Source organism: Pagrus major, chromosome 8 (genome assembly GCF_040436345.1).
Source record: "Pagrus major chromosome 8, Pma_NU_1.0".
NCBI classification, from domain to species: domain Eukaryota; kingdom Metazoa; phylum Chordata; class Actinopteri; order Spariformes; family Sparidae; genus Pagrus; species Pagrus major.
In genome coordinates, this window is record NC_133222.1 from 7,665,517 (window position 1) to 7,787,412 (window position 121,896).

At 41.3% G+C, this 121,896-nt stretch overlaps 11 protein-coding genes across 12 annotated transcripts; 4 read left to right on the plus strand and 7 right to left on the minus strand.

Moving 5' to 3' along the window:
- Nucleotides 1–17,242: 17,242 nt before the first annotated feature.
- On the minus strand, nt 17,243–27,020 carry LOC141000546 (uncharacterized). The gene is made up of 5 exons (XM_073471273.1): nt 26,265–27,020; nt 22,851–23,027; nt 21,129–21,338; nt 18,749–18,962; nt 17,243–18,377 (listed from the first exon to the last, which is right to left on the minus strand). The coding sequence occupies exons 1-5, from the start codon at nt 26,748–26,750 to the stop codon at nt 18,199–18,201; spliced, it is 1,266 nt and encodes a 421-aa protein (XP_073327374.1). The 5' UTR covers nt 26,751–27,020; the 3' UTR covers nt 17,243–18,198.
- A 5,856-nt stretch (nt 27,021–32,876) lies between these two features.
- prpf18 (PRP18 pre-mRNA processing factor 18 homolog (yeast)) lies at nt 32,877–41,461 on the minus strand. The gene is made up of 10 exons (XM_073472352.1): nt 41,316–41,461; nt 39,427–39,504; nt 37,771–37,872; nt 37,562–37,675; nt 36,743–36,889; nt 36,509–36,577; nt 36,059–36,199; nt 35,872–35,943; nt 34,838–34,993; nt 32,877–33,429 (listed from the first exon to the last, which is right to left on the minus strand). Exons 1-10 carry the CDS (start codon nt 41,379–41,381, stop codon nt 33,349–33,351), a joined length of 1,026 nt encoding a protein of 341 aa, XP_073328453.1. The 5' UTR covers nt 41,382–41,461; the 3' UTR covers nt 32,877–33,348.
- A 1,359-nt stretch (nt 41,462–42,820) lies between these two features.
- bend7 (BEN domain containing 7) lies at nt 42,821–47,113 on the plus strand. Its single transcript, XM_073471755.1, has 11 exons — nt 42,821–42,895; nt 43,092–43,176; nt 43,755–43,832; nt 43,916–44,263; nt 44,395–44,518; nt 44,618–44,957; nt 45,831–45,938; nt 46,052–46,169; nt 46,273–46,386; nt 46,565–46,711; nt 47,055–47,113. The coding sequence occupies exons 1-11, from the start codon at nt 42,887–42,889 to the stop codon at nt 47,111–47,113; spliced, it is 1,530 nt and encodes a 509-aa protein (XP_073327856.1). The 5' UTR covers nt 42,821–42,886.
- A 1,320-nt stretch (nt 47,114–48,433) lies between these two features.
- Nucleotides 48,434–55,656, plus strand: sephs1 (selenophosphate synthetase 1). 2 transcript variants are annotated; one of them, XM_073471955.1, is made up of 10 exons: nt 48,434–48,506; nt 50,009–50,131; nt 50,256–50,352; nt 50,740–50,843; nt 51,001–51,108; nt 51,271–51,425; nt 51,546–51,636; nt 51,746–51,845; nt 52,482–52,694; nt 54,268–55,656. In XM_073471955.1, exons 2-10 carry the CDS (start codon nt 50,036–50,038, stop codon nt 54,480–54,482), a joined length of 1,179 nt encoding a protein of 392 aa, XP_073328056.1. In that variant the 5' UTR covers nt 48,434–48,506; nt 50,009–50,035; the 3' UTR covers nt 54,483–55,656. The 2 variants fall into 2 exon arrangements, with proteins under 2 accessions (XP_073328056.1, XP_073328057.1); XM_073471956.1 differs by lacking the exon at nt 48,434–48,506 and adding an exon at nt 48,804–48,819.
- A 704-nt stretch (nt 55,657–56,360) lies between these two features.
- cpt1b (carnitine palmitoyltransferase 1B (muscle)) lies at nt 56,361–63,965 on the minus strand. Its single transcript, XM_073471658.1, has 19 exons — nt 63,815–63,965; nt 62,665–62,817; nt 62,318–62,457; nt 61,948–62,119; nt 61,623–61,724; nt 60,713–60,850; nt 60,557–60,634; nt 60,223–60,330; nt 59,959–60,043; nt 59,375–59,570; nt 59,104–59,289; nt 58,907–59,012; nt 58,709–58,825; nt 58,463–58,627; nt 58,226–58,360; nt 57,404–57,556; nt 57,158–57,271; nt 56,948–57,040; nt 56,361–56,817 (listed from the first exon to the last, which is right to left on the minus strand). Exons 2-19 carry the CDS (start codon nt 62,803–62,805, stop codon nt 56,683–56,685), a joined length of 2,364 nt encoding a protein of 787 aa, XP_073327759.1. The 5' UTR covers nt 62,806–62,817; nt 63,815–63,965; the 3' UTR covers nt 56,361–56,682.
- Nucleotides 63,966–64,470: 505 nt separating this feature from the next.
- Nucleotides 64,471–67,757, minus strand: LOC141000875 (kelch repeat and BTB domain-containing protein 13). The gene is made up of 8 exons (XM_073471756.1): nt 67,530–67,757; nt 67,254–67,442; nt 66,955–67,139; nt 66,500–66,851; nt 65,808–65,953; nt 65,498–65,652; nt 65,240–65,397; nt 64,471–65,082 (listed from the first exon to the last, which is right to left on the minus strand). Exons 1-8 carry the CDS (start codon nt 67,755–67,757, stop codon nt 64,900–64,902), a joined length of 1,596 nt encoding a protein of 531 aa, XP_073327857.1. The 3' UTR covers nt 64,471–64,899.
- A 709-nt stretch (nt 67,758–68,466) lies between these two features.
- chkb (choline kinase beta) lies at nt 68,467–77,755 on the minus strand. Its single transcript, XM_073471703.1, has 11 exons — nt 77,191–77,755; nt 76,313–76,421; nt 76,005–76,118; nt 75,605–75,738; nt 75,405–75,509; nt 73,484–73,542; nt 72,290–72,377; nt 72,004–72,112; nt 71,293–71,393; nt 71,088–71,169; nt 68,467–70,383 (listed from the first exon to the last, which is right to left on the minus strand). The coding sequence occupies exons 1-11, from the start codon at nt 77,694–77,696 to the stop codon at nt 70,327–70,329; spliced, it is 1,464 nt and encodes a 487-aa protein (XP_073327804.1). The 5' UTR covers nt 77,697–77,755; the 3' UTR covers nt 68,467–70,326.
- Nucleotides 77,756–78,874: 1,119 nt separating this feature from the next.
- LOC141001027 (zona pellucida sperm-binding protein 4-like) lies at nt 78,875–81,692 on the minus strand. Its single transcript, XM_073471952.1, has 8 exons — nt 81,248–81,692; nt 80,951–81,135; nt 80,760–80,857; nt 80,492–80,649; nt 80,218–80,410; nt 79,922–80,117; nt 79,342–79,417; nt 78,875–79,076 (listed from the first exon to the last, which is right to left on the minus strand). The coding sequence occupies exons 1-8, from the start codon at nt 81,690–81,692 to the stop codon at nt 78,988–78,990; spliced, it is 1,440 nt and encodes a 479-aa protein (XP_073328053.1). The 3' UTR covers nt 78,875–78,987.
- Nucleotides 81,693–86,487: 4,795 nt separating this feature from the next.
- On the plus strand, nt 86,488–89,739 carry LOC141001104 (zona pellucida sperm-binding protein 3-like). The gene is made up of 8 exons (XM_073472071.1): nt 86,488–86,956; nt 87,059–87,177; nt 87,379–87,482; nt 88,541–88,718; nt 88,816–88,933; nt 89,023–89,105; nt 89,185–89,342; nt 89,505–89,739. The coding sequence occupies exons 1-8, from the start codon at nt 86,507–86,509 to the stop codon at nt 89,567–89,569; spliced, it is 1,275 nt and encodes a 424-aa protein (XP_073328172.1). The 5' UTR covers nt 86,488–86,506; the 3' UTR covers nt 89,570–89,739.
- Nucleotides 89,740–92,916: 3,177 nt separating this feature from the next.
- mapk8ip2 (mitogen-activated protein kinase 8 interacting protein 2) lies at nt 92,917–120,982 on the plus strand. The gene is made up of 14 exons (XM_073471313.1): nt 92,917–92,981; nt 106,004–106,109; nt 112,066–112,305; nt 112,428–112,506; nt 113,169–113,372; nt 113,827–116,038; nt 116,215–116,423; nt 117,669–117,744; nt 118,417–118,589; nt 118,684–118,793; nt 118,914–119,036; nt 119,155–119,225; nt 119,318–119,416; nt 120,910–120,982. The coding sequence occupies exons 1-14, from the start codon at nt 92,917–92,919 to the stop codon at nt 120,980–120,982; spliced, it is 3,840 nt and encodes a 1,279-aa protein (XP_073327414.1).
- On the minus strand, nt 100,420–103,658 carry LOC141001300 (gastricsin-like). The gene is made up of 9 exons (XM_073472329.1): nt 103,574–103,658; nt 103,341–103,479; nt 103,124–103,241; nt 102,627–102,745; nt 102,146–102,345; nt 101,544–101,660; nt 101,264–101,411; nt 100,949–101,047; nt 100,420–100,829 (listed from the first exon to the last, which is right to left on the minus strand). Exons 1-9 carry the CDS (start codon nt 103,627–103,629, stop codon nt 100,665–100,667), a joined length of 1,161 nt encoding a protein of 386 aa, XP_073328430.1. The 5' UTR covers nt 103,630–103,658; the 3' UTR covers nt 100,420–100,664.
- Nucleotides 120,983–121,896: the final 914 nt, after the last annotated feature.

Here is a 121,896-nt window from a genome sequence, read left to right on the forward strand (position 1 = left end):
AAAGTAATACTAAACAACTCAAATGAACACATGCCACACACTGACACACACACACACACACACACACACTGACACACACAACCTGACCATCGCCAGGGTTAAGCTCCCTGTAGCACTCAAGAGTTTGAAAACAATGATAACCTCAACTCAGAGCCATTATGACACTATTTACTTGAGCAGTTACACACACACACGCACACACACACACACACACGCACACACACTTGACCCTCAGTGAGTGGAACACCAGAGATGTTTACAGCTAACAATGTGGGAAGCCTCATTGGACACTTGGTGATTAAATGAGCAGGTCAGGGCAGCAGCTCATTCCCCTGTCACTCAACTGAAGGCAGATTAGTCGTCTGAGTGGCAGCCATCAACTGCCATTTCTGCAGGTGTGTGCACGTCCACGCGCACGCGCACACACACACGCTCGCTGGTGTCAGCAGGACGATCTCTTTTGACAGGTCTGGCCACAGGTCTGGCTGCTCCAGTCCTGTCTCTCCATCCATCTGTCCTCAGGTCCTATATCAACCACGCCACACACCAAATCCTGAATTCTGGTTTTCCTGCGTCGCTGTTGGATCCATGTACACACACCGTTTCTGCTCTTGCCTCAGACAGACACACAGACGGACTGACTGAATGACATCTGGACAGATCCGAGTCCCCAAAGGGCAACTGCAGTCTGTCTGATTAGGCACACTGATAGCCCCATGCAGCAACTTACACACACACACACACATTTTCACCTGCCACACACACACACCTGACAATATGTAGTTTATTCATTGAAGTTATGGATATAATTATACTGAGTTGAGTATTAAAGCCAATGTGACTGTGGAACCCCTTTTTTTTCATCTATTTTATCTAGATGTTTTATATATTGTACAGACAGTTACCCTACATTGAAGTAGCATAATTTTATCCATGCAGTGTCTGTGTCACTAATAATGGGAAAGCTAGAAGATCCACACCTCAGACATGCAGTGACCTCACACACAGACAGTCTCCATTTCGTTAAACCAGACTTCACCATCATTAGAACATTTCCAGAAAAGGACAATTACAACCAAAATGGCCTCAGCTTGGAATAGCCTGGTGCCGGCCGTCACGTTATCTGTGTCAAATCACCAGATATGAGTTCAATGGGAGCCGTTACAGCCATCAAACTGTGCTTTTTTGTCCTTAAATGTTCCAGTGTGCAGTTGATCTATGGTGAATGATATGAAGTTATATGAGGTAGCGGGATGGAGCAGTCTTCATGCCTGGGGATGGTCTGGTGAATGTTTATTGATTGACAGTTAACCCAGGTTAAGGTTACTTCCTGCTCAAATAATTCATCTGATTGGCTTAAAGACGAGACTACAAGACGTGTCAGCGAGTTCAAAGGTCAGTCAGACACAAGGCAGGATTATTCCACTTTATTTTTCCTCAACAGTTAATTGAGAAATATTAATTGTCTTGTTAGGAACTCATATTTTTTGTGATTTGGTAAATGCTTGATAAAACGTTGCATTCTGGCATTGAGATTAGCAGATAGCGACTGATTGTGATATGTATAATCACGTTGGAGTCGATGGTAATGTGCACAGAAAAGCTGTATACAAAAGATGCAAAAGTGAGCCTGAAAAATTTAAGTCAAATGTGTCGGATCAACACCAACAACATGCCAGAAACAGATTCATTAATTAAGCAGACTTAAAATTAATAAGATTAGAGATGAGTTCAGTTTCCAGAGGCCCTGAGATCCCTGCAGTGAAGATTTTGGCTTAAAAAAGGGCGTAACTAACATATTTATATTCATATAATATATTATCAGTTTGGGATCTCTGGACTTCTGGAGTCTTGAATTACACCAGGCAAGCCACATGGAGCCGTTTTATGTTTTGTTTTGTTTTGTTTTGTTTTGTTTTTTGTTTTTTTTTCTGTTTTATTACATTGTAAAACAAGTCCCAACCTCTTCAGTTGTTTTTGGAGAATGCTGCAACCCTGTTTTGCTGTGAAGCTCCAGAAATGGTTCGTGGACTGCGAAACTTCACCAGACTTGCCATCAGTATTGGGGGGTGAGTAGATAATGACTGAACTTTCATTTTTGTGTGAACTTATCCTTTAACATCAATGCAACAAGTGTCAGTAATGCCACCGATGAGCAGCAAAATCATGATGTTGACTTTTTTGACATTTGTACATTTTCACTCATTCTGTAAAATTACAACTCGATTTTGAAACTTTTTTAATAACAGCAGATACCTATTGTCATACTTTTCTTTAGACATATTTATCCCCCACGGGTGGAGCATGTGAGTCGGTCGTCAGGTAGTCTGGGTCAAATGTCAAGGCCTCTGGGCTGCTCGTTCATCTTTACAGACGTCTATGTGTGTGTTAGAGCTGTGCAATAATATTGTTCTCATAATATAGCTAAAAAAAAAAATCCCCCCGGCTTTTGCTCTAAGGAATAAAAGCAAAACACACACATTTCAAAAGTTCCCCTCTCTCTGTGGTTGCATTCCCATGGTAGTTTGCACAAACCCTCCAGGCAAAGCCTTATCCCCGAGCTAACATGCTGGAAAGCCTCTGAGTACCCCAATGATCAAAGTCGCCCATTTGTTTGAACACACTGAGACAGAGTCATTAGAAATGCATATTACACGACAGCTATTGCATATTAACACAGTCGGGCAGCCAATTAATCATTAGCTCATCAATATCTCATTTGCATGAAATTATTCTCTTTTAAGAGCCTGTGTCTGAGGTGACGGGGTGAGCTCATCGATAATGCTAATGTCCCTGTGGGCCTGGGAGAGGAAGGGGAAGGCGGGAGAGACGGGGGAGAAATGGAGAGGGGGAGACCTTGTTCAAGTGTTCAACTCCCACTTTAAACACCATATGGAGAGAATTAGCATGTACATCGGCTAGAAGAGTTTTATATCAATGAGTGGAGGAGAGTTTCTGCAAATATGTGCGGGCGAAATGAATGTATGAGGCAAGACATGTTTGACACACACACACACACACACATTTACATACATGCACTCATGCTTATGCTATTGGCAAGGCCAGAGTGAGTGGAGTGTCTCAAGGTCGCCTAAGGCTCAGGGCTCTTATAGATTGCAGCTACGGTGTGTATGTGCCCTGGCCACACCTCAGTGTGTGTCAGCGTGCGTGTTGCGGGCCCGGTAGATGGAAATGGCAGCACCGGGAGTGATTCTGTCACCCTTCCCTAAAGAGGAAGGTGAGATGTGCCATGCTTGTTATCCATCAAGACATCGATTCCTCTGATGGAATATAGGAAAAGAGAGAGGTGGAAATGCAACAAGAAAAGACATCAGAACGACTCGTTAGCCAATTTGTATAATGATGAAGCACACAGTAATTCAAAGGAGCCTCTTTATCATAAAGTCGATCATTAAGCATGTAATTCAGAATACTTATTTGTCCATGTTTACCAAGTATTGAAGTCATCTTAAAATTAAGCATAAAAGTTCATTCTAGCGGTTTGAGAAACAAAACCAAAATCAAGGTCTGATATTGATGAATGCCGTGTGATACAAAAAACACCTGGTAAGTGGACCAATTCTGAGGTCAAAAATAAACTTTCATGCTTAACTTTTAAGATAACGTGAATGTAATGTGCCGTGGATTAAATCATAACGGCTGCTGAACTCCTCATGACAACTCCATCCTCTGATGAGAACCATGTGAGGGTTACTTTTAAAATGTCGTCCGGTACAGTTAGCTATTAATTACCTGTTAAAAATGTAGTCACTACCGTTATCCAAGTGTCACCACATTTTAATATAACTTGATTACTTTCTGTTACTCTTGGAGAACCTCAATACCAAAGACAAAATAAAATGATAAAATATATTGTAGAGTGGTGTTGTCATGTGTGCCTTTTGCAAACTCTAGAAAAAGCTAGAGAGCAAATTCCAAAAAACCTGTATTTTGTCCTCCTAGACTTGGAAATTTGAGACGTGCTGCCCCTTCAAGTTTTTTGGGATTTGCTCACTGTTTTGTTTTGAGTCCAGCACTCCACTAAGAGTCTCATTGTTGAAGCACAACCTCCTTTTTCCACTCTAGAAAAAGCTTTAAAAAGTGTTACGAAATCCAATTTTTAAAAAGAAACTTTGGTTGGTTCCAGTTAGAGGTACTAGTAAACTAACCTGAACAAAAGTGGTGATTGAAAGTTCACTTCACATTTTTCTTTCTGACAGCTATGATTCTTAGTTAAGTGGTTATTCATGTGATTCTCACCTCTTGTCCTCTTTCAACCAGCTCCACTTTCCTTTCCGTCCTCATCTCCTCTCCAGCTTGGGAGGTAATACGGGTACTCTCTGCTGATTACCAAACATGAGAAGGTTTTCCTAAGTTCAAGACTTCTCATTGATTACCGACCCCCTCCTCCTTCTGCTCACTCTCTGCCTCTTCTCCCCCTCTCATTGTCAATCCTCACGCCTCTCCCCACCCTTACCTCTGTCTCTTACCCCTTCCCCTCTTTACTGGCACCAGAACCCACCCATGACACTCATGTTAAGTGCGGTCAACACAACACAACACAACACTGCCAATTGCTATTATTGTGCATGTGCTTGCATCTGCGTGTGAACACGTCTCTGTGTCTGTCTGTTCAAGTGTTTGTGTTTGAGGATACACTCGAGGCCTAATTAGACCCGTTATAGCTGCAAAGGGAGTGGTATAATGGCACATAATGAAAAATGACAAATTTCCTCTCCAATAAAAGCGAAATTGATTAATGAAAAGCACTTTGAGATAGAAGAGGTAAAGCGTTGTTGGATATAAAAGATGATGTATTAATCCTCCGCCGTTACAGATGGTTCAACCCTCCTGACAACTGCTATTCTGTCGAGACACTGTTAGCATGCATAATTATGCTAATTAAGACCTAATTAAGTGCTAATTCTTTAGAGAGTCTCTTTCTTTGGTTGTAATTTAACACGACTCAGCATTTAACACTTCTTAAAGAATTTCACACCCCCTGTGATTCATTTGTAGTCCTCGTTGCGTTTGTTATAGACACATGTAGGCCTCCGCACTGGTCAAACAATGATGTAAAAAAAGGCCGCGGTTGAGAGAGAAATGGGGCCCGGAGCAACAGAGGAAAAGAGAGAGAATTCAGTGCACGGGCGCGGACACACAGATAATGGAAAGTAAATTATGATAGGTTGTGTAGAAAATTAGACGTGGTAAAAAAAGGTTGCAGAATTTTGTCTCCATCTTTTCATGCGAGTTAGTTCTCCAGCAGGCCGGCAGACAGGACATTGTTATGTTGAGTGACAGACAGATCAGAAGCTGTTACAGTATATTGCGTCAGAGAAGGAGGAAGATTGTGTGACAGTGATCCAGTATGTGTTCAACAGTGACCCTGCGTATACACGAGCGGTGACTCACTCCGTCATTAAAACAAAGCCATTACAAAGTTGACATGACATCTGTCACCCCAGCCATCATCACAGGTCAGGACTCTTGACCTCTCCCTGTCACGGTGCATGTAGCGATCAGACGTTACGCAGCTCGCTGATTGGCTGTGGAGCCCAGGAGCAAAGGCTGTTTCATAATGCTGTCTGTCGTATCAGACAGTAGGGGCTGTGCCGGTTGCTGCAAATTGCCTGGTGTGTTTTTCTTCAAGAGGAAAGCGAAAGTCTGACAGTCATGTTTTTAGAGGCCCGGTCTGCAATTTCAGCATGCCTGCTCTTGTTGAAAGTCACAAAAAAATGTCCAAACTACTTTGTTTCTTCAGTATGGTTTTTGTTAACATATGAGACAATATCCACAAGTTTAGATGGTCGAATAAATCCCAGATTGAATCTCCAAATTTAAACTCACCGAGACCAAACGTTACATAAACCACCGACAGAAAAATGTTTCAAGAGAAGAAACAGATGCAATGTAGTGTGGAGATTTTCTACGTTACCTTAAATCAACGACGGGCCCGTAGCATTGGAGCGGGAGTGTGTGCAGATAATGAAGTGTGGCACTAAGTAACTGTGGAGTCCCTGCCAAAGCTTAATTAGAGATTCATCCACTGGTATATATCACTGTTAGTGTGTGTCAACAGGGTGCCGTGCATCAGCCACTGGCAGAAAAGGGTTTATAGCTCAAACTGCGTGTGTGTGTTAGTGTGTGTGTGTAACAGCCACATCTAGGCCTGTGAAATTAAAGACCAGTAATTAATGGAAGGTGGGAAGTTTAGCACCTGTTTCAGTCTATTGTTAATGGAGATCTCGCCGGAAATTCACTGTGTAGGGCTAGTGGGTGACTTTAAGATAAACAAGGGGTCTGAATGTTAACCTCTGTTTTTTTTGTTTTTTTTAGCCATATAGTGTGGTCCTGCATTGTCTGATGGTTTGGCTTAAAATGTACTAGATTATCTACAAGAATTAATTGTGGCAGGTTCAAACAAAAAAATCACTTAAAGAAACATTATGTAGAAATGGGCATTCTGTGCAACTTGGCGCCCCCCACTGTCGTAAATACAAATCCCACGTCTGGAACAATCTGTCAGAGGTGATGCAGGTGCAGTGGCGGCTGGTGAAATTTTTTTGGGGGGGGTTCTCTGTTGTTTATCACGGCCTTGGGGTGGTGAAAGTCAGCGCCCAGCAAGCTCCTATCTCTTGTATTACAAACTCTGTCTACTTATTTAACCTTAAAGATACAGTTTGTAACTATGATAACCCAAATGATGGCGCTCTTAAATATATGATTTAATTCTATATGCAAAGTTCTATTATGTGGTAAGTTGAAATAACGGTCATACACACAGAAAAACTGACTGTTTTCTTTAAGAATAAAAAGGCTTGTACACACATACACAGGTAGGAAGTAGATGTTACATGGCACATCTTATAGCATGTTTTGTCTGTGAGTGTGTGTGTGTGTGTGTGTGTGTGTGTGTGTGTGTGTGTACTGGACATGAGGAGAGGGCCCCTGAGGTTTGATTATGAGCCGGTGACCACAGTACCCAGAATATTTGGTGAAGGAGGAAGCACAGAGGCGCCGGTCCAGTGACACAGTAACACAGCCCCTGGGACTCGAGCTTATACAGGCTCTGTGATGTTGCTGGCTGAGGCTGGAGCGACACACACACACACACACACACACACACACACACTGGATAATGGTCCCACTGCAGACAGCACACTACTCAGACAACAGTGAGGACTGACAACTGAGGGCTTCACCACTGCAGGGGCTGTGAACTTTTATTTCAACTGTGACCAAAGAAAATATTTAGATTTGAGTGTCTGTGTTTGTGTGTGTCTCGCTGTAGAGAGTCTGTGAGATGATTTGCCACTGCCGCGCTCTTCCATTCTGTAATATCCTGTTTTCAGAGGCACTCTACTGTCTACTCTCTTGAGCCTAACAACACAAAAGTGGTCAGACACACACACAAATAAGCAGAAAAGCTTCTAGACAGTTTACAAAACAGGGGTGGGAGGTGAGCAGCACGCCAGAGAGAGTCCGGGAGAAGATGAAGGGGAAATGTAGAGAAACAGAAAGCAGTCCAGTGGCAGTGATACGGAGGCAGCAGCCGGTGCAGCTTCACCTCTCTTTATTAGCAACATGTTTCTTGGCTGTGTCGTTTAATCTGGCTAATTGAATGCTCCAATAATTCTAAAGAGATTATAGTCCGACGAGGCGTCACACCGGGGTCGGAGGTAAAGCAGGCCAATGATCTATTTGTCAAATACATCAAGCTCTACTCTAATTTCTTTTGATTGAAATTGATCATTTTGTAAATGCACGGTCCAGATGGCTGATGAGATTTATTCCCTTTGTGTTGGGGGAGGTTGAGCTAATATTATGGAAAGGAAGTGCGGATAACTCTGGATTAACTAAAGATCCTTGCGAGGAAAGCTGGTTTTACAGCTCTATCTGCCACAAGCTGGTGATGCCACGTAAAGCTATCATGGTTTTATTTAAGCCTGTTCTTTACTTATGAATTACTCGCAGGGTGTAACCTCTTTCTTTAACTTTGCATTACTGTATTATTAATCAGGGATCTTTGTTTATTCCTAACAGAGGCTGTTTGTCAGAATGTCAGCAGTGATTTGAGAAATAGATTACATGTTTTTCAAATGCCTGACAAAGTTACTGTAAGGACACTCCTCAAGGCACGTTATCGCCGGCATTTAAAACTGCATAATCTTGTCGTGACATCAGTTTCTTCCATCAGTAGATTTGCCTACAAGTGGGATGTAATTCTGCTAAATGTACATTCTTGGTGTCACCCACACTTGTACTGTGGACCAACTGCAAGCCGTCTTCACAGTGCTGAGCTTTGGGGGAAGGAGAGCCGAAGATTTCAAAATGGACGGAGCTAATGTAGCTTGTTAGCTTTGTGGCACCATGTACTTTTAGTCAACTCTCTTCTTTTGTACAACAAAAGAGCAGTGATTTGCTGACTGGTATGAGACAGGAGTGAGTTGTACACACATTTTCCAACCCTCCCAATTTTCCTGGGAGGCTACGGTTTTTTCCTCGCCTTCTCTGGGTTTCCTCCAGGTAACAATTCTGCCACATTATTCCCGATTTATGACACAAGTTTTCTAACTTTTTCCCGTGTTGGTCATCACAGCCTGTTTCTGGCACTGTACAGCATGAAGTCTGCTGTACTGTTGTGCCTCATCCACCTCAGTCAGTGAGAGCCGGACAGACAAATGGAGAGACGATACCCCCGTTGAGAAGCTGACAAGCATAGCAAACATAGAGCAGTGGTGTGCGTAGAGTCTATAAGGGGCAGGGGCAAAAAAATGAAGGAATGAATGAAAAGAGATAAATATTACTTACCACAGATTTATTAAAATTATTTGGCGTAAAAAATGCTGTTATATTTACACTAATTATTTGTTATTCTCATCCACCAGAATGCAGAAAACACAGTCCTTGAATCTCAAATTATCTCAGGTGTATGACCGCCAGAACCCCTATTTTTGCCATCTCAAGTTTGGTGGTATACTTTTGAATAAACTGTATGAACGTATCATCTCATTAGCTTGGAGAGCTTTCTTTCACTCTTCAGTAACATTTCATTGATTGGGTTGATGTATAATCCTGAGAACAAAATGCCAGAGGTGAGCAGGCAGAGAAAACAGAAAGAAGCTTGCAGAGCGATTGACCGGCGCCAGAGCTTTTCCAGCTGGATAAAGTGTTAGCGGTTAACTGCTTCAAGTACGTCATCGAACTTCTAGAAAGCATGCAAATACATTTCTAAATTTAGCTGTGCTGCTGGCTGATGTGAGCTGAGACCAGGGAGAAATATATATGTAAATCAATTTTTCAGTCAGGTATATTACTAATCAAAGTAAACATTCTCTCATGTGTTTCTGTTTTCATTATATCCACCACGACCAAGTGGAGTTTATTCAAACCATTGATGCCAAAGTAAAACAAAGACTAGATTTCCTTCTTGTTCTGCCTAAGAGCGCCCCAGGAATCTGTTTTATTGATGACCAGGTTTTTCATCTTCCAGAGCACCTCACAGTGAGGTTCCCCTAGATTTACTGCATATGAAATTGAGCACTTGGCCTCTGCATTTCTTCAAGTGCTCGACGATTTGTCTTTGATAAACCATCTGATATCGCAGAGCGGCCTCTGTGTTGCATTGAGAATGCACACACACACACACACAGGAAATACTGTGTCGCAGAGCCCTGATCCAGTGAGACAGAGAAGAACCGAAAGAGGGAAAGAGATGACATTTTGAGCCATAGACATTCTGTGATTGACCTGTCATTTCAGACGGTTTGTGTACGTCTCTATAGTGCAGCTATGAACTGCTGAAGTGCATTTCTCTTCTGACATTCCACAATACGAGGAGGACGAGGGTCCAGATTATTCCAAAGTCATTCCAAGTTTACCAAAGCAGGTTGTTTCTCCCCTAAAAAGTCACAGTCTATGTTACTCAACGCGATCCCAACTCAGCATTTTGGAGAGTTTTCTGTCAGCCTTGCAAAACAAACAGCTCTCTCTAATGCCCCTTTCTTTCGCCCCCTCCCCTCTTCCCTTTCTGTCTCCCTCTGTCTCTCTCTTCCCCCTGTCACAGTCGCTCATTCGCAGGTTGATGGGAGGCATCAGAAGGGATGAGTAGGAGGCATTTGAGACAAGTGTGTGAGAGACACGGCGTGATATCGGTGCAGAGGGACGTCTCTCTCAGAGCCTGTCTCCAGTCATATCCACAACTGGGAGACAACAGATGATGCAGAAGAAAGCGTAACCCGGGCAATCACCCAGGGGGCAGGATGGCGATGTGGAGAGGTTACCGTATAGAATGAGGGTACGCAGGGGCGGAGGGGTCACCAGGCCGAGTGTGAGCTGGCTCTCCCGCTCATGTCCCATCGTTTAAACTGTGTTTTTGTCTGCCTGATGCTCCCCCTCCCCTCCCCTCCCTCCACTTGCCATTGTCTTCCTTTCCCAATCATCCTCTACATGTGGAGCCTCGTCACACCAGATCCGTGCTGACAGGCCGTAGCTGCATGCGTGCACTCTGACCGACTGCTCTTTTTGACTTTGTGTTTGTGTTTGTGTGTGTGCGTATTCGTGTGTGTGTGTGTGTGTGGGGGGGGGGGGAGTAAGTCTCTTTTCCTGGCGTCTGAAGGCTCTGATTTTTGTGGCAGGGCTGTCAGATCTCCGTTCCCTCCACGCCAGATCAATGCCAGCACCAGGCAAGTGGCAGCGCCTGATGAGAGCCACCCGCCCCTCTGACGGGTGCCCGCCACGACAGGGAATATGTTCTTCCAAATAGCAAGCTGGTAGCAACTGAGTGACGCACACACAGAGTGGCACTACAGAGGGGAACTGGTTCCTGCACTGCACAGGAGCGCTTTTTATTGTTGAAATGGCAAACGAAGGTGCAGAGGCCTTGAGGTCTGTATGTTGCCATGTCAACGCAAATATCTGGTACACTTGTGGATTATTTATCTTAATTACTAAAAGGATTATTGATTACCTTCTTAAATCTGTATTCAGTAAACACAATATTCATCTTTTTTATCCTTTCTGTATCTTTGGCAGCTGATTCCTTCAACAGAATATAAAGTGAGTTGTTGCACACCGTTGGGAGGGCTGCTTTAAAAATGTATTCTGATGCAGTTACTAATTACCTGTTAAACAAAAATAGGAGTCACTAACGTAATCCAAGTATAACAAAATTAAAGTAATGTAAGTTGATTACTTAACCTCAATACCAAACATACACTAATAAATAAATATCATTCTTTATTTTAAAATTGTAATCCTGTTAGCAATTCCATTTTTTTAATGAATGTATCTGTAATCACATCTTTTTTTCCTGTAACTTTACTGGAATACAGTTACGTAATCCCTTTACATGTATTGTATTTTTCCTTCTTATATATTTTTATAATAATTTTAGCATAAACAAAAAACTAATCACTTAACTGAGAATCAGCTAATTTGTGTTTTTGACCAGTCACATTCATGGCTGTGCGTCAGTTTCAGTTGATATGTTGCCTCCAAATATGCTAGTGGTGTTTGAATTATACAGCGTATTATTTCAAAATGATTTAGAAAATGCTGCTCTGATTCATATTCGGTAATAAAACACTTTTTACATGTGACGCACTGTGATGACGAGGTGTAAACTCAAGGCCCCAAAAGTCAGAATGATGAATTTGACTAATGCATGGCACGCTGCTGTTGCAAAAGGTGGCATAAAGAGATTTAAAAACTCTCTCAGCAAACAGCACGTCAACCGAATTCAGTTCTTGGTTCTTCATGCGAGAAAAATGCTCACACAGAAGAGTAAAAAGTAGTCCGGTCGCACTCACATAAATTTCTCCGAACACATTCTTCACCAAAAGCAGATGCAGGAGACAGGGTGAAGGGACGGCAACAGAGCGAGGCGTTTAATGCACGGCACCGACGCCATAACACTAAGTAGATGCTGCCCACTTAAATCTTTACATTCTTCATTCACTTTAGCTCACCAAACACGACAGTCCCCATAGGCGAGTAATGAATAATCATTAGCAAAAGGTCCACAAATTATTGATGTAAAATAAGCAATGATTCTTTTTTTTGTTTCGCAATTTATTGCCATTAACAAGTAACTTGCAATCCAATAAATGTCAGCATGGCTTTCAGTTAATTAAAGGCAAAGATATTATACAGTAATGCAGGGTGGCGTTTATATCTCGATTTCCACAGACTGCAATTTACTACTGAGCCTTTATTTGAAGGGACCCACAAATAATGGCTATTAAGCCGTCAGGGGATGGACAGGGGATCACATTAATGAAATTAGATAAGGTGGAATGGTGATCTACACAGCCTGGAGTCTGGAGACACACGCAGACACACAAACCCACACAGACACATATGCATGCTGCACACAAGCACGACACATTAGGACTGGGTGCTGTTTAGCTTCCTCTTTCCACCCGTTTTTTACTTTCCTGACCTGCCTGGCTTCTGTTTTCATTTCTTCTTTCCTGCCGTCACCTCTTCTGCACTTTGTCCGAGCACCTACCGCAGCCATGTTAGGTGTTCAACGTGAGGGCCTGTCAGCTCATCAGGGAAAGTTTCCCTGTTTGTCCTGAGCACTGTAGGCAGCCAGTCAGTCCATCAACACTGCCAACACACACACACGCACACACACTGACACACGTGTCCACATCTCCCCCACTAACAGGGAGGTGTCACTCGAGGAGGCAGCTGCAGTCGCTGGTGTGACTGCTCTCCTCAAATCAGAGACCCTCGTCCCTGTCAACGGCAACCTGGCCCTGAGGCTACCACTGTCACACAGTGTACACCCCCCCACCCGAACACACACACACATACACATGCACCGACTCGGGGGAGGAAGAGGAGGAGATGAGGAGGAGGAGGAGAAGGTGGCTGTGTTCTATCTGGAGAGTTGATTTCCACTGGATTAGGGGAGCAGGGGGATGGAGACGGGAAGAAGAGAGGCAGAGGGGTAAGGGGGAGAAGGAAGGATAAAGGGAGGGGTGAGGGATGTGTGTTTTAGTTAGAACAGCGGGCCTGATTTCCTTCCTGACAGAGAGGGCCAATTATTAGCTGTGACAGTTTAGGGAAATTGGGCGTGAGTATGATGGGACAGATAGGAACTGAACAGATAGGGGAACTGATAATTGTTCGACAAAGTCAGGTAGAAATCCAGGAGGAGGATTCACCTCGCTCTGTTTCATGTGTACAAACACAAAGAGCATTTCACGATTCACCACTAAGACATTAAGTCGCTGCAACTCTCCACAAAAAAGTCTCAACATTTTCCTTTTTTTCTGGCTTTGTTCTCATCCTCTCATCCTCCTTCTCTTTCTCTGTGTGTGTATATGAATGACTGGGCCTGTATTTGTGCTGGCAGCATACATAAGAGGCCCTCTGTGCAATCGGACAAGGTGCCGATATCTCAGTCATGTGACAGTGACTTCCTGTCTGTATGTCAGACAGCAACTGAAGGCTTGTCAATACGGGCTCGTGCTCACATCCTTTCCCATCTCCTCAAACACAAACTCACACGGCCAGAAGAGAGGCGTGAAAACCACTTTCTTCTTTTTTTTGCTGCTCTGTATGTCACAGCGGGGAAGATAGGAAAACTCTGACGACAGTTTTTTTTACACACAAAAAGTATACTGTTCAGTTGATTTTATATGAAAATTTGAGGAGCAGAGGTCAGAGGGTGAATTGATTTTCTGCATCAAGCTAGCTGCAATCAGTGTGTCAGATTATCCCAGAGCAAAATTCTGTCATATATCTGCTTTTATCAAAATAAATGCATTTATTGTACTGTTGTTTAAAAGAACACAGCAGCCTGACATCCATCCCATCTACACTCCTTCCTGTTCCTCTTCTAGTTTGGCCTTTTTGCTCCGCAGAACTCAAAGAGACCTGAGAGGCTATTTCATAGGACAACACTGCCCTCGTATGGCTGGATGATGCTATTGAAATAAGACCATGAGACAATCCACGCTGGCATTACTCTTAAATTGCATGTGTGGCAATTTGGAAGAATTTAACTCATCTCAAAAAGTCGTAAAATGCACCTCATGATCAGTGGCTTACATGTAAATATTCTTTGCAGATGGATTTTAATAAACAGAGAAAGGAAAGTGAGAGTTTACAGTTACACACACTCACACAGAGGTTGAAGAGCAATCCATCTGAATCCCAGTTTATGCCCACAGCATCAAATATTCCCGGTTGGACTGACACATGCCCGTTGCTGTGACCACAACCCATCCACTCTCTGCTTAACATTTGTCATTGATCGCAGCCAAGCCCCCATTGGCAGCTCTAATTCATTTACGAACTTGTCATTCCACATTATTGATTGAGTTGTCCTTCATCCCAGCTTTAATTATATGCAAAGATAAAAGATTTTCTCATTATTGTGTTTAATCTAATGAAAGGCCTTGTGTTACAGCAGGGGCCAGTTCAGAGGTCCAGACTATTGACCTTGGAGGGCACAGCTCGAGGATGAATGTTTTTAATTAGACAGAGCAAACGGCTTGTGGAGGCAGAGCCTCAGGTTGTCTGTGAGGCTAGAGGGTGGGACAGGTTGGCACAGAGCAGTTTAATAGATCTCAGCAGGTCACTGTCTCTCACCTTTATTGTCTGCAGCTCAAGACTAAGCACTGTGTTTATCACACAGCGAAAATATTGTTTAATTTAGCATTCAGAATTTTTTTATCTTGAGACTCTCAGTCTATCTCAGGATCTTCTAGGAAATTCTGTCGGAAATAAAAATGGTATCATGAAGCAGTAGAATTATTTCATTTCTTTAGGATGAAAAAAAAACTCTGATTTAACATGAGACTAAGTATCTTGTTAAGGTGAGTTTTTAATTGAGGAATTGTATTTCTGTGCTGGTTTTGAGCTTAAAACTCATTTGGAAGTTAATTGTGATTCAGTCACTGGCCTGAGATGACACCTTGTGAATGAAGGCACTTGTCCTGTAGATTACAGCAGTGTGTGGGTGTTTGTATGTTGCACAGTAATAGAAAGACTATAGTAAAGGAAGCAGACATACAGTTCACTGTAGGACTGTATAAAAACAAATGTAGAAAATGTTATGTTTGTAGGCAGTGCTAAAAAAAATTTAATTGAATTGAATTTTGAGCTGGTTTTCATTTGTAGATTTATTAATGATAACTACTGTGTGATGAGAAACAAAATGTTGTTGATGATGAGAAAGACAATATTTGATGCATTAATGAGGGATTTAGCCAATTTTAAACCTGGGCCCTATATTTATATACCAAATGTTGTGACTGCTTCACATGCCCACATTATGCGCGACAATCAGTGGTATCGCTCAGCCTGGGATATTGTTTGAAAATGGATGTTTGATAGGTGAACACTATTCCAATTTTTCCTGAAAAAAATATTTTCTTTCCTGCAAATTTTTTTTTTCCTGCAAAAATCTTTTTTTTCCCTGAAAAAATCTTCAAAAGATTTGTTTCGGGAAAAAAAAAGATTTGTTTCGGGAAAAAAAAAGATTTGTTTCGGGAAAAAAAAAGATTTGTTTCGGGAAAAAAAAAGATTTTTTTCGGGAAAAAAAAAGATTTTTTCCGGGAAAAAAAAAGATTTTTTCCGGGAAAAAAAAAGATTTTTTCCGGGAAAAAAAAAGATTTTTTTCGGGAAAAAAAAAGATTTTTTCCGGGAAAAAAAAAGATTTTTTTCCCTGAAAAAAAGCCATATTTTTCCCTGAAAAAAAGCCATATTTTTCCCCTGAGAATTTTTTTTTTCCCCGAAAAAATTTTTTCCCTAGGAAAATTTTTTTTTTCCCCCCTGAGAAAATTTTTTTTTTCTTCCCCGAAAAAAATCTTTTTTTTCCCGGAAAAAAACCTTTTTTTTCCCCGAAAAAAATCTTTTTTTTCCCCGAAAAAAATCTTTTTCTTGAAAAAAATCTTTTTCCCGAAAAAAATCTTTTTCCCGAAAAAAATCTTTTTCCCGAAAAAAATCTTTTTTCCTGAAAAAAAAAGATTTTTTTGCAAAAAAATTTCGTTTCATTTTTTGGCGAGGAATATGTCAAACATGGCGCTAAGCTGCCCTTGGTGTCACGGGTGGAATTCTGGGTATTTTTAGCTCTTCTCATCAATGGGTGCCTACAGTGAATAGTGAATCACGGCCACAGCCGAGAGGAAGACGAAGAAAGTGCATATTTCCAGCAAGAAATGACAGAAAATGAGTTGTATGTGTCTGAGATGGAGGTTGGAAAACATTCTTTATTAAGTCTGCAAATCTGCACGTTTTCCTTTAGCAACGAGAGGACAGTGAATATTCATGCATCCATCAGCATTTCGCACGAGTGTCAGTGTCAGTGCGCAGTATTTATTTGTTTACAGCGATCAGACTGACTGCTTCATGTGCCCAAATTATGCGCAACAATCAGTGGTATCCCTCAGCCTGGGATATCGTTTGAAAATGGACGTTTGATTTTCCTGAAAAAAATGTATGAATGTAATTGTCATGCCATTGTTTAGAAAAGGCTGCCTGATGTGCATGTTATATGTCATTTACACACCAAACATGTAAATATATCACCCATGTTTAAAAATACCATAATGTCCCTTTAGATTGTTTTCACTGCAAACCCCTGAAAATGAAAGTTGTTTTTATGGAGGTTTGTGTTTGAGACAAGAAAAGTGAATGTAAGGCTTTAAAAGTCTTCATGCCAAACTCTGTTGACTTTATAAACTGACCAAAAATAAATAAATAAATTTTCAGAATTGTTTTTCTGCATGTCATTACACTGTGTGAGAACGTTGCTCAGTTTAAAGGTTCAAGTTTAAGACTTAGTAGATGCAACAGACAGGCTGCACCACTGGAGGGCAGTACTGCCTCATTTCAGCCATCGTGGAAACTGCACAGAGGACAGCTCTCAGATAAATGGTTTGCACAGCAGCTTGTAAAATTGTAGCAAGATCTGAATAAAGATCGAGAGCAATTAGAAACTGATGGAACAGATCAGTCTTCTTTTTAAGGATGTCATTATATTATCTTAAACTACACTTAAAATGTAATAAATTAATACATTTTCCTCAATCATATTTTTTTTTAGTAAGCACTGATGCATACATTACAAAAGTTAATTCAATAATATAAATACATTTCTCCTTTCTTGTACTAGCCCTGACTAGCATCTACATTTAGGTTGCTTTTGTTCTTTATTGAATTGCATTGAATTTCTAATTAAACAAATGAAAAGGTTTCATGTAAAGACCATCCACATCACTGACAAATCACCTTCTTTATTGGCACTTTGACAGAAGCAGGACATTATCAGTGTATCCAACCCTTCGTCTGAAATAATAAACTTTTAGACACGATACTTGAGTCCTCTCGGATAAAAAAAAAATGTGACACCAGCGAGCTGAACTTTTAATGCGACACTTGGCCCAATAATCCAGTTGCAGTGCCCTACATTTCTTGAAATATGCCAAAAAACATCTTTGATTTACAAGGCAGCACACAAAATAGGCCAATCTAGCAACTACTTCAGAACGTCATCAGCGCAATTATCACCACATTGTGAAACAAACACAAAGACAAAAAGGCTTGATAATAACACTTTGGAGCAGCTGCCTCCTCACTTCATCCTCTGTTAGATCATTGACAATAACAGTTTTATACATTTCTCTGTACTAGCGGACGATGCTACGGCACAGTCTCGTTTCCTCCGGCACCACTGATGTGACGTCCAGAGAGCACAATCGACTAGATTTCTGAAATCAAGTCGATTCTTTCCCAGATGACAGGAGAAGACGACAGTGATGAAAATGTTAAAGGTCACAGAGCTTTCACTTAATCCAACTATTCCTGCTACATTCTCACACTGCTCAGAGGAATCTAAATCCAAAGTGCAGTGCATTAGCAGTCACTGTATTTTGTTTCATTGCAGCTGTAAGAGATTATATATCTCTTTCTGCAACAGCTAGCTCCTGCAAACCTGCAAACCTGAACATCTTCAAATGCAATGTACTAAATGTGTAGTACATCCAGTCCCTGTGTGTCACAAAGCTTTATGGTCACATGTTTACATCCATTATCCATCTGCTCACAGCTCATACTCAATTCATGACCATCAGGGGTCCGTTCCAGCATCACATTCATGATTCATTGTAAACATTCGCTGTAAACACAAATAATCCACTAGGTGGCATTATGCATTCACAAGGTCTTCCTTCTGTTTCATTCATACATTGATTCAGCCAGGCCTGTCTGCTTGAAGGTCTCAGCCACCTGTCTGGAGTGCTGCATCTTAGCTGACAGCGCCTCTAGAATATCATTCTGGTCCACTGCGGTGGCTGTCCGGTAAATGAACGTCCCCATTGACTCCAGACCACGCATACCTAGATTCACCCCACAACCTGGAGAGGACAGGGAAAAACATAAATTACAGACATCTTATGTGCATCAAATAATTACAGTAATGTACAAAACATATTAGACTCGCCTTGAAGTCATGAGAAAGAGCATGAGGCACAAAAACAGAGACAAAAACCAGAGGAGCGTCACATGAAAGTCCATTGGGTGCAGTACTGAGTCACACACCCATCAACACACACATAAAAAATAATTTATCCTCTCCTCATCTTCTCTCTCCTTTTTCTGCTAATAGGGCTCTGATGTTATGTCTCACCTTCAGCGACACTTTGAGGACAGAAAAGATGGCACATCAAATATCTCCTCCTACCCTCAGCGTAAAAAGCAATAACTGGTGTTTTATAGACATGTGTACCTGTGTCAAAGTTGAGGACGCGTGCTGCCTCCCCCTCCACAGTGACCGCCACGTTGTCCCCCTCTATGTAGGCGGCGCTGATGCGTCTGTGGGACAGCTGAACCTCGAAGAGGCGGCGGCTGCACTGCATGTGGTGGAGCGTCGGGTCGCTGAGACGAGGCTCTATGTCCGTCTTATAGGCGTTAAAGGACTGGTGGAAGATGTTCTTCATGATCTGGGCAGAAAAACAGAGACAGATATGAGATATTTCTCATCATTTGTAGCATCATTAAAGGACAAGTTCACCTATTTTTAACCTCATCTTGTTGTAAATCGACTTGCTAATGAACACAGTTACATTTAAAACATGTAAGAAAGCTCTGCTCACCACTCTACAGTTTTATTGCTTTTGATCAGGTGCCACAATTGAACTGTAGCTAGATGCAACACAGTTTTGGGTCTTCGGTGGTGAAGTCTCCCATGAAATACAGAGAATACTAACACCTGCAATAATTTAAAGGGCCTCTGTGGAACAGTTTGTAGCAAATTACATGTATTAATCACTTTTTTATTGGCCATATGTGAGCAGATTGTAACGTGATGTGAAAAATGAGACCTTCCCTCTCTCTCTCTCTCGGTTGCCTATACAAGCCTGAGGACGATTTGTTTAAGTTGTTTAATGCTGCTGGGCCGTGCATTTCTTTGTGAAAGGCTTTGTGAAGATTTTCCACGACAGTCCAAAGGATGTGACTCTAAGCATGTTCTTGAGTGCTTCATCTCTTTTTATGCCCCTTTAATGGTGCATGAGAGTTAATGTACATCTCCTTTTTTAAAATTATGTATGAAACTTTTTGAAGATGAATATATATATATTTTTTTGCAGGATCGTTTGATCAAGTGTTTGTTTTCGTAATACTCATTTTGGCCACAGGGGATGGAGGACGAGGATGAAGCTCACCTCCAGCAAATGTTCCACATTGGACTAAAAGCACGTTTTCTTCCATGTAGTCTAAACCAAAGACATGACAGTAATGGTGCACACTGTAGCTTTCTATCACACAATATACCGTCTGTACCTTGTGTTTAAAACTTTTAAAGATTAGAAAGAAGAAAAACTTATCTTACTTAGTTTTGATACTGAAGTACATTTAATATCAGACACTTTCAGACTTTTACTCATGTACTATTAGTATGTGTGACTTTCACTTTTACTCAAGTAATATTTTTCCACAATATTTTTTACTTTGGATGCTTTTTAACAACACTGTTCATTTGATCCATTCATTCATAGACAGAAAATTAATCGGCAACTATTTTGTAAATCAAATTAGTTATTTCTGCCTTTTTACAAGCAACAGATTCTCTGGTTGCAGCTTCCCAAATGTTCAATGTTCTGCTTTTCTTTGTCATATGTAAAATTAAATTGCACTTTGAACTGTTAGTTGGACAAAAGATTTCATTTTTTGCTCTTAGAAACTGTGATGGTTATTTAATTTGACTATTTTTTGTATTTCAAAGGCAAAAAACAATTGACTATCTGTGCTCAAACAACTGCACCTTTTTCCATCTGGAGTGACTCATAAAAGAGCATCATCATTTTATGTTGATGCAGAGCAGAAGAAAAAATTGTGCTGCTGTGTGCCTCCTCATCGATCCTACAGTAATTGTAGGTATTGAGTGACAAGTCTCACTCTCTCTCTGTCCCTGCCACTCTCGCTCATTCTCTCTGCTTCACCCTGCTCTTCTTCGACCCATACTTGCACAGTCATCTGTTACCAAGTAACAGTGCATCTGAATGGCCACCCACATAGCAACAAGCACTCCAAGGATGGTCTTGCTGCTACATACCTGTGTGTACCACACTACATGCTATGGCTACAGGCTCTGCATGACCAGGGCGGTGCTTGACATGAAAACCTGGAGTGTAAATAAAACAGCGGTTGCACTGTGGCTGCACCCACAGCCTGCTGTCGAGCACAGGAAGGAAAAAAATCCTGCCCTCCATTTATTCACTGATGTGTAACAGCAGGGTACAGATGGCCTCTACACACACACACACACACACACACACACACACACACACACACACACACACTGGTGAGGTCTACTCTCTCCTCCTCCTCTTTCCCATTTCTTCATGCTCTCTTTGGCTCAGACACATACATACTTAAGTTTTAAACACACACATGCACTAAAGCAAACAAACACTATACACTCACAAACGGACACTAATGGACTCCCACAATGGTGCACTTTAAGGACATTTGTTGAATGAAAGGAGATGAATATGTTGTTAGGCAAGGCGACATCGTTATTATCTGTCCTTCCCTTGTTTTAACATGAAAACACAGCTGCGAGCACAATACAAAGCCGTGAAAAGGTTTTATCAGAAGGGGCTTACAGACGAGTTGGCCGTGTGCCTGAGGAAGCGGACCATCTTGGTGTCAGAGGCGGGGCAGGCGAGGGCCATGTAGCGGTTCCTGAAGGTGCCGTAGATTTTCAGGTGGAAGCCGGGTTTGGTCGTGTGGTTTCGGTGCTCTCGGAGGGCCTCCACTCCGTAAGCGGACAGGTCGAAGTAGAGGCTGTGGGCACGGATCTCAGGGGTGGGTACCTGAAGAAAAAGAAGAGATGCTGGATCAAATAATTTCAGATGTAATAATATAACGCAAAGACCAGCAACAAGGCTAGTGTCACATCTGACATCGTTATAGTGAGTCTAAATCTTTAAATACATGATGGGTATGTGGTGAAAAGACACAGAACATGGCCGATACGCCATCTCTGCCTGTGTGGCTGTCGTCACTTGAGTGGCGATTGAGAACAGCTTGATTTTTATTCAGTGGTTCAATCTGGCACTGACTACTCCGCATTTTCCCCTCTAGCCAGGATTGATCAATTTTCTTTTCAATGACATAAACCAGCCGAGGGGAGTCAGACAGCAGTTACTGCAGCCAAGGGAGATAGCGCGGGAACAGAGCGCCGGCGACTGGGTGGGGATGGAAGGTGGCGGTAGGGCTGAGCGGGTCATATCCTGGGAGGTAAATTCAATCACTACAGGAAACAGCCAGGGAGAAAAGAGGCCAATAAAAGGCAGCCACACGGCCACTGGAGAGAACGTGATATGAATGGTAATGGTGGCATAAAATAGCCAGAGAGACTGTGTGTGTATTAGATCATAATAGCCTGGAAGCTTTTCACCTCGACCTGTTTATTTGTTTCTCCAAATCAATCCACTCTTTTGAGCCGATTGTCACCGTAGATCATCAAAAAGGCAACCTCTCATCTCCACAAATCAGTTTGTATAAACAAAATAATTATCAATAGTTAGTCATTGTCAAGGCTAATGTCTGGTGATCTGCAGGATAAGGAGCAGACTACAGCTGTAAATGTCATTTGTCTACATTTTAAATGTCCCCAGTGGACCAGCAAGGATGTGATGTTTGTTTGTCTCAACAATACTCAATTGTCTGTACTGCACCATATTCCAAACATTACATTTCTTATTTTCAGTCTTCTTCATGTGCAAAATCAATAATTGTGGGCACATTTTTAGAAGTGATTACTGTCTTTTTCAGTCTTTTGTGGGCCTCAGTGGAAACACCACTGAGTCATCACTGAAGCAACCATCTGCTTATATAATGCCAAGTGACCTTTGGTGTATAATGTGAGGAACATGCAGCTGATGTTTTGATATCTTAAATCATATTCACCTGGCAGGGGGACTGTCTGGCCATGGGGGCACGATGAATCACAAGCGTTATCATCACCATCACCTGCCTGCATCCGAACAACAGCTGCTCTTATCAAATTCGATAAGTAAATCAAAATAAGGCCGAGATCCAACAGTCTGCTGACAACTGGCTGTTTATATGAGAGTCAGATATTGTGTTCAGCTGCTATTGGCGGGTGCACATCACTGTTTGCTCAAATCAGCTTTATATGGCCAAATAAAGTCGCCTTCACTGTAATATCCTGCAATATCCTGTTTCTACTGCCGTCAGTCTTTAAACAAACACCAACCTGCCGGTTATTGCCTCAGTGAGTGCACTTGAGTGAACGCATCCATTAGTGCATGTACATGTATGCATATACAGCTTGTATGTATGTGTGTGTGTGTCCTGACCTGTCTCTGGTCTAGTCTCTCTATAGTTGCGTTAGCTCCATAGGCATGGCAGGACTCCACAGTGTAGTCAGAGCTGATGCCCAGCACCGAGCAGGAGTCGCCACATGACCCATCAGCCACCACGATCACACGTGGCCAGTTATTTTGTGGGATCCGCCGCAGGTATTCCTCTGTAAACTGAAACGACAAGAGATAAAACAAAAATCAAGAAAAAAAATGTGTGATTTAGTGTTTATATATAGGCTTCTTCAGTTCTAACTAACTGCAGCTCCCCTCCAGTTAGTCAGAACTGAAGGAGCCTCTTGGATGAGAGGTGAAACGTCTTCAAGAAACTGAAACACGTCCAGTTGCCTACGATACAGCACCTAGAAAGTAAACTTTGTATTAGTGCCGTCCTGTCCCACCAGGCTACAGAGCAGCTTCTTCCCTCAGGCTGTGACGCCACTCAATTCATCCTCAGCGCTCCGTCATAAAAAATAGATGCAATTTTATGACTTCTCCGACCCGGTGACAAGCACTAAGAAAAACTATAATAATTATATAGACATGACCCCTTTTTGCTGATGGTCTTGTTTGCTTATGCAGATCATATAGCGCCATCATTATCAAACTGGGACTGTCTCATCTGTTCAAGTCATTAAAAGTTCCTTGTAATACATTTAAGTACTTTCTAAAATAAAGCTCTCATAAATCTCCCTGCCAGCCTGGACCCTCACCAGTATGCATTCAGAACCAACAGAACCACAGAGGATGCCATATCCACTGCCCTCTACTCAGTCCTCACACACCTTGAAAATAAGAACAGCTACATCAAAATGCTGTTTGTTGACTTCAGCGCAGCATTCGATACAATCTCACCCATGAAGTTGATTTGGACAACTTAACACTCTGGGCTTGCGTACCATATTCTGCGATTAGATATTGGACTTCCGCACAAGCAGAGCCCAGATGGCACAGATGAAATTGTTTGTTTTTGTTTGTTTCTTTTTCTGTGATGTAGCTAAAAAGGACTTAAACTAAATTTGGTTTTAATGCTAACATATGGAGGCTAGTTAGACTGCAGGCAACTTTGAAAGTCCTTTTACGGGATGCAACTAATGATTATTTTCTTCATTTATTAATCTGCTCTTTATTTTCTAATCTTATAATCGTTTGGTCTGTAATATGTGAATTCCTGTGTCAGAGTGGTGTCTTTAAACAGCTTTTTTTGCCTGAGTAATAGTCCAAAGCCCCAAGATATTCAGTTTTCTAACATGTAAGACAAAGAAAAATTGGAAATCATCACAAGCAGGTAATGTTTGGCTTTTTTGCTAGAAAAAAAAAACAATTTAAAGGATCAATCAGTTCTCAAGGCAATTATCAATTAAGTTATTGTCAATCAAGTAATTCATTATTTCAGCTCTACACGTTACTGCAGCCATATTTACAGATGCTGAAAACAATAACTATTCCTCATCTTTATTTGACTCTATGTACATTTTTCTGCAAATACTTCTAGAGTTGCTCAGGATTGGATTTATCCTTCTATCACTGCCTATTAATCTAAGACACAGGTGGGTTGTATTGTAATAAACCCACACACGGCATTAAAAAGGGCTCCAGAGGTTGAGCTTTTCTTGGCAACAGTGGGTCTCTCACAGAGATTTATTATTATGCCTGTGTGTGCATCACTGCCTCTCTGTGAAACACCAGATACTTGCCTTTGCATATGAGGAGACAGAGCAGGACAAAGACTGACAGGCTGAAAGGGGGAATAAAAGGGCCTTACAGGAGCTATAATGGCTCAGCACCTATGAGATCTATGTTTAATCCATTTAGACTACAGAGAACAGGTAATGTATTAGACTATTTTGCATTCTCAGACCTTTGAAGCACCGACGGGCAAGGAGAGTAAAAAAAAAAAAATACATCAAACACAATGTCCTATCTAATCAAGAGGAAATGGCAGAGTTGGCAGTGACTCTTAACGAAACTGAAGTTTGTTGTGATCGAAGACATTCTTGACCTTGTCTTCTGTCTCACAAAGGTTGGTGAGTCACTGGATAGCAGCGAGGACGGCAGCAGCTAACAGGAACGACACTGGAGCTGAGGAGGAAAGAAGCTGCTGGCCACAGCAACACACACAAATGAGAGAGCTGAGATATCTTTGTTTCCTCCTGATGATGAGCACCAAGGACAGAAACATCACAGTGTAATAAAAGCAAAGTCACAACATCCACACAGTGAGGATGTAGCTCAACCTCAGCAGAGCAGCAGTAAAGTCTTGTCCCTGGCTCGCAGCCATGACACAAATATTCACTGAACATTTAATCATGGTTTGCCCACGTTGAGCACTTCTCTCTGAGAAACTCCTCCGAGGTTTTCATGTTAGTGGGTTATGTCTTTGTCCCTAAGTTGAGGTCAGATTGGGGGTGTTCTCTCATGTTATTGCCCTCATGAAGCCAACAGTGAAGGCCTGTACAAATAAACACAACTTTTTAATAAAACAGGGATCACGTGTTTGTGTTTATCCTGATGCATCGATCACAGATTGTGTTTTCGATGTTGTGTTATGAAATCGGGCGCCAGATCACACAGGAACATTTAATTTAATAGGCATCTGACTTCACAAAATCCCCAGTCGAAATCTGTAATTGAACCATTTGGAATTAAATAGGATTACATTTTAAAATCCATTTTATTACGGAAGGCGTAATATGATGGATTGGGTTTTGTTTACTATAATTCCGTCTTTTACTTTCCACTGGCCTAAAAACTGCAGCGAGGATTCTCCTCAGGGTTTGAGGTCAGCTTACATAACAGGTTATTTCAACTGATGAGCCCGCTTTCAGCCTGACATTATACAATGTTGTGTGAGGAGAAGCTTAGGGAGAGTGTTTGTGCAGTATGTGTGGCGTAAATGAGCAAAACCATGCACAGAAAGTCAGTTTGGTGAGAAAAAAACATGTTCTGTGTGTCTCAGGGAGGGTAAACTGTCTCATGTTGAGATCAGCAAAAAGCCTCTTTAAATGTCAGAAAAGGATAAAGTGAGCTACAGTGTGAGACAGCTCGGGTTCACTTGAGAGCCTGAGGAGACTGAGGGCTCTTGATTTAGGAACAGACATCTCTGTCACCATCGCTGCTGATAGCTATCAGACCCCTGCTGAAGTGGAGGCACACACCAGCCTCTTCTCTTTGACCGCTGCCACTTAGGGGGGATCAGGTTTTGACAGACTATGAAGGCACAGTCATTACAAGATGAGGCAGTGTGAGAGTCTCCCTCTCTCTCCTCTCTACAAAGTCTCACATTATTTCCAGATCAGTGCTGTCTATGTATTATTGATACATTCTGAAGTTGTGTAACAGGATTTACAGCCAAGTTGTGACACATTACACACAGACCATAAGATGACTGAATCAGTGAGGAGGCTCTACCTTGGTCCCCAGCTGCACCTTGACATCCACCTTCTGTTTCTTCTGCTCCAGGATGCTCAGCAGGTACTCCTGAAACACCCCTATCCTGGTGAAGAAATGCTCGTTGTGCCAGCAGCCCTCCATGTTATCAAAGTCCACCCCGAGTCCCAGCAGAAACTTCACGCTGCGGGGATCCAGTGCGATCTGCTGGGGCCGGCAGAGCAGGGCGGTCCGGTACCTCTCATCCAGCACGGTCAGTTTCAGCACCTTACCGGAGCGGACAGCGACCAGCGCGGCCGTCAGCCCCACGGGTCCCGAACCCACGATGAGCACCGAGATCCTGGCCCGCCACTGTCTGATGCCGTCCAGGCTCACCTTCACCGCCACGTACACGACCACCGCCACCAGGGTGCTCAGAGCGGTGTCATAGGCGAGAGCGCGGTACCTCTCCTCCGCGTTCTGCCCGATGTCGCCAACTCCAGCGTTTTCCGCCTGCAGCCCGTCCATACCGCGAGCAGAGTGACACTGTGATGTGTGCCAGCAGCTCGATCCTTCCTCGTTAATTATCCCGGCGTCCACTCATCATCTGTGCATCCGCTGAGAGAGAGAGGCAGGCTGCTTTACGTCCATGCACACCAGCCAAACCAGCTGCGACGTGCCACATGCGTCCTCTCCTCTCCTCTCCGCTCCGCTCCGTCAGCTGCAAGTGGAGTTGTTGCAGCACGCTGGATTCTCTCTCTCTCTCTCTCTCTCTCTCTCTCTCTCTCTCTCTCTCTCTCTCTCACACTGTGTGTGTGTGTGTCTCTCTCTCTCTCTCTACCCTGAAGTGGAGGTGTGTGTCTGAAGAGCGTCGGCACAAAAAGAGCAGTTTAATGTATCAGCAGTTCGCGCGTAAAGGTTTAAATGTGTCATAGTGTCATATTTCCCAAAGTGCCAGGACTTCATCGAGTCAATAGAAACCACACCGTAGGCATGCGATTCACCCCCACCCCTTCCTAAAATCCAATAGATGCGTAACAGCAAACTGCAGGGCCTGGACAATGTGCTTTGGTTTTACTCTGAGAAACTATTGATTTACTGTTGCTAAAACAAGAGAGGTCGATTCCATCTCTCCCTCTCTCTCTCTCTACAAGGACAGCAGCACAGCAAGCCTGCTATATAATCCCAAAGGACTGATTACAAACTGTGAAGACATCTACTGTTATTTTTCCGACAATAACGTCCCCCTGGGAATAAGAAGACCCCTGCTGTGCAAAGCAGAAGCTGACCAATCTGATCTGACGTCGAGGGTTAACAGTGTGAAGCTGCCAGTGAAAGAAGAAATGTTCCTGCTTCACATCCTCTCTAATCTCTCTGGTACCCCTGTGAGCCACGTATTTGCCATTTTACTTGACTAAAACTGACAAGGCCAAGGTTGATCTGACTTTTGTTTCCTTTTCCTTTCAATTCAATTCACTGAGCTTTACTGGCATTACATTTTGCACAACTCCAATTATAATAAAACAAGGAATTAACAACAGAAAAAGGTGTAAGGGTGTAACTCCACCAGTTTTACACATTAAAGTGTTTTTTACAGGTCTTGGGGAGTACTGCTGCCTACAGGGAAAAAAGTAGTATGAAGCGTTTTTGTGGCTCCAGAGGAAGCTGCATGAAGTCTCAGTGGCTATGTTGCATTGTGGGTAATGTAGGCAACATGTTTTGGAAAGGAAGAAGAATGTGTGGATTTAAACAGGTGATATCTCTGGTTCCGCTTTATCTATTTTTATCTATCTATCAGTGTTGTAGGAGAGCAATGCTAGACCACTGGACTGCATTTTTTTTAAAAAACAGGGGACTACATTACCCATAATGTAACTTGACATCACCAGAGGCAATTTATTAGATTGCATGCAGCTTCCTCTGGAGCCACAAAGGATTTAAACTTGATTGAGTAGGGTGGAGTTACCCTTTAATAGAATAAAATAGATCATTAAAGAGATAAATGAAACAAAATAACACACATACAAATATATACAGTATATATGTATATATTAGACATACATCACATATACTGTATATCCTATTTCATTATGTATTTATCCTTATACAGTATACATACACAGTTTATGTATTTGTTAATGTTTTTTCCCTTTTATTGTGAAAGGGTGTCACATAAAGCAGCCAGAAAGTTGGGCCTTTTTTACATTTTGGGAAGAATTGTGAGTCATGTTGACGTGTGTGTTGTGTTAAGAAGTCCACCTGTCCTCTCTCAGCTGAAAGGAGCAGTGGCGATGAACACACTTCACCATGGTGATGGCTCCTCAGAGGTCCAGGTCCAATTTATATGAAAAGCTGCATTCATGTGGTGCTGCTGCTGCTGCTGCAAATGGATTGTAATGGAGCATTGAAAGCAGTACAGCAGAGATGATGAGGCAGTGACGCCACACTTCATTTTTATTCAACTTATTTCTGCACTGTGATGTACAAGTGGTTTATACAGACCTCTCCCTCCGCCCGTATTTTGTAATGTCTATTCTTAATGAATTTTTTTGTAATGAACCGAGGCACATGTTTATGCATTTTCACTAAATTTTGTCTTTTTTATTTATTGTATCTGTTCTTATTTTGTATGAAGCATAGCACTGAAGGGACATGATATGATTCCCTGGAGAGAGTGACAATAAATTCTACCTCTCTAACAAATATCAAATAAAGAAGCAGCATAAACGAGCGCATATTGTGTTACATACGAACAGCATTCTGTCACCTCCCTTCATTTTCCTCCTCTCTGCTCTGCTGTCACCTTTGAATGACCCCAATGCATCACATTCATCAGAAGGTTTAGCATTTTAACTAATGCCCTGACCTTTAAGCCCCATTCGAGCCCTGCTAATAAAATGAGCACTTTAAAGGTGGTGATGACATCGATTTACTTAAGTGGCTCCTGATATAAGCCAAAGCCTTCACAGGAGACTGACAGAGAGGTTCATATGGAAAATTTTGCCTCAGCATCTCTGACTATGACAGACAGGTGTGCAAATCCACAAATCCACTTAAATTGCCAGGGATCTAGAGAGAAGGTGAGGGGAGGAAGGCAAACACATACACATTCAAAGAGAAGGAGACATATTGGTGTGAAACACCATGCCTCCACCGGTAATTGGTTTCCACCTCTGCAGGTGCCTGGCAACGATCATACTGTCCAGCCAGTCAGATAAAAAGAGAAATGAAGCTCTAATTACAGTTAAGACCTGCAAGCTGCCACGCAACCGCAGACGAGGCATTTCCATGGAAATGAATGGAGAGTTGTCTCCGGGAAACAAAATGATGAGCTGAAATATTCCACAATGATGCACTGATGATCATTTTATCAAACTAAAGTGTTGTCTTTATCTTAGTACAGATTTCATGCAAAGGACAGCTCAGCAAAGACAAATTGAAAGCACAACTGACTGAATGCATGAACCTGACGATGTACTTCTACATGTTTGTTTACTCCAGTCGAGGCTCGTTGGATAGTATCTCACCTCCCCCTAGTTCCTCCTCACATAATGTTCCATGAAAGAATACACTAGAAAACAATTAAGTGACGCCTTTGCTTTGATTTCCACATTGCCATGCTAATATATGCAACTACACAGGGGCGATGGAGATAATCCTTCCACGCAGCCTGGGGATTTGAATGTGTTAATGGCACTGAGTGGATCCCTCACACATCCTCCTCCGACTCAATCCTACAGCCGAATAAAAGGAGCACAGAGAGCACGTTTTTTTTTTATCAGTTTGCCAACATCTTATGGACAGTAATGGGGCTAGGCATAGATTTGAGGTCATTAGAGAAAAAAACAAAAAAAACAAATTAGGCCCACGCATAATGAAGACAAACCCTCATTGTTGTCAGGGAGTTCAGGCGGTATTAAATCAGCATATCCACATACTGCCGGAAGAAAGGGATGAGGCCACCAATTAGTTTGCAGTCTTTAAAAAAAAAGCTTTGAATAGTTTGGACAAGTTGAAGTTAAATGAAGAGGACAATCGAGGGGAGAGAGAGACAGTGACTACGCATGAATGAGGACATCATGGTTTGTGATTTAAATCGTGCACAGATAAATACACAGAAGCGCATCAGCTGCTCTAAAGCCAAATGTATCAGTGTTAGGAGCAAAATATCCGACATGCAGCGTTACACAGAACTGCAATAGTTGGGCTGACCTACAAACCAACAGTGCACTTAATGACTGAGGCATTAAAGTTTCAGTATATTATCTGCATACACCAATGTTTTATTTCAGACATCTTAGGCAATTTGTATCTTACGTTTGGTGACGTCATCGACCTCAACATTGCATTTTTACAGTTTTTTGCCCCATAACTCTGCTTTCAAATCACAACCTTTATTAATAATGTTTTTTATTCATTCATTTATTCATTCATATTTGCTGCCAGCTGCTATGGCCAAGAAACAAAATTGTACTTGGAGCCCCAATTTTGACAGGACACAAAGTATATATGTTGATTTCCGGGAGTAAAGGTTGGCTTATGCTATGGCTTAAAAACTCTGACAACCGCTGTATGTTTTATGGAATTACATGACTGTTATTCATTGGACTTCATTTGAGAAAGCAATTAGCCTGAGTCAGAACTGCCAAAAGTGGGGCCTGTGGGCTAACTCTGGCCCGCCAGATGTTTCTAGCAAAGAAGAAAAAAAGGAAAAAAGACAATTTGCTGTTTATGCTGTTTCATTTTTGGGAGATAAAAATGTGGGATCCCTTATAATTTATTTTTCATAATCTGAGCACGGCAGGCAGAATGACATTTTGCACATGAAGTCAGTCAATTAAGGAAGCTTTACATCCTTGTATCATTTTGCATCTAAACAATAAAATACTTGCTTGATTTTGGCCCACCGTTAAGCTTCAGTTTTGGGAAAACGTTTGGGATCGGTGTACTCCCGCTCTGACCGACAGCTACATAAGCAAGAATGTAGAAGACAGATTTACAGTCATTACGTGGCAAGCTAACATGTTAGGGAACATGCCAGTGGGAAGCTAGCGAGCAAGTTTGTTTGCATTTTACAGCTGAAACCCTCACATTCTCCTGAGTTTTGACAGCCTGAAAATTGTTTTCGCTCTCTGCATGGTCCCAGAGGTTGCCTCCATGTCTGATAATAAACTTCAGGGTTTATACAAACAGTGGAGAAAGTTTCATGCTGTAGACATGAAGCGCATAATACCTAGGTTATCTGCTCAAGTACAAACTCTTCAAACACACTGAAAATACCGGAGACATATTTTACAGTAGCACTTGCTATGACCATGCACACCCTAAGACTGCAGTTTATCCAAAATCCAATGCATTTTTACTTGTTTTCTTTGCAGGGAGCCCATTTCTCCCTTGTTCTCTCTAAATGGCCTTTCATCCACAATTACTCCCCCTCTGTGTTTTTTTATAGCCAGACATGACGTCCACACTGCCCACTGTATCAGCATGTGTTCTGGACTGATGAGTTACATCTGCCAAAGCACCACAATGGGTTTCTCATGGCCTGTCTCACCAAACACTGTGCCATGGTGTGCTGATGGTTTCATTAATCTTCCAATGGTTCCTCTACGCACTCAAAGTGAATTTTGTGGGTTTATTGGGTTTGGAAATTTAATTTAGCTCCCTTTTAATCTCTGGGATGTCAACCTAAAATGAAATATTTCCTCCCTAGTCTGGGAGATAACAGAACCCGCACTAACTCCCAGGTACGATAACAGGCAAGGTTCTTTGTGAATTTACAAAGAACTGCAAATACTTTCCACTGGACCATTCATTCAAGGCCTTGGTTAAGCAAACGTTGCAGCTGACAGCGACACAACAGATTAGACTGGACAAAAGCCAAAATATTTAGCATACTTTATCTGAAGGACAGGCAGATAAATGACTCCGTCCATGGACAAATGTAATAACTTCCAGTGTAAATTCATCATGTTGAGTTCAAAATGTTCTGTACTCTTATTGTTGAATATTTTTCATCTTCGCCGTGCGTTACATGTTGCTACTGAAAGTGTGAAATTATAGAGGAAAGCCCAGCTTTAGTTCACGGTTTTTGCACTGCCAACTGTCAACCCTTCCAGCTGAGTCTCAAGTAGTGACGTGCTCAGAGCTGACAGACTGAAACTGTGCTGACGTGGGCTCAGGCAGCCGAGAACACACGATGACCACAAGGAACAGATCAGATCACCATGGTTACTCAGTGTAATAAGGTCAATGTGTGACGCTGGATGTTACCATCTTAGCAAACTACTGGAAGGTTTCCATCTGCAATCAGTTATTGCAAATCTGGATTCTTGGATCTCTGTCCGGTACAGCAAATACAGTAATAGCTGACCGATTCCTTGATGGTCTACTTTCATCTTACTGGTGCGTTGTTAATGGGCGTATTAGTCACACAGCAGGCAATCCAAAATATAACCGAAGCATGTTATGGCACATTTACAGAGAGCCCGATTAGAAACTGTTTCCTTGCAGATATATTTTGCTAATGAAAAAACTATTATGGCTAAAAATAGTCCCATTCAATAGTCCAGCTGCAGAAGACAAAAGAGCAAATCTCAACAATTACATGGCTGCATTTATCCTGAAGAAGGAACATTTTCACAACACAACAGCTGGTATGGAAAAAAAAAAACCTTTATTTCTTTACCAAGATAGTACAGTGACACAGTACGTGGATTAAAAATCTGCTGAAAACTTGAAAACATCCACACTAAAGTGAATCTGCATTGATATTAGCATGTCAACAAAGGGTAAAAAGAGTAAAGCAGTATCTGTTATATCTCAGGTGTAATAGAACTCACACATCTGGTCCTTCCTTGGCAAATGACATTTTGCTCACCACATCATGAAAATAAATCTTCAAAGAAAGTTTGTTAGCCCACATTAACAGAACAATATCAATTTCCAGTAACAATGGTTTGGACTTTATCCATAAACAAACATGTTCTTAAGAAAGGCGCATCCATATCTAATAAGAGCTGGATAAGACCCAAGGGTTGATGAGTTTTCTCCAGCTATACACGAGGTCTTGCTCACCCAAATTCTGTTTAAATTACAGAATTCAGACATCCTCCGCAAAATACATTTAGAGAGCGTTGTACTCCACACACTTTGATGGATCAGTCGTGAAGTGTTTCTGGCAGATAGTCATTAGCCTCTTCAGTCCCTGGAGAAAGAAAAATAAAAAAACAAGGTGAGGAAATTAAGTTGGCAATTGAAATGTATAAAAATGAAGAAACAATATATTTCCTAGTTTCCTATCAAAATATTTCGCTGTTTTTAGGACTATTAACATTGTGTTAATATCATGATTGCGATGTTTCAGGAGATACACTGATGTGCAAATCGATGTATAACATCATCTGCTGACTTTTAGTAAATACTGCATATGACAAGCTAATAACCCTGACTATAAAAAAAATCAGCTGTCAGTTTAATACACCTTTATAACATACGACAAATGGCAATCTATGCAGGTGTGGTGACTGCACATTAAAAAGAATAACGCAGCCAAAATTTGCATTCCCTACATGCCAATACCTACTGTGTTGGCAGGTTTCAACAAAAGAACTGTCTCCCATGGATACCAGTCATATAATTATGTATGTGGCTACAGTATGAGGAGTCAATCTGCTTCTCTGATGTTAATAATAGAGTACTTCCACATAGACCTGATATTGAGAGAATAGTGCACCTCTACTTAAGTAATCAAAAATAACAATGGGAATAAAAAATGATTCTAATTTGTAGTGCAAATACACAATAGCCTGGATCTGGCATTTCATAACCTTAAATGCTTTGTCACTGAGCACGGGGCATTTGTTAATGTTTTGTTATACCAGTGCTTTTCCATGCACACTGTTAACGTTTAACTGTGAAATGTGGGCACATGGTGTCCAACATGTCATGGGTTTAATTTAGGGGTCATGCAAAAAATTTAAATGATAAATTCCTACTGTGTCAGGGTAATGATCTTGCAATCATTAGTAGCTTGTATTTGTAGGGATGACTATTGCTACTCTCAAAAAAAAACCCCACTGCCCTGAGGGTGGAAGTACTGAGGAGCACAAGGGCTCACTTTGAGAAAAGCCTGATCCCTGCGGCCATAGCTGCCCTAAATAATAGACCTAGTTGAACAGGCCAGAGTGAAGATTGTAATCGCTGTTTGGTATTGAGTGTTTTTACTGAGTGTTGTTGTATGTACTGTTTTTGTATACTGTCTGTTGTAGGTACTGTGTGTCAGATGCTGTGTGTCTTTCACAGCACCGGTGCGGTACGGCAAGGAATTTCCCCTTGGTACAATAAAGTCAAAGTCTAAATATTAACATAATGACATTTTTGTTAATCATCTGTAATGCGGATATAATGATTAAGTGGATAAAATCAAGTATTAACACAAGATCTGATAAGTTGAGAAAATGACATCACTTTACTGTAATGCAGCCAAAAGACAACACATATGCCATGTCACGATAAAATGATGTCACAAATCTCAGACAAAATATATTTTCATATCATGATAACGATACGATGTCTATATATTGCCCAGCCCTAGGATAATCACACAGTCTCACCTGGATGTATTTTCTCTGTGTCTCGTCGTTGAGAACGTGAGCCACGTGTTTGGAGAAGATCTTCTCTCTCCCAGTACGGGCGTGGATACCCACCATTGTCACACCGATGGGCCAGGGAGCATTACCGATGGCCATCTGCAGATAGGCATCATTTGCCTGGATAAAGTGTTGCATAAAGTTAATTAATCTGTAATTTAACAAAGGGGCTAGTGTTAGGATGAATATTTTTATACAAGCAATTATACAAGCTATTGTGGAAATCATATATAATGCTAATTATGATTATGCTCGCACACAGAGATTAAAAGCTTGCACATTTAAGGGCATTGACCTTCGGAGCAGGCTGCACTGAAGTGTGATAACAAGATGTCTCAAATAAGCCGACATATAAACAACACCTACACATAGGCGATGTCTGTTTGTCTCAAAGACATGTTTTTGGTCAGTCAAAACCAGTTTTATTGAGGAACCGATCCCTTCTTAATAGTTAAAATCAGATGAACATGAGGAACCTAACCCTAGCTGAACTTACTACTAAACTCTCCGACGCACCCCTTAAAAGGTCATGACAGATGAACGTAAACAAGGAAAGGCCCTTAACACGTGGAAGACATGTGAGGCAGAGTAGCATTTCCTCCTTTAGGGTGCTGTCTCCTGTCATTGGAGGAATCATGTGCCAAGAGGCTGAGACTAGCCTGAGCACCAACGAAAGGAGAGCTAAGTCTAAACCACAGCTCCTCCTCAACAGTTTTTGGACCAATCAGATAACTGCAAAAATACATACAAAACTCTGTGTTATGCTAAGAAAGTTACTCTTTTTTGGGACGTTGGCTGCAGAAACTGCTTGCAGACAGCTGCTCGTGGACTGCGGTTTTCTGAACAGAAAAGATCCATGTACATGCCTTTTGATTCTCTATTGCTTAAATAAATACTTAAACTGAGAAATAGAATTGTCTTTGTATTCTCTTGAAGCAAATAAACGAACGCGCCGACACTAGCATGGTCAAAAACACTGTTTACAGATCAACACATACCTTGACATATTCTCTCTCCAACATGAATTTGATGATGTCTGTGATTGATTCTTTGATGTCAGCTGGTAAATTCTGAAAGGGAAAGTAGAGAAATTATAACCATGACAAATAAACACACACACATATATACACATACACACACATACACACACAACATCATTGTAGCTCATTTTACTAAATCTGGTACCTTCTTCTTGAGCTTCCTGAACAGAGGTTTGAGGTAGGACTCAGTCTGTGAGTGGGTTGCACTGGCCACCTTGCCCTGAACGCCCCGCTTCACATGGTCCTCTCTGCTGTTTAGATCTTTGGCCCAAACGCCAAGAAGAAACTAGAATACAACAGGAAATATCGTTTTTAACAAAAATATTACAAATACTTAAAATAGTGGCAGACACGTGATCATGTGTTCTTGACTGGTAATATTGAAATACACTACAAAAAACATTGAAATAAATTGATTATCTTTATTTTTTCATCTATTTCACAATGATTCATCAATATAACATCAAAGCAAAGAAATACTGTAAACGAATGACTAACATTTACAACATGAATGGCAGCCACTAAAGTGGTGTAAACATTTTTTATCCAACAGCTCCCTCTAGATCAAAAGCAGAGCATTATTGTCTCGCCTTACCCTCAAAAACTTGTGAATGACATCCATGTCCCCATCATCATCTCCTGTGCCCAGGGTTTTACCGAGAGCCTAAAAGAGAGTTTCATTCATCAGAATTAACCTCAGTCATAACTTACTAAAGATAATAAGGATGTTGAACACACTTTAGAAAAAGGTCAAACTGTTCCCAAAATTAGAAAATAGTTATTAATAAATAACTAAACAAAACCTGACCCTGATAACTACACACTGTACCTCCAGTTCTTCAATAGTTGTGTTTTCCTCATGCACTTTCAGGTCATGCTGTGTGTCCACCTCTCCTGACTCTGTTCCTCCAACAATCTCGTTCAGATACTGCTGGTCAATCTTGTCCATAGCTGCTTTCAGGTCATTCCTCAAGCCCTATGCACAGAGGCAGCATTAAACAGTGTCAATCAATATATATTGAGCTTAAAAGAATCACATAAAAAAAATAACCACATTCAGCTTCATTTACTCAAGAGCATGTGAATAACTGGCACACAACATGGGTATTGAAGGCCAGGCATCAAAATGGTAGTGACATACATTTTAGGACATACTCCAAGTAGGGCTGAGCAATCTCAAGATTTTAGATCATGGTCAATCTTGAAGGCGTCCACAATCCACTTTTCAGCAATTCATAGGGAGTGCAGTATTTAATGTCCTCTTACTTCTGTGTCCATAATTCGAATAACCTCACGACTTGTACATCTACACTACAGCAAGTGGACAAACTAATAGACTGATGTAGCCAACTACATGGCTACATGGCTATGCTAGTTGGACAAATTACCTCATGTGGTATTTCCTCAGGGGATATTTTTGTAAACAATGCAAAGTGAATTATAGCTAGCAACATGGTGGATGAGAACTACCTTTAATGCAATGTTTTACTGGTGCAAGTGGAGAAATTCATAACCTACTTGAAGTCTGGCTATATTATATAGAGCATTTCAAAATTGAGGGGAAAAAAATCTCACTTTAGATCGTTGATCGGGTTTAAAAATAAATAGATTATGATAATATAATACTCCAAGACAGACTCAGTCCTACCTTGTTTACTTCTGGGGTCAGAATCTCAATCTTCCTGAGTCTCTGGAAGGCATCATAGTCGGACTCTCCAAACAGTCTGATTGGTTCTCCTCGCTCTCTAAGCCGTCGAATTACCTACACAAGCACAGTGACGCAAAAAACACATTTAACCTGTGATATGAAATGAAAGATTACTGTGACGAAAGTGGTAATATCTCATGTTGACTCACTTCCTGTCGTGACAGTGTCATCGGCAGCTTCTCTTCTGTTAGTTCCAGTTCTAACACTGGATTAGCTGAGGTGGATGGCTCATCTTCTACCTTCTTATCAATCTTCAGGGAAATGTGGAGGGAAAAGACATATGCTGGAGTTATTGGAGGGATGTAGAAGTAATATAAAAAAGGTCCAGAATTTACAACTGGGATGTGTGAAAAGAATCTGCAATGTCCTCATGAGAATCAAAGAGGATGTGAGTCACTGATACATTTGGATTGCACACATTCACATCCCTATCTTACCAGCAGCTCTTCGATAAAGACAAGTCACCTAATAACTTACCACATAAAGCAAGAATATTGAATATTACATTAATCTCAAAACTTAGTTGAATTTCAATGCTAGCTGCACCAACTAAAGCCTAAACACAGGCAAACCATAATCTTTGCAACGGAGAAACTTAAAATATGGTTTCAGATCATGCTTTCATGGGCACATGCATCCCAACACTTTTAGATTGTGGTTGAACGAGCACAATCTAAAAGAACAGACACAAACTGATTCCAAAAAGCTTTCCAAACAAACAATGTCCTTTGCTCAAATAAACACTGTATATTGCATGTATGCAAAAAGCACAGCTTGATAAGTTTGACAGGTTAAGCCTTGCACAAAGTAGAACATAAACAGAGCAACTCAATGCAAAGTAGTGACACAAAACCAGGGAAAACTTATAGTTGGTCTAAATATTAAAGCTGCTGTCACAGATTATGTGCAAAATAAGAAGTGCAGCTTGATCACAGAATTATTCTTTATTTCAGTTCAGTATCCCATGCTGAAATCCACATCATGTCTGTGTCCCACTTTGGCTTTGTGGATTCCTTTCCTTGTTCCCTTGCTTTCTGACAAGTGAGTGTTGCTGACTTTGTAAATATAGTCTCTAACACATTTAAAAGCCTAAATATAAACAATGGTGGAGTAAGTGTTTATACAGCATGTAACAAACTAAACAGTATGACAGCAATTGTTTGCAGTACAAAATCCATGTCTTTTCAAAATGATGAGGAATGGACAAAATTTATCATGCACAATAAGCAGGAGAGCTAGTGAAAAATCCAATTTCTATAGGACTGGTGTCAAATTAATATACACTTACTGATTGATTTTGTCAGATGTTGAAATTATTGCATTATCTTGCACCAAAACACTCAGGTTGTGGGTGAGGTAATTTCTAACAACCCATACTGGAAAGTAAAGATATCTCCACCATGTTATCTCTGCTTTTATCCTGACTGACTTGAAGTGAACTTTCAGAAAGGTGCCAAGGAAGCGGAAGCCTCTGGGACACAGTGTGTTTTGTCCTTTTATCATGCATCCTGTCAGCTACTTTCACTGTGCAATCCCATACCTGGCTCTCAGGAGTCTCTCTCTGAACCTACAGATGCAGGCAGCAAAGGCAGGTTGAGAAAAAACAGCACAGTAAACAATGATACAATAACTAAACAACACCCCAGCATCAATGCCTGACCTCATTTTGTTTCCTGGCAAAACTTTTAACTGCAGTTCTCAAGTGTCAAACTAAACATGAGATAAAACTGAACTGAAGAAAGGCAGTGATTTAGATGTGTTTGTGAGTGTGAGGGAGAGAGAAGCAGAGTGATCTTGTCATCAACCTTATATCCACATCTTCGGTAGTAATCTTCTTCTTCCTTGCGTGCGAGATCAGACCTTTTGAAGTATTTTTTGGAATCCTGGAAATAAAGATAACGGACTTGTTTCACACTTTTAAACAAACTCAACATAAAGCACAATGAAAAGAGGGACATGACATGGTACCACTCTCACAACAAAGATGCCATATGCTCCCCCCTCCCCTTTTCTAATTTTTCATAGGGTATCAATGCTGGTACTGGTGCCAGCAGACAATTATTTATCATAAATCTGATTTTGTTAATATTTTGTTTAAGTACAAATAATCAATCCTACAAAATTGTCACAATATGCATCTGGAGGTATTCGGCCAAAAATATCGTAAACTTTGATTTTGTCATACAGTTCCAGCATTTATGAGGTGCTTATGAGGATGCCTTAAAATATCATGATAAATATTGTGTATCACTATGTAGCATAAATATACAAATTCTAAGTGCTATATCGTAGGCAACTGGTCTTGTTTCAGTTTCTTTAACTTCAGTCCAGTCAACATGAGCAAAGGAGTGAGATTATATATTGAAAACAGAAGTTGGGCTGATGTTTCCTGAACTCTGGCAATAAAGATGTTGTTGAAGGTTCTCAGTCATCCAGGTCATGGTAAATTTAGGTGCTGTGTCGTAGGCGACTGGACTTCAGTTTCTTGAAGACGTTTCACCTCTCATCCAAGAGGCTTCTTCAGTTCTAACTAACTAGAGAGGAGTTTGCAGGCTTTTAAACTCTGTGTGGGAGTGACCTTACAGAATCATTAAGGACACGTGTGAGCTCTGTGTTTCACAGTCGTTAGGGCCACTTGTGGGTCGTTGGTCCAACCAGCCTTCATGTGGGTTTCTATGGCTAGGTGAGCCAAGGTATGAGCGGTTGTTAAGCTGTCTGGGGAGAGAACTCGGTACAGCATTGTAGGTGGGTGATGTCTTAGGCCACCTCCTCTGTTCAAAGACGGTCGTTGGATGGATTCCTTTACTCCTCTTTCAAACCATCTGTCTTCTCTGGCCAAGATGTTTACATTGTTGTCGTCAAAGGAATATACATTGTACAATGTACATTGGGGAGACAAAACAACCTCTCCATAAACGAATGGCACAACACAGGAGGGCCAACTCCTCAGGTCAAGACTCTACTGTCCTCTTACATCTGAAGGAGAAAAATCATTCATTTGTGGACAACAATGTAAACATCTTGGCCAGAGAAGACAGACGGTTTGAAAGAGGAGTTAAGGAATCCATCTATCAAGAAACTGAAACAAGTCCAGTTGCCTACGACACTGCACCTAGATCTGGCAATGAAGCACACTACCACACAAGGCTGTCAACACAATCATCCTGTAATGACAGCAATCATCTATCCATAAGCTTAGTCCAACTTTTCCATCACACCAAATATATTATTAGTAGTTTACAGGATGGGTGTTCTTATGTGCAGTTTGTGGCGCATTTTGTAGTTTCTTGTTTGAATCCAAGTGTTCCTGCAGGAGAGGGCAAGCACTGCTAATGTATTATTAGCGTTAAATAAATAGATATAAATATTTTTGTCTCGAGTTTAAGCAGGCTGTGAGTGAATATCAGCCTATATAATGAAGACTGTCTAACGTTGACGCAGCGTTACGTATTCGCTAGCTATTTTTGTTTACCTTAAAACGTTTACTGCCGTTAGCTTGACGGCTACAACCAGCCTTTCTACGTCTACGACAAAAACATTAGCTATATATTGGGTTGTACGTTCAATAATATATCAATACACCGATCAATACACGTAAAGACATCGATGATTCTGGAAAGACTGAACTGGCTAACTTAATGCTAGTCAAGTCACAACAAGCTAACAAAAACAATCAACGTTATCATGTACTCACGTCAACAAGCTGCTTCTCTTCGAGGAGTTTCCTTTTCCTTTGGATCTCAGCTTTCAGTATATCCATTTTAGTACGGTAATTGTGGTCGTTACTCGTTTATTTCAACAAATAACCACACATGTAGCACTGTTGTGTAATGCTAACGGCGAGACGCTTAAACCGGAAGTTGAACTGAAAACCCCACTAAGGACTTTCAGCGTAAGAGTCCTCATTGATTTACTTTTTGTTGATTGTTTTTCAAAATAAAATTGTAAAAAATAAAATGTTGGTTTAACTGACCATATATTTGTGAGTTTAGCATGGATAAAAAAAAATCAAAGAATTTCAAGATCAGGCCCTTTGGGTATAATGAAGCAAATAAAACATCATGCTTTATGTGTTGTTCTTTGGATAAACTGAAGATGTATATAGTTACTTTAATAGGATAGTATTCTGGTATTCAAGGCTCCAGTAAATGAAAATATTACACCTACATAACAGGGGTGGTGGCAACAACAGTCTACTGAAAGGCAAAGTGAAGATTCATAATCACTCACTGCTGTTATGTGTCAATATATGTAAAAAAAATAAATAAAATAAAAATAAAGTAACATACAGTAAATGGGCTTTTTAAAATGATTAATTTAAATGTAACAGTTCAACCTTTGGACATGAATAAATTAACAAACAAATAAATATGGCTTTAATAACATGTCCGCATTTTGCAATAGCACTATATGAATGTATTCTGTATTTCCTGTCTGTTCTTACCTTCTTATGTTGCTATATTTTGCTGCATTTCTAAAATATAAATAGCTAAATGAAATCCAAAACAGTCGTCTTTCAATAATAATCCATTTTGCATTTTACTGGCCGTTTTTCTTTTTTTTTTCAGGGTGGCAGGTGACTAAAATGACTAAAATAGTCTGTGTGAGGACCAGACTATTGAAGCAGGGTACAGATCTCTGAAGCAGGGTCCCATCTCTGTACAGAGGTACAGAGATGGGAACAGAGATTGAAAATCAAGGAAAAAATAGTAAAAACTGACATCAGTTTCACTCACCTGCACTTGTCATAAGTGACTCAATACCTCCTATTTTCTGCCTGTGACTCAGAATTTATTCAGTTGCCTCAAGCAAGGTCATGACAGGAAGGAGGGAAAATTCACCCTGCTTCAGCCTCAGACATGGATATCTACTGCATGTCTGAGGAAATTGTCCCACCTGCCATGAGAGATAATATTTGTTCAAAACATGTAACATTAAAATGACAACTCACTGCTGATTTACACGAGAGGTGGCCATTGAATCATTTTATTTAAATCTGGAAAAAGAGTCAAACAAAAAAAAAATCAAAGCATTGGAAACAAATTAATACGATAATAATTAATAAGAAACCAGAATAGAAAGTTTATGTTCTCATCAGTGCTTCTGTTCAAATCCCAGTCCGCTGTCTGGACGCTACAGTGGCAAATGTGTGACTCGACCTTTTAGATGAGAACATACCATCAGGTGGCGCAAAGGGATATGTGACGAATTTTTAATATTAAAGTCATTAATTTATTTACATGGCGGGAGGGAAGAACCAGCATCATGCTGGCAGCGGGAATGGATCCTACACAGCATTTATCAAGTGAATGTAGGCTCAACACGGAGAAAAGGTTCCGATGACTGAATGTGTAGCGCAGCCTGAGGAGAAATTTTAACTGATTAATAAGGCAGACGGACAGTGATCCGCTGAGTGTATCCTAGTCACTGATTTCTGAGGAGCGATTTTCGACTGCACGACTTACTGTAGACTATAATCTCCCCCCCGAAGATGGAGTTTGGGGAAAGGAAGAGGAGAAGGAAGTCACAGAGCTTTAAACTGATCACGGATGAAGGTAGGCTGCTGAATGAATGCAAGACCTTGCAAGACGCGCGTCTGTGTCTGGGTGTTTGTCTGGCGCTGTATGCCAGCAGAGACGACTCTGTAAACAAAAGCGATGGCCACGACAATGCCCATAGTCTGCGCCTCGGCTTTAACCAGCAGCTTTCTCTTATTATTCAAGTCTTACACTGGAAAAAAAAAAAAAATCTTCCCGGACATCAGTCTCTACATAGATTAGAAAAAAATGAATGAAGTAAACGAATAGTCCAAAATGTGAAAACACGATGCGTGTAATGAACATGCAACATGCAGCTTGAATTGTTCACTTTTTGCTGAGGCTATACGCTCTAGGCCACCTCTCTAGACTACACTACTTCATACCACCTACAGGTGGTGGTTTCTGCATGGGATGGTGGGGGTGGTGATGGTGGTGGTGGTGGTGGGGGGGTGTTCTGCTTTGGTTGACATCACTGCACAAGCTTCAGAATGAAGAATGAATGCAAAAGGCTGCAATCATTCTGCAACTGTGTGACACGGGTCTTATTGTGACATTAAGATTTCATATCATCACTCCCCTGCTTTTTCTTGCAGATCCTGACCCTTCGTATGTGATGAATTCCGGCTGCAAAGATGCCAACGGAGAGCGTAAGGATGCTGCTGTGCCGGATGGTATGTGCCATTGTAAGGATTCATTTCTATGACATATCATCCAGATTTCACTCATTAAACCTCACTCTTCTCTCCCAATGTAGTTTGGGTGCAGGATGAGGGCATGGAGATCAAGAGGCAAATCACAGGGATGATGAGGCTGCTGAGTGATAAGACAGGCAGGGTGTATCAGCGTGCAGGAACAGAGCAAGACAGCTTAACAAAGGAACCCCAGGAAAGGCATCCGACCTGGGAACAACAGCCTGCACCTTTATCTCTGGTATCAGAGGATCACCAGAGCAACAGCTGGAACCCTGCTGGGGAGCCCGGGCCTTCACCTTCATCCATATCCACCCCCATCCCCAACGGTCCAGTCTGTGGCCAGTACAGCACCCGCTCCAAAGCCATGAGGATCCTCAACAATACCAAGGACCTGATCAAAGTGAATGATGGTAGGGTACCAAAGCATGTTTGAAGAAGAGAAAAGCAATAGACTTAAGTTAGATAAATGAGGCAGACATTGTACCCGTGTGTGCATGTTCATCTAGACAATCACTAACCAACGCACCCCTGACTTTTACAGCAGATGTAGTCCCTCCTGCTGCACCAGAAGCCCCCTGCTGTATGTGTAACTGTAAGGGCACCTTGCAGGCTATTTTGCAGGAAATGAGAGCCATGAGGAGGCTGATGCAGACTCAAAAAGGTCAGTGAATGAACACAAACATTCTCACACTCTGACAAAGTGAGAAAAAGACAGACAGAGAAAATATAATGTGTTACTGCCTTTTTCTAGCATCCTTGGAAAGACAAGAACTCACAGCATCACCATGCCAACCTCGTCTTTGTCCAGGCCCCACTCCTCGCTGTAGGCCCCGCAAGAGGAGGCCGATCTATAAAGTGGCGCCGCTCACTGTGTCTGGTACTAGGAGAGCTGCTCCTGGCCCTCCGGAGGCATCGCCACTTATAGCTGCACCTGCAGAATCTGGAAAGGGCAAAGATTGTGAGAAAGAGCAAGACTCATCTATACACAACAGTCATCCAGGCTCCTCTGGGGTTTCTGTGCTGCCACCTCAGAACAAGCCAGCAACTGTCAACAACACACACAATACTCTGCTGAACCAACTGAGGGAACCTCAGTCGTTAGAGGTAATGTACACATGCCCATGTGTGTTTCTGTAACGCTCTCCCACAGAAACAGTATTTATGATTTTAAAGTTGTATTTCTGATGAAATAATTCACTAAATATATTTAAATGTGTATTTAGACCAAGAAAAAATATGATTCTCTTTTATATTTTAACTATAATATGTATCTGAAAAAAATCATAATACTTGAGTGGATTTCTTGATGAAGATCCAGAACTCAGAACATTGTTTCTATTTCAATTATAAAACGTTCTCTTTTAAGCACCTTTGTGCTCCAGGATCTAAAATCATACCTTTTGGTCATAATTTGGGGAAAGTATGAGATATTAAAGGGGACATCTGCCTGACACATCGCTAACAACAACAGAGCAGCTGTGCTAAATGAATTCTTACATGCCAAACTAGCTGCTAGGCATAAATAATGAAAATGTGTGACATGGTGATGAAGTGTGATGTCACAAAGTCAAGGAATTAAAGGCGGGACTACTGACGAGGCGTTTCAGGAGCAGTGTTTTCTGTGGGAGAGAGGAGCTTCTGTTGGTGCAGACTTTGTTCTTTTTAACTTTCAAGAGCTTTAACATGCACAAGAACAAATGTAAAACACTGAAGAAAAGGGGGGGGGGAGCATAATAGCTGTGTTTTTGCATGATCATCCTAATGCTTGCTGTTATAGTGACATCCACAACATCATATAATCCTATGATGTTGTTGTGGATGTCAGTTTAAAATAAAACTATAATATAAAATAAGGCTAAACTTATCACAGTAACTTCTATAGGGTAGTTTGTGTTCTCTATTTTTCCTTTGGTTTTAATGTACCATTTTGCATAATTCGTCACAAGTCACACAATGTGTTATTTGATTCTGTATCAGTCTGAGGTGCGTCTGGCAGAGGATCATGATGTGTTCATCTCAAAGGCTCAGCTGGACTCCATTCTGGTCAACTATACACGCTCTGGCAGCCTGCTGTTCAGAAAACTGGTGCGGTTACTTCCATTTTGTTTAAAACACTCAAATATTCCTATACGTCATTAATGAGCTACAATCTCTAAAAAGCCCAGCAATGTTTTCACACGGAGCTGCTCTGTGTTTAGGTGTGTGCCTTCTTTGACGATGCTACCCTGGCTAATTCCTTGCCAAACGGTAAAAGGAAGCGAGGGCTCAATGATAACCGTAAGGGCTTGGACCAGAACATTGTGGGTGCCATTAAAGGTATGGGAGAGAAAGATACAAAAGATTTAATCTGTCTTTTTGTGCCAGGATACAATAATAGTGATAGAGGATGCATTAATATAGCTGTGTGGACTGTGTCCAGTGTTTACAGAGAAATACTGCACTGAACACAGAATAGAGAAGTTGCCCGGGCCACGAGACTGGGTTCAGATCCTCCAAGACCAAATCAAACTTGCCAGGAGGAGACTGAAAAGAGGTACAGTTATAGCCTGCTGCCAAGTTATTTAACCTATTTTCTCTTTTTTATTGGAGTAGTAGCTTATAGTGTATACTTTTATTTTTTGTCTAATATCCTTCTTTAGCCACTTAATTCTGTGTCGCAGTCAAAGAGGAGACCTTCTGTGGTGAACCTTGTTTTTCTTTTGGCTCCTCAGATGCTGCAGAAGCAGAAGAAGTCTTAAATGGACCTTCCACAAGTATGAATCTCATATTTACTGTGAATGTTCACACAGTTAATTCACATACACGTTATCCTCTAGCTGTCTACTTGTATCTTTCTGTGTCTGCACCTTTCCCCTACTGTCAGCACTACATCTTACAACATCTTTCCATCAGCCTCCCTCTGAGCTCACAGTGTCGTTACCTCTCACCACTTCGCTGTCACAACACACACACATACTGGTGTTTCTCATTGGCTCACATGTCTTTGTCACGCTGCCGCTTTGACATTTGACATTCTCACGCAGCTTCCCAAAATGTCAGCTAATTATCTTCACACCATGCACCATACCCCTTCTTTCACCTCGCTACCTCATTCTGGCTGTCTGAATAGCATTTTACGTTATGCTGAGGGTGTTTTTGTTTCTTGGGGGAAAAAAAATCCACCAAATGAGTGAACACAGTCGTCTCTTCCCTCCTTTTTAGGTTGTGACTACAAGAAGCCTGCTGGTGTGAAGGGGGCAGTGGTGAACATGACCGGCTGATTCAAGGGCTGCCACAATGGCCTTACTGCAGATGTGTTGATTGTCTTCATTACTTCTCTAACTCGATGCATTTTGCCACTTTAGCTCTGTGTTATGGATGTTAAGGGGAAAAAAACCAATAGGACCAAATGAAGGAGAAGCCTGCATAATGATATCCTCTCACACACATATAAACACACTGCAGCTTTTGTGATTCTTAAGACTTTTCACTGGACTCATACTGGGATCTGGGATAGACATTGAACTGTACTGTCGTTAAAAATGCCATTTACATGTTTAAAGGCGACTTACTGTTTACATTATAGGCTATAGCTTTAAAATGCCTAGTTCTCATATGTCACTACGAGGGGGAGTCTAAAACGAGACAAAGTACCGTAACGGTATAACATTCGTATATTTTGCACAGATTATTATGGGAAGTTGTCCATTGTTGATTGTGCCTTTTAAGTGACCAGTACTTTAATGGGTGTTATGTGCATGTCCACCTCAATTACAAACATTACAACCAAAAGTAAACAATTGATGTATTTTTAGCCAATTTCTCTAATTAAAATAGGTGGATAGGCTACATCTGGCTGAAAATATATAAATATACAGTCTTCTATGTTTGTTTTCATTATTAGACTCTCTAGGCTATGCATATCAGTGCTATTGTTGTTAATAGTGATGGAATTAAAGCATTTTTCTTTTATTTTCTGCTCACTGTGCATACGAAATGAATAGTTGTTTCCACCACTGAATATGGTTTCTTGACTATTTTTGTTTTGTGTAATTTTTTCACATGCTTATCATTAAAATTAACAAAATAAATGACAAAAACTCTACATGTTGTCGAATGTCTTCCTGAAACATCCATTATGCCTAAATAATAATAAAAAATAGTGCTGTTGTAATGTAACAACATATTTGTTGCAACATTAATATTATTTTATCTAGAGATAGGTTCAAGTTTATTAACCTTATAGCCTTTTAAGTGCCTACGCTTCCAGTCAGGCCATGTTATGTTGTTGTAGGTGCAATTGGAGGGAAAACAGTAAATTAAAGGTACACTCCATTGTAGAGATTTTGTTGCCAGACTTCACAGCTCATTAAAGGGGATGTTAAAGCCGCCACTGTGCAGGCAGAGGACCCTTTGAGATCTCGTGAGTTTCCTCTTCGTTTTGTAAACCACATGTTGTTTTAAGATGGTGACGCGTGGCCGTATACGTATGAACATCTAAATGTGGTTAATTATACGTGACAGTTTAATTTTTTTGTCCACGAGTTTTGCGCTAAAAGACAAAAATGTATATTTTTTTGGTCAGGCATTCTCCGCGGGCGCCCGATTCGAGCCCCAATGCATTCTGGTTCAGTCCCCGCTCTTCTGTCGGGATCCACCGCTAACGTGAAGCTGGTAAGGATAAACTGGTCAGAGCAATTAAAGGGGAAATGTTGCAAGAATATAACTCCGCTTTGGTCCTAAAATCGCATCTAGGGCAATTGTAAACACTTCTATTGCACCATATCATTATAAACTTCACACAAGTAGCATGTATAGTGCTCTTTTATTGATACTAACTCTGATGTTGCACACATCGCATGGCGTGGGACAGGAAAGGGTTAATTTTTTCCGCCGCCGACATTTTTATTCGGCGCTCTACGGCAACTTTTCAACTTGCATGTGCAACGAGCTGGCGCTATGTTTAACAACTACACATCACATTTAGGTTGTAGCATGCACGGTGTGTGTGTGTGTTTTTTTTTAAAAACGTATTACAGCCCACAAACTCGGGACACTGGCAGCTCTTTGTTGCACAGAGCCGCTTATGCTCATCACCTCATGCATTGATCAGCGTTTGCAAAGCGAGAGGGCTAGCACGGAAACGAAAACTGCCTTTTCTCGGCAAATAAACACAAACGTGACAGATGCAGCTGTCACTATCGGCACGGATGTGTCATGGTTGAGCGCCCAGATGTTTATAATGTGGTGTACGTTACACCGAACAGACGAGTTTCCTCTGGTCAGCTCTGACACTGGTTAGCTACAGGGTTGAATGAACTTAGCAGCATTTGGTCTCTTGAACACTCCCACTGTGCACTAACCGAGGCCCCTTCAGCAGCTTTTTAAACAAGAAAACAGGGGTGATAAGTTACCAGTAAATGGACTGGCTTCTGGCTGAGTAACTCCCATTTTCATGTTATCGAAGGTCATTCATTCTGTACTTTCATTGTAAATAAAAACACAAGAGTCGATCAGCTCACACTGCAGCTTATTGTGAAGTTTTATATTGCCAGTGTGGTGGGTGTGAGTGGTGCAGAGATGTTACTGAAGAGAGATGTGCCTTGCAACTAGGGCTGCATGATATGATAAAAATAAGAATGATAATTTTGTGATTTATTTTTGAAGGGTAACAGTGGGAATGATCACTTTTACATCACAATTTTCACTCTCACTGAAAAAACTAATAAAATCCTGTTGATGTGACATTTGTTGGGATCTGTACCAAACAAACATGTTTTCTTACATCTGGAGAACAAGATTTGTAGGCCAGGGCATCTCTGCAGTACACACAGTACTTATAATGCTGTTTTGTCACACATTTGACCTTTATCGAAAACTTTGCACCTTCTGCGACTTGGCTATTGCACTTGGCCGGATTGCGATATCAATAGTTGGATTATTTGTACCCCCCTATTTGCAATCTGTAAAATGCAATTAGTGTTTACTACTTGAAGTGATGCACAAAGGACCACAGTTAATCTGAGATTCTATTGCAGTGTGGTGAATGAGCTGACGTATGTTGTTTTTGTCTAGTCTGTGCTATTAACAACATTTTCTTCTGGCCCCTCGTTACATTCAAACTGTTTCTAATCACCACTGTCATTGTTCTGTCCCGGTCACTGATGTGGTTCTAGTGGTGAAGGCCCAGACTTTCTTCAGACATGTCGGTGAGGGAGTCCTTTAACCCCGAAAGCTATGAGCTGGACAAGAACTTCAGGCTCACACGCTTCGCTGAGCTCAAGGGCACAGGCTGCAAGGTTGGCTCTCCTTATCAAAATCTACACTTTGAATAGCAACTCAAATGAATGAAATATTGCAGCATATAAAAAATATGATATCAGAATAACATGCAAAAATGGTGGTTATTGTCTTTGGTCACAGGTGCCCCAAGATGTTTTACAGAAGCTGCTAGAAACCCTACAGGAGAACCACTATCAAGAGGATGAACAGTTCCTGGGGGCAGTTATGCCTCGATTAGGTAATTATGATCTTCATGTAGCACTTTATAAACATATTCATGGGACACTCGCCTATGTGTGAGAAGAATTTTCCTCTGTTGTTGAAACCAGTTGTGCGGTGGGATTACAGACAGAGCTGCTTCATGAAAAAAAAAATCCCCTCCCACACCAGTGACCTGCAGTAATATAATATGTAAATGACGAGCAAGAAGTACATCATCATCAGGGTTCAAAACATTTAATAGTTTTAAAAGTATGAAATAAAACCTGAGCTACAGTGTAGACACACTACAGTGAGAGTGATTTTTCTATCAAATTCTGCTCAACCCTAAGCTTTCTCCTGACTCCTCAGCAACACCAACAGAACTGAATACTCTTCAGAATTTCACTCTTTTATTTCTTTGAAGGCATAGGCATGGACACCTGTGTGATCCCCCTCAGACATGGAGGCCTTTCTCTGGTCCAGACAACAGATTACATTTACCCCATTGTGGATGACCCCTACATGATGGTATGGATCTCTTCCTAATCACTTTTAGCCCAATGTGGTCCTATTGATTGTACATACATGTGACAAATGGATAGATGTCAGTGTTGGGTCTAATGAAGGCATACTTTACACACCAACCTTTTAATGTGCTTAACTTGGAAGTGTTTCTGTTTTGTAGGGAAGAATTGCTTGTGCCAATGTTCTAAGTGACCTGTACGCCATGGGAGTGACGGAGTGTGACAATATGTTGATGCTTCTGGGCGTCAGCAACAAAATGTCAGAGAAGGTAAGAAGCTTGTCTGTTAATGCGTTCACTTTTCACTTTGTCTGGCAAATAACTGTGAAGAACCAATTGTGTTCATAGTAGTACTTACTATTATAAGTAGTAGTAGTCTTATTATTACATAGTGCACCCTGTCTCTGCTCTGAATTTCCTGGGTCTTTACAGGAGAGAGACAAAGTCATGCCGCTGATCATCCAGGGGTTCAAGGATGCATCGGAGGAGGCAGGCACATCTGTAACAGGAGGACAGACGGTGCTCAACCCCTGGGTGGTGATGGGAGGAGTAGCCACGACAGTCTGCCAGCCCAACGAGTTTATCATGTGGGAATTAACTTCCAGCTACATATTGACTTGACTTGACTTGTGTTACTCAGATTTTCTTCAAAAATGTATTATTTGGTTGTAATGCAAAAAATCCTGATGATGTTTGACTGTTACCAGGCCTGACAATGCAGTGCCTGGAGACGTGTTGGTGTTGACCAAGCCACTTGGAACACAAGTGGCTGTAGCAGTACACCAGTGGCTTGATATTGTAAGTCCGCCTCTTCACTCATGAATAATATTGTCTGGACACTTCATTTTTGTGGGATACACACTAATGCTATTGGTTATGCATGTCTGCCTTTTTTTTTATCTCTCAGCCTGAGAAGTGGAACAAGATCAAGCTGGTGGTAACCCAGGAAGATGTAGAGCTGGCCTACCATGAAGCCATGATGAACATGGCTCGACTCAACAGGACGGGTAAGATGACAATGAATGTGTCCGAATAATCAATTTGCAGACATACCTGCCTTACACCTTTTTATAATGCTTTTTTTTTTCTTCTTCAAATAAATAAGTATGTTAAGTTGAGCATAACTACATCAGCTTTTGGGCAGACAAACATCAAACGAGGGACATTTTTGCAAACAACAGCAGCCTCTGCAGCCGCCTGGCTGTACTACATTTTCTGTGGCTGAGTAGCTTCTGCTAATAATGTGACACAAACTTAGAATATTTTTAAATTCCTAAAAGATAATGTTCCATGTGAAAGTTGTCATCTCAAATTAAAACACTGGGACACGGACACAAAAATATGTCCACATGTGCTTTACTGTGTACACATCTGATTCTAATGTTTTTATTTCCTTTTCTTTCATAAGATTGTTTCCTTGATTAATACTTGAATTACAATGTCTAGCATCACAATGGTTATTTGTTTGCTTTCAATATGACACACAATGTTTGACCCGCAATGACGTACATCCTTTGTGAATCAACATTTGTCCCCTTGACTAATTGTCATGAAAACAGAATCTTAAGCATCAGTAATGATGTAATTAATCATCCAGTTGCCCTTCTAAGTCTCTCTCTCTCTCTCTCTGTCCTTGTTTGTAGCGGCTGGTCTCATGCACACCTTCAACGCTCACGCAGCCACCGACATCACAGGGTTTGGCATCCTTGGCCACGCTCAGACGTTGGCACGGCAACAACGGAGCGAGGTGTCATTTGTCATCCACAACCTCCCAGTGCTTGCCAAGATGGCCGCCGTGTCCAAGGCCTGTGGGAACATGTTTGGTCTCATGCACGGCACCTGCCCCGAAACATCAGGTGTGTGTGTGTTTGTGTACTCTTCCCGTATCCATTGTATATATTAAATGTTAAGATTATTTACCATATGAGGCACCTTTTTGTAGAATGAGCCTCACAAAGGTCAATGAAAACAAATGGCTAACATGATAAAACATTAATCTTGTGATGTTGCATGGTCTGAGGGCCCCAACAACAAAGATTTAGTCACCCGTGGTCTGGTTTAAATTCTGAACCAGCTGCAGTTTCTCCAGTGATATTTGTTTGGGAACATGAACTGAGAATTGTGATAGTCTGAAGGGTCGTTCACAACAAGAACGAAAATTATATAAATAGATATGAATAGAAAATCTTTCTAATTTAAGTGGATGGCAGAGTCTGTACCACACCACACGTCTGGATCACTTTAGTGCGATGTGACGAACAACAGAAACACTGTGACAGCCAATCAAAATCCATCAGAATTTACAAGGCCATCACTTGATTTTATAATATTGGTTTCTGTTGCCAACCTCTTTTATGCAAGTTAATTGATGGCATTTAGGAAACACTTTTTACATGATCTACTCAATTAACTCAGTCTTTGATATTTATACACCCTATTAAATGTTTATATAATGTAAATTAGGCTGTAAATCACACATAAAAAAACATCCTTTTTTCATTTTATCATACTGCCAAACAATCTTTGGTGTTGATGGAGTCTCTGAAGTTTGCTTTGATGTCCTTTATGATCAGCAGGATAATTGATGTTGACTTTAAAAGACGGCAACCCTCCTAACAGAGTGATCGTCTCATCTTTGAAGAATTTCATCAAACCAAATCTTTGTCTCGGTACAACTTACAGCAGTAACATTAATGTCCAGGTTCTGAAGATGCAGACAACGTCTGGAACGTGCAGTGCGTGCATGCTTGGCGCTACCGTTTACAGAATGTTATCATTCATCAGTTTGGATGTTAACATTATTATAGTGATAGTTATTGTTATAGTGATTGTTCTTGGTGTGGATGACCCTTAACTGGGACAAGATGAGTGTAAATAACTTTACAACAAGCCATAATTCTGATATATTTAAAGTAGGAAAAGCAAGAATGTCACAATAATTTGACATCTTTTTGCAAGTTAGAAGCCCTGAGATTATGACTTAGTATAGGTGGAAGTTGGACTGAGGCTCATTTGTACTTTCGACACTGTAATAGTGCAGATAATGAGGATTTCTATTTGGGTTTTTTTTATATGTCTGACCCACACAATCATTAGAACTGGTGTTGTAGGACAACCATGTTTAACTGTGTTAGTTTGGTTTAAAGGAATGTCAAAGTGAAAACAAGTGAACAGAGAACAACCCTGGTGTTATCAAGTCTCTATAAAGATTTATCCAGTCTGTAAGACAGGATGAGACTCACCGCTCTGCTGCCCCATCTAATGCCACCAGGGCCCTGTGCCTTAGGACAACAATAATGTGATCAGTGGCACGATTAAATCTGTGCTGGTTAGATCAGCAGTCAGAGAACTGAGCACTCACCAGCGTCACTACACATTAAAACATCATTTGAGACTCTTGTGACTGACCAAATCTCCATTTCCTCACAGGAGGCCTGCTCATCTGTCTGCCTCGGGAGCAGGCAGCCCGCTTCTGTGCCGAGATCAAATCCCCGAAATACGGCGAGGGCCACCAAGCGTGGATCATCGGGATCGTAGAGAAAGGAAACCGCACGGCTCGCATCATCGACAAACCGCGGATCATAGAGGTGGCACCACAAGCGGCCACGCAGAATGTCAACCCAACCCCTGGTGCAACTTCTTAATCCTCCCTCCTTGGCTGCATCATAGACCGGAACCCAAAAGCTCTGCTGAGTGATTTTAGACACATAAACTACAAAAACCATCCTAGAGTGTTGAAATATATACACAAAATAGTATGTACACAGAAAAGACTGGGTTGGCGTGCATCTACATGAAAAACAGCCCCACACAGTGGCCCAAGGATCATGTCACCACCCAGTGGACTCAACCTGCAGTATCCCCATGATAAAATGGTTAAGAAATAGAGCATACTTAAAATCCGTTTGCCTTTTGTGTCTGTTGTATTCTGTTATGTTAAACGTGTGTGATTGGCAGGCAGCTTCTGATAAGAGAGCGGTGGTGATGTTGATGATGACAATAATCCGATACTGTTGATTCATTTTGAATCTTAGGACGTCTGGTGTCTGTTGCCTCTTCGGGTCTTTTAAAATTGCTCTCATCAAGCAAGCAGACCGCGTGATGGTGTTTCTGTTTGTCCGTTCACTTTGTACAGTTATAAAGCCTAGTTTTAGTTCATTGTTGTAACTGATGCCTTGAAAGAAACTGAGTATGACCAGAAAGGTTTGTTTTTTTATTACTTTGACTTTTTGTATTGTCCCCACTTAAACTAATAAATATTCAAATAGAAGATGGTTTTGTTTTGCCCGCTGTCTGGGAGCTGCACTCATGTGAATGATCTAAAACAAATGTGACATCATCTACTTTACTGCGTTATGACTGCAGATCGATTTTTTTTACATCACTAATTGATTCTGCTCCACTGTGCATTGAGTTGAAGTCACAGATGTGAAGAAATCTGCATACCACTTATGAGATTAACCATCTACCATCTGCATCCCTGATATGGCATCATCTTGAGGGTAATATGTGTATTTAGTTTGCATTATCTGGTCACAGAAATGTGCAACTATAAAAAGCAATCCGGGTTGTTAACAAGCCTTCTAAGCAGTGAGCTTTCTGCCTTTGTGAAGGGCTGGTGCATTTCATTTTGCTCTCTCAGTGTTTCTAGAAGATGTGCTGAGAGCAGCCTGACGTACTGTTATGAAACCTCCAGCATAATTTTTTCTTTATCCTTATTGCAAGGATGGATCTGGAAGGCCTCTGTAAATGTTCATATGGATGTCAGGAACAAGACTTCCACCCCACCTCTTAAAATAAACTTCTTATAATACATTGTTTTTCGGTGTCCTTTTTTGTTGTCTTAAAAGTGTTTATACAATTGTTTAAATATGTACAGCTAATAGCAAAGTCACCAGTATTATGTAAGGGGAGACGCCATAGGTGAAACATTGTTTTTTATGCATTTGGTCATTTTTGAGAGTTTGGGATATTTAGCTTCCTTAATATGTCGGAAAGACATGAAAGAGGGGTTTTTTTTTTTGGTTCAGATTTCTGTTAATTGATTTGTTCAAATCAGCACCCTGTCTGTTGTACCAGCTAGATCGTCATTGAAAATGTCCTGGAAAAGTCCTGGTAAATGATCTCTAGAAGAGTGTAAACCCTGATTAGATATTAGCCATATTTGCATAGTTAAACACAAAATATCAGAAAAAAATTATCCTAATGCAATTAATCAAGATCAAACCGGTATGAGTATCAAGAATACTCAAGGTATGTTTTTTTTTTTCCTTTTCAGTTATTGTGTCTCCCTTTAATTTCTAATGATTTGCATTTCTACATTAATTGCACAAAAAACACTCATGGTGAGCTGAACATAATAGGTCTATAATGAGCTTTAATGTGTTAATCAAAAATGACAAACACCTTACCAGATGCAGCAAAGTCATCATGTAACAAAGGATTTATGTCTTCAAACATAGTACTAAATTCTTTAAGTGGATTATTTACAACCTTCTTATGCACAAACCATAGACCATATATAAAGATTTTATTTTAGATTTATTACATTACGCTTGTATACAGTCTATGGCATAAATTGACAATAAGTTTCAACAATTTCCCGTTAATAAAGATCACATCGTTCCCTCAGCATCAAAACAACACAGTTCTGAAAAGTTTAACTCTGTATAAATAGAAATAAATTAGAGGAGTAACAACTTGTCCTTCTGTCTGACAGAGTGGAATGACCAGCTTCTATAATGTGACCGGAAAAGCAAAAAGGATCAGAAGTGCAACCTGTCACCAGAAGCATGGCAAAGACACTCACAGGTTTCCTGTGAGCCAAATGCAGCACAGTGTCCGTTATATGTGCTTTTTCCCATTTTCCATCTGCACATGCTTTGCATGCTCCACAATCTTCTTATCGTTTTCAGGCTTGAAAAGGGCCTGGATATCAACCATGGCCTTCCAGATGTGCTGACCAAACCGGTATGAGTCCTTCACGTCACACAATAAGGCAATAACAGAGAGAGAGAGAGAGAGAGATACAGTGTTGAGTTTTAAGAGCAAGCATAACCGTAAGATGTAACAAAAACACAGATGTGCTGTTATCATTTTGTGCTCTTACTGTGTCAGGGCAGGAGAACTTGCAGGAGATGTGGAATGTGATGAGGTTTTCCCCAACAATGATATAAGACACGCCATAACCATCATCAGCCACCTGGGGGTAGACGAGATGCTATTATATTAACGTACGAAACCCTCCAAGTTAGGACAGCAGGGTGAGATATTTAGACTAACTTGTGCACATCTGTAAAATAAAATCAATTTAACTCACTGGTCCAAATCCTCCACCAGCACCCACATATTTAGGGAATTTGTTGATGTCAACTAAATTGAGCTGCTGCTGTGGAGTCTGACTGGTGGACAACTTCCAGGGCTCTGAAAGCACCTAGAAGCAAACATATTGCGTTTATGAAAAACGGCAGATAAGCGAGGAGAAAGGTTGCGATGGGTAGGTTAAGAGAACATAATTATGAATTAGAAACCAATATAATAAAAGACAGATGATTGTAGTTCTGACCTTCGTGAGAAATGGCGAGTCAAGACCAAGGTATTTGGACACAATGTAGAGACAGAAGAGATGACGGTCAATACCAGAACCAGTCATGGCCAGACGATACATGTTTTGGTGCTTATCGGCTGCCTTTCTGAACAGGGCAAGTCTCTGGGCATTCTGAGCACAAAAGCAAACGGCACACAAGAATGACCTTCAAGGCATGTACGTGTGATGCTATCATAGAGTCAGAATGACATTATTACTATTAATGCAACAATTTAACACTGCCAAAACATCCGGGAGTTCGGAGTCCAAGGCGCTGACATACTGATGCACATTGGCTTTAGGTCTTGGTGACCAAGTCCTAAGCAGCACAATGTGACCTCTCAAAAGGTGACCTTCATACATACAGCAAGCGTGTACACACACTACATGTCACTGATAACACATGTCACACTGTCTTAAGTGTAGTTATTCTGGAAAAAAGACACAAACAAACAAGAAAATGACTCCAGTTAGCGTTTACTTAGCATTTAACTTGGTTGAACAGGTTTCATGTTGTGTTTTCCTGGTTAATTTAAAGGGTAACTCCACTAATTTTATGTGTTTACAGGTGTTTTGGTGAGTACTGCTGCATATGTGAAAAAAAGTAGTATAAAGCTCATTGTGTCTCCAGAGGAAGCTGCATGTAATCTGATAAACTGCCTCCAGTGGTGTCACTCAGTGGCTCAGAGTTGCATTGTGGTTAATGTAGGCGCCAGGTTATCTATTGTTCTGCTGTGTCGATTTTGTTTGATCATTTGATTTTTAACTTTTAACTTTCTGTGTATTTGTGTGTCTACTCACTGTTGCACCTGCATCCTCCATGGCTCTGACGAAGGCAACAGCCTCAGAAGTGCAGGAGCGTACCGTCTCCGTCCGTCCGTCTCTGAACATACGAGTCATCGACGACTCGTACGTCAGACAGAACACCCGCTGGTCCTAGAAAGCAGACATATTGAACTCATTTATTGATGATGACAGTGAGCAACTGTGGCAGTAATGTTATTCAAGTGACAGGAGGGTGGATGATGGCAGCCCTACCCTGAACTGTGCCAGCTGCAGGGCCAGCTGAATAAAGGCATCGGGGCTGGTCCTGCACTTCTTGATCAGTCCTTTCCCAAACTCAGTAAACAGACAGCCATGGAAGTCCACGTCATCAGCTATCTGCTTGGCTGATAGGTATGATTTCTCAATGGCATCTTGGCACTAAGAGAGGGGAATTAGTTTAGTTAGTTTTGTGATGGAAACACAGCTATAGCACCAAAAAGTCAATGACTGCGACCGTACCTCCTTTGGAATCTGCCACTGCAGCCGCGTGGGATTAGGTAGGCCTTTGTTCACATCCCCTTTACAGTGTCCCTCCTCCGTATAGCCAAGATGGAAGCAGTCTGTTGCGAGGACATACTACACATGCAGGAAAAGACAACTAAAGATATCTGCAAAGTTCTGAATCATTGTTTTGAAATATCAGCACACATTCTGTACCTCCCACATGTGTCCTACGATTGGTGCATCTGCCCAAGAATGTTCAGCATTGATACCCATTTTTCCATTTGGATAAGAGATCAAGTTAAAAGACTTGTCAAACCACCTGTGAAAAAAGAGAGTACAACTTTTCTTAGGGAAACAAACCATTAAAAGTCTAACCAGGGCTGAGACCTTCCCTTGACTTCTCTGCCTACCTGTCATAACATTTCCCATGAAGCAGGGACTTGGCATAACTGTCAAGTGAACGGTCCTTTGCAGGGTCATAACCCTGCGGCTCGTCATCTAGAGTCAGGAAGAAGGCAGCTGACTCAATGGCATCCAGGGACGCTTTGTTTATCCCCTGGCTGAAATATTTAATCCGAGCCCGAGCCCATGGAACTCTAGAGGGGCAGGATGTCAGAGTGAGATAATTTTCCATCTTCTATTTCATGCGTTTGTGCAATGTGTCCTGTGCTGCATGTGTACCTGCTTCCTGCAGTCAGGGCAGCTAATTTGAGTTCTCCTGGCTGTGGGTCTGACGTGTCATTGAGGATCCTTTGAAACTGTGTCTCAAGTTCACTGGGTAATAGGTGGCGCCCTCCGGTGTACAGCCACACTTGGAAGAAACGGCCCTTGTGGTAGACAAGCAGGTGCTTCCTGTCAGTCAGGTGCTGCACAATATCTGCAGGGAAGGGTACGACAAGAAAAGGAATGGTGTGTGGACAAAGGACGAAATAATAGAATAGGTGCAAGACAATTAAACTCAAAGATAAAATCTAGAATATGAGTAGAAGTATGAGCCCTTTTGCACAAACAAATGGACGAATGCTCCCCTTTAGCCCACAAACTTAATCCTGAGCGCCTGCTGGACAGTTGTTAGAGGTTAAATCAGGACTCATTGGACTGGGTATTAAACTTTCAAGCCAGTTGTTATTTTCAGCATACCTCAATTAGTGGTATCAAAGCAGTTTTTAACAGCTGATGGAAAAGATGTGCTGTGACATTAAGTTTAAGCCCAGGACAGGAGCTGTCTGCCCCATGCGTTTGAGCTTTTATTTACCCTTGCTCACCTGTTTCAATCCCAGGGATGCGGGTGGTGTTAAACATCCTCTCCATCTGAGTGGAACACATAGGAACGGTCCCCAAAGCCCTCAGCTGAGGAGAAGAAAATGTACATGAAATCGTCACCATGAGTTTAAGTACGTTGATTTAAAGAAGCAGAAAGGTTCAGTGTTTATACTGAGGCTGGAGAGAAGATGCCGTATGGTTTTACTGTGGGTAGGTTGCAGCCTGATTTGGTGATTAGGGTTTAGAGAAGAGCAGGCAGACATTACCGGTGCATGTTCACCACGTTCCAGTTTGCGCCTGTACTGCAGCAAGGCGTGGACCACATTCCCTGCCCGTGCAGCCTGTCGGTGTGTTGGGGTCATGTACAAGAGGTCCTTCACATAAACACATTCACCACAAAGACGAAGCAGACAGGTCATGTCAACACAAAGTTTTAAATATTATTTTAGTTACTGGTATTTAGTTTTGAGAATACATTTTTTGTTTGTTTAGTAAAAAATGTCTATTTTTATGTATAACTTCTATATTGTTATAATTAAATACGATTTTTAATGCACACCACTCGTATTAACAAGCTGACCTGGTTACAATCAATCTTACCATTATATAGAAGTTACTGTTCACCATGATAGGACTCCTGCTCCTCAGGTAGATGTACTCCTCCCACCAGTCACTCACCTGGAGAACATAACACAGTGTTAGTGCATAAAATCACAAAAGTAAAAGTTAGTCGTATCACTTTCGAACACTACTCACATAATTTGTTGCCCACCAGGATTTTAGGATCAGGTATCTCTGCAGCTGGGCTGCTTTGGACTCTTTAAAGTCATTGGCCAAAATCTCCATTTGGTTGTACTGCTCAGTGTCCAGCAGAGGACGGACTGACTCAAGGTACTGAGGGAAAAAACACAGTGTGTGTTGTCAAGACAACGGAGCAGCACAAACAGAAAAAGCCGGAAGAAATCTGGCACATGTACAGTGAACAGGATAAGACTACACATGACTTTACTACTGTATCTTTCACCGGGTGCAGGAAGGAAGCTAGAACAGTAGATGGTGGTACATTCAAGCTGTGTTGGTGTGGAGTTATTTTCCTCTGCTAGTGGAAAGACCAATGTACAATCTACAATTTTGTCGGTCCACTTTAAAGCCCCTTGGCTCTGCATCACAGGTGGTAAACATCTTGCTCAATGGTCTTCTATAACAAACAGAAGGGAGCAGCATTCTGTGTTGTTTATTTATAACGCTCGACTACAAAAACTGCCTCTTCTGTCTGAATACAGCACTTTAAATTATAGGCCACAGAACATTTTGACATTAGTTGAACCTCCTGGTTCAAATAAAATGCTGCATACAGATGGAACGAGCTCCAAGATATATGAAGTTCTCTTATTTCATCTGAATACTTTACACCTGACAATGGATACAAAAAATATAGTTTTTGCACATAATCACAGTCATTATCTGGAAGTGTGGTTAGAAACCGACATATTTAGTGAGTGCTTGGTTACCAGCTACTCATAGCTCATAGCTCCTGATCCAAATGTTTGATGGATTTCATAACAATAAACTTAAAGTGCCAATATCCCACATATACCACATACATCCACAAATTAATTTCATGAAACTATTGTCCACATGGACTTGTGTGGTTGTAAATACACACCCTGTGAATTGTATCATCCACACTGGGCACAGGGAGGCGCGGTAAGGAGGCCTGGAAACTGTAGAGCAGCGGTCTGCGCCCAGAGAACATCTTCACCAGGCTCTGGTCACAAACAGACAACAGCCAGAACATCATACACATACAGTACACTCACTGACCTTATCTTCTGCACTGAGTGATGTGCATGAACATTAAACAGATAGTTGTACTGGCAGCTAGACAATTTCATGGCACAGATTAGAGTACATTACTCTTACATTATTCTGATTCTGATTCTGATTCTGATTCTGACATGTAAAGACTGAAAGCCAGAAGGATGACCTACCAGCCACAGTTTAGTTCCCGTGCTCATTCTTCCATGGGATTCAAAGATCCATCCATGGTAGGAGAGGAGAGCTTTGAGAGTGTATCTCAGGAGGTAGATGAGAAACAGCCACAGTCCAGTGGCAAACAGAATGGCACTCAGCACCGCTCGGGTCTGCACTGACATATAGTCTCTGCCCAGAAAAGGCACAAACACTGCCTTTGTCAACAACAGGGTAAAATATGAGCTCAGGCAATTGCAGAATAACTTTATTTTTTCAGATCGCTGACTAACTGCACAACTCATTTAAAACAAACCTTAACGTCCAGTAGTACTTGAAACTGAACCATTACATAGAAACAGGTTATACAGTCTGCTGCAGGTTTCTCACCTGTGTGGTAGGTTTTCCTTGATTGCGGCAATCATTCCTAGAGAGGGGTCTATACGGATGTACAAGGAACTCATCATGGCAATCACAACTATCAGCCAACTGGACGGACTGGCAGGGTAGACTCCAGCCAGGACACCATTCTGGGAAAGCAACCAGAGTTAATGTTACGCAAGATTAATCTTCACCATCTATGCTCTGTTTAGACAACATGAAGAGCGTACACAGCATTTTAAAATGCCTTCAAAGATTGTAAATGACACACTTGAAAGCTTGTTATCTTGAAATGTTATTGTGTGACTCCACATCTTTAAACACAGAGCTAGATCAGAACTGTTGGCTCATTGTACCTTGAATTGAATGGCTCGCTTCTTCCATGCTGTCACTCCTGACAGGTAGATGTTTTTGATGACCTCTTGACTTAGTTTAAGGTCCACACCATCTGGGCGCACGGTGAACTGGAAGCCCACCGCCTGATGCGCTTCAGCCATCTCTGATTAATCCTGACACGGAAATAAAAGGGAAGTGTCTTGAGTCATCAGGTTTCTGACTGGAAATAGATTCTTCTGAATTTCTATCAATGCTAAGGTAATTTTAAGGTCTTCTGTGCTTATGGGTCATAATATAATGATAATCTTGCATTTGTGTCAGCATTGGATGCTCCCAAGATCTCAATGTCCATGATGCAAAGACCCTAATTTCCTCTGAGTCAGAATCACTGGGTATTTTATTCATTACTATACCATGTTTAGTCTTTCTTTCTTTCTTTTTTTTTCTTGTCATTTGTTTGCAGTGTTTGCTCACAATCTGATAGGGATATGAAATTCACAGATGTCAGTATTAAGTAGTCCACAGTATATATATACATACTGTAAATGTATTATAAAGTTGGAAGAGTTCATTCATTTTCTTTTAAATGTAGTTGTGCATTTGTGAAATCCCAAACAAAAATATTTGGAGTTCAAACACACCACTCTATGTAATAGGCTGGGAGACAGGTCTAGGATTTCTTTTTCCATGTCATATGACTGAACAGCCACCAAGTGGGACAAAGTTCAACGGCCAGATATAGCAGTGCACCGGCTCAGCATGTGCGCAGTCCTCAGATGGGTATGAAAATATAAACACAGAGTACAACCAACAGATGAACACTTCACTCTTTGCTTTTACAGTGCACTGTGAGAATTATAACACAAGTTGAAGGTCAGAATTCATTTTTAGTGACATAATGACCAAAAAAAAAGACACATTTATTCACGCTTGACTGTGTCATTGAACTTCAACATCATGATTTGCCCTACATTTTTGCATTCATGGCTTCACACAATAAAAACAACACACTAAAAGATTTCAGTCATTTTGTATTTTCATCCTAACCTGTTACTAAATAACCTTAAGTAAATAGAAGGAGTTTACAGAATGACTATTAGCCTCTGCAGCTGAAACTGCTGCATGCAGAACTGAATAAGAGTGACAAAAAAAGGCAAACCCATACTTTACCTTTTGTGAGACCAGAATCAGTATAATCCACTCAGCCAGAACAGAGCTGAGACTTTGTGTCAGTGAGGCGGTGAAATTCTTCTCAGGCTTGTGTTCTCTGTGTGACTCCAGTGCCCTTGATGTGGCTTTCCTCAGGTAGTGAGATCAGAGCTGTCGTCTCTAACCCGCCCTCTCTCCCCCTTCTCCAACACAACTCTCCCTCTCGTCCTCTCTCACCCATGACATGCTCCTTTTTTGTAACAAGACACCAAACATAGACAGAGCCAAACCTCACGTGCCTTGAGGTCTCTGCTATGCAACTGAAGCTGCTGCAGTGCTGCCTCAGGATGTAATAGAGAGCAATGTGACATTTTCTCTTCATTGACTGAGAGTGCAAGCAGTGTTCAAATGTGGATAACAGCGTAAAACTCTCAGGTTATTACCAGCTGATTCTAGCATCATGTCTTTGGCTCGATTACAGGGTTAGAAAATGGGAAACAATAGTGGTTTTCAATAGGAGACGGAAAACAAAATATGCTTTCTTAATCGTGTGACATTTTCTGACCCAAGTCATATCACAACTTTCAAATCCAATAATACTGTATGTAAGAAAGTAAATGTCTTTAATATAAACAACAAAAGAGAACATAAACAGGATTCTAGTCTTGGGTCGCGTCTTAAGTTCCATGGTATTATACAATAACCTTTATTAACCAAGGATAAAATCTCATTGAGATTTTAAATTTCACATACAAGGGCAGAACTGCAAAAACTATACAGATAAGCATACAGCAGAAAGTCTATTTTCTTAAAAACAGGCTAAGTACCAAAGGCCAAACAGAATATAATTGCAATATAGCTTACAATAAAGTCAAGTTCTGAGGTTCTCCATACTCCATTACTCAGTGCTTTAAGGTGTATGTCCATTGTAGTCTGCTCCTATAGAAACAATCTTTCAGCTAAAAGCCTGAGATGGTGGTTATCCACCATCGCTAATCCACCAAGGGAGTTCATCTCCTTATGTTTGTGAAAGACTTAAGCAGTATTACTGTGCCATAAGCCACAAAAACAAAAATGACAGTATGGCAAAGAAGCTAACTACAACATTAAAAGTGAAGATAAAAAATAGCTTCATAGCGAGTGGAGATGGGGAGAGGAGGAAGAGCTCTGGTGGAGAGAGTTTGGAGATCCATACTTGCAACAGTGTTGTGCTCAATGCTTGGCATCAGCACCTGCTCACCTGCAACTGTCCCCTGTCCTGCAAATGCCACTTTCTCAGCCCTGTGCACCTAAAAAAGAAAAAGATAAGAGATTATATAAGAAAAAAATGTTGTTTTTTTTAATGTCCTTGTGCTTCAGATAGACATAACTCAGCCATTTCTTAATGTGACGAAGTAGTGATGTTTCCTTTTATCAACACAGTTTAGTCTCCTGTTGGTTTCGCACCTGTCCCCATCTGTGAGACTGAAGGCAGAATGATGTCACCACATTTTCTGAGTTGTTCCCACCAATCACAAGCAGCCTGTCAGTGGCACACAGGAAGTAAAGAGCAGGGAGGTCTGCATCTGCTCTAGTAAGGGTGGGAAGCAGTTCCGTCCAGGAGTCTAATAGACAGAGAGAATACAGGGGAAACATTATTCATAGGTCCAGATTAGAAGATGGTGTAAACTGTAAGTAGGGCAGGCTTATACTGTCCTGCCTCACCTTGTCTCGTGTCATACTGCAGCAGCAGTTTCTCTCCAGTCCTCTGGATGCACCCCAACACATAGAAACAATGCCCGAGGCTAGTGGCAAGGGGCACGTCATGGGACAAGGACATGGTGAACTGGAAGTCAGTGAGCGGCAGTGAGGAGACAAACCTAAAGCAGAGATCATATTCAGTCAGTAATACAACAACAAATAATTAAAGGATGCTTTGCTGAGGGAAAAACAATAAGAAAAGACAAAAGCACAATTTTTCAGAGTCATCCCAATAATCTACCAGCTGTGGGACGGAGACGAAGAGGACACATACCTCCATGTGTCGTCCCATGGATCATAGCGTTCTACAGCTGTATAGAGAGCCGTGTTGGAGTCAGGAGTCACCAAGGACTCCAAGTACCAGCCTCCCACAGCATAAATACAGCCTTCACAGGCCACTGCACTGAAGTGCCTTCTGTGCTGTGGAGGCAACAGATGGTGCCAGTTTTCATTAGAGTTATATAGATGATTGAGGGAGAAAAGACAAGAGAAGTTTTATTTTGGCAGCTAAGTCACCAGAGTAAAATGCTGACATTTCTGCAAACTATGGATATATTAAAGTCATACGTTTCAAATAAACATCAGATAACATCTTCATAAGCTGACTTTCCTGTCATGAGGAGGGGGCGAAGGTGGTGGTGGCATGACAACTACACCACCATTGGAGATGGCGTTTTAATATCTGTTTTAAAGAGAAGTCAGGGCGTGTGGCACCAAAACCAGATCGTTTTGATGAGACATCAGGACAATTTGAAGCCAAAAACTGGATATTATTTGATGAGACAATTTCTAGTCATGTCTGTGGTGACAGAACCAGGTATGCCAAAACTAACCAAAACGTAAAATTTCAACATATCCACTATTTGCAGAAACGTGCATTACCAACATATATTTTATCGACTGGGTTGATTTTGGGTAAGACAGTCTGATCATCAGCTTGACTCACAAGCTAGAAGGCTGTCTCACCTTGATTAGAGGCGCCGTGGCGACCCATGTCTGAGTTAAGGGATTATACCTAAAGGAAGCCATCTTGAACTCCCAGCCTCTCTTCACACGCTGCCTGTAGCCTCCTATAATGTACAGGTAGTTGTACAGGACCACTGTGGTGAAACACCACTTATCAGCCCTGAAAGGAAACTCTGTAACTGGATACCAATCTCCACTGTCCTCCGACCCATTCAGCGTGAAGATATATCGTGCACATTCTGTTTCTGGGTCGTTCCAAGTAGTCAGGTTCTCTTTTCTCAGGCTGCAGAGACGTCGGTCTCCTTGTATCCTCAGCTGGACTACTTCATCCTTCTCTTCATCGTTCAGACACCTGAGGTATGAGTCAGTTTTGGTGACAAGAAAGAAACAAACTCAGTACTTGTAGCAAATCACAATTACATCCCATCGATTAAATGTTATACATCAGTGCATACTTGATGAGGTGAGGCATCTCCAGCAGGTTTCTGCCCAGGTAAGTCAACACTGTCATCTTCAGCTCCACACAGCAGATCTCCTGAGCCAGACTCAGGTAGGACAAACAGTTAGCTGGGCTGAGTTCATCTGCCAAGAATGACAGGCACTTTGAGAGGAAGGCCTGAGCCAGGAGATAGCTACTGACCTCCAGAGTCAGAAAGGGAGAAAAGAAAGAGTGAGCCACAGCACCTGATTTGCAAATGAGAGCATGAGATGTCCAAACGGGATTAATGGACATGGTTATCTGACATTTGCATACCTGGATGTGTGTGTCCAACTCTTCCTGAGGGACTTCAAACTTATCATGGAAGGAGAACTCAAGGAGACTGTAGAAGACGGAGGAGGACACATGGTCCAGGTGGATGAGGCTTTCTGAAGTCTCTCTCATTCTGGACTGGGACAAGGCTCGGAAATACTCGCTGCACTCTGAGAGTCTCCTGAGGTTGACCTTGAAAATGAATTATTAAACCACAAATGCAGTTAGTTTGTGATTAACCCGCACAGTTGTGAGAACTGTGTTTTGTTTTTTACTTACATTGAATGCATGTGTGCTGGTTTGGACTGTAACCATGGTTTCATCCACATCTCCAAGGCGATATGTGCGGAGTGCCTCATCGGTTTTCCACTCCTCTGAGTCTGCCTTGTATGATCCTCCATCTGTGACACCTGGGGATGCTATCCAGGTGTTGACTATTGGAAGAGCTCCCCAAAGTCTTGTAAGAACATATTTCAGCCATAAGCTTATATACTCAAAGACTATCATGAAATGTTGCACGAGAGGATTCATTTCAGGGCTGTTTGGATTCAGGTTCAGCCCATTATAACAGTTTTAAAACCGCTTGTGCCGAATGTTATTGTCAAATATCTAAAAGGTCTAAAGACGCTAAGTACCTATTACACAGCCACTGCTCCAATCACATATTCAGAATGGCAATGTAAGCCCCCTAAAAAAGGGAAGACAAGCCCCCTGAAGAATTCCAAACAGCGTCTGCAATGGAAAAATAGAGGACAGAACAGTCTGTTTAGTCCACGTTCCAACAGCTCGTCTCCTTTTCCCTGCTGCAGCTCTCACAGTCACGTGCCCTCTGACAGCACAAACAGCGTGACAGCTGAGAGCAAAGATTTAAGACCGCATGCCAACAGAAACAGCATGTTCAAGGAAAACAGTGCAGTGCTTCAGCTTCAACTTCTGAATTCCTGTTTGTTCTGCAGCAGATACAGTCGATTCAGAAGTGTCCCTCGGATCTTTGAGCAGTGCACTTCCTTCTAGCTGGTCTATTCTTGGCACATGGAGGTGGGACAACAGTCAGCCCTCTGGGATGAAACATGGCCTCCTTCACTCTGCTCTAGACGTCATCATGGGGCACTTAAGTTACTCAGTAGTTATATGACAGCAATATGAGAGTAGTTATTTGTAAATGTACCAATATATTTGTTAAATATCCTTTAATGAAAGGAAAGAAAAACACAGGTTCAATGCAAACATGTTTATTAGCTTTTAGAATGATCTTAGTGCAAAAAGGACCAATGAAATACAGAGAAGTTTTAAAAGAAATAAACTGTGCTAGGTCAGTAATACTTAAAAAAAACAAACTCTTACAAGTAGTTAATGAGTCACAGTTAAGCTTCTAGTTTCTTTTCATGAGTAAACAGATGCAGCTATGTGTACAACAAAGACGACAGGACCTTAAATGCATTAATGAAACACAAAAGACACCATAAATAAACAAATTAGGACAAAAAAATATTGAAGAAAAATGTGAAAACTACACATCACATTCAAATAAGCTAAAAGGAAAGTCACATTTAAAAGAAGTGGAGGTGGAATCTAATCCAGACAGTTTGGGTTGATGTGGTTGCATAAATGTACCAGACGTACATTTTAGTTACCTATTAATCTAATACAGTAAGTAATTTTAAAAGGTATTACAAGGTCTGATAAAAATAAGAACAAGAACAGAAAAGTCATCGTCAGCATAGAATGGTACATAGAGGACGGAAAGTCATCCATATTGAATGCAAGCTGACTTAAATATCAGTAGACAGTTTCAGGTGCAGCAGAAATGGACAGTTAAGAACTGATATCAAAAGTGGTGACAAAATCCAACATTACAGACTTGAATTACAGACTTGGCTGAATAAACATCATTGTTGACTACAGTACTACTGTACAAAATAGCCCTCATGTACAAATTTGTTGAATGTAAGTAAACTTTCAAATTAACTCGGCTGTAGTGTTGTCACGATACTGGAATATTTAACCTCGTTACAATACCCTGAAAGATATTGATATCGATACCACGCTCAACACCACGGGTAAAAAACTGACACACATTCACGGCATTTAATTTTAAATGTCCTATTAAAAGATAAATACAACAAGGTTTGTGTACTGTGCTTTAAACGCAACAGCATCTAAGTTCATTTACCTCTGACAATATTTGAATCTATTAATTTATCTTCTATAATTGCAAAGTTTTAGTGCTTTTGTATCTGATTTTTTTTTTTATCACATTATCAGATGTAAAACGATAGTTTTTTTAAAGGCTTTTTAATAGGCAACTGTGGGACAACCATTTCTGAGGATCACCCCTCAATGATCTCTTCAGTGTAAATAAAGGTCAAATGAATTGAATGTGTGCACTGCCTTGGTGTGTGTGTCAGCTTGCTATCTGAGAGAAGAGAGAAGTACCGATATATCGATATTTTTCACAACACTACTTTAATGGACCTTTAAAGAATAACTGGAGGAGAATATTTTCACATGCTGCTACAATCAGCCCTTATGGAATCTATACACCAGAATACAGGATGAAAATCAGAAGAAAGAACTGAGGTAGAATGACTAAAAACACAAAACAGAAGAGATTTACAAAAGTCTTTCATGGTAAACTCTATATCATTGGTTCAGACTATTAAAGTGACCATGATTTACCATCTCAAACCACCATGACGGTTGCCAGAGAACCTCCAATGCTCTTAGCAACATTCACTACTACAGAGCTATCCCTGCTCTAGTAAGAATTCACACAATGGGGATAAGTGCCTTAATAAAATGGACTGCCTGTCGGCTCAGATTGTGCATTGTGTTCAAATGTAAATGTCCATCTGTTAACCAACATCCCCATGTGTAAATACAGTTTTGATTGTGAATCGCTGGCTTTTCTTTTTCTTTTTTTTTGAGTTTTGCATTACCATGAGCAAGACAAATAAAACTGAAATTAAATCAAAATTGTTTGTCAGGCAGCTGCATAGGACTGGAGCTCAGCTTGAAGAAGGATAGGGACGAATAAATGAGACATTACATTCTGATGGAAGGATTCTGATGGAAATCAGGAGAAGAGCTTCTTCTGTTTGAAGTAGGCATCAAACCGGCACTGGGCATAGTCCTGCAAAACATAATGGTTTAATATGAGGCGAGGTTTAATAAAATGTATCACTGAGTGACAAACATCATTGTGTGTATTAAAATACAACCCTGATTCTATAAATGCAATGATTTGCAAATCCATTTTGACCTATATTCAACTGAACACTATACAAAGACAAGATATGAAATGTTCACAATGATAAACTTTATTGTTTTTTGCAAATATCTTAAACAAGGACACTAATTGTTGAAGTCTTGAAGGTGAAATTCCTTCCCATTCTTGCTTATTATACAACTATGAGTTGCTCAACAGTCAGGTCTTTGCGCTTCATAATGCACCACACCTTTTTTAGTCTTATGCCCGTACTCTTTTACAGTGAATCCAATCAGTAGTACTGTGTGTGGAATGTTAAAAAAGGTGTTTTTTGACGTTTACACTACTCTCCCAATCTTTTGTTGTCCCTATCCCTAATGATTTGAAACATGTTGCTGGCATAAAATTCAGAATAAGTGTTTTTATTTACAAAAAAGCAATTACGTTCATCAGTTTGAACATTAAATATCTTGTCTTTCAATTGAATATATTTCAAAAAGTTAATTTATTTAAATTTTACACAGCCTTCCATCTTTTTCAGAGCTGGGATTAAGAAATGTAGTATGCAGTTGGCGTTGGCATCATACTGTAAAAAAAAAAAGAAAAAAAAAGAAAACAAATCTCCTTACCATGTATCCAAACTCAATCTTGGATATCTTTGCTTGAATGATGGACCAAAGACCCCACAGGAAATGCGATGCTAATGCATACCTACAAGTCCAAACAAAAATGATGATGACAAAACAAAACCAGATGATCCTGTGCTAATTTCAATTATATTTATTCACCACTATTGTATCAGAACACATTAACCATTAGAAAACCACGTGTTACCTGTTAGCTTCGATTAACAGGTCCTCTTCAATCTGTGTCTGGTCCATGGTAATGTCAGAGTGTCTTTTCTGTTCTGCCAGATAAGCTCTGATAAAACAAAGCTGAAATAAAAAGCGAAATGATTGGTTACGTGTTTAATAAATGAAGTAGAATTATTATTTGTTGGTGATTTATCAAAATTGCATTTACAAGCTTGACCACTAGATGGAACTGTGTAACCAGAACACTTGTAACACCTATTCCCTAAGTAGATTATGTTAAATGTGTGATTTCAACATCAGCAATGTATTCATAGCATCTGTCTGAGCTTCAAAGGGAGAAGTGAGGAGAAATATACTGAATCAACTCTTTATTCAAATAGTAATTGTCAGAGTGATAATAAAATTGGGGAAGATGTGCATCATGTTTTAATGATTAAAATCATTGACGCTGCATGGCAAAATATTAATGAAACATTTTTACACCTGTTCACTAATATTTATCATATATCTGTAATAAACTAAACTAAGCTCAAACTTTTTATTTGAAAATATCTGATGTTTAACTTTGATACTTCTCATTAAATGCTACCATTACTGGGCAGTGTGGCAGTCATTAGCGTTCGAAGGCTATACTGTCAAAGTCTGATTCTTGTGAGCCTCTATTGAAGGCAGGGATTGAGTCAAAGAAAGTAGACAGTCTTTAATTAAGCTGTAATGGGTTAAGACTGACCTGCTGCTCTCTGGTGGGATAGTTCTCTGGTGAGGCTTTGTAGAAGGGCCACTGATTGTAGGTGTAATCGTACATCCACTCACAGAAATGGTTCCCAAAGTCAAACCCCCTACACAGAAGAAACAAATAATGTTATTCATATCAAACCACAAGGGCAGAATCTAAAAAACAGTAAATGCTCATTTCTAAACAAAAATACGTAAATTCTGTTAATGCAAGACTCATTTAATTTGATAAAAACTAAACCAATCCCTTTACACCAAATCTAGGAGGGCTTACACTTTACCTGTAATTGTAACTGCTGTACTCAAAGTCAATCAGCATGAGACTGTCTGTTGAGCTCGGGTCCTGGTCTTCCAGCATCAGAATGTTACCTGCAGCGACAAAACAGGAAGGGTGGAAACGACCTTCACCCACACTGACAAGTCACACTCTAATTACTTCAGGTAGTGTCAGGTTCAGACCAGAGGATAGTTTAGCTTAACCAATGAACACTTTGCTGCTGCTTTTAACAGCCCCCTCCTCCGTTTTTTCTCGCATGATTGCACTTAAATGTTGTTTTTTATGTTTGTTTTTAATGTTCTTTTATACAAGCCTGTCAAAGAAGAATTTCTGTCACTCATGACAGACAATAAAGTCTATCTATCTATCTATCTATCTATCTATCTATCTATCTATCTATCTATCTATCTATCTATCTAATGAAAAAGCATTGGTGATCGGTCCGTGTGTGTGTGAGCGCATGTGTAAACAAAGGAGGTGTGTATTAAGGTTGGCAGGTACTCGGCTGAGTATCATCTGAGTAAACTGTGTTGCCATACTTGTGATGAAGAAAATAGAAACCTTCTTAGGTAGCTGACTGAAGTTTATTCATTCAAGTTTATTAAAAACCTTGTTCTGTAAATAGTTCTCTTACTCTTGTGATCAAAAACATTGATCTGAAGCTCAATTCGGAGGCTGTTCTGGAAATAGCTTTCTAATAAATAATAAATAAAGCAACTTTCGATCAACCCATATCAATTTCAGGCTTAAATCAACAACTTCTGTCTAGCCCCACCCATTTCTGGTTCAAGCACCACCCACTTCCAATCACCTCATCTCAGAAGAACGGAGTCTGTGATATCAGCATAGTAATGCACATGATTTTGGTCTTTTGGTCACATACATCTAAATCTCATACTGTATGTGTATGCAAGTTCATCTAAGGTGATTGCCTCATCGGGGAGACAGTCACATTCACTAGAAACCTATATCTGTCCGCCACATCTACTTCAACGGCTCATTTTCACTCATAGGATGAAGCACTGGAATGTGAGCCGTCCCTATTAATAACTACACCCAGGCCTTCCTTTGACTTATGCAATATACTGCTCTCCTAGGCAATGTGCCAGCGAAGTCAGACAGTTGATCAATCATCCAAAATTAGAGGTGTGAGGACAAGGGAGCAGCGAGAGGGCAGGATATGATTTTTGTTTTTTACCTTCCTGGACGTCATTGTGGCAGAACACCACTGGTGATGGAGTCGCAGCCAGCAACTCACTGTTATAGAGACAACAGACAGATGAACAGAGTAGGGATTGAGAGAAAAATAGAGAGGAGAGAAAGAGGTATTTTAGTATAATTGTTTGTACTGGACAGGAGGTATTTATGGAGGCAATCATGGGCGTACTAAGGAATTCAGACCATCTGCCTATGAACTCAGTAGTCAGACTACCCAATATGTTCTTCGTGCATTTGATTGCGAAAGCTCCTAAGCTGCTCATTGAAGAAGTGGCAAAGGTGGTGTTCAACTCTCTAAAAGCCTGGGAACATACAACTGAAATCTTGAATGTACTGGGGGAGGTAAATTCCTGAAAGTGAAAAGAAACAAATACTCGATGTGACTCTGATTGACCTATTGGCCTAGAGCAAGCTAAATCAAATGGTACCTCATGTTCTATCTGTGTAAGCAAAAGGCGTGCTCTGAGCTCAGATAAGCTTGCTTCAGTGTGAGTCTGGTACAAATTTACAAGATAACAACTGGACTCAGATAAACACAGACAATCAACACTGGGCTGATTCTCTATTGGCTGCTGTGGCCAGACAGTCATGACTATTCAGCAGTGAAGTCGTGGGGGTACTGGGACAAAGGTCGGCCATTAGACTGCCAACAAAAGTACAGCCATCACTGAGATTAAATTATTGTGGGGAAATCATCTCCAACTATAAGCCTTTGAGGCTTATTCATGTTGCATATACCATGCAAACTGTTCATATCAATATATATCACCTGATTTTACTGCTACTGTTTGCGTGATCATTAAAACATGCATACTAGAAGTGGTCTTATCTTGTCTGGTGGTGAGGACATAGTGTTCTTGTCTTGATATTTGTACTTTTCGTCATGAGTTAGGACTTATCGTTGCAAACCCAATTCTTTCTTTAAACTAACTTAACAACAAAATAGATGTAGAATATATCTATAGAAAATAGAAATTACATTACATGCTAAACATGCTAAATTACAGGACACCTGTTGGCAGGGTCACTTTGTAGCATCGTTGGCAAACAAGAGGGTCTGCGCACACACACGTAATCATTTAATTAGATTAGATAAGATTAAACTTGTCTCAGGCACTGAGACAGCAAAACCAGTCTAGCATCTGATCAGGAGTGCAAAAAGTACTATAAAGTGCAGAGTAATGTATATATAAATAGTAAATAATAACAAACATTATGGGGAAGATATGAATATGTAAGATATGTACCGTGTGAACCGTATTAACAGTAGGAACATTGTGACATGAACATGTTAATTGCTCTCCTGTGTTTCTCTCATTATTTGGAACATGATGACGAATCAAACATCCTCAAGGTTTTGGGTGGAGGCCCTAAAATGGGAGTTGCTGGCAGCCACTCTGCCTTCAGTGTAATTGGAATTACAGTTGGTAATATGAGATGGCTCTGACTTAACAACGGGCAAGCACTTGACTTAAGCAATAGTGATTGCATCATATTCCAGCCACTTCCCTTCAAAGTAACTTTAAAGTCCCCCTCTAGGCAAAAATTTGTTTTCTTCTTGTTCCAACAGTTGAATGTTTGTGTTTCACTGTGTAGAATTACACGTTACATTATTATTACATTAGAATTGACACTAGAAGGCTATTTTCACACGCATGACTTAAGACTGAAGTAGGACACACCTTGTGCCACGCAGTTAAACTATATTTGCAAATCTTAATGAGTGAAGGAGTAGTATTTTTGGTTATTATGCCTTTTTTCTGCAAAAACCATGTCACACACATAAGGGAATTTTTATGTGTGGAAGGGTCTTTAAGCCTTCATGAGTGCCATATGTATAAATTCTCTCCATGCAATACAAAGAAGTTGGTCATTTGAGGACTCTCAGTGCCCCAACTCACCGAAGACTATCCAGCTCAGCAGGAAGGTCAAACTTCATTAGCTTCTTGTACTTCTTCACATGTGCTTCACGTGTAAAATTAAGCTTCACTACTTGATCCATGTATCTAAAAAGGGAGAAAAACAACAGACATTACATTTACTTGTAAATAACACTGACATTTCTAATAGTAGATAGAGAGTGATATCGAGGTGTCCTTACTTGTCAATGGTCCCAAACAACCACTTGGGCTCTTTGTTAAATGGCATAACCATTTCATGGAAACGTGCCAACTTGGTGGCAATCTCAGCTGAGATGGCCGGATCTGAAAGTTGTTCTGTGTGCATGCGGGTATTCTGGGAAAATAAAGACACAGAAATTACTTGAGTTATTAATGATTTCTCTACAAGTTAGTTCACTAGAACTTTTAAATCACCAAACAAATGATGGTGTTACATAGGCTACTAAATAATATTTTATAATCAAAGCACAAAAAATATTTTCCACAAAATCTAAACACTACAGTTTGACCTGCATGCTGAATGCTTTACACAATAACATACAGAAGAGACACATGGTTTGTGTGTGTGTGTGGGTGTGTGTATGTGCGTGCGAATAATACCGCAAGGAACTGTTCCAAGCGTCCCTCAGGGAAGATGCCATAGAGTTTTGGCCCAAGAGTTCGCTCTGCCAGAATGGCAAACATGACGCTCTCCAACACCAGCGAGTCCACTCCCTGTTCCACAGAAAGACAGTCAAACCGGTTAATTGGTGTTTGTGGCTCTGTTTACACTTCCACGTTAAGGATGAAGACATTACTACTGTATGTTGACTGCATGTATTATTTTCTCCTCATCATAATCAAACATGTACAACCACACACATTCATGAACAAACAACTTCATGAGGGCCGCTACTAAACAGACCAACCTGTAGGATGGCACCATATATTCGAAGGAGCACCTGGCGAGGCTCATCTCCCACAGAGGGCACGTGGTCAGGCAAAGTACACAGGTACAGCAGATTACTCAGTCCACCACTGCGAAACAAAAACACCAACGTTATCACACCTGAAACAAGTCATACCACAGAATGCAGTCATAAATATTAGTCAGACAACACCAGCAGATTTTGCTCTGAATGCTTTTTATCTTGTGTTAATCCTTGCAGGCCATGACGCCTACGAGAGTATATCGGCAAACACAGGAGGTTTAGTGTCAACACACACACACACACACATAGACAACTGTTTTGCCATTCAACCTATTATACTGTAAACAGTATTTAGCTTTAATGGTTCAGTTGAGGGCCCCTTACAGAACTGAATGGTAATCATATACTGTTAAAGGGATTGGGAATGAAGATATGACTGAAAATGTCAATAACAACAATACAAGACCATAATGGCTCCCAGCCTGAGGATCAAGACTCCTCAAGGAGAAAAATTTGCAGCTTTCCCCCTTCTATTCATTTTATAATAACTATAACTAGTTAACTTATAGTAAATTCAACTTTGATTCATAGTTGTTTCACTATCAACAGACCTTGAAATGCTTTATAAACCATCTATTGGTTGCAATTTACCATGTATGAATGAATGTTATTATAAAGTGTGAGAAGCAGACATTTTAAGTGATTCATAAGAGATAAAAAGGAAGGATTACATTGAAGTAAAAGGTGATGGTTGTAAGATTAAAGACCATGGACAGACAAAAGCAGTCCCTGCACATTGATGTGTAAAACTAGGAAATCCCTGTCTGATAACCTTCTGGTGGTTGCGTCCTCAGTACAGCAGACATTGCTTTTACCTGACGATGCTGATTTGAAAGTCATCCTCTCCGAGAGTCTTCCACGAGCCTGACAGAAACTCTCGGCACCACGTATGCGCCCTGCCCCTCGTGTCCCGGTCGACCTCCTCGGTTCTCCCATCTCGGAAAGACTCTGCCTCAGAGTCGTCATCACAGTTGGCCCCGAACAAGGGACTCGGGGTCCTCAACTTCCTCTCGTTAACGATAAGCGCGGTTTCCACTCGTTTCTTCTCGACCGGAGGACCCGTATCCTCTGTTATGACAGTAGGGATGGATCTGAAAAGCCCCGGCCCGGGGTTATCTGGTCCGCCCAGGGTCTCGTCACCGCAACCGCTGCTGTTCACATTCCCACTCGACTGCATCGTGAGTCTCTGGGCGAAGAGTAAAGGCAGACCGGTGTGTAATGTCGGTCTGAGACGGCGGGCGGGTGTCGCTGACGAACGCAGTTCGCCGGTGAAGCTACTCAACCGGAAGAGGTTTACATAGCTGGACGGCCTGAGTCGCATGAGGGGCGGTTGATTTAAGTATCAAATATTCAGATGACAACTTCACGTCCGCGTACGCGCAGCGAGCTACTGAGACAAACTGGCGTATTCAACGTCCAATCACAGTTCACTTCCGCGTTCACGCGTCCAGCTCATTGGTCGTTGCTAAGCGGTAACTTGACAGTCGAGTCTCTCGCACTCAAGGATTCTGGGAAGTGAAGTGTTTTCAGCCATGAGAGTACAGTAGACTACACCTTCCTTTGTTGTGTCATAGAAAATCAAATGAATCAAATGTTTTTGGTGCAGCCAAGGTTGTAGGGAATAGTATGGTTTATGTTTGTCCACTGAGACATGAGGTGGATTTATGATAAAGGTTTGGTTGTTCTCTGAATGAGCTTGATTCAACCTTAAAAGCCCTGGATCACTGCATGTTCTGATTTTTTTCAGGTTTTGAGAGAGGCTTTCAATAAACTCATGGTTTGAGGACCACACGTAGCTAGTCTAGTATGAATTCATGTCTTATCATGGGGCGTCCAGGGGAGAGCAGTTCAGTAGAAGAGTGATATTCTCTTCTCAAATTATTTTAAATATCCTTGAGGCCTAAGTTGATAAAACTTTACAGTATTTAACAAGCAAAGATTAGAGAAAAGTAATTTGTTTTGTTTTTTTATATCATTTCCTGTAGGTGTCCCGACTCATTGGTTGGGATTGGCCTGTTATTTGTCAGATTCATTCTATATCAGTGAAATGTAGTCTCCAATGATTATTTGACTTTAATAAAAAAAAAAAAAATACAAATTAAGCCTTATGATGGGCAGGCACATTCAAGAAAAATGATATACTCCTTTTAAAGCACACATAATTTCTTTACAGATAACATATAAAAGACCTAAAAACATATATATATAATATAATTATAACCTATATAATGGTATTCGAATAATCACAAATTGTTCAAATGTTTTATTAGCTTAATACAGTAGCCTAAATGTAACTAGGTTAGTTGTTCGTTTAGTGGTTTAATTTTATTCAGAAATGTATATCAACAACACACAACAGTATGTAATCTCAGTTTCTGTATGTGCATTACTTTATGTTGAGGCATGGTCATATGTGTATTTTCTGCAGTATTAGTTTTCAGCGTACTTCTCTGTACGAATAGTTTATCTGAATGAAATTTTATGAGATGATACAACACATTCAGCAACTTGTTGATTTATTTTGAAACTTAGTCACTTTTCAGTAAACATCCGGAACAGAGATGTCATAATAAGAGGTTTCCATCTGGATGTTGTTACAGATCAAGCCTGGTTCATTCTTGAGTGATGACAATCATCTGACTGCTAACCAAAGTGGTCTCTGACCTGTTGCCTTTCTTACTGGAAGCTCCAATGTCTCTCCCTGTGTGAAATACAAATGAATGGTCAATTGTTGTCAGACTTAACGTTAAGCAAGACACAAGACAATGTCAGACATCATTTACTGTTCTGGTGACGGTATGTTCAGCTTTTCTGATTTTCATACCACAAACCATGCTGATACTGTATAATACTTGAACATCATGATCTATTTAGCTTCCTGTATTCATCTTAGTCAAAAACAAGAGAAACAGACTTGGAACAAGTAGTGGTGTAGATATCATTAAAGTAAATATTATACTACTTACTCTTTCTGAAGCACCTAGGTTCACAATTATCTCCAAGAGAGGGTTGGCACACACTTGCGTCACAGTGGATATACACCTGGTGAAAAAAAACCCCCCAAAAAACAAGTTTGCAAATATGTAGATATGGTGACTTTAAAAAAATACTGAAAATGCCGAATAAAACAAAGCATTTTTTTTCTTAGACAGTTGGATCCTATACAGTCCAGTCACAAGAATAAAATGTTGGCTTCGTACGCTCTGCAAACCAACAATACGTTGAATTTGTCTGTTTCATACGTATCATAACATTCTACACAGATGACGTTCCTGATTTAACTGACAGAACTGGGTATATTTAGCATATATAGGGGCATTTTCCAGACATGTTTTTGGCGACAAAAGTGGGCATAAAAGCCAAAACATGATATTTTCCTCACCCTAATTAAGTGGGTTCTGTGCCCGAACCTTACCAGATTTTAATCATACAACAAATAAGATTGAAAATGGAAACTTAAAGAAACAATAAGTTAGAAAGGTAAATAAACATCATTTCAACATAATCGTGCTTTGCAGAATTTCTGGCGATTGGGTTGGACCGTACCTTTTCCCTGAGAGGAGTCATAACCTCTGGATCTGCAGCGCCTCCCTTGCCTCCCTTGCTAGGATCGGCAGCTCCAGGAGCTACAAATGTGAACATCTTGAAAACATAACGCCTGTGGTGGGTTGGGTACAAGAGTCCTGATGAGGCCCCCACAGGGATCAGCTGGGTCAGGTAACGGTCATCCCTGTAGGGACAGCTATGACAAGAGGAGAGAAGGTGGAAAAAACGACTGAGTATAGCATCAAAAAATGTATTACACATGGCCATCTCTAAGTCAGACCAACGGTTACTCTTACCCATCAATCAACAAGTCCCACTGAGGAAGACTATGAGGGTAGGGGTTAATAGTTGTCCAGCATCTTCCAAGAGTCAAGACGAGGTTGGGATCAGTCCTCTCCAGCATTCGGACCTCAACGTACACAGGATCCCTGAGCACTTTTACGACGGGGTAGTCGGCATCCGTGTAGAAGGAGTTGTAGGCCACGTCCTCTGCTCAAACAGAAGGATTGATTGATGACACAGTCACTGGCATTTGAGATGTACTGCACAAAGAGTCTCCTTCACACAAACCTTCCGCACAACCCTTAGTATTACATGCTCCATTGGCCAGCCTGAGCTCCACACGCAGGGGTCCAGGAGCTGCAACTGGGGGTGGTGGAGGAACCAGGCCAACCTCAACGCACAGAGCCTCAACTGAGGTACCAATATATCTACACTGGACGAGCAGCCTGAGACAGGAAAAGGGGTCAGAAAACTATTTAAGTGGCTTGTAAGGTCAGTTCATCTCCTTGATACCAATGATTTGTCTGAATACTTTGAACAAAGACAAAACACTTACTCATAGCTGCTGTCCCTGGTAATGGCTCCTAAGTCTCCAATAGCAACTTCATATGAGGAGGCCATCCTGTTTTCATAGGTTATAACACCAGGTTCCTCCTGCAGTAAGTTGGCAGCATTTCAGTCGTCATTACAATCTGACAAAAATACATAAGAATCAAACGGAACAGTCAAATGAGTCACAACCCTTACCGACATAATAGTGCCACAGGCAGTGACAGGGAACTGGTAGATGGCAAAAGCTGAAGTGGTGCCGACAGGACTGCAGTTTGGATCGTTTCCCAGGAAAGAAATGGTCTCAAGGTCAAGGTTGGGTAGGGTGGCATCCCTGGCGACCACCACAATCATTTGGGCATCCTTGGTGCACTGAAGAGTCACTGAAAACAAATTATAAAGCAAAGACCAGAGCTCATGCTAAAGTCTTTGAACACATCCAAGTTAAGCGCTAGGATGAACATGTAGTTCTGAGAGGCACAGAGACATTCTTACCAGATTTGCCATAATAGCACGTGCGTCCGTCAAAGCAGCAGTTTATAGCATCACAGTCTGAAGAAGAGATGTCAGGAGCCCCACACGGTATCTTGTATCGATCTAGTACTTCACAATGGTGAAATACATCTTGAGGAGGCTGCTTGGACGTCTGAGGATGATATGGCCTGCTAGGCTGCTGAGGCAGCTGTGGCTTGGTAGGCTGCTGAGGCAGCTGTGGCTTGGTAGGCTGCTGAGGCAGATATGGCTTGGTAGGCTGCTGAGGCAGCTGTGGCCTGGTAGGCTGCTGAGGCAGCTGTGGCCTGGTAGGCTGCTGAGGCAGCTGTGGCCTGGTAGGCTGCTGGGGCTTCTCAGGTTGCTGAGGTTTATGGAAATATTGAGCATCAGCCACGCAGCCCAACAGAGCAACCGCCAGAAGACAACCACAAATCAACTTCATTGCCATAGCGTCACAGCAAAGAGTGATCCGCAAAGAACACCAGATGCTGTGAAAAATGTTAGGCAAATATGCTGACTTTTATAAGGTATTGGCTAAGCGGACTTGTCAAAAACTCACATCCCATTTGTTGCCCTCAACTGCCAATCATATTCTCCAGTTACTGGTTGGTCTGTGGTGCTGCACTGAAGAGATTAGAGGTCATGCCGAAAGAACTCAGAACCAATTACAGCAATTAGGCAGAGACATTACATCAGGAGATACAGCATACTTTATAGTTCCCATACAATTTTTTGTGTACATTAATATAACTGACTAGTATCTTCTCCATGCATGCCACATAGAGCCCACTGATTGTTAGACAGGCTGAATTACTGGAATTCAGCTTGTTTGACCATTAAAAAAAAAACAAACAACCTTCATATGGTCTGTGTGACCTGCAGCAGGGCTTGGGAAAACAAATACCTCTTCTTATCGTTAAGTGTATTTGCCATTGGTAAATATTAAGGACATGATAAGGACTAATCTCATTCTTATATAAAATATCCAAAGAAATTTAATAACCTCCAGTTTGTTGGAGTTAAAACATTAGATTGGAATATCTTTAGTTCATTTTTGACTTCTAAGTATCTCTGCTATTATAAATGTCACTTAACCTGAATACATCCTAAATATTGTTCTGTCTAGTCATAATTTTAATCGAAGATATCTTGGATATTGAAAGCTAAGAAGTTGTGGCTATAGGTGAGACAAAAAATTAAATATTTGTAATGTTACGTACTATAGAAATCTACAAAGAAGATATGAATATTTTAAAGTATTCTGTATTCTGAATCTATGAATCTAGTGCTAAATATATTCTTTATATCTAAAAGCATTGAAACAAGTCATTACCACAAAGTGTAATTATTCAAGACATTTCCCAAAATATTTTTACAGGTTAAAATTATTTTTAAGATCCGGAATTAAATCACAGAAATCATCACATATATTACATTTGGAGATCTCTGCAATATATAATTTTAGGTAAACTGCTGAAAAAAGAATCCAAGACCTTTGCTGGGGAAACATGGAAAGAATTACACACATTTGAATCGAAGGTGTAGAAATAACATACATTTTGATGACTTCAGTTTTTTTTCTTTTGGAATGATTGAAATGAAATTGAAGATATCTTACACATTAAAATCTGTCTATTCCTTTCAGGATATAGTCCATATTGTCTTTATAGATATCTTTAGTTTTGTCATATCATATATTTTATGATACAATATATACACTATTGTTGAAATTTTGGGAATTACCTGTTATATTATATATATTTATTATTATATTTTAACATAGATTAAATGTAATATAATTCAGACACAAATGTATTATTTACATTCAGAATAGTTTGGGCCAAATAAAGAAGAATTGAATAATTAAAATTTCCTTTTAGTTAATGTCCCTACCAAGTGTATTGAAAGGTTGTGGGGACATAAGAGTTCAAATAATATCAAAAACAACAGGTCAGAGTAGATACTTAGGCTGGAGATACTTATGCTATATTGTTTTATTAACCTGATGAAGCACCTGTGAAGCTGAACCGGATGATGGTTTCATACCAATATGCCGACTAAGTAAAGGCCCTTAAAATGTGCTTTCTGTGACACTCACCACCTGACTGGTGTGTCTGGCCAGGTGATTCCATGACAAATTATTTTAGCACTACAAACAGCTCATGCAGCGACATGACCGAAAGTTCAAAGATCTTCAATTATATCGGTCTTACTGTATTACTATCAATTTACATAATTTGTTGGATTTCATAATTTGTAAAATCCCCAAAAATTCCGAGAGACCACTAATATCTGTTAGAAAATCTAGAGGCAGCCCTTTAAGCGAGAAGGTATTTCATCTCTTTACGGAGATACTTATTTTCTTGAGTTTTTCTTTCAAATATTGACAGATATTCAGTCTGTTTAAATATTAAAAAAATATTCCTGTGTGCAAAAGTAATTAAAAGCCTTGGTTCATCAGCTCTTAATCGTATCAGTAACAAATCTTCCATTATTTCTTTGTTTAAGCTCCCATGAGCTCATATCTAGGTTGGAGCTGCCGGATATTATCCATAACAAGCTGTAAATAACAGGTGTGTTGTTTTAGCAAAGCTATTCTTAAAAAATCAAAACAGAAATAAGGTTAGTCTAGGGTAAGCACCATTGGAATATCAGCTGAGCAAACTGATGAAAACCTTAATGTTCAAAGTTCAAAGTTCAAAGTCGACTTTATTGTCAAAACTGCAATATGTACAAGACATACAGAGAATTGAAATTGTGTTTCCCTCTATCCAGACAATATAAGTGAATATGTAAAAAAACAAAAGCAGAAATAAGAAATATAAGAATATAAAATAAAATAGAAATATAGATCTAAAAATAAAAATAAAAATATGTACAGCTAAGAGACATTCGGGAATATAAAGTCCGGAGATATAAATAGTGTAGAATAGATATGTCAGTATTGGGATTGGATATAAATATAAATATAAATATGCCAGTTTGATATAAATATGACAGTATAAAATGGTCTAAAGTGTATATATATATATATATATATATATATATATATATATATATATATATATATATATATATATATATATATATATATATATATATATACACACATACATATATATATATAAAGGACAGTAGCTGTATTCACACCACCCCAAACTGCAGGATGTTCAGGAGGAAAAAGAGAGGAGACATTAAAAACTACTTTAGCAAGCACCATGTACATCTGCACAACAGATGCCACTTTTCAAAATTGAAGTGGACAAATTCTACCATTTCAAAAAGTGGCGGGGACATGTCCTCATGCATCCCCAGTGTGAATGACACCTATGGTCCCTACAGTATTGCATGACAGGGGAGAACACTATTATTACTACTCTTCCTCCCAAAAAACAATTCAATTCAATTTTGACTCTGTTTTCCAGTCCAGAATAGTGTAAGTGACCCTATCATTACTGATGCATGATCATCTAAATACTTTGTGAACCAGTATTTCTTTAGGTCCTCTGCAGTCTACTCAGTGGTTAGATTGAACATGTTTAAACTGTGATTAGATAGTTTGCTCAGCTGATATTCCAGTGGTGCTTACCCTAGACTAACCTTATTTCTGTTTTGATTTTTTAAGAATAGCTTTGCTAAAACAACACACCTGTTATTTACAGCTTGTTAAGGATAATATCCGGCAGCTCCAACCTAGATATGAGCTCATGGGAGCTTAAACAAAGAAATAATGGAAGATTTGTCACTGATACGATTAAGAGCTGATGAACCAAGGCTTTTATTTACTTTTGCACACAGGAATATTTTTTTAATATTTAAACAGACTGAATATCTGTCAATATTTGAAAGAAAAGCTCAAGAAAATAAGTATCTCTGTAAAGAGTTGAAATACCTTCTCGCTTAAAGGGCTGCCTCTAGATTTTCTAACAGGGCAACAGATATTAGTGGTCTCTCGGAATTTTTGGGGATTTTACAAATTATGAAATCCAAAAAATTATGTAAATTGATAGTAATACAGTAAGACCAATATAATTCAAGATCTTTGAACTTTCGGTCATGTCGCTGCATGAGCTGTTTGTAGTGCTAAAATAATTTATCATGGAATCACCTGGCCAGACACACCAGTCAGGTGGTGAGTGTCACAGAAAGCACATTTTAAGGGCCTTTACTTAGTCGGCATATTGGTATGAAACCATCATCCGGTTCAGCTTCACAGGTGCTTCTTCAGGTTAATAAAACAATAGGCCAACGTAAATAAAGGTTTTTGACTTATATTTTATACTTCTCTTCATCCACTTTATCCATCTTCAGGAGTACATTAAGGTTTTCAGTCAATCATCCATCATCTGAAACCGCTTACCCTTTTCAGGGTCAGGATCTTTTCAGGCTGGAGCCGATCCCAGCTGACATTGGATAAGTCGCCAGTATAGGGCTGACGTATAGGGAACAAACGACCATTGTCGTTTTTTGTGACCACCGCTCACATTCACACCTACGGACAATGTAGAATAATCGATTAACCTAACTTTTTTGTGTTTTTTATCTTTGGATTGTGGGAGCAGACGGGGAGAACATGCAAACTCTGTACAGAAAGACCCTGGCCCATCCAGGTCTCGAACCCAGGTCCTTCTTGCTGTGGGGCAACAGCGCGAACCACTGGACTTACTGCAGGTGAAACTAAACTAACTTCTGTATTATTTTGGTATTTAGTGGTTGATCTCAGTCATATTGATTTGTAGCCCTTCAAATGTACTTTGGCCAAGTACAGAGGTTTGACATGTCATGTCGAGGTCAGGTGGACCTAACCCAGGGTCAGCACAACTTTCTGTGACCAGTACATGTGTGCCAAATAATTACTTCACGTTTCTCTCTTGCTTGAAGAAAAACAATAAAAATGACTTTTAAATTACCCTGCAATGCTATTATTTACTTTGTTGGGTACATTACCCTCGTTAATTTGTGTCAGCACATGCATAGGTTTGTGTTTTTATACACTCATCGTATTTTCTTGGCACAGTCACCTTTTACGTAACAAAATAATGAATACTCTAAACCTCATCTCACCAGAGGTACTTTTGGTCTGCAGCTGCAATATTTTCATTGGCTACTGTTTACTCATCAGGTCTGATGGGGAATGGCCAAGAGAAGGGGCGGGAATGCAATGGAAGTAAACATGCTTGCCGTATTATAAAAGTGGGTGCACATTTCATCCTTCCTTACAGCACCTAGTGAACTGTGCAGATCACTCGTTGTTGTGAAGCCATGGTGATGAAGTGTGCTTCTGTGTGCCTTGTGGCACTGGCCTTGCTTGGCAGCTTATGTGATGCTCAGTGGGACAAGCCCTCAAAACCTACATACCAGAAGCCAGCACCATCTCCGAGAGAGCCTCCCAAGCAGTTGCCTCAAGAACCCCAACAGACAAAGCAGACATTTGAGCAACCACTCACCTGGAAATACCCTGAACTCCCCCAGCCTGAGACCCCACCTGTGGTGCCTTTCGAGCTGAGACATCCTGTTCCTGCCGCCACCGTTGCTGTCTCGTGCAGAGAGAAGGAGGCTTACATAGAAGTCAAGAAGGACATGTTTGGGATCGGTCAGTTCATCAATCCTGCTGACCTGACCGTGGGGGGCTGTGGTGTTGTCGCAGAGGACACTGGCACTCAAGTGTTGATCTTTATAGCTGAGCTGCATCAGTGTGGCAGCACGTTAGCGGTAAGCACACTGAAGATAGCATTCAATTTAAAAAAATAATGAACTCGTTGGTCCTGTTTGTTTTTACTAATATAGTATATATACATGTATATTGTTTTCTAGATGACAGAAAACTCCCTCATCTACACCTTCACTCTGCACTACAATCCTCAACCTCTGGGTGGAGCTCCTGTGGTGAGGACCAGCTCAGCTGCTGTCATTGTGGAATGCCACTACCAAAGGTATGTAGATCAGTAGGAGGTATGACAGACGAACAGATCAATGAATAACATCATTAAACTGACATGTAATCCATAGCCTCTTAGCCCAAACTAATCCAGTAACCATGGATCACCAGATCTGCTTTGCTTGTTCATAGGGAGGATGCACATGAGTCTGAGTATGAATATGAGTATGAGTATGAAACATATTTAATCCTTTAGGAAGCACAATGTGAGCAGCCTTCCTCTGGACCCCCTGTGGATCCCTTTCGCTACGATTAAGGTGGCTGAAGAATTCTTATACTTCACTCTGAAACTCATGACTGGTGAGTTCACTTCAACTGTCTATTAGAAAAAAAAACATACAACACAAACAAAGTACAATACATACATAGAAATACAAATAAAAAACATCTCTTTTTTTATTACTGACATGCAGCATGATAATTACGGGCAACCTGAAGCCTAGGTTAGCTCCCCTTTTAAAACTTGGCCCACAAGGATGCAGTAAAGAGAGAATATCATTTTTTTTTTGTTCCAAGACTGTTACGCCTAGTCCTGCCCTTCCTTACTGTGATTAGCCGGTATTCATTGTTTTGCCAGAAAGTCGTCAGGAAGTCAGATGATGTCGTATAAAGTCCAACAATAATTTGTAAGTTGTGGTGGATCAATGGGTCAAACCCTAGGTCCCTTGTGGAGGTAAACTTGAACTTATTATATTTAGTCTTTCTGGTAGTTGACTCTTCATGTGTGTTCAGTCAAAGTATGGTTAGGTTCAGGCAACAAACTACTTGGTCAGTTTTAAGAAAAGATCATGGTTTGGGTCAAAATTGACCCATTTGTGCTCGCACCAAGTCAAAGAATTAGTCAACCATAGCACAGTAGTATTAGCCAATGACGGCACAGTAGTGCAGAGCAGGCCGTAACAGTCTTGGGGAAGAAATAATGCACTGCCAACATAGCTTAAGCATACAATAATCGACCATGCCTGTACTGTATCTGAAATGAGGTGCCCCAGATATTTTGTTTACTTACAAACAACAACCTGACGGACAAAACTCGTGAAAGTTGAGGTCCTTATCCTCTTTTGTTATACATATACTGACGACACAGTATTGTCCATCATGTTTGACCCTATAATCAGAGGATATTTAATGAGCAGCTGTTGAAACCCAGCACTGCTAGGAGAAAACAATAGCCTGATCATCAGCATACACAAGATGTTTACCAATCATACAACCAGCTTTGCAGCCTCTTAGTTGGTTGGATAAATCATGCACATTTTAAAGAGGGCCCCTTGACTCAGTTTCTGAAACAACCTTTGTTTTTTTTATTTTATTTTAACTTTTATAGAACTGTGATTAATCTCATTATCTCATTGCAGATGACTGGCAATATGAGAGGCCAAGCTACCAGTACTTCCTGGGAGACATCATTAATATTGAGGCTACCGTCAAGCAGTTCCATCACGTGAACCTCCGTGTTTTCGTGGAAAGATGTGTAGCTACTCTTTCTCCTGACTATGCCAGCAACCCCAACTATGCCTTCATAGATAACTATGGGTGAGTTAACTGAAGTTGTTCTGTTTTAGTGAGAATCACAAACACAAAATATTTTTGTCCATCTCTAATGTCATTTTGTATGTTCTTCTGCCGGCAGGTGTTTGGTTGATGCTAGGCTCACAGGCTCAGACTCTAAGTTCATGGCTCGCTCCGCAGATAACAAGCTTCAGTTCCAGTTGGAGGCTTTCAGGTTCCAGGGTGCTGAGAGTGGACTGGTGAGCATCTCCAACACTGATTTAATATTTTCTGTTGTACATCAAATGCAGCAGAATCACATCTACTTATAAATCTATTATTCCAACAGCTCTACATTACGTGCCACTTGAAAGCAACATCTACTGCCTATTCCATTGATTCTGAACACAGAGCTTGTTCCTATATCAACGGGTGAGTCTGCATGTGACTGAAAATTGTGACCGGAGAATTGATTCTGCATCGCACCGCTTTGATATCTCTTTTGTCCTAGGTGGAAGGAGGCCAGTGGAGCTGATGGAGCTTGTGGCTCCTGTGACTCTGGTTCTGGTTCTGGCTCTGGCGGTGGATCTGGTATCTGGACTGGTGGAGCAACCAGCCCTGCTAATCCTGGAAGGAAGAACCGTGATGTGTCCCAAGTTCAAGAACAAAGTATGTTAATAAAATCAGTTGTCTAAAGTATTTGATATATAAACAAAACACAGCAGTCAAGCTAATGCGACATATTTATTAGAGTAGATGTTAACGTCTCTGCGTGCCTGCCACACAGTGTTGCTGACTGTAACACATGACTTCTGTCTTTTTTTCTTTCAGATATCGAATGGGAAGGTGATGTCACCCTGGGTCCCATCCCCATCATGGAGAAGATGGTCAATTAATTTAATTGCCTGCCATGGCTATGACCATCAAAATTAACATTTGCTCCATTAGATGTTATCCAAATTGTGACCTCTGTGTTGTGATAAATGTTACATATGGACCACATCTGGCCAGCTCATGGACTGTAAATCCTTCCATTTGATGGAAATAAAAATGCAACTGTGTGAAAGGTATGTGTAATTCACTGGGTAACACCATCACAGAGAACTTGTATCGATACCACTTGCACTTTTCTCACATACAGTAGATTAATATATGAGTATGAGCTGTGGGTTGAATGAACTGAATGAAGCTCTAACATTAAAGGGCAATACAAATACAAATTGTTCTGTCAAAGGCTAGTCACTTACCTCCACTGTGTGGCACAAATAGTGAACTGCAGCTCAGCAATACACACTTCAGCACCACAGGCAGTGAACAGCTCCACACTGCGCCTGCTCAGGACAGAAAGAGACAGACACCTCCTTCAGACTGAGGTGATCCACTTAGAGGGGAAGAAAACTCAAACCTTGCCAATCTCAATATAAAATACACCAACATTTGAATGTATTTCTCTCAGAAAAAACAGCGTGTTGTGGAGAAAGTAAGGTATAAACTATATGTTTTGTATGGCTTGTTATGATGATTCTACTTACGAAAATATGCCTTTTATTTGAAATACATGTCTTTTTAAATAGGCTACTAAGTTGTCTGCCAAACAAATTATGAACAGCCAGAATACCTTCCATTATAGCAGACAGTCCTAAGCTTTTGGGGCCACATGTGGAAATGTATTAGACTACATCTTATTTGTTATGATAATGTATTCGGCACAGCAATACACTTTACACCCAACTTCACTCTCTCAGGGTTCAAAACACTACTTCCTTGTTGCAAATGTTACTCTACCTCTGCTGCACTAATATCTTAAGTCGCATTACATCAGTCCACTTGCCTAGGAGTTGGGTTCCCACCTGCCATTGTTTTCAGTGGGCCTAAAACAATGGCAGGTAGGAACCATTGAAACGCAACTTAAAGCTGCTGTATGTATTGTTTTCTTATTAAACTGAGTGCAAAATAGCTCTGTATTCCAACAGTAATAACTTTTATAGAGTTTGGTCAGTAACCCATGTCTCTCCTTCTTCTGCTTATGCAGTATAAGAGAAAATAAATGTTCTGGTATCCCTGCCCACTTTATCCAATCAGGAGAGACAACTCCATGAAGAGGCGGTCCTGTCTGCTCCCGCACACTGTAATAAGTCATTACAGAAATTAGTGGAATCAACCTATCTTGTCTAATTAACTTAACATACATATACAAGTTAAATAAACTTATAGCACACAAAGTTTATAGTTTTTATTTTCAGACCACTTCTGAATTTTTAAACATGAGTTCTTTTAACTTGAGTGCAACTCATAGAAACACGTTTCTAAAGAAACATGGTCAGCATATTGGCACACTTCCCAGCATACAGAGGTAAAACTCTCCTGAGAGCCTTCTTCTTTTATAGTTTGAAGAAAATATATGTTATGGAAACTTGCTGCTTGTCTTTAATACATTTTGAGAGAAGTCATGGTTCTTTTTTTCAGAATAACGAAGAAACTAACATGCTAACCATGATAGATGTTAGTATTGAATTCAGTCTTTACTTTGTCAAACCTTTACTCTTTTTGTCAAATCATTGTGAGCTGGTTGACATAATGTTTTTGTGCAAATGCAGAAAGAAAGTAGCACCAATAGGAGCAGTTGCTGCTGTCTCTTGTGCGAATGAAGAATTAACCTTTCAAAGTGCTTTTCAATTGTAAGGAAATCAAATTTAAATGTAATGATTTTCAGTGTTGCTGAACAATCATTGATTCAACTTAATATCTTAAGTTAACTGAAGATGTGTTTTCAAGTTCAGTTAACTTTAAATTGTGTTTCACAAAAAATAAAACTTAAGAGATTTTAAACAAACTATTCAACCTAAATTAAGTTAACTCAAATATTTACGGCAGCAATTGAACTTAGACTTTTAAGTTGAAACAGCCCAAAATTATTTACAGTGCAGAGAGCAGGATCCTCCTTTTCTGCTACTTTTCCAGCGCTCCTGTTGACGGTTTATACCAAACAGGCCAAGTGAAGAAGAAGAAAACTCAATCCCACAAGTAGACAATGCTGTGGAATTATTCCTACTGAAATATATAGATTATAATTGACCCTAGTATACTGTTGAACTTGATAAGCAACACAATGACTAGAGTAAACTTGATAAAAAACAACCCAAACAACATGTAATGTGTACAGTAAAGCAAGGCAAGTTTATTGGTATAGCACAATTCAGACACAGGGCAACTCAAAGTGCTTTACATTTTCTTCTTGTGTTTTGCTCAGTGGCACTTTATAGATTTTGAGAATGCACCAGTTCTTCCTTTAAATCTCTGTGTTTGTCTCTCTGCCTGCCTTTACTCTGTATATTGATCTGGTTTTGGTTCATTTCCTGTTGACACTGTGCTCTTCTGCTGTCAGCACTTTCTCCTCTCTGTTCCTTTTTCCTTTTCTGTTTAATTTGCAGCGCCTACTCTGATATCTTTGCGTTTATGGGCATCAGGATCGAGATGAACACTTTAAGATCATGTAAAACAGGGAAACAAACACGCATGTCTTTTTTGTTTCCAGGGGAACCCCTGGATCTCCCCCCACAAGGACCTCTCGGGGTCCCCGGACCCTCACTTTGGAAAGCACGCTTGCTCTGCCTGCATTTCCCACAATCAGTGTAAAATCATTGCAAACACTTGAGGAAGACTGTGTTTCTACGCCACTGTTTAGTGTTTGTGGAGGCTGCAGCCTTCAGCCCTGCTCTGCCCTGCTCTGCTCTGCTCATACGGTAACGGCACTGACGTTATACCGTCAGTGCTCCTCCACCCCCCACCCCCCCACCCCCCCTCCTCTCTGTCTCTGCCTGTCTCCGCACTGCTGCTGCTGCTGGCCTGTATCCGCTGTGTGTCACAGGCAGCATCACAGCAGCAGACATTTGGCGAAGAAAAACACGGACTGCGGACGCACACTTTGCGCGCTTGTGCTCGGCGTGGACGTATCCGGCGGACGACGGGATTGTATTTGAGTCCGTTTCTCTGACGATCATTTCTCGCCTCGACATCCCCCCCCTCCCCTCCTACCCTGCCTGTGTGGATGGTTGACTGCAGATTTGATGGTGCTGAGCAGGCTCGTCTGATTGAAGGCTTGCGGCCAGGGGGCATCTGTGGGGCCGCAGAGAGAGACAACCCTCTGCCCACGGGTGCGACCGTCCTCTGCCCTGTGATTGTGAATGGACTGCGCTTCCATCCGTGATTTGCTGCAGTCGCTCTGAGTCATTTGTGGAAGAAGATGGCGGACAGGGCTGAGATGTTTTCCCTTTCCACTTTCCATTCCCTCTCTCCCCCCGGCTGCAGGTAAGAGCCTTACATGTAGAGCGACAGCGGAGGGACGATGGGGGGGCGATGCGCACGGTTGATGCGTGAAGGAAATGACACCAAAGATGATCAAAAAACGCTCATCTGTTTGGTTTTCACGACCGCAATAAAACGCACATTCCTTCCAGGGGTAGTAATGGATATTTTGATTAACCTGACAGGCCTGCTGGTGCCTCCGTGCGCGCCTGTGGGTGCTGCAGCGTGTTTTGTGAGCTGATACCTTCCTCACAGACAGCTGCTTTAAGCCAACCTTATATATTCTTCTAAAGGTATGAAGGAGGATAAATGGTGAAATAGATGGCAAATGATTGATCTGTATTGCTGCCGCGACAGGCACCCGCCTTGCGCATTCTCTGCGTGAGGCCCACGCCCTGTTGAGTCCAACCCAGGCAAGGCAAGGCAAGGCAAGGGCATGTTGCTGAACAATGATCCACGGAAGTCCCACTCATATTGATGTTTGTTCAAACGCCTCTAATGTGACCTCTGCGACACACACTATGACAAATCTGCATGCGTTTTCTTCTCGCTCCATCACTGTTGTGATTCTACAATCTGTTACCAGAGACCAGTAACTTGGAGAGAATTAGTGATCCAGCGACAGCATCCTCTTCAAGGTTGTCTGTGTTTGGTTTAAAAGGCACGACGTGGGGGTTTCTTTAGTGTGGTTGGTGTTTGGATGTAAATTAGGCCTGGTAGGATGTGGATTACTGCAACGTTTTGGATGAAATAGTGTGGAGGCTGCTGCAATATTCAGATCTGTTTATGCCTGGAGGCATATAGGAACATGTAGACATATGATAGATTTAATTGTTTTTCTCTTTTGCTATGATTCCCAATGTGCATTAATCTCACGCCTCCTGCTGCTGCTGCTGCTGCTGTGAGGCCTTCCTCTCTGCCTCCAAATACATGCAAACTTTCTCTTTAGACAACAAAAACAATCATTTGTAATAATCTTTCCAAACCATTGTAAGGCATACAATCAAGAAACTGGGGACAAAATAGTAAAAGTATGTATTTGATGTTGCTCTGAGCACCATACATCAACACAGGAGGCACTCTGCACTAATGCATATAATGCAACATTTCATTGTCCCTGTCTCTGCCTCCACATGTCCAGTTTTCCTACAGAATGCAATCACATTAGCGAGCCAGGTCCCAGAGGATTTCACATCCACAACATGCCCTAATGTGGGATTTAGTTACATGCTGTAGCCTCATCTCATGGTCGGATCATATCCGATCAATGGTCCTGATTTTTTGCATGACTACCAATGACCTCAGTCCAGAGCACAGAGCCAGGGCTTTGGCCATTACATCAATATGTTAAATTTACAGCGTTGGCAAACTGCTGGAGCAAGACCGTCTTTTCTTTGTGCAGCCCTTTTGACTCTTTTCAGTTTTCCTCCCAGCTCCCAAAAATAAAGCAATAACTGTGAAGAGCAGCTGCTTGCCTAATTGAATTGGGTGGAGGCTGATCAGTTTCACTCAGTTGTTTTTAATTAGATTTGTGTGCATTCAAAAGTAAACATAGGGTTTATTTTGGGTGAGGTATGATCATTGATTTCAGACTGTAAGACACCAATAAATCACTTTGTTAAAATACTGGTGATACAAGTATATCTAGATGTGTTTTTATAAAGAAGTGCATCAGAGTACAACAATTTAGGATTAGTTGTCAGCTTTTTAAAGAAAAAAGTAATGATTCTCTGATTCCAGCTTATGAAATATGAATAAATCTGGTTTCTTCATTCCTCTATGACAGTAAACTGAACATCTTTGGGTTGCTGTGGACGAAACAAGACATTTGAGGACGTCATGTTGGGCTTTGGGAAACAATGATCAACATTTTTCACATTTTATAGACTAAACAAATGTTAAGAACATAATCAACAAATCAGTCTACAATGATGAATAATCAGTAGTTGCAGCCCTAAAGTGCGTACATTTGCTCATTTCGCGTCCACGTGTCTGTGTTTCCCCGTGTTGCATCTCTTCCTCTGTGTTGTTGTGTGTGACTGATTCATGGATGAAACCACTGCTGGTGGTGTGATGGTGTGGTACAGTAATCTGCCTTACATAACCCCAACACTGTTTCCAATGGGCAACATAATCCGTAACAGAGCCTGTCTTTCTCTCCTGAGCACCAGAAATTTATGACGGACTATAATTTTTCTCCTGCACTGAGGGAGCACTCTCTCCTCCACTTAAAAGATACAAGTCAGTCTGTGCAGATGAAATATGGTGCACTTTTCATTTACTGTACATTTCATTTCTGTTTGCTCAGAGAATACCTGAGTACATTTCCTTCAATAAACTAAGAGACATGGTTCCATATAAAAATGGTGAAATGAACCAATATGATTTCACAGTGCTCCATTTTCTTTATTTTTCCATCAAGGCTTCAGCTCACAGAAATATTTATAGACATGAACATCATCCAGTTATGCTGTGTTTTTCAGGATTAATACCCCTGCTGTGGTTTGCTGGAGCTGAAAACGAAAATGCTGACATATGAAAACGTGGGACTAGAGATCCAACGACCCAAACCTGAGACTTCATTGATTCAGTTTTGTGAAAGTATTGTTTGTGAAGTAGATTTGCTGAGGCATCAGTCTTATTGGAACCAGTGGGAGGTCATTGTTTTTGGTTGTTTGGCTGTGAGTAGGTTTGGATAGCAGTTTCCATTTTGGATATGGTTCCAATATTGTAAAATGTATTTTAACTCAAGAAATTATGTTCTGACTGTTTGTTTGTTGTGTTTAGCCGAATATCACGTACAGTATGTAATGTATCTGGCAAAATCTGAGCTTTGGTTTTTTCGATATCAGTCCTTATGTATTATTCTTAAATAGGAGTGATATTTTTTCCTTAAAACAAGTTTAATCACAAAACGCATATATTCCAACAGTAATCACTGTTACAGAGTGTTCGGTCAATAACCCATATCTTCCCTTCACACTCTCAGGCAGTAACAGAGAAAAGACATTTTCTGGTATCCCTGCCTACTTTATCCAATCAGGACAGTGAACTTCAAAAAGAGGCGGTCCTGTTTGCTCATTAACGTGCAGAGAGCAGGGTCCTCCTGTTTGCTGCTACGTCTCGCAATCACCGCTGTGCGTTCATGTGGTGAGGAGGGTGACAGAGGGAGGGGGTTGCCACCTGCAAAACAGACAGGAAGTTATCTGAAACGACGACACTCTTCATTACAGCAGCTTTAAGATTTATTTTTGTAATTTCTCCCCCTTAAAATTGATGACAGCTAAACCTAGATTCAACTAGAGCTGTAATGATTTGTCAATTAAATTTTTAGTATATTAAAAAAGACTAAATCAGCAATTATTAAGGTAATATGTCTTTTATAAGCAAAAATGGCGAAAATTCAGTGTTTGCTGCTTCTCAAATATTAATATATATAATATAAATATTAATATTTTCTCTCTTTTATGTCAATAAATTGAATGTATTGAGTTTTTTAACCCCCAGATGACGGCTCTGATAAACTGCTGATGGATCTGAAAGGTTTTGCATGTAATGTTATAATTTAATTCCATATTCTGATTTGATTTAAAACCCCAACTGTATTCCATAGTACATCAATATTTTAAAACTAGACTACTACAAATTTTCCAGTAGGCATCCCTCTGATTTCCCCTTCTCCCTGCTCATCTCATATGTTTAGCAGTCGGTGTTCCACTTTTGCCTTCCCGACTCTTTGAAGGCTGTTTGAGGAGGCAGAGGGAGGGAAGTGAGTGGTGGTGGAGGGTATGGTTACCATGGGGTAAGAGGCTTAAACCAAATACAGATTCATTTTAGCTTAAGCGTTTCCATCTCTGCCTCCCCCCCTGCTGTTTTTCTATCTCTCTCTTTTTGTATTTCGGTGTTTCATCTCTCTCACACGTCAATCTTTGCAGCCACTGCTGCTCTGTTTTAACAATTGAATGAGTCATATTTACACAGTCCATCACTAGATGTGTTTTCCGTCAGTATGACACCAGCGAAAGGTTTCCCATCCATCAGCAGCACTCACTTGAGATCTGATGCCTCCATTAATCCAAATCCAGCCAAATCAACATGAAATCATCTGCTCTGAGCAAACTGATGCATCATCGCCGCCTTCGGTTCAAAAAATGGCGTGATCTTCGGGTTTGGATCCGACACAGACAACAGAGAGTGGCTCATTAGGGTTAAATGTATGACTCATACGTGTGTGTGTGCTGCTGGAGTGTGTGTGGGTGTGTGTATATGTGTGTCTACATTACTGGAGACTGACGGTGGGTGAAAAGCCTGAGAAATTGATCTTGTTAATGAGTCAGTAGCGACCACATCAGATGTCCTTGGCTTTTAGAGATGATGATGTCACCGTGAAGCAGGTGCTGCTGGTTAAAAGGCAGCTTCATTACAGCAGCGACCCCACCTGCCCATCCCCCTCCCTCTCTATCTGTATCTATTTTAATATTGTTAATAGAGTGTGTGTCATTTCCTCTCAGGTTCTTATTTGTGTCTCATTTCATTATACATATATATAGTCACTGGGATTATAGATAAATAACAATAGCTGTACAATATCTGAATTAGGGCTGCAAGGAACAGTTATATTCATTATGGATGAAACTAATTATTTTCACAAGTCCTCTATAAATAAAGCATCAGAAAACAGTGAGAAAGCCTTCAAATGTCTTGATTTGTCCGACCAGAATGACTGATCAATTATGAAAATTTGAAAATGTGTAGATGAGCTTCCATACAGCAAAAAAAAAAACAAACATTAATTGTTCCAAAGTAAAAGGCAGCTCAATTCAAGGAGACAGTTGTGTGATCATATATCTTTGCATGCATGAGCACGCAGTCAGTGTATATTCACTGTTAGACAAGCAGAGATGACAGTGTGCTGGTTTGACAATTTCTGGTGTGGACATGACAGTATCAGAGATGACAGAGAATAACTGTTAGAACAAATGTGGGCTGGAGAGATTGTTCAAGCCTGAGAAGGGCAGGGAGAGAATGAAAAGTGAGACTTTAACACACACAGAGATGGTAGAGCAACCGTAGCAGTGACAGTGAATCTGGGTGTGCCATTGCAGCAACATCAAGGAATGGTAATTTTGTGCTGACTTGTTATCTTGTGGTAGAATATGTAGAGACTGATGTGATGCATGGTTATAAGGAGTGGTATAGTGATGATCCCTCTCCCGCTTCAAAGCCTTAGCTCCAAATCCTAATTATAAAGAATGATCTCAAGCAGAGGTGGACTGAATGCGAGGGACATCACAGCGCGGTGTCGTATAAGCAGCGAGTGGTACACAACATGGTGTGACAGGGGCTGCACGCTCGCTTGGATGCTGTCTAAACACAAACCAGGAACATGGACGTGCAATGTCAACACTGCGGTGGTGGCTGAATCTCACTGTGTGATATAGATGCTGAAGTTAAAGTAATGCAGAGCATTAAGGAAATGGAACATATCGGCGAAAAGGAGGAGAATAGGGGTTTGTGGATCGTAAAGATGAGATGAAGAAGTGTGTGTGCATGAATATGTGTGTTTTTGTGCCGCTGGAGTTAGTCGGTGCTTTCACCCTTCAAGAAGAGACCTTTTGGCAGGGCATTATTCTGTGTGTGCAGCTTTTCACTGACACACATTTCTTAGGTTTTGCAGTTTTGGGGAAATGGGGCCACACTGTGTTGTGACGTGCATTGCAGAGCTACAGGAGAACTCCAACACTAAGCAGATGAGCACACAAACAAAATGGAGTCTGGAAACACAGCAGAATACGGAGCAATAGAGGAGACCAGAAAGGGGATGAGAAAAAAAGGAAATGAAAAACAGATATCAGACAATAATAAAGGGCTAGGTCATCGGAATTACCTTTAGTGGCATGCAGCCATGCAGCCATGGCAGGCAGTCTGCCACTGGCCCAATACAATGGAAGATAATTAGATTTTTTTTTTTTTTTGTGGAGCTCACAGCGTTGAAAAACATCTTTTTTTCCAGAGACAGTTTCTGCATTACTTTGAATGAACCACACACTTAACTAGGAGGTTAGAAATACTTTACTTTACACTGTTCTCTCTGCCATCGGCAATGTGCTCTATGGATTATCTAGAGTAACAGACTTTATGTCTGAAAAGAGAGGTTGCTGTTGAAGTTTTTAGTTGTAAACTTTTGCGAGCGGCTTTAAAGACTTTTGGGGTTTTCATCAGAGAGGATGAACCAGGGCAAATGAAATCAAACCTATCCGCATGGCTAGATGCTGCTCAAAGAAAGCAAGAAAATTGCGGCTTTCTTATTAGGGTGAACTGACCCTTTAAATGTGCCACTGCATGGGTAAATAAATCATTACCACATCCATTTTAGGACATTAGAGTAATTAGCTTAAATATCAGACCATCACAGACAACGTTTGAAGCCTGTATTCTGCATTTTAACCATTAGTGGCAGATTTCACAGGAAATCACTTGCATTGCTTCTTGTCAGCATGAAAAAATGCTTTTTGATCACGTCCCTATTTCCTGTATTCCTCTGTTTGTCCATCACCCTCCGAGCCCTCATCCAGAAACAAAACATGCAACTTGGTTCCACTTGTGTGGTGGCGTCAGCTGCCTTGGATACAGCAGCACGGATGTGGTGTTTTTCCATTGTGAATCACACACCCACACACCCCTACACTTACAAACACAGCTTCCCTGAAGACTCGGATGGGTGAGGAGCTCATTAGTGACCTTATTTCTCGAGGTTTTGGGGAGACACTGTTTTACGTATTTTGACAGATAGGAAAGTAGTTTTAGTGGCTCTTCTGTCTATGTGTGCATTCATGTAGATGATGCTCTAGCACAAACCTACACATGACTCTCTGATTTACACCATTTTCATGTTGTTTTGAATACGAAAGGATAAAATATTGTCTGGCACCAGTCGTCCCGTAGCAGTGGCACCAGTGCAATAACTTTTGGCCACTACTGTGCGATATATAATCCATTTTACTAAGATGGAAACAGACTGTCAAGCCCATCTCATAAATAGCAGAATTAATTCTGATTTAATCACATTTTACCAACTGGTTAAGGTTGCTTAGTGTGCCAGCACAGCACTTGGCCATTCACAAGATTGAATCATTTCACATACAAAAAAAAAAATATCACGTGGAGCAAAAACAAGTGCTCAAAATCCCAGAACACATATATGTGCATATTTTGTTGGATTCTCCAGATGTTTGAACAGAGTTTATATTGTATGTATGTGGCTCAGGACTGTAGGAGATTTAAAATACCCACAAGTGGTGGGAATTAATTAGACTCATGTACACACACAAGCTCGAGGTTGATGATAAACTGGGGAGAACCCTGTTGATGTCCCTCAGTCTAGGACATGGTCTGTTATCATAACGAGTGCTCATGTAGAAAGAGAGAATATTAAAACACGTTTATTTTCACCTTTATTGTGCTTAAGAATGATGCCAATTTGAAGATGTAAAAGCCATAAACAACAATATTATGTATTGTAATTTACAGTGACAAATATGTTTATTGAATTTGAAACCATATTGTTGAAACTGATTGTTTAGAATAAGCCCTGAACAGATGCTTGAGATGAACCAAAACCTTAGGTGGACATAATCATTACCATCCGATCAGGTTTATGGTCAGCTCAGGTCACACTGATGACACCTAGACAGCTGTGGCAAAGCCGAGGCGGTTGTTGGTGCGGTCGTAGACGGAGTAGTACTCCCTGAGGAAGACGTCTCCAAAGATCCACAGGGGCTGGCCATCCTGAGAGGGCAGGTAGGTGGGGGTGATGGCCACTGAGCAGTATGTGTATCCATTCTGGTAGTGCTGCAGGTGGAGGCAGGAGATCGGAAACGTCAGTCATTGCAAACAAATAATAAAATGCTATGTACATAAAGGGACACATGCAAAAATACATGCGTTTATGCATGCACGTGGTAACTTGCCTCCTGGATGTAAGCAGATGGAGACAGAGGGAAGGCAGTGCCGCTGATAACAAAGCTGAAAGTTGGCAAGTTGTTGACCTGGCTGCAGTCCACCATATACTGGAGATCAAGACAGAAAAGAGATGATGTTGAGAGCAGCAGACACATTGCGCATTGTTTCATTGCATTCCTGCTTCTCCACGTATGACTTACAGACAGTTTTGTGACCGTGCTCATAATGACTTATAAATGGTGCAGCCTACAGACAGACTGTAACCCAAATTCCTACTGCGTCAGCTCTCTGTGTGTGTGATAGTGTCTGGCTGCTTGTCTTACCATTCCATACTGGCTCTGTTGGGCTCCAATGGCCTGCATGATGTTACCCAGAATCTGGCTTGGAGCTGTCAGCATGGAGGTTCCAGTGTCCACAATGGCCTGGCAGCCCTGAGAGCACAAGCCAGTCTCCCGACCACTGATCTGGAATCTGTAAGCCACCACACATGCAGAAGGTTTTCATATATGGGCACAAGTAATCAGTAATCCTGACAGTAATACTCAATAGTAATCAGAAGATCATTTGATGCTTCATATTAATGAAATGTTGAAAAGCACAGACCCTTGAACGCCAATCTGCCAGTAGGTCTGAGCGGTGACAGGAGTCCAGTAGATCTGGCCCTCGTAGAGGCTGCTGTCCACGTCTCCGAAGGACAGCACACTGCCCTGCTGTCCTCCCCTGAACCAGACAACAAACAGAAACTTGTGAAGAAAAAGTGTAGGGCTGCAACTACTGATTTCCATTACTATTATTAATATGTAAGTCATTTCCTTGATTAATCAAATGTCAGAAAATAGTGAAAAATGTCCAAGATGACAAACTCAGATATCTTGTTTTGTCCTCAAAGATATTCAGTTTACTGTCATAGAGGAGTAAAGAAATCCTGGAAGCTGGAATAAGAGAATTTTGAATTTTCTTTTCTTTTCTTTAAGCAAAACTTTTGCACACCTGTGGATCGACAGTGTGTAGGAGAAATCAGAACAAAAAACTCTGACACACTGTCCACTTTTATCTTTCCTTCGGACTTTTCTTTTTTTTTTAAAGTTACACAAACGGATTAATGGATCATCAAAATAGTTGCCGATTGTTGCAGTTTTAGTTAAGTGCTAGTAGTGTCGTGATATGTGATACCGTATGTTTTACAGCGCTTGTGTCAGTTGTACCTGGAAAGGTAGAAAGCGAAGATGTCGGCATCCAGCAGGTTCTGAGAAATCATGTTGTCCACGACGGGAGTCTCTCCTCCAGCTGAGATGCTTGGGTAGGCCAGGCCGAGGATGCCGTCAAACTTGGCCACCACAAAGTTCTGACCGGGCTCGTTTGTGCTCAGACCGATCTCCTGGTTAGTGATCTGAATGCCTCCAACCTGTGGGTCCAAAACCAACCAGTATGATGAGTAAAGTGCAAATCATAGACTGGATTTAGAATGTGTCTAAGCTCCAGTCTGAATCTCCTTGTCTCCTCACTTATTCAACACTTAATACAGAAAACAAAACAGAGCCTTTGTCAGGAATGTTTTTACTGTGAGACACATAAACTTCTACTTTCTGATAGCGCTCTGTCTCAGTACCTATGAGTCAGTCCAGCCTTTAATACTAGTCTTTTATTTAACTGATGCACTTGGTCCGTTTGATGGGTTTGACTCACATTGACAGTGTCATATCCAAAGGTTCCATAGAGGCTTCCAGCTCCGTAGGGCAGGTAGAAGGACTGTCCCTTGGCACTGTAGGTGGAGGACTGCTGGGGGTTGAACTTCTTGTGTGTGTCTGGAAAATGGCAAGGATCGAGATTATCTCTGGAGCCATTTCCACAAACATGTCCTCATGCCTTGCAGAGCCTTTTGACATACTGATAATTCACCTGATTAGAGAAATCATGAGCTGGATTTTAACCAGCACAGTCGCTGATCCTTCCCAAAGACAGAAAGTGCTTAGTGGCATGTCTGTAATTACACTAGAACTTCAAATCCCATGAATGTACAATATGTAATCTCTTGGAAACAAGATGACAAACTGCTAACTCTGCATGCTTAGCCTATATCAGCTCTAAGTCCTCTGGAAAAGTTCTTCACATGCAAATATGCTCTAAAAAAAAACGACAGAGGAGGGATTTTGTAGTGAATAGCCTGTTGGTTTTGTACTCACTGCAGGCCTGAGTGTTGCAGTAGACGGAGTCCACCCACAGGTTGGAAGAGCCGGTGTCAAACAGCACCTCGAAGGACTGGGGGGGTGTTCCAATGCTGATGGCTCCGTAGTAGGTGGTCTGGAGATCATTTGGAGGAAAGGAATAATAGAAAATACGAACCCATCAGTTGGTTTTCAATCTAGATGCTGTGTAGAGTATGTGAAAGTGGTTTCTTACATCAGCGTAGTTGTTGATGTACATGTTGGCAGAGGTCAGCTCATTGGTCTGGTACTTGAGAGCAGGATCCTGGTAGGGCAGCTCGATACCTTGCTCTCTCAAGGCCTCACGCATAGATGTGTGCTTCGTCAGAGGGATCCTGAGGAAGAAGGGAGCAAAAACACAAAGAATTTTGACTTTCCGTGGCTTTGAAAGTGTATTTTAAAGTCGAAAATACAATGTTTCTCTCTTACTTGACGATTCCCTCGGCGAGCACCGCACAGACCAAAAGAGCAACGAGACACTTCATGATCCCGCCTGTACACACAGCACTCCTGGATGGATACAACTCAGCTCGGATCTGAACGGGCTTTATATACACGTGTTTACGCCTATATCAGCCAGACCGTTATCAGAAATTCAGTCATATCACCTCAGACAGGGTGACCCTCAGAGCCTTTTTCTTTGAAGCTACATGCTTAATATGCACATCTATCATTAATTCAATAAACACCACCTGTGATAGCCACACTCTGTAAACACAGCCCAAAACCCATGAAATACATTATGAAATTATATAATTATACGTTATTCAGTAGGGCGTTTGTGATGGAATCATCGAGTGAGGACACTGAATCCTTGTGTATAAATTTGACTCTTCTACTACTTCTTCAATGTGCCGTTATCATGAATATACGATAGAAAAATATTGCTCGTTCTACATGAAAATCAACAAGATATGGAGGAATCTGTTGCCATTTTTTAAATTAAAGATCTCTCAAGAAGTGTGATAATTGTGTCTGTTTTTTTTGCCCGTCTTTTAAGAAATTGATGCTGAGCACTGAGCTCTGTTTTCTCCAAAATTGGCTCCTTGCTTCACGCAGCTTTAGTACAATTTTATCTGATTAGATATACACATATACAGGAAGGTCAAGTTTAATAGCTTGTGTCTGTAATTTTCCGCAAATGGAAAAGGGAATGTGTTCTATCTACGCTTCAGTATCAGGAGCACCTTAATCACACAAAGTTATCAAAACCTTTCGTGCTATACAGCTTGAAACACTGTTTAAATATGATAACGTTGATGTTTTTTGTACAGTTACATAATTTTGGTAGCCTAGGGAGATGCAGTTAAAATTAAAAATGAGTTTATCTTTATTTAGGGCCGCACAGTTGTTCAAAATATCATTGAATTTGCAGTAGACCCTTTTCACGGCAGACATCTTGACTTGTCAAAGCAGGATGTGCCCAGGTGTGACCAATGGCATTAACGATGGCTCCACAGTATGACATGCACAGTACCAGAGCCCTGGAGCTAGCTCACCTAAACAGAATGCAGCCATCATTAATTAAAATTTAGCAGTTTCGCCTGTGCTTTTCCTGCTTTGACAAGCCAACATGTCTGCTGTGAAAAGGGTTTATATGGCCAAGTGCAATATCCAATTTGCAGAAGCTGCAATTTTTTGACAAAGGTAGAACGTGTGACAGAACAGCTTCATATTAAAGTACTGCAGTGCTGCAGAGAAGTCATGTCTTAGAAATGTTGTTCTCCAGATTTAAGAAAACATGTTTGACACATGTCACATCATCATGTTTGTAATAGTTTTTCAGTTAAAATGAAAATTGTGATGCAAAAACGATCATTATTATTAATTGTGAAATATATTGTGGCTATATATATCAAAATAATCATTTTATCATGTTGTGCAGCCCTACAGGCATATGCCCATTTTCTATTTTGTGCTTTGACTGCACTAAAGTAACAGACTGACTGTAACAGGCAACTTTCACTTCATAAAACCTTTATTGAATTCTCAATAACTTTTTTTACCCTTTACTATCTTTGCCATGATTAGCTTTCTATTTTCCCAGTTTTTTCTATCAGTAGCTCCTTGTTGTATAATAACTGATTACAGTGACTTTTTCATGACCCCTTTTGTTTTATTTCTAGATGTATCAGCGTGTCCTCATTTGCTCCATGGGACCAATGACATTGTGTGTATACAGGACCCTTTATGACTGTGTGATGTAAGCTCGCATCCATATATAATATGTGGGGTGTCCTTTTCTTAGTGGGAAAACTGCAATGCAGCATTTCCTTCAACACATTGCAAGCCAACTGCTGTCGGACTGAGAGCCTGCTGAAACTAATGGGGCAAAGATGAGATAGAGTCTGATGAAGAAAACTTGCGACGCTACGGCTCATTACTGAGACGTATACACTTCCCTGCTGTAATAGAAGTTCAGAAACTCTGGAAACTGCCAATAATTCATCTCCAACTCTGTTTACAGCATCCACAGCTCATACATATATATCATATTGACTTTATTTGAAATGTTGGCATTTTGTCTAAGCTCTTTATCTCTCGCTGTTGTTTTTCCGCACCACCACTGAAATGTGTAAAGTCTTGTTAGTGTGGATTGTCAGAAGGGAAGAGAAGACAGGGGACGTGGGTGTTTGCATGTGCGCCTGTGTCCAGTATATAAGAGATTCACAGCAGATAGAGCGTGACAGGCCACGAGTTAGAGCAGGTTTTCCTGAGAACAGTGCTCAGTGTGTGGGCATAAATCAATGAGAAAGTTCCCTCTTGACTGTCACTGATAAAACTATGCTAACATATGGAAGAAATGAGTGTTCTGCCTCACAACATGCACTGATTATACCGTCTCTCATGTGTTTGCAGGCCAGCCCACGACATCAGCCTGGAGGAGTTTGACGATGAAGACCTCTCTGAAATCACAGACGACTGCGGGATCGGACTCAACTATGACTCGGATCCATATGAGAAGGTGAGGCCCTCCTACTTCATGATGTTTCTTTTATTGGAACTGGATCTTTCCTTGCATCTTCTGTCCGTACTTACATGTCTGCATGCATGTTAATCTGTGTGGCACAAATTGCTTCACAGTTTGGAAACTTTGAGTATTATGTGCTGTTTCTGACCAGTAAGTTGTGTTTTCTTCGACATCGGGATATGAACATGCACGATAAGAATATTTAAAAGACTCCCTGAAATGCAGAGAATAAGAATAATCCTTCTATTTACACTCACCAAACATTCACACTCACACATTTGCAACACAAACACTCGGCGTAGGGAACACATCACTCCAGTCCTGGCCGACCCCTCAGATCAGAGAATGAAATGCTTTTAACAGTAACGGTCGAGGCTTAAAACAATGGGGGATCGTGCTTTTTCGGTTTCAGCCCCGACGCCATGGAACAAACTCAGATGAGCTGAGTCAGTGCCTCTCTCTATGTTTTGTACTTCATGTTTCATCGCCCCTAAATTCCCTGATTTTATTGCATTTTATTTTGTTTTATTTCTCTTTGATTCTCTAGCCTTGCACCTATATTGTATTTTGTGAGGCACCTTTTAACTGCACTATAGGAATAAAGTTTATTATTGTTTATCCCTTAAAATGGAGCCCTGGATACATGGGCCATGCATTCACACCACTTGGCCAGTCAGATTAAGCCCCAACTAGCCATCAGCTACCCCTATTTTTGGTGTCAGTTAGGTGGAGAGTGCAAGGTTAGCGAACAGGAAGGCTGAGGAAGGAGAGAAGAGCTAACGCAGGCACTCCAATATTTGTTTATAGCACAATGCAGATTTTCAACATATCATGCAGGCCTACTGTATGCTTTGTAAACTTTTTGGAATTATGTGTATTAGTCAGTTTTTCTGCCAAATTTAGGGTATAATAATAATGGAATAATAATTCCATAGACAAACCGCTAATCTGTCTGTCGTTGCTCCTCTTCAGCTTATCGTAGTCCATAAATGACAACCTGCATTTAATACAAGCATTAAAACGGCGAACGTAGTCTTAAGTGAGAAATATGTAACTTTAAACAAGCTCGCGTGAGAACGAGCTGAAAAGTGTGAGGTATTTAAGGTGACAGAAAGACAGAGACTGATCTCATCGTATGATCTTACATAAGCATCTCTATAGCTCTGGATTTTTCATCTACAGCATTGCAGTCATTAAAGTAATGACCGTAAGCCTCGGATGTCCATATTATAATACCAGGGACAAAATGAGAAGCAGGCATGGCTTTGGCGAGCAGAGTGAAGCATCCACCATGAACTCTGACCATCGCCATCGTCACACATACTGGATCAGAGCTGAACTCCTCGGCGTGTAATAAAAATTCTAAGTAGCACTTCCACTAAGCATCCTATTCAAATGACTGTGTTGTCAAGTATATGCAAATAATTGAGTCATTAGCTGTATCATCCCACATGTCCGACCAGCTTAGACCTTAATTACACAATTTCTAAGAACCATTATCCCTCTCTCTCTTCCTGGGTTCCTCTCTTTCTCCATCCTGTGGGATGTAAATGTTTTATGCTGGTGGCTTGGAGCCATGGCTGCAGCAGAGGGTGGGTGACCCAGTGCAGTTTGCTGCTATGCAGAGACAACCTCCTTCCCTCCCTCCCTCCCTCCCTCCCCTCCCATGTGTCTTCCCTTCCCTCCCCGCTATGCAGAGTGTTGCTCAGAGACAGAGCTCAGATTCTCTCCTCCCAGTCTCCTTCATTTCTTAAAGCTTCCTTCACTTTCTCCCTCTTGCTCTCTCTCCTCTCCGTTGAGGTCGCTGGAAACGGGGATTTAGCTCAGGGATGGTTGGTTCTGAGGGTTAAGCTCTCAGCATAAATCTGTGCTAGATATTTTGCTTCCTCCACTTTAATCCACCAACAAAACACATTATGGATAGCTCGCAAAGCCCTCCCGTAAACAAAGCTGTTTTTGCGTAGCGTGTTGAGGAGACCTCGGAAACAGAGAGTGGACATCGTACAGTAGTAAACCATGCATCGGTGGCCTCTTTCTCCTCTCTCCATCCCGCATACACACACATCAGACACACATCAGCAGAGGCCCTGACTGCTCACTTCACAAACAAGAAAGCGCAGGGCAGGGATAGTGTCGGTCCCCGTTACATGACATCATTGCCCAGAGGAAGTCATCTTGCTGACATGGGATAGATAGGACACACACCCAGATGCCCTCTGAGTGTGTGTCTGTACATTTAAATAACACTGACAGAAAGGCGAGACAGAGAATTTCATGCACAGTGTTGTTTCTCATGCTATTTGGTTTTCCCTGCATCAGTAGGGTGGGGTGTAAGTGTGTGTGTGTGTGGGGGGGGGGGGGGGGGCTGTCAGCTCATCATCATCATCATCAGCAGTCCCTCCCTCGTGCGCCGCGCCCTGCTGTTGACGAGAGAGGCTTTTGGTTTTTCTGTCAGAATGATTCGGTCATATTGGGCAGCATGTCTTTGATGTTTAGGAAGAAGAGCCAATCTAAACAGTGAGATTATCCTCCGGCCCCAATCCCCGGCTCTGATTAATTCTAATTCGTTATGGGGTTCAGGTCCTAATCTGCGTAACCCTTTAGATCAGCACTTAGCCTCGGTGACAGGAGCAGAGTACATGTGATCGAAAACAAATAGACACACGTGATGCCTGAAAATAGCCTCATCCAGAGCTGAAGGCAGGCAATTAAAGATCACTTACATGGGGTTGTTACCACTGTCTGATTTGCTATCTCTGAGGAAATGGTAATTGCTGGTCAGATGCTCGGGCTGTCCTCTCCTGTACTATTTGCGAATGTCACGGGGGGTTAGGTTCGACAATGTGTTTTCAACCGTGTGATTTGGGTTTTTTTCCATGACCTTTAATTTTTTTTTTTACCTACCATATCAACATAACAAGCAGAGAGACCACAACAGAGGGAGCCCCTCCCTTTGTCTCTCTGAATCTTTCTTCTGAGTCTCACGCACACACACACACACACGCCCTGCTGCTTTCGCCCCTGATTTTTCACTTCCTGTCTTTCCACCATCCATCTCTGCCTCTCCAGAGCCCTGATTGAACACCATGAGCGCATGCATAATTCAGCAAGTGGCAACGCAATGGTGTCTGAGCCTCAGCTGTGGTGCTACCCAGAGTTTTAAATGGTGAAATTTAGAGATACACTGATAGATGGAGATGGAGGCCATCGCTCACCAGGTGGTCTCCTTTAATGGTGGGCTAATCGACATCTGTCAAACATTCCAGCATAAAATTCACCCAGATTATGAGCTATATTTGGTAAATGGGCTTTACGTGGGCACACATGCACCCACACACAGTTTGTACAGTTTGTACTATCATTGTACTAAGAAAGCAAATGTAATTTGCAATGATAGTGACTATGAAGGCGTAGCTTTATTTATTGATCAGGATGTCATGTATGTTAAATCACTTCCCTTTTTCATGATTTTACTGGCGCTGCCTGACTGATCTAAGATTAATGGCTTTGCAGGTGTATATGGATGCATAATTTAACGTTTAGCCAGGAATTTACACTAAGAAAAAGTGCTGTAATTGCGAAACACTGCATTTGCGGTCAGTCAACAGTATATTCTGGCATCTGCGGGGATGTTTAGTTACTCTATCAGACCCTTCCTGTTTCCTGCGACCGGCTACCTGTTAAATCTTAAAAGACCACTTAATTCCCAGCCTCCACTTCTCTTCTTTGAGATTTATGAGTCCCTGGCGTCCTCTTCATACAGAAGCCATGCAGACAGTGTTCACTTGAGCGCCATGTCCTGATGAGTTTCTCTCATCGGTCCAGCGTTTGTTTCCTCTGTCATCTGATCAGCTCAATTAGCAAAATAGGCCTGCAGTTCAACCCGAAGCCTCTTCTGTCTGTGCTGTATAGTGGAGCAGCCATCTCACTATCTTCTGATATGCAGCAGCAGAGTCAGTAGATATGGAATTAGCCGTGCTGAACAAGCCTGTGGTCGGCCAATTAGAGATCAAGAAGCTGCTCTGTCTTTATCTTTTGTTTTTGTACAGTGATATATCTCTTCCAAATATAAATATTAGCTGTTTAAAGAACATATAAATAATAAAATATGTGTGTTTATGACAGTAGACCAGTACACTTTATGTGAGTTTGGGTATGTCTGTGTGCAAAACAAGGAATCCCATTTGAACTAATTTAATTTCCATTGACTGCAGCTGTGCTCTCCACCGAAAAACTCACTCACAACGCCTCCCCTGCATACAAGAGAGCGTGCATGCCTGCATAAGTCCGCTGGGTGACAGTCACGGGGTCTGAATGGGATGTCCTTGGGAACCCGAGACCACGGGGATCGATTCTCGCCGACACACAACTCTTATTTATAGTTGTCTCTCCCTCTCTTTCTTTAAGCCTGCCTGACTGTCTGTCAGGTGGCCTCGCAAAAAGGATGTCTCCTGACAGTGCAGATTATTCTCCCAGGCAGATGTGGCATTTTCACTACCCCACTGATGGATCTCGGGATTTTTTCACTGTCACAGAGTTATAGGTCACATAGCCCCAGTGATGGATTATAATGGGTCAGAGTGAGGAAACAACATTGTGAATCTTGACAGTGAAAACCAGCTAAATAACAGAAAAAACAAATATGTTAATCAGAAATAACTATGCATATTCATGCATACTCTCTTGGTAATTGGTGTTGATTTCTGATGCTGTGGCACAAACTGGATGCACCAGGCGTCAGCAGATTCGCGTGCGCTGGATGGAGCGAGAGGGTGAGGTTTGATTCCCCCTATTAGAAAGACTGCAGCTGAGGGGCAGAGAAACTGCTGCGCTGTTCAAACTACAAACCAGATAAATCCATGCTTGTGTTTGCATTGTCAAATTCAAAGCAGGGGAGGAGATGATCAGAACAAAACAAAGTGTTTGTGCTAGTGACTGTGCACTCTGTCCGTTAAAAAATAATGATGTAGCAGCTGTAATGGATGCACGGGCAACACTAAATACTTTTACGGTCATTGGGGAGAGATTGATGTTGATTTCTAAGGTAGCTATCAGTTGTATGATCAATTTCGCCCTCTCACAGATGGTGCATCGTCTTCAGTGTTAAGCAGACAGTGCAAGGTGTGTGTTAATAAGCTTCTTTATGGACTTCGCTCCATCAATATACTCGTATCTGGCAAGCATTAAGGCTACACAGCAACACAAAAACAAACTCATGGAGGTGTGGTCTGTTAAACCTAAAAATCATTTAGTGCACCACTTTCCGGTAAACTAGCTGAAACCTGAGAGACGTCTGATTGATCCACTCTCGTTTCTTTGCCCATCCGATGTTCTTCTTTCATCTCCGTCTCTCACACACACTCACCATCTCTCCTTCCTTCTCGAACAGTCAACACTCTAGACTGCTCCATTATTCTGCTCTCTGCAGGGTGACTTTGTGTTTCGTGACTTAATTGTTCCCACCTTTTCACCTTTTATATTTTTACACGCCGCTGATGATGCTGAAGGCTGCACTTAGCTACTCAAACACACATGAATGTATTCATGGGTGCACACATACACACACACACAGATGATCCGCGGCTTGCTGAAAGAACATATCAGCAAAAATGCTCTCTGGCTGTTTATGTGGACAGAGTGTCCCACCACAGTGCTTTGATGTGTGCCTCTGTGTTTTACAAATGCCCTTTATTGTTATCAAAGAACACTGTGTTGCCTGTTGTCCATCTGCGCTCTCCTCCTTCTATTCATCTCTCAGACAGGCCTGTTCTTGGCAGAGCTTTTACATGGAAAAGGAAGTAGCATACGACAGCTTTTTTCCTTTGTGTCTACTCACTACATAGTATCCTGCAGTGCTCTGATTAGTGTGGCCATCATCTGAAATATACTGAAGGTGTGAAAACATAGCATCCTATCCCCATTACAACCCTCTCTATCCCTCTCGCCACAGGACTCCCTCATTCTGGAGAAGAATGACATGCACCACCCAGTCTGCTCCTTCCAGGATGACTTCCAAGAGTTTGAGATGATCGATGACGAAGATGATGATGACGAGGAGGAAGACGAAGACGATGAGGAGGTTGACCCAGATGCACCACCGTCCCCCTCCGCCTCCCCTCCTCCTTCCCCGACTCTTGGCACTCTAAAGAGCAGACCCACCACACTGAACCTCACCACTGCTGTGTCACAGGCAAGAACCCTGACGGTCCTGAACACACACTGAACACAGATTATGTTTAGTTCTATGTTTAGAGTCTTTGTAATAAAACAGTATAACTTTGTTGAATATTTCCCTCTCTATCTTCTTATTAGGATTCTCTGAATAACAACAGCAGTCTGTCCCCAAAGAAAGGAAGCTGGCAGGACTCGTTACGCAACCCAGCCTCACAGGGTAATGATTAATTATCTGTAATACATTTGGGCAGGGACTATTGATATGTTTTCATTGCATTCATGTGTTGGTCTACCACATATTATACCTCACAAAAGATGCCAGGTTATACTGATGCAAGAGATTTTGGTAAGAATCACTGCTGGAATGAATTTGCATGCAGTAATTAATGCCGGGGAGACAGCATTTGTTTTTTCATCCAGTGTTGTACCCAACACTGAATTAGCTCTGGGCATCCTGATTACCTCTATTCTGTATCCAGTCCATTTCATATTGAATATCCTCTGAAACTGAGTCTTATCCAGACACTAGAAGAAATTTGAAATGCTTTGAAAGGTTAATATAAGATAATTCGGTCCTTATTTCCTCACCCTTGTGCCGATGGAAAGTCAGGTTAAGTTTTCGCAGTCCACAAAACATTTCTCGAACTTCACGGCAAAACAGCATTGCAGCATTCTCCTAAATAACTGAAATAGATGGGGACTTGTTTTTAAAACGGAAAAAAGCAAACGAAAGAAAACCATAACATGGCTCCATACAGCTCATCCAGCATAATCCAAGTCTCCAGAAGCGCAGAGGTCCCAATTTAATTTGAAAAGATATCATTTACCCCCTCCACATGCAGTTGAGCTTGAGAAAATTAATATCTGCTCTACCTCTAGGCCGTCTGTCTCCAACCCACTCATGTCTGGAGGATGGTAGCCATGTGACAGGCCATTGTCCAGCCTCTCCAGTTACCCAGGCACCAGGGTCTCAGAGCAAAGGTACTCCACCAAAACAGACAGGGGAGGGCGGGAACCCCCAGTCCCCTCACAGGCCCCTCCTTTGCGACATGGAGGGCAACAGGCGGGAGAGGCCCGAATACGGTAACAAAAAGGCCAACCCAGCAAGATTAGAGCTCATTTCATAAACATCAGTGTCGTGTAGTGCCGTGATGTGGAATAAAGTGATGTGATGTGAATGTTCAGCAAAGCACTGTCATGTTGGTTCTTACAAACCAACTTGTACTTGTCTACTTTAGGGATTCATATTAGAGCGTTTCTAATGAACAAGCCTTTGCTGAACTCGTTCATCCCCTTTTTTTAGACTGATTTTGTACATGCACCTTGAATATGTCTTCATTCATTATTCCTTATGCTCTGTCTTTTTTATCTCTTCTCGTTCATTGTCCAAATTGCACTTGCCCCCTAAACTCCTTTGACTTGTCTCCATTCTCTTTTTCCATTCTCTTCACCATCTACTTCATAATCCTCTCTGTCATACTGTATTTTCATTCTCTAATGGCCTTTCTTGTTTCTCCACACCCTCTTATCTTCACAGGCTCATTTGGTCAACACAAGTCCCACCCTTGTCCTGGCAACGTCCCTGAGTCAAAGGCAGACCCTTCAATCCAGACAGCGAGGGTACCCTCCGTAGACGAACACTCCCAGTGTTCAGACACAGAGGTGGACCACGACCTCAACAGCGGCCACAACCACAAACACTCGAACCGGCTTGCCACAGATACCTACACAATCACCAGCGAGTCAGGTATGGAGCCGGAGAACGACCTAGACCCAGATGGAACCAGTCACTGCTTGTCATCCACTGCGCCCATGGGAGGCAACGACGGTGCCGACACTCCCTTGTCTGATGAGGAGCTGGAGAAGGACTTTGAAGTGGAGTTCATGTGTAAGGAGACCTATGATATGGTTTGTAAGGAGAATCAGTCATCATACGTGGAATTCCCCTGCATTGAACCCTCCGAGCTCGCCTCCTTCTCCAGCTATGTGTCCTCTAGCCGCTCAGATGCTCTGGACCAGTCCAACAGTTCGAATGCTCTAGCTTCTTCCATGGAGGCAGCAGCTAACGACTCCACCTCTCCATCTTCAGACCCAGGGATAGCTGATATGAACCAGCAGGGTTACTTGACTTCAGACCAGGACAAGGACCTCAGCTCTCCGGGCTCTGACTCTGACATTGAAGGGGAGCTGGAGGCAGCGTTTGCCTGTGGAGGTCCTGTGGTCTCCAACATGATCTCCTCTATCTCAGAGACAGAGCTTGACCTAACCAGTGATGACAGTAGCAGTGGACGCTCATCTCACCTCACCAATTCCATTGAGGAGGCCAGCTCGCCTACATCAGACCAGGAACTGGACCCAGATACTGAGTTAGAGCAGGACAGTGGTATCGTGGGACTGAAAGCATCTTTACTTCTGGGTCAGCCTGACCCAATCAAAGAAAGGTCTCCTCTACCATCTCCTTCCCCTCTACCCTCACCCACTATTGCCACGCCATCCCCTGTTGACTCACCCATCTCACTTCCTGAGGCCTACGATGACGGTCAAGCTCTGATGGGGCTGCAGAATGTGGACGATGAGCTGTCCTGTGAGCACCAGGCTGACCCTGATGAGACTCTGCCTCCAGCCCAACGCTGTGAAGACAGCCTGTCAAGACAGATGGTGCTGCAGATAGAACCAGACCACAGTCTTGAGAGCTTCAAACGATCCTTCTACCTGCCAGTGGGACCCAGGCTAATGCCCAGTGCGGACGAATATGATGGAACCAGTGAGGGAGACTCCGATTCAGAAAGTGAAGATGAGCTGAGTGAGAACTCTGACTCACCCTGGCTGCTCAGCAACCTGGTCAATAGGATGATATCTGAGGGTTCGTACCCAATCAGTTGTCCTGAGGATTGCTTCAAGAGGAAGGTTTCTGTGTCAGACACCATCTCACCATCCTCAGACATCGGGGACGGAGATGGTTTCAATGATGAGGACCAAGAGAATAAAGCTGGAATGGAGGGATCAGAGGAAGAGGAGAAGGAAGGCGAAGGTTACAGAAAGGATAGTATGGAGCCAGGAGAGAGGAGGAGGTGTGTGGAGTCTTCAAAAGATGTAAATCTCTATAGGAACAACCCTACCAATGACACTGTAACCCCTCTGACTTTGGAGGGGAGGGGAACCACAGATTTCAACTCCTCGTATACCACTAAAGACTCTGAGAAGAACTTCACAGACAAACCATCTAAGAATGCCAGGAGACAGGAGGAAGATGAGGAGCCCAATAATGACTTGATGATGGGGAGGAAGGATCTGGACTCACCAAGCCTCACTGAGAGTGTGGTCAGCGACAAGGACGAAGGAAGAGAGACTGAGCCCAGGCCAACGAGCCGTTCCTCAGCTTCTCTGGAGCGTATCACCGAGGTTAAACACAGCCTGACGCTGGACATACCCACCGCCCAGACTAACCGCTGCTTCAGCCTCACCTACTCCACAGATAATGACGAAGAGGAAGACGACGGGGACTCTTACCCATTCATGGGTGGCTTGAGGAAGGAGTCCTACAGAGGTAGTGATTTAGAGCTGGACAGTTCACCGCCCATTGACTCCAGTGTGCAAGACCGTCCCTTATCTGACCATGACCTCCCACTGTGTGAGAAAGAGCTGGCTCTGAGGCAACCAAATGAAGATGACGGACTGGCCTATGACTCCATGAAGTACACGCTAGTGGTGGATGAGAATACTACACTGGAACTCGTCAGCCTAAGAAGGTATGCTCTGACAATGTGTGTAAGATTACAATAACATGGATTAGTATCTTTGTTTAAATTGAACAGAAACAGTTAAATAGTATTTTGATTATTGGCTTGACATTCTCGTTTTAGTAATCAATATCCATTCAGTACCCTAAACTGAGATTTGAAACTGACAAATAATGTCCTCTTAGGTGCACTTCCGTTCTGAGTGATGACAGCGAGCTCTCCACGCTATGTGACGAGGAGCCTTTGGAGACGGGAGAGGTGGGCTATGGTCGCGATGAGGATGAGGTGAGGCCAGAACTTCTCAGTTCTTCTGAGGACTCGTCCCCCGAGGCTGACCTCCCCTTCTCCAAGAAGTTCCTCAATGTGTTCGTCAACAGCACCTCTCGCTCTTCCAGTAAGTTGCACACAATGTCGGGTGTATCAAAAAGAACCCAAATGCAGAACACTGCGGCAGGCAGATTAAAAAACAAAAGCAAGCTTTAATGATCTGATGTCCAAAACCACAAAATCCAAAAGTGCAAGCAACAAAATGGCAAGAGACAAAAAAAAACTGGCAACAAAAAGGCAGGTAAGGAAAATACAAAAGCAATTTAAAAATTGAGAATCCACGGAGAACAAAGCGGGAACACAGAGGAAACACGAGCACCAGGGGACAGGAGCACAGGAAATGCAGGAGACACAGACGTGAGGACGAAAACAGACAATCTGACAAAGAGAGAGGGAAAGACACAGACTCAAATACACACAGGAGGGAAGACTAATAAGACACAGATGAAACTGAGGGGCAATCAAAACGGTGGGTGGAAACACAAAGACAGGAAGTGGAAAGTAAATCATGATACAAAGGGATAAATCTACCAAAATAAAACAGGAAATCTCTTAAGCAAAAACCCAAACAGACACACAAGGCTATCCAGATGCTGCACCCTTGTGGAAAACTCTCAGATTTGTACTTAAATCAATGATGTAGTATTCAGGAATTAAAGGAAAAGTTTCACATTTTGGAAAATACACGCAGAGTCTTTATGCTAAGCTAAACTAACCATCTCCTGGCTGTAGCTTCATATTTAGTATACACACACGAGAGTGGTATTGATCTCCTAACTGTCTACTAGGAAGTGAAGTTAAATGTCAAACCAATCCTTTAACTTAAGATAATGTAAATGTTATACCCTACAGGTTATGGCCCAGCAGCATCATTGCTAAAATTGTCCACTCAGGGTCCCCATTAGGGCTCTAACTCATCACTGTCAGAATTATACATTAACATGTGATCTAAATTTGGCAGGACGCCCACACAAGACTTATGGGAGGGCTCTGCTTCCCAGTACACCCATCATCAATCAGTGCTCTCGTTTCAAGATTCATATCCCTAATAAAGGGTGATTTGCATAATGAAGGGCTCATTACAAAGGATTCCATCGCTATTTCTTTTTTGACAAATCCAATTAGCCTCCATTTAGACTTTCTCACCTGTGGTTTACAAGACAAATGTTCCCCAAACAAATAACACATAATTCAGTGTATTTTATTTGGATATTTTAGCTTTTAATTTGTTGGGAAAATGATTTTCAGGGCATTAAAACAGACTAAGTGGTGCCTCTCTTTTTTTTTTTTTTTTTTTTTTTTTGCCATGTAGGCACAGAATCCTTTGGACTTTTCTCCTGTACCATCAACGGAGAGGAGAGGGACCAGACACACAGGGCAGTCTATCGGTAAGACAACCAACAATACACTCATTTATTTTTAACAATGGGACATCAGCAAGGGTAGTTCGATTATGAGGAAAAATCTGAGTTTTTTTTTCAATTGTGGAAAAGGTTCAATGGAATGAATTTTGAATGTCACGTCTAGGAGGAAACCTCCTTATGTAGATAACAAAACAATAATTCTTTGAGGTTTGGTGGCTCTGAGTGTGCTGCAGAGGTCATGTAGCAATATCGAATCGCTAATTAAGTTAGATGGGAGGGCAGATGTCCAGCTACAGCTGGGCTCATGAGCTGCAGGGTGGCCATTAATAATAACATCAACCACCACCTGTGTCTGTGCTTGTGTGCTAGAGCAAAAGAGGAAGCGACACACACCTCTCTTGTATGCACATACACGTTTCGCATATATAATTTTGTATTTGCTTTTGCACAGTCCTCTTTAAGTAAGTGTGTCCCCACATTTAGAGCTCTTTGTCTCCCTCCAACCGCCATCTTTCTTTCTGTGTTATTTGTTTGATAACCCCTCTTCCTCTGCTCTCCACTGGGAATCACCTGACACCAAAACAGATGCTTCCTGATCAAATTATCTCCAGTCTATAGGATGCTCAGCAGCAGGGATACCATGTAAGGACACAGCGTTTAACACAGATGGTTTTCCCTCTCTGCTGCTCTCTGCAGGTTCATTCCCAGACATGCAGACGAGCTGGAGCTAGACGTGGATGATCCTTTATATGTGGAGGAAGAAGAGGATGACTACTGGTACCGAGGTTATAACATGCGGACAGGGGAGAGGGGCATCTTTCCTGCCTTCTACGCCCATGAGGTCATAGGCCAGTCCAAGGAGTTGATGGGTGAGTTGAGTGGGATCGTATTCTATCTTTTCTCATCACGAATGTCAGACGAGTCACACGTTCTGTATGTATCTGTCCACATTGCACCCTGCAGGCATGAAAAGAAACCCAGCGTGGATCGAGACTTTCAGCGTCCAATTTTTGGGGTCTGTTGAGGTACCGTATCACCAAGGCAACGGCATTCTCTGCGCTGCCATGCAGAAGGTAAGCCGAGTGGAAAACAAGCAAAACACATCACACTAAAACAAAAACCACACATGTGCTATCCTGCATGCACCATTAAATCCCATTTCTTTTGACATGGAAATATTTCCCGTCTGTTAGATCGCGATATCGAGGAAACGGACGGTACATGTGCGACCTCCTTCTCTGTGTGAGCTGGAGATTAGTTTGCAAGGAGTGAAACTGATCATGAGCCTGGAGGATGAATTTGACACCCTTGATGAGGTATGGACAGATAAATAAAATGAGTCAATCGATTCAAAGTCAATCACCCCTTTAATATGGAATAATATTCAAGCCACCTTTTTTTTCCATTTCTTCTTGTCCCTCTCTCCATCTTTAGTATGACAGATGTAGTCACTTCTTCCAGATGAAGAACATCTCGTTCTGTGGCTGCCATCCGAGGAACAACTGGTAAACAAACACACTGGTTTCCTCTCCTCTTGTAACTCGTGTACGGTCTAACATCGGACTGATCTCATCATATTGTTTTCTTCTCTCTGCAGCTATTTTGGCTTCATCACTAAGCATCCGATGCTGAACAGATTTGCTTGTCACGTGTTTGTATCCCAGGAGTCCATGCGACCTGTAGCAGAGTGTGTTGGGTGAGTCCAAGTCACGTCATTATGTCAATTGCTCGCTGTGAATGTTGGATCCAGTTCTCCTGGCTGCTAATCAGTCTGTCCTTACTGTAAATGCACTTTAATATTCAGGCTACGTAAATCGCTAACAGCCCTTTAAAGAAATCGAAATCATTTTAACTCTTAAGCTGTACATCATCTTTGAAATGTTCTTTGATGGTTTGTGAAATCCTGGATTAAAGTATATCTTAACAACTATAATCTAGGTTTATTTTGCACCGTAGCCTTTTTTTGTGTGTAAGACTGAAGAATGACTGCAAGCTTAGTCATGTCTGATTCAGCCGTATTGGGCTTGAATAATTAAAGATACAGATATTTCAGTGTCTCTGGATGAAGCGCTGGCAGGTAGAAGGGCACGGGATGAGCTCCAGAGCTGTTTCATCAATCAGCTTCTCATCCTGCTCCGTCTGTGGATCAGATCCAACAACGAGGGCACAACTTGTGAAAAACAGCTACCCTCCTTTGATCCAGCTAGAGCGCTCCTGTGTTTTCACAAGGGGATGCAAATTGTCATTGGTTTGAAAGAAAGTTCATCAAAATTCATCTGTTAATCATTAATTATATATAATATATGTTGGACGTTTTACATTAGAAAACTGTTTTAACCACTAACACGATCTATGTTTGATGCAAAATCAGAGTAGGCTACATTAGGAGTTAATAAACCTAACCATTGAGTAAACCACACTTGAACAATAAACTAAATAACAACTTCATTTTAATTGCTGAGCTCCTGTCTGTTGCTGTTTAACAATTTAACAACTAGTCCAACAAAATCCAACCTGTACCAACCAGTGTGTTGTGTTTTATTTTGATATAACTGATAAGCAAGTATTTGTAATTTGTAACAAGATGCATTTGTGCACATCTCTGATTGTTGGTTAATATGTTTTTAATCTGATTAATTCTTAACAGAAATAATACAATTAATCACTAATCATTAACATCCCTAACTTGCACTAGAATTATTTTGAAAATCCCCTTCCCACACATGTAACAAGGCATACAGAAACACATTTCTTTTTGTGTCTTTTTGCAGAAAATAAAGTATAATTGCCACATTAAAATCCTTTAAATGGCACCTACTCCTTCTCCCTCATTAAAAATTCCAGAATATTTAGGTTTTTACAAGCTGCTGAACACAAGATGTCTCCTTCACTGTAACTGACTTCACTACATGTAAATATGTGTACTGGTGGCTTCAAGTTTCCACATCACACTCGTGTTTGCTGAATATTGGACCAGAACAAGACGGAAAACACATTTTTAACTGCAGGGGGACTTTAACAAAGCACTCTTTGCACCTTTGTTTGCACCAACCAGCCCTTTCTTAGCGAACAGCACGAGCATGACTGTAAAACCTGTCACTACAAGAAGGATTACTATGGGAGGCTGTCGTCTAATTGCCGGCAGGTTGAGCGTTAATCATGCTCTCGTCTGTCTTGTCTTTTCTGCAGACGAGCCTTCCAGGAGTATTACCAGGAACATCTGGAGTACGCCTGCCCCACCGAGGACATTTACCTGGAGTAAGAAGTGTTGCCATGACGACCACCTTCTTTCTCCACAGCTTGTGTATGTTCATCGAGTTTGCCACCAGAGGGCGCTGCCAGTGGGGTCTTCTCTCCATTGTAAAAATACTCTTCTGTGTCCCTCTAAAACTGGGATGTTCATTTCTACAGTATGCTAGGCATTTGACTGATTTCATCCATCTCTCTCTCTCTTGGTTTATTTCCATCATCTCGATGGATTGATTGCCTGTTTCTTTTATCTTTTTTCTATGATATAAAACTAAGACGCTGAGCACCTGTTTATTTAAAGGTTCCTCTTTTGAAATGAAAAATATACCTACTACTGCTGTTTCACTTTTCAATGCATGGCTAGTAGGGTTACTGCACACAGACACACAGAGAAATACACATATCCAAGTGAATGGCAAGCAGCTCAACAATCAGTAAGGGAATGGTGTAGAATCACGAGGTTCGGCGTTTGATTAACTGTAAATATGTATTTGTTCAATATTGACAAACTGCTCATTTGATTTCTACTGATAGTGACATTGGAGCAAAGTAGAGAGAGTACAGTGAACTGTCCTTGGTCCGAGCTTACCCCTGTGTCGCGTACAAGACGTAGTGTGTGTTGTAAATAAATGTATAGAAAGTAGACATACAGGCGCCTCATCCAGACTAATTAAGAAACACTCACAGCTGAGACTGATGGAGGGGATTTTGTGTTGTCGTGGGTATTACCGACTCACTCTGACAGGAGTAACTGCAGGTAAAGGAGATTTTAGAGCTGTAACGACTTGGAATGAATTTTGAATGTCATAAAACCCTGCAGATATTTTATTCAGCTTGGATTATGTGCAGTAACTGTCAGCACATTTGGATGAAATGAAGACCATTTTACTTTTGTCCTGTCCTCAAAGTTGCACTGCTTGCTGTCCG

Excerpts from the sequence above, each read along its gene's own strand:
- LOC141000875 (XM_073471756.1), bottom strand. The coding sequence starts at position 67,757 with ATGATAGTCTTTGAGTATATAAGCTTATGGCTGAAATATGTTCTTACA. Across the intron at positions 65,954-66,499 it reads CCACGGCGCCTCTAATCAAG|CACAGAAGGCACTTCAGTGC; the intron begins GTGAGACAGCCT and ends TTGCCTCCACAG. Across the intron at positions 65,398-65,497 it reads GCAGTATGACACGAGACAAG|ACTCCTGGACGGAACTGCTT; the intron begins GTGAGGCAGGAC and ends TCTGTCTATTAG.
- bend7 (XM_073471755.1), top strand. Across the intron at positions 44,958-45,830 it reads GGGAACCTCAGTCGTTAGAG|TCTGAGGTGCGTCTGGCAGA; the intron begins GTAATGTACACA and ends ATTCTGTATCAG. Across the intron at positions 46,387-46,564 it reads CAGGAGGAGACTGAAAAGAG|ATGCTGCAGAAGCAGAAGAA; the intron begins GTACAGTTATAG and ends TTGGCTCCTCAG.
- cpt1b (XM_073471658.1), bottom strand. The coding sequence starts at position 62,805 with ATGGCTGAAGCGCATCAGGCGGTGGGCTTCCAGTTCACCGTGCGCCCA. Across the intron at positions 60,044-60,222 it reads AACGTGGTGAACATGCACCG|CTGAGGGCTTTGGGGACCGT; the intron begins GTAATGTCTGCC and ends TCTTCTCCTCAG. Across the intron at positions 59,013-59,103 it reads CATGGGAAATGTTATGACAG|GTGGTTTGACAAGTCTTTTA; the intron begins GTAGGCAGAGAA and ends CTTTTTTCACAG.
- mapk8ip2 (XM_073471313.1), top strand. The coding sequence starts at position 92,917 with ATGGCGGACAGGGCTGAGATGTTTTCCCTTTCCACTTTCCATTCCCTC. Across the intron at positions 112,306-112,427 it reads TCACCACTGCTGTGTCACAG|GATTCTCTGAATAACAACAG; the intron begins GCAAGAACCCTG and ends TCTTCTTATTAG. Across the intron at positions 116,039-116,214 it reads GAACTCGTCAGCCTAAGAAG|GTGCACTTCCGTTCTGAGTG; the intron begins GTATGCTCTGAC and ends ATGTCCTCTTAG.
- LOC141001300 (XM_073472329.1), bottom strand. The coding sequence starts at position 103,629 with ATGAAGTGTCTCGTTGCTCTTTTGGTCTGTGCGGTGCTCGCCGAGGGA. Across the intron at positions 101,412-101,543 it reads TGGCAGATTGGCGTTCAAGG|ATTCCAGATCAGTGGTCGGG; the intron begins GTCTGTGCTTTT and ends GGTGGCTTACAG. Across the intron at positions 100,830-100,948 it reads CATCTGCTTACATCCAGGAG|CACTACCAGAATGGATACAC; the intron begins GCAAGTTACCAC and ends CTCCACCTGCAG.
- sephs1 (XM_073471955.1), top strand. The coding sequence starts at position 50,036 with ATGTCGGTGAGGGAGTCCTTTAACCCCGAAAGCTATGAGCTGGACAAG. Across the intron at positions 50,844-51,000 it reads TGGATGACCCCTACATGATG|GGAAGAATTGCTTGTGCCAA; the intron begins GTATGGATCTCT and ends TCTGTTTTGTAG. Across the intron at positions 51,637-51,745 it reads TACACCAGTGGCTTGATATT|CCTGAGAAGTGGAACAAGAT; the intron begins GTAAGTCCGCCT and ends TTTATCTCTCAG.
- LOC141000546 (XM_073471273.1), bottom strand. The coding sequence starts at position 26,750 with ATGGACGGGCTGCAGGCGGAAAACGCTGGAGTTGGCGACATCGGGCAG. Across the intron at positions 21,339-22,850 it reads AGAGACTAGACCAGAGACAG|GTACCCACCCCTGAGATCCG; the intron begins GTCAGGACACAC and ends CTTTTTCTTCAG. Across the intron at positions 18,378-18,748 it reads CGTCCTCAACTTTGACACAG|GTTGTGGGGTGAATCTAGGT; the intron begins GTACACATGTCT and ends TGTCCTCTCCAG.
- LOC141001027 (XM_073471952.1), bottom strand. The coding sequence starts at position 81,692 with ATGGCAATGAAGTTGATTTGTGGTTGTCTTCTGGCGGTTGCTCTGTTG. Across the intron at positions 80,858-80,950 it reads CCTGTGGCACTATTATGTCG|GAGGAACCTGGTGTTATAAC; the intron begins GTAAGGGTTGTG and ends AACTTACTGCAG. Across the intron at positions 79,418-79,921 it reads TGACTCCTCTCAGGGAAAAG|GTGTATATCCACTGTGACGC; the intron begins GTACGGTCCAAC and ends TTTTTTCACCAG.
- prpf18 (XM_073472352.1), bottom strand. The coding sequence starts at position 41,381 with ATGGATATACTGAAAGCTGAGATCCAAAGGAAAAGGAAACTCCTCGAA. Across the intron at positions 36,200-36,508 it reads TCATTCACAAGTTTTTGAGG|TTTCTTCTTGGCGTTTGGGC; the intron begins GTAAGGCGAGAC and ends GTTGTATTCTAG. Across the intron at positions 35,944-36,058 it reads TCAGGAAGCTCAAGAAGAAG|AATTTACCAGCTGACATCAA; the intron begins GTACCAGATTTA and ends TTTCCCTTTCAG.
- LOC141001104 (XM_073472071.1), top strand. The coding sequence starts at position 86,507 with ATGGTGATGAAGTGTGCTTCTGTGTGCCTTGTGGCACTGGCCTTGCTT. Across the intron at positions 86,957-87,058 it reads AGTGTGGCAGCACGTTAGCG|ATGACAGAAAACTCCCTCAT; the intron begins GTAAGCACACTG and ends ATTGTTTTCTAG. Across the intron at positions 89,343-89,504 it reads GTCCCAAGTTCAAGAACAAA|ATATCGAATGGGAAGGTGAT; the intron begins GTATGTTAATAA and ends TTTTTCTTTCAG.
- chkb (XM_073471703.1), bottom strand. The coding sequence starts at position 77,696 with ATGCGACTCAGGCCGTCCAGCTATGTAAACCTCTTCCGGTTGAGTAGC. Across the intron at positions 75,739-76,004 it reads GCTTGGAACAGTTCCTTGCG|AATACCCGCATGCACACAGA; the intron begins GTATTATTCGCA and ends TTATTTTCCCAG. Across the intron at positions 72,113-72,289 it reads TACAGCAGTTACAATTACAG|GGGGTTTGACTTTGGGAACC; the intron begins GTAAAGTGTAAG and ends TCTTCTGTGTAG.